Source organism: Excalfactoria chinensis, chromosome 5 (genome assembly GCF_039878825.1).
Source record: "Excalfactoria chinensis isolate bCotChi1 chromosome 5, bCotChi1.hap2, whole genome shotgun sequence".
Lineage (NCBI taxonomy): Eukaryota > Metazoa > Chordata > Aves > Galliformes > Phasianidae > Excalfactoria > Excalfactoria chinensis.
Genome location: NC_092829.1, coordinates 961304 through 1105482, shown reverse-complemented (window position 1 = coordinate 1105482; position 144179 = coordinate 961304). Strand labels below are relative to the sequence as shown.

General features: G+C 47.2%; 1 protein-coding gene and 2 long non-coding RNA genes across 3 annotated transcripts; all 3 read right to left on the bottom strand.

The window, feature by feature from the left end:
• Window positions 1-19460: 19460 nt before the first annotated feature.
• Window positions 19461-22408, bottom strand: BMP4 (bone morphogenetic protein 4). Its single transcript, XM_072338142.1, has 3 exons — window positions 22260-22408; window positions 21411-21787; window positions 19461-20517 (listed from the first exon to the last, which is right to left on the bottom strand). The coding sequence occupies exons 2-3, from the start codon at window positions 21778-21780 to the stop codon at window positions 19673-19675; spliced, it is 1215 nt and encodes a 404-aa protein (XP_072194243.1). The 5' UTR covers window positions 21781-21787; window positions 22260-22408; the 3' UTR covers window positions 19461-19672.
• A 55257-nt stretch (window positions 22409-77665) lies between these two features.
• Window positions 77666-84317, bottom strand: LOC140253136 (uncharacterized). The gene is made up of 3 exons (XR_011903785.1): window positions 84205-84317; window positions 81264-81497; window positions 77666-80951 (listed from the first exon to the last, which is right to left on the bottom strand). It is a non-coding gene; the product is annotated as an uncharacterized lncRNA (long non-coding RNA).
• An 8831-nt stretch (window positions 84318-93148) lies between these two features.
• LOC140252427 (uncharacterized) lies at window positions 93149-131191 on the bottom strand. Its single transcript, XR_011903652.1, has 4 exons — window positions 131062-131191; window positions 120541-120775; window positions 93854-94002; window positions 93149-93278 (listed from the first exon to the last, which is right to left on the bottom strand). It is a non-coding gene; the product is annotated as an uncharacterized lncRNA (long non-coding RNA).
• Between the last annotated feature and the right edge of the window lie 12988 nt (window positions 131192-144179).

The window sequence follows — 144179 nt, the reverse complement described above, 5'->3', positions numbered from 1 at the left end:
GTGCTGCAAGGCTTTGATCAGAGCCAGCTGCACAGCCGGCCTCACCCTGAGCCCACAGCCCCTGCCCCATCCCAGAGCAGGGCCCTGAAGCAGACTGGTGTGCTGGCCAGGAGGGGAAGGAAGTTCATGGGATCTGTACCTCACATGAGCAAGTTGTCTGATGTGGAAGAGATGGTGTGGGTTGTGCCAGGAGCTGCCCAGGCAGAGCTATGAGAATCCGCTGGCCAGCAATTCCCAAGTGAAAAAAAACAGCATTAGGGTTGGGGATTCTTCTTCGGGGGTGAGTATGAATGGAGCTCAGCAATGGCTTTTCCCTACCAACGAGGCCCAGGGAGCTGCGGTGGGAAGTTCCCATCACCAAGTGGTTCACAGCAGAACCTTTCCTTAGAGAAATGATCTGGGTTAAGAAAATAGTGACTGGGGGAGTGAAGAGACAGGCCTGGGTCACCCCAGGGATGTGCTTCACAACCCAGGCTGCATCACCCAGCGAGGGCTGGGGGGACAGCACATCTCACCTTACATCCCCCACTCTCTGCTACACGACAGCTGCAGTCCTTACGGAGACAGAGGGGATAACTTGGCTTTTTTTGGTATGGAGCTGACCTACGCTGTGCAATTCCTGCATGCTGGTAGAGGAAATAAGCATCCCAGGCTGGAAAACACCAGCGTTTTCTGTTTGAGAGGAGCAATAACTCAATGAAGTGGTTAGGAGTTTACAAGGGCTTGGAAAAAATTACCTCTTTTTAGTAAGTGTTAATTATATGACTAATTAAATAGAGAGGAGGTTGAAACACTTTCCTAGTCATAACCTGTGTGCTTCCAGACCGGTCCTTGCGTGACAGAGAAAACAGGGAAGGAATCCTGTTTGGCCTCCATGGCAGGAAGTGGCTACTAAACCAGCTCTAACTTCTAATTTATTTATCTGGAACTGTTTTAAAATTCACCAACGTTTCTGCTACTTAGAAAGAAGGAAAGGAAGAAGGAAAGGAAGAAGGAAAGGAAGAAGGAAAGAAGGAAAGAAGGAAAGAAGGAAAGAAGGAAAGAAGGAAAGAAGGAAAGAAGGAAAGAAGGAAAGAAGGAAAGAAGGAAAGAAGGAAAGAAGGAAAGAAAGAAAGAAAGAAAGAAAGAAAGAAAGAAAGAAAGAAAGAAAGAAAGAAAGAAAGAAAGAAAGAAAGAAAGAAAGAAAGAAAGAAAGAAAGAAAGAAAGAAAGAAAGAAAGAAAGAAATGAAACCCACCAGCCATTCAGTACAACACATTTGGAACAGCCTGTTTTAGGAAGGAGATATAAAAGTCCATGCTGTTTATGTTTTTCAGCAATGGTATGTTGGCTTCTTTTTTTTTTCCTAAATGGTGGCGAAGAAGAAAACCCATTATGTTAAATCTCTTATCTTCACACAAAGTGGTTGCAGCTATCGTAAAACACACACATTGTGTCATTTCAAAACACGAGCAGGCTCGCAGGCAAACATTGTCCAGATTACCTCCTCTCTCTCCCCTCTTTATTTTATGATCGTGTTGATATTAATAAAGCTTAGTGTATTCGAGTGAGGTGCTTTGTTCCTCCAGTCAGCTCTCAATTGCGTTCTCCTGGGGAAGCACAAGGAAACCACAGGGTCACAAGCAAGCCCTCAATGCCTGTAGAACTCCCTCTGCACTGCAGGGCTGCATCCCACTCTCACTGCTCCTGTAAGCATTAAATGGGAAAAAATAGTGCCTAAAGGTGACAAGCATTGGGCTGTAATGAGGAAAACTATTAAAAAAATAAAGAAGTCAAATCTCCCCCCCATGCATCTCCATTCCATAGGACTGCACTGCAAACTCCTCAGCTTTGTACAGTCCCAGGATGCTCTGAGCCTGCTGGGATGTAATTGCTGGCATATGGACATGTTCCATCATCTGCTGCCCCATCATCCTCCCACCAGCTTCCACCCACACTGGCAGGACTGGGCTGGGCAACCAACCCCAAGCCAACTGGAGAGCACTGGGGAAACCCAGCCAAAAAGAAATTCTAAATATAGGAAAAAAAAAAAAAAGGAGTGGAAAGCAAACAGCAGCTGTGCAGGTGCGTGGTGCTTTGGTGGGTTCCTTCCTAGAGAGGGCTGCAGACTGATTTGAACCAAGCTTGGTCCTTCAGTGCCACCAATGCCATAGAGCGCATCTGCTGGCCACCAAAGGAGGGACACCTCATTTCCCTGGAGCATCCATTGGCTCCATCATATGTCCCTCACAGAGATTACATGTCCCAGCATTCTATTCCACCCCAAACCACCTCTTGACTTTATCTGTTCTACACAGAATCAACAGTTTCCAAGAGCCACTCTGGCCCAGGACTATGACAGTGTCATAGAGGCTCATTTGTGAAAATGAGAAGGTGGTGGAACAGGGATTATCAGAGTGTGTCCTGGCTGGTAGTGCCTGGCTGTCATGCACAGCTAACTGGCTAACCAGCTCTTACACATTCAGACAGCCAACCCAGCCAACCACCACATGCACATTCAGCCAACCAACCACCACATGTGTGTGCACAACTAACCCAACCAGACAGCACAGACATGCGCAAACAACCCAACCAATTCACACACGTGCCTGCCCAAACAATGAGCACTTGTACACACATAGACCACAATCACCTGCACATACACAACCAGCCAGCACATGCACACGCACAGCCAACCAAGCAGCACATCTCCATTCAGCACTGCCTCACTGCAGTGAGGCATCATGGCAGAAGACAGCTTGGGTTCTTATGAGGACCAAAATGCTTTGGGAAGCAGGACTTGCCTTTACAAGCTGTTGGAAACACACTCTGTTGACACAGCAGCATCCTCGGTGCTGTGCATTGCTCTGGTATCTGTGATCATCCTGGAGGTGTGTCACCAAGCCATGGAGATGCTGTGTAGATTCAAACAGAGACTGTGAAACCACAAGTTGCTTGCAGAGAGATTTCCTCTTCTGGCAGCTTTGGAAACTCAGAATTGAGCCCCACCAGGTCTCTGCCCACCAGCAGTGGTTTGGGATGCTGCCAGCCCCCATAAGCAGGAACCAGGAAGGACATCCCAGGGCCTGGAGGGTGGGTGTCCTCACCAGGATGTTCACATATCCCTGCTCTCATAGTGGTGAGAGTGCAGGAGACAGTGATACCAGAAAGACACACAGTGAGCCACCATCGCTGTGCAGAAACCATGTCCCCTTCCTCCACTCTGCTGCCATGCAGACACTCAGCCTGCCAGCTCAGACACAAACCCCTTGTCTCCCCATGAGTTCTCACTCTGGGCCAGCTACCCCAGAGTTAGCCAGGGGCAAAGGAGGTAAATGGACAATAGACATCAGGCCAGTCCAAATAAAGAAGTTTAGAGGCAGCAGAGACTCTAAAAACAAAGCTCTAAACTTCAAAACAGAACGAATGCACAATTTCAGGGAAACTTCTGAAAGCACCGATTTCCTCCAGCGCCGTAAACACGGCGGGTTTAATGAGCTTGTCCCACTGATGTGCTGAAAACAGACGGAGCTGCCGTGAGTCACCCCTGGTGCTAGCAGCAAACAAACCCAGAGAGCACAACACCCGCACCGATAACACTTGTGCAAGGCACAAACCGGAGGACCTTTCAGCAGCTATAACTAATCTATTTCCACCGCTACGCCGCATTGCTTCAGAGACAAAGTGGGGATTTTTTTTTTACTGGTAATTAACATTTGTTCAAGCACAAAATGCAGAGGCCGGTGCCAACCGGACATACCTAGATATAGCCTAATATTAGATTTCACAAAAGCATTCATCCTGTCTAAACAAACATCCTCCATACGATATTAACCTTAAAATCGTTGCCCAAACAGATGTTTGCACTCGTAGGCACTGCTTGGCATCGTTTCCCAGGGCGAGGCGAACCCTCCGCATCCATGACCATCCCTGCACCCCAATTAACCCAGGCATTGACAGGAAAACAGGCTGTTGTTTTAGTAAGCTTTGCATAAAACTCGGTTTCGGATTTAAAACCGTATCAGTCACTATTTGTCTCTAGCAGAGACTCGGTGTAAGGTTTCTTCCTCTGGCTTTATTGCCGGGCAGTGTTACTCACTTCTTTTTGTTACAGCCAGAGACAAAGTCCTGCTTTAACAGCTGAGAAAATTTGCTGGCGGATGATATACGACGTTGATTAACCAATACCGTGGCTGGTCGAACATGCGAGCGGCTGAAATGGGAGAGCAAGTTTTTTAGCAATTTGTTATACACGGTAGCAAGAAAAACAGGAAGGAGGTGTTTATTAGCAGTTTCCAAATATACCAGCCAAAATAAAACTCCCCGTGCAGTCTGAGGTATTCAAAATACAGCAACGACCAGAATTCCTAAGATTATAAAAGGGTAATTAATCACAAACAGTGTTCACAGACCAGTGGTTTGGAAACTTCCTTTTTATTGAAGATCTGGATCAAGAGCAAGCTTCAAAGCACGACTAATTGATCTGAGATTCATTGCGTCTGGTCGATAAAGCAAAAAAATAAAATATCATTCCGACGAAGCCAGATCCACGGTTTACATTCATTATGCCCTGACAGCCCATAAAGCACATTAAAAAGCCATTTTTCACCGAGCTGTATAGCTCTGACCTATTTCAACATGAAAGCGGTTCATACAAGAGAGACTGTTGCTTCCTCACAATCAGTGTATTGCACCCAAAAGCCAGCCGTGTTATTCCAGGCTTGTTTCTCAGGAATGCGAGCATATCTTGGAGGCTGATTCATAAAAGGAAGAGAGCAGCCCGCTGCTGGGCCAGGCTCTCGTGCTTTATTCAGAAATGAAATTTCCGAATTTTGTTTGGCTTCAGCCAACCTGTTAACTCTGGTGGAGCCGAGGGGGAAGTGGCTGTAAACAGCTAAGGAGCCAGACGAGCTCTTTTTAATCCTTCCTCTTCTGAAATTACCTGAAAGCAGCACCTTTTCTCTCAGGGATTGTGCGCAAGCACATCTCAGCCAGGGGACAACCCATCTGCTGCCAGCAATCGTTGCCAGATTTGCATTTTCACCTTTGCAGTTTGCTGTGGGAGGAGCTGCATCCACTGGAGGATGCGGTGTGCCCCAGCCATACACACAAAACACGAGCCACGGCCCCTTTCTCAGCCACAGACTCATAGAATCATTAAGGCTGGAAAAGACCTCCAAGATCCCAGAGCCCATCCCCAACCCACCCCACTGTGCCCACTGCCCACGTCCCTCAGTGCCACATCCCCACAGCTCTGGAGCACCTCTGGTAGGTGAATCCAGCACTCTGGGCAGCTGTGCCACGGCAGCACTGCTCTTTCAGCGAAGGAGTTTCCTAATATCCAGCCTGAACCTCCTCCGGTGCAACTTAAGGTCCTTAGGGGATATGGAATTGGGAAGAAAAATAGAACCTTTCTGGCTGTCACAAACTATTCCTGCCTGAAGGCAAAGAAGTCGCTTTCACTGGGCAGAGCTTTTCTAGGCAACCTGTGAGTCTTTGTTGTTTTTCTGAAGAGCCAGAGGAGTCCCTGGCAAAAAGTCACAGGAGCTGCATCCCCTTCAGCCCTCCCTCCATCCTGCTGGAGGGTTCTGCTTCTCAGCAATCCCAGCTGGGCTGTGGGATGCAGAGCTTGGAGCGTACACCCGGTCCTCCCAGCGCCAAGCCTCCCCACCTCAAGCGCTGTCAAAACACAGGCGGTGCGGACACATCCAATTTATTCTCAATAGGTTTTGCAGGCTTTAATTTTGCTGCTCTGCTTTCCTGGAATCGAAAGCAGAAGCCTCCAAGCTGCCAGGTCGCTGAAGGCTCTGATAAAGATTTGATCTTAAATGTGGGCTGTGATTTTTTGCTTTTTGTCCGCTGTTGTCTTCACCTGTGCCATCCTCTCCCGGTGAGGGAGCCTGTTGCTGAGAACAGGAAAGAGCGCGGCGAACAAAACCTTTTACAAGGGATTAAATTTCATCTAAAAGCATGTAATTCTGCATAGCCAGGAGCAGTTTCTAATCTTCATATGTAGGAACTTACAAGGCAAGGAATTCAAAGCCACCGGATTAAATGAAAAATGTGAATGAAAAGCTACATGCTGATACTCAGCTGACCTAGGCAAGTTACTGTACATTTTTCAAAGTTTTAAATTATCACTAATGGAAAACGTGGGGAGCGAGCTTCAAGTGCCTCTCCACATCATGGCTTTAAAAAAAGAGCCCGAAACAGTGAATGAATGTTTGTGGAGAAGCCCACGATGCTTTCCAACACAGTTGGCCTCGCTTTGCTCTTGCTGTATAGATCAGTAGGTATCATCGGATCAGATTAAGAACAGCTGTTCGTTTCTAGGAAAGGAATTTCCCAAAGAGGTAAAATATAACACAAGCTTAGAAACCTGGACACTTTGGAAGAATAAAACCTCTGCTCGTGACTGTAGAAAGCAGAGAAAAAGGCACTGTAAAGCATTTAAGAACTTTGGTTTCAATTATTTTGTATTAAAGGATAAATAAGCTTAAATTGCTCAGACTCTTTTAAAAAAAAATTTAAAAAATGGAAGGGATTGTAAATAAAATTGGAAGCAGCCACACAGCAGCCGGGTTCCCACAGGTGCGCTCCCTGCTGTGGAATATACCCGTGTGAATTTGCTGTTTCCCATCGTGTCAGGGGAAACAATGAATTCTGAGGTTACCCCGCGTGCCTTCAGACGCAGAACAGAAGAAGTGACCTCTTGTCTGGGCAGGCTGAGGGCTGCAGGTTCCCCGCACCAACGCGAGGGGTTGTGCCGCCGGGGCTCACCGCCAGATCAAAGCCGTGGGCCACTCACAAGGAAACAAGAGGGGAAAGCCCAAAGAATCAGAGAAACAAAGGGAAGGTTGAGGAGATAAGGATCAGTCTCAGATATGATATTTCACCCAGATCAGAGCCGGCGCAGAAGTTCAATTCAAAGTTCATAAGACAAAAACACAAAGGGAGCTGCTGGAAGGTTTTGTTGCTCTACGTTTATGCTCTCAATGAGATTCCCATCCTGCAGGTGACAAAGGTTGCTGCTGTATTTTGAAACATCATAGAACTGAGCTCACCTTTTCCTCCAGACCTCGCCCCCACCCAAATATGCGCTGAGTATTTCCAACACCTTCATGCAGCCCAAAACCAAACCCCTCCAGGTGCACCCAGCAGGTGAGGAGTGAAGCTGTGGGGTACCCAGCACAGCCAGACCCCCTGACCTTGGGGAAAGGGACTTCTGCATGCACTGAAGTTACACCAGGGGAGGTTCAGGTTGGATTGTAAGAAAAATTTCTTCTTCAGAAGAGTGATAATGCATTGGCACGAGCTGACAAGGAAGGTGGTGGGGTCTCCGTTCCTGGAGGTGTGCAAGGAAAGTGGGGATGTGGCACTGAGGGATGTGGGCAGTGGGCACGGTGGGGTGGGCTGGGGTTGGGCTTGGGGATCTCGGAGGGCTTTTCCAACCTGAATGGTTCTGTGATCCTACAAACAAAGCAAAGAGAAAACACACTGAGATGCCCATGATTAAACCTTGAAAGGACTAAAAAGCCTTCACCTCCAGATTTGTCAGAAGTGCCAAGCTTGTTTAGAAATTTGGTGCATGATGTGTTGGTTTATACAGAACTATGATTTGGTACATGGAGTATTTACAGACACGATAGTTTTGGCTTTCAGGTGGATTCCTGGGAATTATTTGGCTGATGGAAGCTGTTTATCAGAAAGTAACAGAGAGCTCTTGAAGATGCAGGTCCTTTAGAAGGAGCTGGGTTGCAAACAGCTCCCTGGCACATCAAAGCCTGCAGAGATGCAGCCTGCACCACGGCCACTAACCCACCGCTGCCTGTCTGAGGCAGCCCAGTAATGTCAGCTCCAGGGGTTTTATTTGGACTGTGGGAGACAACGGGTGGATGTCAACACCATACACAAACCGATCTACTGCAGGCTGTATTATTTTCCTTATTGCCTCCAGAGAACACACACCTTCTGAAGTTTCCTAACATCTTGCCTCATAAGGTGCTTTCACAACATCCACGTCGCGGATACATTAGCCAGCCACAGCAGAGCACAATTCCAGTCTCATAAATCTTCCAGCAATTACGAGGCCTCATTCAACCTCCCCGTGAGATAAAACAACTGCTGCATCGTGGCGTCACAATGGGATTTTTATTTTTTTTAAGCTTTTGCTTCCCAACAAATCAACCCTGCAAAATGACAAGTGCAACGTGCTGCCTTCCACATGGAGCCTTGGGATACGAAACCAGCCCATCCATTCCTTATTTTCATGACCAAAAAGAAGAATCATTAAGGCTGGAAAAGATCTCCAAGATCAAGTCCAACTCCAACCCACCCCACCGTGCCCACTGCCCAAATCCCTCAGTGCCACATCTCCATGGTTCTGGAACACCTCCAGGGAAGATGGCCCCCCCCGACCTGGGCAGCTGTGCCGCTGCATTACCACTCTGTCTTAGAATACATTTTTCCTCATATCTAACCTGAATCTCCATCCTAGACATTGTTGTTTGTCACCTACCAAGGAGAAGCGGGGGGTCCATTTAGAACAGGAAGAAATCCAATATTCTGTGTTACCAGCATTGGGCAGCGGCATCCAGGTAAGCACAGCCGAAGGGCAGGACCTTTGTGAGCCATCTGGCTGCAAACGTGCTCTGACTCACAGCAGATTCTTACTGCTGCTTGCCCACAGTGTGTGACAGAGCCAAACTACCAGATTTCACTGCCTGTCGTGCTCTCTTCCCTTGCCATAAGGATGAAGTAATGGGTACCCTGGGCTCCGTGCACGAGGTGCTCAGACTTTCCTCTCTCCCCATCAGGAATGGAAAGTTGTTGGAGTTCAATGGGCAAAGAGCTCCCTTCTGAAAGCCCTTCCTTCTCCAAACACATTACTACGCTACTGGAAGCTGTTCAATTCAGCCCACTCAATAAGTGACATCTCCTGAGCACATTCCGCAGGAGCAGGAGGCTGTGTGGTGGGCAGGGTTGGGAGGAGGACTGGATATAAACCTGCAAACACTGGGGACACGTTACTGTTTTGGGGCTGCTATTTTCCACCAGAATATTATTAATTGCAACAACAGCCAGCAAAGCTGAGGCATCTCCCCTGGCAGATGTTCACAGTATGTGTTTGTGCTCCCTTCACTGATGTATGAGAACATTCCCAAGACAAGATGCTCAGCATGGCCAATATGCCACAGCCTAAACAGCAGCCTGTATTTCTCCTTCACCTGTTCCCAAAACAAGGTACTTTCAGTAACTTCTCATGCATGCCATGGAGTGATGACCACTATATAAATATACAAGGCAGCCTTTATTCTGATGGTTGCTCAAGAAAGCAAAAATCTCAGAGCATGGTCTCCAAAGACTGCTTGGAAAACATTAGCAGCTCATTACTGATCAACTGTTTAAAAATCCCCATTAATGTATACACATACATCCCCAGACAGTACGTTTTCCCCCAGTTAATGGCACTGAGTGGGGCTGGAAAGATATGCGCATAACAACCCAGCATGCTCTCAGCCCACCCTCATTTACAGTTTTCTCACACAGGCTTCTTCTGACCTCTTCAAATCCCATCCCAATTACAGCCTCCCACTTACCCTTCAATGTAAATAAATCCTGCATGGTGGGGATTGCTGCTACCGGTGCAGATGAAAGCCACGATGATGACAGAGGCAAAGCACAACCTGCAGATAGTTCCCAAGAAGGGCAGGAAAACAAAAAGCACACGGGTCTGGCAAGTGGAGTTGGCAGAGACAAGTGAGGGATAGGAGGTGAGACTCATCAGGACACTTGGAGCTTGGGCACAGGGATCCAGAGGTCATGGAATCATCGAACCATAGAATCACTGAGGATAGAAAGACCTCCAAGAGCCCCAAGCCCAACTCCAACCCACACCACCGTGCCCATTGCCCCTCAGTGCCACATCCCCACGGCTCTGGAGCACCTCCATGATGTTGACCCCAATGCTGCCTGGGCAGCTGTGCCAATGAAGAGGATGCCTAAAGAAGGAAGAGAGACTCCAAGGCATTGTACGGCTTCCCTTACTGCCCAATTTCTGTGCTGAGATGAGCCCATGCACTTCGTGCTGGAGGATGCAAAGTTTTCTTTACATATTAACAAGGTCTTGATTCAAAGGGAGCAGTTTGAACCAGTTCAGATGTAAATGACTGTGGTGCCATTGGCTTTGGCACTGTTGCATTGGTTTTACACCGCTGGCACACTGGATCTTTTCCCCTTGAGATAAAAAATAGACTTCCCCAGTTGTGTTCAGCAGGCTCAGAGGGAGCAAAAGCTGAATCTCTGCTGTCTCTCGGAGCTTCCTTAGACTGCTGCTGAGGATGTTAACAACTTTTTCTCAGGATCTGCGGACATGTTAGAGCACTTTTGGACACAGCAGAAGGGTAGATGCCATAGAGATATTCTTCCCACCATAGTGTAAATTGCTTCTCTGAAAACTCATGTCTAAACACATCTTCTCAGCTCTCATCCAGACCCGGCTACCCCAGGTCAGGATGCTGGGATCTCATGCTGTGATTTCTGCACCGACTCTGCGATTTCATGCTACTGGGTGCATAGCAGGTGGGGCAGGTCGTGGGATTCCAGTCGCTGGAGTTTGGGGGTGGAGGAGACTTTGGATTTTTGGATATTATTTTTTTTTCTCAATCGTGAGGTTAATGCGGGGCTCTTCCACCGATCATTAAATAATTACCCTGTGGTTTGAAATTGTTTTTAGTGAGAAAGGGCTAAATGATCTTATAATGTCCTGGAACTGTCAACATGATGTATGGGGCTTATTCAGCATAAATTATAGGCAGTTTCCATGCCACAAAAGCCGCACAAGTTCACGGATCCAGCCAAAATATTCAGCAGAAGTTTCTGCCAGGCCGCAGGGCCCGTTTTGCCAAGAGGTGCAGGTGTAGGCTGCCGAGAACGGCCCCATCGCCGACCCCAGCGGCCCCACCTCCCCTCCCATCATGTATTACCTGAATTGCTGTGCTGTGTGATCCCAGGAAGCACAGGAGGGATTTTCAAAACAAGCCCAGCTCCAAGATGACGTGGCCTTTCTTCTGCAGGTGCAGGACAAAAGGATGGAGACCCTTGTAGATGCTCTTGGAGAGGTGTCCATCTCTAGCACACAGATGAGGTGCCTTGTAGGGACAGAGAATCCACCACCTCCTTGGGCAGCTCGTTCCAATGCATTACGGCCCTTGCGGAGAATTTTTTCCTAATGTTCTTGAGCTCCTCCAGGGATGGGGCAGTCACAGCTCACTGCGCAACATCTCTGGATGGTCTCCCAGAAAGGACAAGGCCACCACTCAGCCATGGGAGTCCCAGATTTACTGCGCCCATCGCATCCATCGCATTCCCTTCATGGGACAGCCCTCCAAGCTCTCATTGCATTTCACAAAACACTGCAACAGGCTGAGGAAATCATGTCTGTGCCCCTGACACTGACTTCCCCAGGAGCTCGGGAACAGCACAGAGCCTGCTCTGCTCCTCCTGGGGACAGGCAGCCCAGAGGATACCCAAGGCACCAATGGGGGACCATCAGCAAATGGAACACACCAGCTCAGCACAAATGTCTGCTTTAAACCAGCCTGGAGAAATAGTGACAGAGACCTGAGTGGCTTGGTGGGATGTTCACCATCAACACTCTAAAAATGGCACAGGAGTCCCATTAGCCCCAGTAGTGGGGGACAGCAGACCAGCCACCACCAAGCTTAAGGGACCATGGAAAATTTGCAGTCCCAAAAACCTTCCATGGCCAGCTGGTCCATACTAATGGGATCTGGGAATGTTGTGTAAGAAACTCCTGTGCTGCTATGCCTGGCCAGGACCTTTCCAGGGGGCAGTGGGAAGACTCTGGTGTCAACATGCGTGAACAAGGCCAGGAAATTCTTTCTCTGTCCCTGCTCCTGGTTTTGCTGAGTCTGCAATGAGTTGTTCAGAACAAGATAAGAAACCAACAGCAACGGATGAGTGCAGGAGGCCACATGCTCAAACTAATACATCCTGTTGGCCTTCACTGTGTAAAGCAATAGGGACTAACACAGAGAATCAGCATGAGCACTGTCTCTTCTGCAGCCACTGCATCAGGGATGACTTCTAGGAGGTGATGTCATGTAGGTACCTTTAACCACAGGGTAGGCTGTTATTGGGGTTTAGTGTCATTGGGAATAATTAAAACATAGAATCATAGAATCATCTGAGTCAGAAGGGACCCTTAAAGGCCATCTGGTCCAACTCCCCTGCAATGGACATGGGCACCCACAGCTCAGTTAGGTGCTCAGAGCCCCATCCAACCTGGGTGCCTCCAAGGATGGGGCATCCACTGTCTCTCTGGGCAGTGTTTAGGAGAGATTCCTATGGGGCTGTGAGAGCAGGAATCTCCAAAGAACTGACTCACAGTAGGCTCTTCTAGACATCACATTCTGCCCCCAAAAATGACATTTTCCTGTAGAAAATGTTTCCTGGTCCTTCTCTTCAGCACTGCTAATCATCGCCCTCCCAGCCTCTGGATCAGGCCCAAACCAATCACATCTGCACCCAAAAAAAGAAAAATGTCCACTTGTGTTTCATTTACTTTTATGGGAGCGTTAACACATTTCAGTCACATAAAACCTTCACCTTCAAACGGCAAAGGGAAAAGACAGAGAGGAAAGCCACGTGAAGCGAGCAGCTTAGCCCCAGCTACGCTCCGAGTGGCACCAACCCCAGAGTAGCAGATTTAACACAGGGCGACTTCCCTGCACGGGGCTCTGGGTCAAGCACAGGGCTGAGGACACCAAGCGGGGACAACACCAGGACCTCTGCACCTCGGTGTCACCACACTGCTGGGATGTGCCTCCGCGGCCCCAGCCAGCCTGCAGCTGCAGACGGCTGCCATGGCCCCATCTGTGGGGTCTCTTGTTGGTGGTTTGGGGTTTCTCCGCTGAAGATGCTCATAACCAAAACCAGATTTGATTCCCAAATAGCCCCAAACTCTTCTAAAGCTTACAAATCTTCCGCACCTGTGTTTGCTCATTCCTGCTGCTCAGCCCTACCCTGGGAAGGACGATGTTTATTCCACTCCTCCGCAGTTATTTACAATGGGGTTTTTGGATGGAGATGGAGCACATATTTGTCTAATGGCGACAGGGCAGTGAATTTGATTCTCCTCATTAGCAGTCATCAGCTTAACGGGAAGCAATAAAAGATTTTTTAAATAGCGGGTGCTTGAGAGATGTTATTTATTGCAGTTGCTGTCAGCAGGATGAGAGCATTCCTGGGCTGCAAGGGGGGAAACTGAGGCATGAGGCCACTTTCTGACCCACCCTGGACCACACAGATGGAAGTGGGAAGAAACCTCCGCCCTCCTGCCAGCAGCCGTGCTGCCCTGGGGATGCACAGTGATGTTATTATTATAAGCCATTATTCGGCCCACAGCAAAAGCGCTTTGTGAAGAGCGCCATGTAATGTCAGCTACATCCAGCAGCCAGGGGGTCTGCTGCAGGGTCTCCTCCCTGCTCCTCCTTCCATCGACCATCTCCAAACACCCTTGTCTGGCCGAGAACAGCAGCATCCTCAGGATCACACCGTACTTCATCACTGGTAAAGATGCATCAAACAAGAACAGACTCAGCCCTTGGCAGTCTTGTTGCAATGGTCCATCTGGGCTCTCACTTCTCCAATAGCCAGAATTTTTCTCCCAGTTTCTCAGATGTCTCTACTCAAAGACAAAGAGCTCTGTCCTCCCCATGGGATTTACCATCTGAACCATCACTTTTTTTCTCCTAAATGGCATCCTGTGCATATTGATCCTCCCTGACTCCTATTATTGGTAAATCAAACTGAAAATATCATTGCAAACAATCTCTGGGCACTGCCTCTTGCATTGAAGCTGCCCAACTCAATCAACCATCTTTTGACGAATGCTGCAGGGATCATTTTGAATATTTTTAAACATCAAAACAAATGGCATCTGCTCAAGCTGTACGTGTTAAATGACTCAAAATGACATTTCGGAATACCTACCTTGCATGTCCCACATCCAGAAGCAGTAAAGGTCAGAGAGCTGCATGAGATGTCTAGCTTGATGCCTCTTCCAGAGCTGAAAGCCCTTGCGTAAGGCTGTCCATGAAGAACAGGAGCACAATGCCATGCAGGATCCAGGCTCTTTGCTTAGACGTGCAAGCAGAGAATATCACCATGTAGTTCAAGAGGGCTGCTGGGTCCATGAGAAGAAAAGCAGGTACAAAAGCATGCCCTAGAGACCCAGTTCTTCTTTTCAGTGTAGCTCAGCAGCAAGGAACTCTCCCCCATGAACCACTCAGCAGCATGGGAACCTTCCCACAGCAGGTTCAGAGCCCAACCACAGAGCAGCCAAAATGGCATCAACAGGGCTGTGATGTCTTCACCAGCCCACACAGCTTTCAGCCCATCACTCTCTGCTCCCCAAGAATGGAGAAGTTGAGGGTGGCAGGGATTGGAAACAGATGGGCTTTGAAGGTTCATTCCAAGCCAAACCTTTCTTTGATTGTCTGTATGCAGTTCCCTACTAACAACAATGTCCCCAGCACGTCCCATGTCCCTGTGAGCTCCGTCCCACGTGTCCATCCTGCACAGTGCTCTCCCAAAAAGGTCTATAATCCATTTAGCATATCTCAGTTAATCTTAGCGTGGAGGCTTTCGCTTGTTTTCTTATTAAATAGCAGGTGTGTGTTACAGTGAAAACAAAACTAACAAAACCAATAAATGTAACACAAAATTCCAACTGTCTTCCATATAAGCTGATATGTAAAGCAGTGCCGCTTTCAGCCTATTGCTTCATAACGTCATCTCATTTTACTGGAGGGAGAGGTGAGGAGCAGGTGGGTTACTGGGAGAAGCACTTGCTCCTTGCCTGTGGGACTCCAAATCTGCCCACTCTGCTTGGTGCCAGGGGCACCAGAGAACAGAGCTCCAAGCAGCATTTCCTGAAGAAGAAAGTGGGTGGGAAGCCCTGAGCGATGGATTTATGGATACAAAATTGAAGCTGTCCTATTGAACGCAATGGCCTTAATTTTGGCTCTGGAAGCTCTGACCTGTAATTATCTACAGGTAGTGGGTGCTCTGGAAAAACATCATTACAGGCTTGCTATGTCCCTTCATCCTCCTGCTGCATCTTTGGGGATGGGCTACAGCACTACATGGTCCTTTGGAAAGAGTTAGCCCAGGTTTCTTCTGAATGCAGAGCAGCATCAGCATTTTTCTATTCGTAGCTTGCTAAGACTGGGAGCCAATGTCTCCTCTAGGAGCTGTGTGGTCTCCCTGGGTCTGCATATCATCATGGAATCCTACAATGGCCTGGGTTGCAAAGGCCCACAGTGCTCATCCAGTCCCAACCCCCTGCTGTGTGCAGGGTCACCAACCAGCAGCCCAGGCTGCCCAGAGCCACATCCAGCCTGGCCTTGAATGCCTGCAGGGATGGGGCATCCACAGCCTCCTTGGGCAGCCTGTTCCAGTGCAGGTATCTGCAGGCTGTGGGAAAAGGAGGAGTTAGAAAAAGAGTGGAAAGGAAGAACTGTATTTATTAACACGTGCCAGTATCTGAGCAAAGGGAAATGCAAAAGCAGTGCTGAAGGTAGCAGAACAACCAGACAGCTGACAGCACAAAGGCAGGTGTGAGCACACTGAAATGTGCCTGTGTTATCCGAGGCACGTGAACAGACCCATAGTGCAGGGCTGGGTTAGGATTAAAGCTCTCCTCAGCTCTGATATTATGGCAAAGGCAGCAGAACTGAGGTCTCAGCACGTGTCCATCTGTGGGACAACCCATGGCTGACACAACAGAAGCAGAGCTCACTGCAGCCTCATTTCTCTTGGGGTCTATAAGCTGATCTTTCTTTATGTGGCTTGAGATTATGTGAGGGATGCTCAGGACAGACCCAAGGGCAGAGGAGAGTTTTGCAGCTAAATCACAGTGCAGGTCAGGCAACTGCTGGCTGTGTGTGACTCAGCCCAAGTGCACACAACTCACACATCTCTTTGGGCCAAAGATCCTCACCTGCAGAAGGGTAGAAGGATCTCCTCACACCTGCTCGGTCCCTTGATTCCACATAGGGACCATGTCTCGTCACATGCTCAGCACAGAGGAGAGCCTTTGGGCCTGCTACCACGTGATGAAACCCGAAAATGAAGAGAACAGAGCATCTCTCAGTGCCAAGGTTCAAGAGTTTTTCAGGCCACCGGAGCTCAGCTGTTATTGTAATAGGTGAGGAGCTTGCCAGAGGTGCCCAAGCATGAAAGCCAAAAGGAGAATGGCCTCCATCTTCCTTTGCTGGCTGCTTAGCAAAGCCTCTGAGCTCATCCCAGAATAGCAATGTACAAACCTTGGTGCTTCTCTTCCAAACCAATTGGCATTTTTAGAAACTAATTTGCAAAGCCTCAGGCCCAGTGGCTACGAGCAAATCCTGGCTGTCCGAGCAGCACTCCTCAGTGATGGCATCTCCAAGACAGCAGCTTTCCTCGGATTGGCCTCCCACCAGGTCAGCCTGCCCAGCCACTTCAGTAAGCCATCAGTTTTTGGTACTCAGAGTCACAGCCTTCCTAAGGTGGGCCCTAAGATGAAGATGCACTGTAATGAGATGCAATGCTCATCTATCTGGGGTGCAAGATTTCGGGTCACAACTGCCTGGGGCTGGTAGAAAAGCTGCAAACCCACCTTCAAGTCATTGTGCTTTCACTCACAGCTTGAGCTGAGTAAGAGGAGGGATTCAATTGATACACCTTATCTCAAGCCTTCATACATTGAAGGGCCAGGAATTTCTGTGCCACAGACAACAAAGCACTCTAAAATAAGTCACATTTGCAAATACCACATGCCATGGTCTAAAGGAGTTATTGCACTTTTCAAGCAGGTATGTTTGTCATGTTTGTCACACTTTTCAACAAAGTTAAACAGAGGTTCTGCAACACTTCGGATCTTCTCTGCTGTGTGATCAAGGTAATTTCTGACCCAGATAAGCCAGCAAGAAGCCAAATGGGCTGTAGATGTCTCTGATCATTGCAGGGGAGTTGGACTTGATGGCCTTTAAAGGTCCCTTCCAACACAAATGATTCTAGGGTTGTATGAAGTGGGCACGTCCACATCACAAAGCTGGCTGACAGCATTGCCACAGTGCCAACCCCAGAGCTGGGCATCAAACCCCAAAGCACAACACAATGGCCAGAGGCACTCGGTGGAATTCCTGGCTCTCCCCCACACCAGCACTCAATTCACAGCTTCCCAAAGCAGCTCCTCTGCCCTCTCCCCTTCCCGAGGTGCTGAGAAATCTGATCAGCAGCAGCAAAAAAACACCACTGGTTATCAGCTGGAAACTGGAAGGGGGCCTTGAAGCTGTTTTTCCTGGCCATTTTGCTGTGTTTTCCTGGGGGACAGAGGGATGCAGGCACACGGCAAGGGGAATCCTCGGCCCCTGCACATACTTTGTGTTGCATGCAGGACCTCAAATGTGCTTCACTGAGTCAGCTGCTCAACACATCCCCAAGTACTTCGTTACTGACAAACAGTCGGGTTCTTTAAAAGGTTATTGAATTGAAATGCTGTGATTTAACATGAAAAAGTAAAAAGAGAAACAAGCAAAGAAAGAAAGATGTAAAAAAACCCAGCAGTTTCCTACAGTCTGGGGGCAGGACAGACCGTGTAGGATCAAAGCAAACAAAAAGCTCTCTAAGGCTGCACAGCTCCGGGACAATATCTACCCTCACAGCACCTACAGGACATGCAGGTGCCTCTGCAGGGCTGAGGCTCTGCTTTCATCATCAAAACGCAGTGCAAAACCCAACACCAAAGCAAACAGACCCATAAAGCAGCAGGAATGCAGCAAAGCAGTTGGACACTTCTGCTTCTCGAGCGGCCACAACAGGAACAACCTCAATCCCAGAGCCATTCGTACTGCATGGCTCCATCCCACTGCCAGGGCTGGGATAACCCAGGATGGATGAGAGCGGGGAGACAAACCTGGGAGAAGCCTCGGGAACCCTTGGGTTTTTTTCTGCCCTTTGATGAAAAGCAGAGGGATTTTCTCCAGCCGCGGTGCTGCGGAGCATTGGGGCTGAGCCCCTTCCCCTGTCCTGCAGTGGGGTTATCACGGGAGGTGGGGAGCTGTGTAATTGCCCTGTCAGGCAGCTGAAAGGCGCTCGCCTTTAGCTGATGCCACTTCAAAATGAAATTCCTTCTTTGGCACAGCTATGTCTGATATGCAGGCATCAAAGGGGAGGCAGCAGGTCGCCGGTGCCCCGGGCCACGCATTTCCCTTCTTAAAGGCAGGAATGAGAGTGTCAGCTCCAGGCCGAGGGGAGCCCAGCAGCGATCACGGCGGCCCCACACACACTACACACCCCACGAAGCCCCATGCAGAACCACGCGGGGACCCTGCAGTGCGGGCAGGCACAAGGCGCCTACAGCCCCTCCACCAGCGGTGCAGTGTGTGTGTGTGGGGGGGGGACAGAGGGGAGCACAGGGGGGTTGGAAGGGCGGTCGTTGGGGTGTTTTTGTTGTTTCCAAGAGAACTGCAGGGCCGCGCTGCCTCCCCCCTGGCTGCCATCTCCTCTCTCCACCTGCACTCCTCAGGGAGCCAAGGCTTTTGGCAAGCATTCCTGGCTGCTTTTTTATTGGTTTCGGCTAAGCCGCCCCTTGTGGAGGGTTGGAGGGCTTCAATCAGTGAAAGAAAGAAAACAAACAATAACAAAAACAAACAACCAAACAACTGCATCACGACCCCCTTCCCTCCCCCCCAACACACACACCTCTGCTGCTGCCCTCCCTTCCAATGGCTGCAGGGATCCGACCCCCCCTCCTCTTACTGCTGCTCCCCCCGACAGGCTCTGAGCACAGCATCGAGCCCCCGCTGTACCTGTTTGGCTCCAATCCCCTTCCTGCTCGGAAGCAATTTGGAGAGGATGCAGCACAGGTAGCTATTAGCTAACACATATTTAACTGCTCCAGATATCTTTTTCTTTTCTTTTTGGCATTGTAATGGGGCGATTTGATCTTCAAAGGCCCCGTGCAAACCTTTGAAGCTTCCCAATCTCCAGTGGGGAGGAGAAGAGAGACTGGGGAAGGGGGTTGGGAGGGAACGTTAACAGTTTTAAAACCTGGGGAATCCTGAAGATGGGTTTAAAACCCATCGGGTTTAGCATACAGCCCTCGGGTAAACCCTCACCTTCTTTTCAAATGCAATTTTGGTGGGTGGCTTTGCAAACACTTGGGCCAGGTGAGCAAGTTGGGCTCTATTCCCAGCAGCTGACTCTCCAACGAGGTGCTCCCCAGCACCAGGGGGGGCTCCGCGGTACCTCGGTGAGAAACAGAGACACTGAGATTGGCAAAGACTATGGGGGTGGGAAAGGGGAGGGAAAGAGAGGAGGGAGGAAAAGAGGGAGAGGAGGGAGGAGAAGATCCATTCCCTGCTGTGCTCCGGGCCAGCAGCACCCTGAGAGGTGAGACACAAAATGCGTTTACCTTTAAAATAATGACTCATTTTATTTTTTTCTCTTTTAATACGTAGTTATAAATATATTTTGTCAAAATATATGATCATTATTGTCAAAAAACATTTGCACATAAAGTCATAAATAAGGTCAAGGTGAACGTTTAGTTTAGAGGAAGAGTCCAGCTAGAGCAAGCAGTTCTGGGGTGGGACGGGAGGGAGAGGGGAGGGGAGGGAAGGGGGTCAGCGGCACCCGCACCCCTCCACCACCATCTCCTGGTAGTTTTTCAGCACCACCTTGTCATACTCATCCAGGTAGAGCATGGAGATGGCGCTCAGCTCCGTGGGCACGCAGCAGGCCTTGGGGATGCTGGAGTTGACGGAGTTGACCAACGTCTGCACGATGGCGTGGTTGGTGGAGTTGAGGTGGTCGGCCAGAGGGAAGGGGCAGTCCCCGTGGCAGTAAAACGCCTGGTAGCCCGGGGGGGCCACGATCCAATCGTTCCAACCCACGTCGCTGAAATCCACATAGAGAGCGTGGCGGCGGCAGTTTTTTTTGTTCTTGCGGGAACGTTGGTGCTTGGGGCTGCGGCGGGCCCTGCGGGTCAGCGCGTGGCCTCGACCGTCGTGCCCAAAAGTGACCAGGAGCGGCCTGAGCTGCGCCCAGTCCCCGCCGTGCCCCTGAGGTAAAGATCGGCTAATCCTGACGTGTTTGCCCTGATGAGTCTGTGCCTGGTGGAGGTGGGTCACCTCGATCACCAGCCCGTGGTTCGGCTGCTTGTCCTTGGTCCACCGGATCACGGCTGGGCTCACATCAAAGGTCTCCCAGCGCGTCACGTTGTGGTGCACCAACCGCGTGTCCAACAGGCGCGTAATGGCCTGCGAGCGCTCCGACAGCGGCTTCATCACTTCGTAAATGTTTATCCGGTGGAAGCCCCTCTCCCACGCCGCGCTCGGCTCCTCCACCTGCTCCCGGTACAGCCGCAGCTCCGCCGACGAGATCACCTCGTTGTCCGGCACGCTGCTGAGGTTGAAGACGAAGCGGATCCGCGGCGCTTGGCTGGGACCCGGGACGCTCTCCAGGTGCTCTGAATGAGTGCAGGGGAGGGGGAAAGCGGCACAAAAGAACCAAACGGGAGCTCGTCAGCCTCGGGGCACACAGCCACAACCCGGCGCCGTTCCAGCCGGCATTCACCTGCCTGGCTCAATTACCCCGTGCGTCCCGACCGGTGCCGGAGCGGTCCCGGCACCGCGCACTCCGCACTCCCCCTCCGCACTCCGACCCCTTCCCCTCCGCCTCTCTCCCACTTTGGAAGAGGTTTTTCCCCTTCTGCTCCCCCCCCCCCGACCCCCCTCTCCCGGGTCTCCGAAGCGGCGGGGAGCACAGAGCTGCCTTGTTACGGGGCGCAGGGGGAGAAAGCAAAGCGAATTCCAAAGCCGTAATGATGCGGCCGGATTAATAATTCAGATTTACTTTGGAAAAGAAACATCCGCTAGGAAACATTTGGATCAGATTACAAGGGCCTATTGAACAAACCTTATAAACACACAGCTGTAAGCATTAAATTCGAGGAGGGGTTGTTCGGGGGGGGGGGGGGGGGGGGGAATTTTTTCTCTTTTTTTCCTTAAGAGCAAAAGCGGGCAGCGACCGCTTCGGGAGTTCAGAAGGTACACTCCGGGGGTGGGCGACCTCCCGCCCTCATTCACTCCCGCATCGGACGCGTTACATCCACGCGAGCCCAGGAGCGGCCCCGTGGCACAGCGGCCGAGGGACAGCGTGGTCAAAGCGCTCCGACACCTTGAAACGGCCACGGGACGCTGTGCAGCAGCCCGGCAGCACGCTGTCAGCCGCACACCGCACACGTCGGGAGCGTTTTTCCTCCCGTAGGAAGCCAAGAGGCGGGCACAACCCGCTCCTAAACGCATCGCTGAGCTCCCGAGCGCTCCCGGGGCTGGGAATTACCCTCCTCCCATCACTGACCTTCATGGTGGAAGCTCCTCACGGTGTTGGCCCGGCTGGTCGATCGCTCGGGGTACTGCAGGCTGATCTCCTGGAGGCTCTCCTCCTCTTCTCCGGACTGGAGCCGGTAGAGATCCAGCATGTAACTGGGGATGACGGCTGATTTGCTGGGCTGGGGCCGCCTTCGCAGCCCAAACATCTGCAGCAGAGTCGTTTCGAAACCCCGCAAGAGTTCATGGCTTTGGGCAGAGCGGCGTCCGGATCCGGCTTGTCCCTGAAGCTCTGCGACTTTCTTCCTGCCGGTCTCGGGGATCAGGCTAGCATGGTTGGTACCTCCCAGCAGGACTTGGCATAGTAGGATGACCATCAGCATTCGGTTACCAGGAATCATGGTGTCTCTGGGGTGTAAAAAACGCAACAACAAACGACGAGGAAAGTCAGGATGAGAAGCGAGCCCCCCCTCGCCGCCCCCCCACCCCTCCTCTCCTCCTCCTCTTCCGAAGAAAGTCGAAAAACACAAAAAAATACATGGCAAAGCGAGATGAGAAGGAGCCGGCGGGGACAGGCGGCTCCCGGGGCATCGCGGCCGCTGCGGGGCTGCGGGAGGCGCGGCGGGGAGCGGGACGAGGGTTCGAATCCCGCTGCGGGACGCGGAGACAAAAATAAAGTTCAAAAAGAAAAAAAAGAAAAAAAAGAAAAGAAAAAAAGAAAGAAAGAAAAGAAAAAAGAAAAAAAAAGGAAATTAAAAAAAAAAAAAAGAAAAAGTAAAATAATTTTAAAATAAAAATAATAATAAAAAAGAATCGGCATAAAAAATGTAAGGGGAAAAAAAAAAAAAGCCAAGGCGAGGAAGAAGAGGGCTGTACTCACTGACAGCAGGCAAGGCATATCAGCACAGTCCATGATTCTGGAGAGCCAGCGCGGACCCAGCGCGCCGAAAGCCTCCGGGGCAGCGGCTGCCGAGCGCCTCCCGCGATCGCCGCCCGGGCGCAGTGCGGCCGCCGCCGCCGCCGGCCCCGGTTTTCTCCCGGCCCCGCAGTCACGTGGAGCCGCTCAACCCCCCCAACCCCCCCGGCCCGGCTCGGCCCGGCCCGCCGCCCCCGGCCCGCCCCCGCCCGGCCCGGCCCGGCCCCGCGAGGGACGGACCGACCCGCCCCGCCGCCCGCGCCTGGTTCTCCCTCCAGGGAGGGGGGAGGCGGCGGATGGCTGCGGTCGGGTGGGGAGGGGTCCCCGGGGCTGAGCTCGGGTGGGCGGCACCGCGGGGCTCCCCCTCCTCCCCCCCACCCCCACCCCCCGGTTTGGCCCCGCTCAGGTGCATCCCCCGGGATGCGTCCCCAAGGGGCTGCATTCGATTCCCACCTGCAATCGGAGTTTTCTCTCCCTTCCCTCTGGAATAGAGCTCGTTCCCTTCGGGACGGGTTCCCTGACCCCACGAGGGCGTGTGTCCACGATATGGTACCAGTAGAGGCACCCAGAGGAATCCTTCCTCTCCTGAACCTGTTGAGCCTCACGGTTCAGCCCCAGCATGGCCAAAGGTTGCAACGATGGCCAGATTTGGGGCTGAGTTGAGAGCCTGGAGCTCAAAGCCGTTCCTTAGCAGGGTGTGGGGATGCAGTGGTTGGCCACTGGCACACATCTGCTGGGAGCAATGGGGTGGCCTGGAGGGGGCAGCTTCTGGGGTGGGAGCCCTGATGAAGAGTGATGGGGTGGCACAAGCAGACTATGTGCAGACTGAACAATCCCATGGTAAAGAAAGAGAGCTCCTCCGTGTTCAGGTATCGTCCCTTTGCCCTGCTGGGGTATCCATTTGGGTTGGACAAACCACCACCCATAGATAGAAAAGTTAGTGAGGTTAAAGGACTGAAAGACACGGTCAGAGGGTTGGCCATGGGAACTCCTCATAGAGTCACAGAATCACTCAGGTTGGAAAAGCCCTCTTGAGATCCCCGAGCCCACCTCCAGCCCACCCCACCGTGCCCACTGCCCACGTCCCTCAGTGCCACATCCAGCAGGGATGGTGAGCCCAGCACTGCTGGGCAGCTGTTCCAACACATCACCGCTCTTCCAAAGAAGAAATGTTTCCTAATATCCAACCTGAACCTCCCCTGGTGCAGCGTAAGGCTCAGCTCACAGGTGACCCGAGAGCAGGATCAGAACTGTGAGCACAACCCTGCAGGTTCCCCCTCAGCACCAACCTGCCATGCCCAGCACACGGCAGGACCGGGGCAGAGCACATCGCCTCCCTCACCCTGCCCCACAGCTCACACGGGCAGACACCACTTCCTTCCCTAGTTCACTTCTCCTAGCTCAGGCCTGACCCACGCATTACAAAAGCCCGGGGATGTCACCGAAAGGGCGCAGGCAGATAAAAGGCAGTGCTGACACTGTAATACCTCTGAGTTATTCCTGTACCACTCCGAGTTTAAAAGAAACATCTGTTAGCAAGGCATTTGGGCCATGAATCCATCACGGTCTGTGAAATATTGCTATCGCCATTTCCAATGTATCGCACTGCGTTATGCTTAACAAGGGAAAGCAATTTGGGGGAGTCGCTGCTGTGCAATTTTTTCAAGTTAAATAACATTTGCATTGAAAATATCCCCACCTGAAAACAAGGTTTGTGCCAGGGCCTGTATATAGCACTGCTCGTCAAACAGACCTCTGGGCTGGGCAGAGAAACGCAGCCCTCTGCGTGGGAGCAGCACTGAGGTGTCGGCCTCTACCCCTGAGGATTTGGTAGGTTCAGAGGAGCTGGGAATGTTCATTGATGAGAATCCAGTCCCACAGCTTCCAATAGCTTCATGATGAAGCCGTCCCGTGTCCTTTGCCCAAGGAGGCTGTGGATGCCCCATCCCTGCAGGCATTCAAGGCCAGGCTGGATGTGGCTCTGGGCAGCCTGGGCTGCTGGCTGGTGACCCTGCACACAGCAGGGGGTTGGAATGGATGAGCACTGTGGGCCTTTGCAGCCCAGGCCATGCTGTGATTCTGTGATAAGAGGGATCCAAAAAGTGACTTATGTAATGCTGGTTAACCATGGCTCTGCACGAGGAGGTGGCCAGCTGGGGACAGCAAGCCCGTGGAGAGCGCTGTGGTTTAGGCTCTTGTAGGAGGCAGTGGTGTATTTGAGTAGCTTCTTGGTTACTAAGAAGTGTTAGTCATGGGGAAAGCTGTAGTATTTATTCCGTAAAATGTAAATACATAACCCAAACCACAGCGGAATAACCATGGATGGAAATAGTGTAGCATTTACTGAGGGAGCTGAAATGCGTTTCTACAGAAGCTGTATTTCCTTAGGCCCATAGAGAGTAATTCACCTTGAACGTAGCTTCTGCTCGAGCCCGTGGAGTTACACACAGGCTGAACTCGGTCCAGGCACGCTAAATAACTGAGTGTGTTATATATTCCAACCAAAAAAAGTGAATGCCAAAATGGAGCTAAAAATACAAATGTGGAAGGTCTGAAAAGCAAACACTGCTTAATTCAGTGGTAGATACAAGATTGTACGTTTTAAAGATCCAGCAGATCAAAAATAGAGAACGTTATGTCTGTGCCCTCACCCCGCAGCACATCTCATGGCGGTGGGAGAGTGGCTCAGGTTCCTCCCTGTGGTCCAATCCCAGCCGTACTGGGGCAGTTCTACCTCTGTGGAAACCTTCCAGGAGGGTCCGCACCTGAGCAGCAAGGCTGCTCGTCTCCTCTGAGCTGAGAACCGCTCCGCTGGGTATTTCAGGGTGGGTCTTAGGAAGCATTTCTTCCACAAGAGCGGTGCTGCAGTGGGGTCACCATCCCTGGAGGTGCTCCAGGGCCATGGAGATGTGGCACTGAGGGACGTGGGCAGTGGGCATAGCGGGGTGGGGATCTTAGAGGTCTCCTCCAACCTCTGTGATTCCTTGGGAATGTCGCCCTGCAAAGAACAGCCAGAGGAAGAAGGTGAGTTGTGCGCGTACAGACCTCGATGTGACTCAGGTCATGTTTGTTGGTGGTGGTGAGAAGCCCAGGAGCTGGCAGGTGTTGGATCCCTGGTGCCCAGCCCTGCTCGCAGTTATTGCTCTCCTTTCAACCCAGTGATCACAGAGTGGCCCAGGAGTATTCCTGATACAATCCCAGCTGCTAACATCTGCTCTGCTTCCACGTGTTGTGTGCTCGGGACTCACCAGCAGACACTGTGTGTGACGGAGTCACAGAATCATTCAAGTTGGAAAAGCCCTCTGAGATCCTCAGCCCTACCCAGCCCACCCCCTGTGCCCACTGCCCACGTGCTCAGTGCCACATCTCCACAGCTCTGGAGCACCTCCAGGGACGGTGAGCCCAGCACTGCTGTGCAGCTGTGCCACTGCAGCACCGCTGTTGCAGAGAATAAATGTTTCCTAATATCCAGTATTCAGCGCCTCTAGAAATTAGGCCAGCTCGTGGCAGCACTGTGGGAGATGCCTCTGGACTTGGGCAGAGAGAGACCTCCCCAAACCAGTTCTTGTATCCTGTGGTATTTTTAGAGCGGCTGCACCTTTTGGGCTCCAGAGTTTGCAAACAACCTGCCTTGGGAAAAGAAAGAAAAAATCAAAAGCAAAACAAAACCCCTTGTCTCACCAGATCTGTGCTTGAGCAGAAACAAGCCTAAAGCCGTAAATAAGTAAATAAAGTCATATGTCAGGGAAGTTGTAATGACATGAATTACAGCAGGGGATGCTAAGATCGATTCCCTCCTACCCCTTCCTTTCAACTGCCTAAGCTGGTCCATTAAAGGAAAGGCTCTGAACAAACAGCTCCGAGGGATTACATTTTCCAAAGCAGCTCCTCACTAAAGAGCCCAAGCGCTGCCGATGGAAACAAGCACAGCTGCTCCAGTGGTGAAGGGAGCAGCTTTTATTGCCACACTGAGATGTCTGAGATTTCTCTGAATGCTTCAGAGCTGGCCTGTCCCACCAGTGCTTTCTGCCTCTTGGAAAGAAAAAGCCAGACCTCTCCTGGAGCACAGGCCCAGGCCCAGCTTGGAGCTCACTCCAACTTCACTTTCCTCTATTCTTAAGTTTTAAGGCTGATTTTTATCGCTTGGCAAAGCCCACAGAAAGGACGACCATCCCGTGCAGGGAGAACATGCAGTTGCTCTCACTTTATTTGTTCCCCTCGTTACTTTTGAAAGATCCCAAAGACTGAGCAAACCTGGGAGTTTCAGCCCCTGCTTTTTGTACACACATCGTCCATCTGCTCCAGTTACATTGCAAGGCCCCTTCCATTCAGTGCTGTCCCTTCTGAGATTCTTGGGCAGTGCATGGAAACGTGGAGGCCTGGGTCCTGGGGGAGTGCTTCGGCAAATAAAGCTAAAGCCATCTTAGTGGTATGGTATGGAAAGTCTCCTGACTGGTGCTACAAACACCTCCAGCACAGGTTACTTGGAGAGACAGTGAGTGCCCCATCCCTGCAGACACCCAAGGGCAGGCTGGACGGGGCTTTGAGCACTGATGGAGCTGTGGGTGTCCTCATGCATTGCAGAGGAGTTGAACATGATGACCTTTAAGGGCCCCTTCCAACTCCAACAATGCTAGGATTCTATGCTTGAAGCCATGTGTTGTAAAACCCTTTATACACTGATTGATTTCCTTGATCGCTGTTACAAGAGGAATATCCATATTTTCATGCACGTTCCAAAACAATCATTGCTTTTAGCCTACGTTTGTTTCCCATTCAGTCAAAACCTCATCCTGGAGATGTGAGAGGGACCTCCAGAAGGTGAGGGATGTATTCATAGAATCATACAATCATTAAGGCTGGAACAAACCTCTAAGGTGATCTTAGAGGTCACCAAAAAATAGTCACCAAATAGGCCTACGTAGTGAATGTGTGTGAACAGAGCATCGGCTTCCCACGGACACGCGATGAGAAAAGTCACTTCAGGAGGAAAGGCTGCTTCTCCACGGGCACCTAAATGAGGCTGCAGGCTCTACTGGCTTCATCAGTTCTGTCCTACTTCAACTCAGTATCCGACGTACTTCTATAGCTCTGTATGTGCACATAAACACACACGTACACACAAACACGAATCCATCACGCTTGGCTAAAACATGCTAAGTGCAGCAAGGCCTTCACCAGGGACCTCAGTGGCTCACTCTGGTGCAAAGCAATCCATGTTATTGCAACACGTTTGTGAGGACAACGCAGTTCACTCCAAGTACCCTGCAGGTTTAGTCCTTCTAAAACAGGTATATGGGAAGGAAAGAGCTAGAAGTACTTCCAGTCCTTCCCGACGATAGCTTTTTAGCAGGACCTACTTCACTGCAGTGCAGCAAGACTGTTTTATTATTGATGAAGTGAGCTGAGGAGTGAGGCGTCCTCTGGGTTTATTTTCAAGGTAGAGGTGTTCTTACTTACTGTTGCCTGCTCTGTTCTCTTCTGCTCTGAGAAAACACCTGTAAGCGGAATCAAAGCCCACCACATTCTCTCCTAAAAATCTATGACCCAAAAGCACATGAGCAGAGCGTGTGTCAATGGCAGCAAGGCATGGTTCCATTTTTGCCTTTTTCCTCCCTAAGCAATTACCTGTTTCCCCCTTCACTGCTTCCATCATACACAGACACTGACTCAGCAGCCTGCAGCTGGGAAGTTCAAAGGCAAGAGGTTCTGGGCCATGCCACAAGTGCTGGCGTGCCCAGAGGAAGGCTGCTCTGATGATGAAGGAGTTGATTTGGACTTCAGAAGGTCTAGGTTCAGCTTTGTGACTCTGCGACACCACAAACCTACTTTATCCAAGTGGCTAATTATATGCTTAACTGTGAAGGGTGATTAAAAAAAAATGAGGAAAGGAGAAGATCAGAATTAAAGGCATGTCAGAGCCTCCATCTGGGAACGAGAGCACTTTGAACCATCCTCAGAAATGAAGCAAAACCACACGTCAGTTCTGAACAAGACATAGAATCACTGAATGGCTCAGGTTGGAAGGGACCTTAAAGAGAATCCAGTTCCATCCCTCCTGCTGTGGGTTGCTTGCCGCCCAATAGATCAGTCCACCCAGTGCCACAACCAGCCCAGCACATAGAAGGCTCTCACGGCATTTTAGCCAAGCTCCAGCCCCTGTGAGAATACTGGGAGAGCTACGCAGCACAGGATTGTTGTATGAGCTCTTGTTTATGGCACACGAAACAAGTTTTGCTGCTATCAGGGTATGCACTGCCCCACACACCCAGTGCACCATCACGGAGGGACATCCTCACCACTCAGCTCCTGAAGAATGACCGGGGTTGGCTCTCCTTGTGTTGCACTGGCTTGAGAAGAAGAGCAGAAGGGTAACATTGCTGGGAGATGGAAGCAAAATCTTCCCTGTGAGAAAGAAGCAGAAGTGAACGTGCCTGGAAAGGAGGAATTAAACGCACTGAGGTGGGTTTCCAGCATTTTCCAGAAATAGTGGTCAGGGCTTTAGCTTATGGGCTGGCAGCCACACGACCCCTGGACTGAAGGGAGGCCAGCTCCTTGACCTGCAGGCTTCAGTGCAAAGGCAGTCTGTGCTTTCTGATACCTTATCCAAACGATGTGGGCAAACCAGAGCTGTACGTGTGTACCGTGCATGTTTGATCCCACAGGCAAACCAGGATCCCAACTCAGAGCCATCTGCAGGGTCCACTTGTTTTGTTTTTAAAACAGCAGTGACCAAACAGCTCACAGAGAAATAAAACCGAGGGGCTGATCCAGGAAAAGGGAGAAGAGAGACATGCAGGAGAAGTAGCTAAAATTCAGTTGGAAGAAGGAAGAAAAAGTGCCAAGATCCCACGTCTCTGTCTTACAAATGAAGGGAGCCTGGCAGGGAGGGGCTGCTCACCCACCTGGGCAGAAGGGTTTGCAGCCAGATCCCTGAGGAGAAGCAAGAGAGAAAAGCGATATGGGAAATAAGTGAAAACCAAGAAGGCGAATTCAGGCTGGGCAGAGGGCCAGAGCAAGGCCAAGTGCAACTCTAGAAAATGGGAGCGAAGCCAAAGGCACCAAGGTGTCACAACAGGCTTGTGCAGCTCTGCAAAGACAACTCCGAGCGATGCAGCTGGCAGGTGCAACACAGGCCTGGAAGGATGCAGGCTTCGAGCTCGGGTGTTGAACTGAAGGCTTAAGGTAACAGTTTAAAGCAGCGTTTTCCATTTGTGTTGTGCCCACACTCAGTGTGACACTCGTATTCACAGCGCCGGCCCCCTGGGCACACTGCTGTTGCACTTTGAGTCACAAAAAGCAGAGCAACGCAGCTGCAGCAATTTCCCTGAGGATCTCTTTGGTCTCAGCCCACATTCCTGCTCGCCCCACCTCTGCCCTGCTGAATGCTGCCTCTTCACACCCTCTGTGCACGTCCCTGAGAAGGCACAGAGGCAAAGTGGGGCAGGGGGCTCTGCTGCATCACTTGGGACCGGGCCCATGGCAAGGACAAACAGGGCAGAGTGGGTTTGCGACTTGAGGGGCTCCAAGGAGGGAATTAAGTGGATTAAGATACTTGGTTGGAGAGTGGAGGATAACGAGAGGAAGCAAAGAGAGTTTAGAACCACTGAGTGTTGGCCTGAGCCAGGGATCGTGGATCCAAATACTGATCCAAAGCACAAAACAGCAATGACTCCTTTTTTCAGAGGTTTCCCTATTGGTAAGCCACCAAGAACCCAATTGAGCCAACCACAGAGGAGGAACCATGAAACAGAAGGCACGACTGCATCACCTTCATCATAGCTTCTGGTAGGGAGGCATGCCTGAAGCAGATGTCTGAAGGTATTTACAGTGTTGAGAATGGCTGCAGCCTGCAGGCAACTGAGCAGCCACCAGAAAACTGGAGACCCAGCTGGTCTGTGCTTGCAGGAGCACAGCTCTGCTGTCTCAGAGGTAGCTCCCCATCCATTCAGCATTCTTCAGGATGCAGAGGATGTATCTCACTGAGCAGCACCCACACAGGAACATCCTGCCCTGCTGGGCAAAAACTCCTTTCTCCACAAACAGCAGAACTCCAAGTCCAGCCTGCCAACAAAACAACACAAAACAACCGACCACAGGCAGCAGACGAAGCTACAAAAGCATTCTTAAACTAAAATAAATACCTAAAAGCTGAGCTCTGGGCTCAGTGCTGTTGCTGCGATCCCATAGACCTGGCTCTACTCAGCTACAGAGATCCCAGAGCACTTGGTCTCCCATGGCAGAGGGCACACATGGTGATGTGGCTCGCGTTACTGAGCAGGATCAGATGATAGGTGCAGATCCACGATGCGGAGCAGCAGGCACAGCTGGTCAGCAGCCCACAGGTCAGTCCTTTCCCTCTGTCTGAAAGTGCACCCCCACCTTTCTGCACTGAAGGAAGAAGAGGCTCTTCCCTCTCCGAAGGCTCCTGTTGCTGCGTTGTACATCTCTGTGTGGACATGGTTATAGCACAGGGCGCCATGGCAGCACATTTCAGCTCACATACACTTGTTACAACCAGAACGTTTGTAAAATGGTAGTTTTGGCTGCACCATAAGAAACCAGCAGTACATCCAGTGAAAAGCCCTGCCCCACAGCCTTGGGAAATGTGCTGCCACCCTTTGCTCCCTTTGCACACCGGGAGATTTTCTCCACGTAATTTTATGCTGCTCAGACACCTGATGACCCAAGCGGTCCCAGGAAAGGAGAACTGGCTTCCTCTTTAAAAAGCCTGCTGTTTATTTGCAATTTAGCTTACCTGACTTGTTTAAAGTGTTATCAGAGTGCGCCCATCTGCTTTCTTTTATTCGTTTTCACCTGATATCCAAGATTTGCTTGAATTGAGAATGCCTAAAGCCTCAGGCGTGTTCCTGGGTGTTCTCAAGTCTTAAATGCCACTGCTTAAAGAGTTAAAGATCTAGATGGCTGCACTAAGAGGATGATAAACTAATCACTCAGTCACTGCTGGTGAGCCTGGTGTCATTTACTGAAACAAGGAATGCATTTAAAAATGTAAAAGAAACTCCATGCGGCGCAAAAGCCAAAGATGGTTGTTAGATTGTCAAGGTTTACTTTGGAGAAAGTCCTCAGTTTAATTACTTACATTTAAACAACAGAAGTATTTTTCCACTCATCGAAGAACTTAACATTTTCCTTTGAAGTCAATGTGACTTTTTAAATGTGATTAAGGGCAGCACATTACATTTGGGGGACTACAGAAATATAAGAAAAGGGCAGAAAAAAGGTAAATCTTCTAGTGGGCAAATAGGAGATGTGTCCTGTCATCATCATCAGAGGAAAAGCAGCTGAAGAAATTACAGTACTACCACTGTACGTTCCCCCATTGGCTGGTATCTTCTAGTGCTGAGAAACGATGTGATGGAGGAGCAGAGCCCTCAGCGCCCAACAGAAATAGTTTTCTCTTTATGTAAAAGCCAGGCTCTGTTTTGGTGTTAGAAGGAGGAAATGCTTCAAATCATTTTCCTTGCAGTCTCTGTAATGTGAAGGAAATGAAAGGGTCCAACGCTTTGTTTTTGCATTTGAGGACTTGGAAGACTGGAGTTTTGTTTTTTTATATCTGGCCCTATTCCTATCAAGTATGACTTAAAACATCAAAGGAATTTTGTAGGGCTCACCCAGTCAGCAGCCAAGCTGCCAATAATATCACTTTTGCATCTTTGGTTCTTATAGCAGAACGTTACCACTCCAGCTGCTTTGCAGCTTGTGCTTTCCCACCACTCCAAATCACAGAGCTACAGTCAGTGGATACCATCAGAAGTTCATCACTGATGAGGAATTAAGGCCTGGAGTGATAGAGGATATTCCTCCAGAGTAAAACAAAGGTTTTCCCCTTAGCCCCTCTCTGCAGATCAGTGTCAGTTTGACCAGCAAACATAGGCAGTCATAGGAATATGGGTTTTGCACATATGGGGGGGATATGGGGGCGTGAGCAAAGCTCATCCCATGGCTCTGGTACTGCAACACAAATGTCTTCCTCCTAGGAGGCAGATCACACACGTGTCCATCACAACACACCTGACGAGCTGTCTGGGATCCCCTCCCTGCTGGGGCCAATGGCTCAGGTGGTTCTGCTGGCATAGGGAACAGTCTCTGCAGAAGTAAGGAGAGCTTCAGCCACAGCCATGGGATCAAAATTCAGGTGCAAATCCAGCCGATCAAATGGAGAAATCTACAGCATCCTCATGTCCTGAAATGAACACCAAAAATACATCAGATTGCTCTTGACAGGCAGCTACTTCCCCGCATGCCTAAGAAGGGAAGCTAAATGAGTAACTCAGGTGTTGCTGTCTACACTGCAAAGATCTAAAGGCAAAAAAAAGATGAATGCTGTTCAAAGGAACCTGCTGCTCCTGTTGTACAAAATTCTCTCTCTACAAAGAGACTGCATTCACAGAATCGCAGGGGTTGGAAGGGACCTCTAGAGATCATGGAGTCCAACCCCCCTGCCAAAGCAGGTTCCCCTTAGGAACTGTCTCACTTGCCTCACTGCACTCCACGAAAGGAAGAGAGCAAGCACTGTACGATCAGTGGGATCAAGTCGTGGTTCTACTGGTAAGAGCTGGGAAACTCAAAATACGCTCTCAGATCAACACAGCATAAACTCCACTGCCAACTGCTTCTCCCCCATCTCTGCATGCGTTTTAAGAGCTAAAAAACTGCTGCTCTAGTACTTCTCAGCAGCTAATAAAAACCCTTGTTAGTAACATCTGGATACAAGATAAGGAAACCTTGCAAAGAAACACGAGGCATTCGACAAGTTTGTGCAGTGGGTTCATCACCAGTCCTCTGAGGACTTTGCTCTGATGTCCACTGAGGTGTTGGGGTGTTTTTCCATTGACTTCATTGGGCTCTGAACCAAGACCTAAGCCTCCCTGCTGTGTTTTGGACATTTATTTGTGTTTGATCTGTAATAAGATCTTTCATTTCTCTTATTTCTGTAAAAACAAATAGAGCCACAGAACAGGAAAGCAACTAAACACATGCTTATCTTTGAGCATATCCCTAAACCCGTTCACTTCAAGCCCTTAAATCCTATGGACCCCTGAGAGGGAAAAGTACATGCTTAAAATTAAACATGTGCTCAGGGTGTTTGCTAATTAATGATGGCCCTGCTTCTTACAGGGCCCTGAGCACATATTAAAGCATTTGAGGTTTTAGGGTCAGTATGGGAGAAATTCCATGGAAACCACCTCAGAAGTACAGCTTTTGGTGTTGTATCTAACACTGTAAGCCTGTCTTTAGGAGAGGTGAACCTGGTAGAGGAGTGATTCTGTTACAGCACCACTTGCAACTAGCTACAGGAAGTGGAGTTTCTTAGTTGTAAAAACAAGAATATCTAAAACCAGAACCTCTTCTTGGCTATTACTACAAACCAGCTCCATCGTGATGACCAAACTCACCACAGCAAAACTCCTTTTTGCAGTGCATGTGTTTACTGGCATCCCACGAGCAAATGTTTCTTGCTTCAGACAAAATATTGTCTCTGGCCTCCTCCACTTTGCTCAGAGGAAGCACTCACGCATCCTCTCGAGTCTGGCTGCTGGAAGATAAGAGAGCCTTCACCAATGGATCAGACAGAAAAAGGAAGATCATTCCCAGTAATCTGCAAGGGGCAAAAAGCATTTTTTCTTCACCACACCTTGTTTATTTTGGACCTCTGCTAAAGAATTTTGGAGCTCTCAGCTGGCTGGGCCCACAGACAGGGCCTCAAATTTAACAGCTCTGACAGGTCAAATCCATGTTGCTTCTGATGAGAGTACGTTTGGGAAGTCTCCTTGCAGAACAGGCCTTTCCATACAGTTCTGCCTGTCTGAGAACTACTTCCACTTTCTACTGTGCACCCCACGTTCACATGGGTACCACAGGCCAGCTAACATCCCACCTGTTGCCTCTATAGCATCTCCCATGCAAGGACCAAGACTTGTCCTTCTCCATTTCTTTTTCCTGTAACATATGCTCCTGAACTTCTTTTTCGAAGTCCATCATTGCACTCCACTTGAGGATGCTCTTGGCCTCCAGCTCTCTATAAAATCTTATGCTGTCCCACGTTTTCAGGCTCACTGTTCTGCAGGCTGAACAATGAAGCCATGTTTCCACGTCCATAACCAAGGAATCTCGATGAGATGTTAGCACACAACACTCAAGTTGGCCAAAGCACGCAGTCTGATGCTCCTGCTGGCTCGACTCTTTATACAGGCCAAGGAAAGAAAGACAGGTGAGAGCTGAACACAGCATAAAGCCTTCAGGATAAATTAAAGGGGGAAAAAAAAGTGAGTGTTTGAGTGCTTCACATCAGGTAGCTGCAGTATCTTTGATCTTAATCTAGATTTGCCACAGCTTCACACTTACCTTTGAGTAAAAGGCTGAGTCAATGCATTGCCCATTGAATGCACCAAGAACAAAAGGATGCTGCAGCCTTTGCTTGCCTGGAAGCATTAGTCCTCCACAATCCAGGATCTAGAAGAATACACAAGACAGCTTCAGCCCAGCCTGTGCTACTTTGGAGGACAAAGAGGAGCACAAGCACAGGAAACAATTTATGGATCCTTCCACAGCCCCCAGTTTTCACATTGACAGCAACAGTCTCCATAGCTCCTTAACTCTTCAGTGCCAAAGACTCAGCCCACAGGGACTCCACAATGAGAGGAGATTTTCTGAAGAAGGAAGAGTGAAGATCCAGTTTTAAATTGCCCTTGGGGACAGCCAGCACAACTGGGTGGAGAATAAACGTTGATATCTCTGCAGGCAAGTGGGCTTCAGAAGCCTGTGTGATGGACATACAGTGCAGCTCAGCATTCCCTCACTCTGGTATCCTTCCCAGTGCTTTTCCACAGGCTGCCTTCCACACAGACTGTGGAAATGATCTGGTGTCTTCCTTCTGGTGGCAGATATGTAGATTTTCCCAAGGAAACATTGGGAAAGAAAATGCGTTCAATATATTTCCAAATCCCAAAGAAGAATGGATGGCTGCACTCTGAGCAGGGCTCCAAAAATTCACTTCTTTCACCACCAGATTCCTGTTCCCAATGTTCCCTAACCTCTCTGTTTCCCTTTCTTTCTACACAAGATTGATTCACAGAACTTGATTTAAAGGATGTTTATTTCCATAACAAAAATGATCAGGGGTCTAGAAAACATGACCTATGAGGAAAGATTGAAAGAATTGGGTTTGTTTAGTCTAGAGAAGAAAAGACTGAGGGGGAGACATGATAACAGCCTTCAACTATGTAAAAGGTTGTTGCAGATAGGAAGGTAATAAATTGTTCTCTGTGTCCACTGGGTATAGCACAAGAAATAATGGGTTTAAATTGCAGCAAGAAGGAATTAGGTCAAGCATTAGACAAGTTTCCTAAGAGGAAGGACAGGTGAGCACCGGAGTAAATTAGTCAGAGAGCTGCAGACCCTGTCACTGTTGAGACAAAGGTTTACCAGGAATGGTTCAGGCCTTGGGGCAGGGGGGACAGATGATCTCCCAAGGTCTCCTACCAGCGTGTATTTGCACCAGTCAGTGTCACCACAAGTGCCCACAATATGGAGAGAAAAAATCCTTGTTGGGCACTCCCAAAGATTTTTACTGTTGGTTTTATCTGTAGCAGCGGCGTATTTGAAGGCATCCATGGTTATTTCTATCCAGACAAATAATCAAAGAATGATTTTTACACGCCTGTCCCCCTGCCTGTTCTCCTCTCGTGGTTCATGCTGTAAGATGACATCTCTCCATCTACAAGGTGGCTTTTCTCCAGATAAGAGATGCAGGATAAGAGAAGCAGTTCCTGTCCTGTTGGGAAGTGATGCCTGTCAGCATCATCTGTGCCTGACCAGGGCCCTGTCAGATCCTTGGGCTCATACATCACACCTGTGCACTGCTCACAACAAGAGTTCTGCAGGAAACCCATAGAAGTACAGCTCTCACTGAGCATGCACCGACAGCCTTGTCAGACAGGGTCCCTCTCCTCCCAGCATGGGGGACTCAACCCCACAGCACGTTCCAGTCTGACCAGTTCACTCCCAATGCAAAGGACAATGGAATTGCTTTTAAAAACACATCACAGTCTCCTGCCATTGCAGGAAGTCCTTTGCTATTGCAGCCATTTGGCCTCTCAACAATGCAAGCCATATTCAATATACACGAACAGGGCACTTCTCCACATGCTCAATGGCTCAAGGCAATCAGTCTCTTAGACACACGGCTAGAGGAACACAAACCCCAGCCTGTCTGACCAGGGAAGAAATGACAAATATAATGTAACCATTTGATGGTGAAACTAATCGGCTTCATATACCCTCAAGTAAGCCGTGATTTCAGTTTCTTGCCAAGACGGCATTTTCCTTTCAAGTGACATTAAAACTACCTTGCCCATGGTTGGTTTCTTACTTGAGGAAAACCACAAGTATCCCATTCACCAGGAAACACCATTTTGGTGCATTCAAGCTTAAATGTTTACTTTTATTAAGTCTGGTGACAGATTTCCCTCAACAAGAAGGAAAAAAACCAGTAGAACTCAAGGATATTTGGGTAAATCTTGCTTAAATTCTCCGATTTCTCATCTGAAATGAAAGTGAACATAACTGTGCTGTTTTAGCTGAGAAGAAATGTACGCACACACACAAGCACATGCAAATGCAACCCACCAAAAATAAGATAAACATTTTTTCTGGCCAAGGAAGCACGTAGTATGGCACCAGGGTATATATACATATATATTTAAGATAACTTCTTCTGTCCTTATTTCATGCTGTTAAGCAGATGCAGACTTCAATGGCACACAACATCTCACCTCAAGTGTTTCTCCTTCAGGTTTCCAGTTCAGGTTCCTACAAAGAAGCAGTGATTCCTACAGGTCGTGGTCTGATAACAGGGTTTGTCTCCCTCTACTGGTGCTGGTTTAGCTTTCAGTGTCTTGAATGGCTGGAAAACGCTACTACTATTTTCTAGAATACCTGAGGAATCCAGGAGACACTCCTCACTCAGCTCCCTAATTCTCATCAGTGAGATCAAGTGCTGGCTGAGGGGTCAGGTGTGATTAAATAAAATCAGGTTGATACGTTGATGCTGATCAGGAATTGCTATTTCTCTCCTTGCACTTGCTTAAGATTCTTTGTTTGCAACTGCTCAGCCTCCCTTCCGAATCTGAGCTACCTGGGAGGCTAACAGGGCTGTACCCTGGGGCATCACTTCTCCATGTCCCATAACAATCAAACAGCCACACCACAGCGTGCCCGGGCATGGATCTGTTTAAACCAGAGCCCCACTGAATAAGGGCCTTAATTCGGGTTCATCTTCACCCTTTCCCACTCTGTAAGAGGGACAGCAGAATTCTTATCGATGTGCGAATGGATAATGCTCTGCCCATGGAACCTGCAATCCCAGCCAGCAGCATAAGTAACTAAATAAAGACCAGGGAGGAAACCCTTATCAGTTTAGGACAGAATACTCATGGAATCACAGAATCAGTATGGCTGGAAAAGACCGCTGAGATCATGTAGCCCAACCATCACATTCCTGGTCCTGAAGCTGGGCAGCTACTGTAGGTGATCCTACTGGATGCAGAGGAACCAGCTCTCAAAGCTGTGAAGAAAATGAACCCAAGCCTAAGATTTGCTCCTTTGACTTTGAATTGGTAGTATTGTCAGGAAGAGTAGCATTAAATAGGACCATTCCCTGCAGTGACGACATGTGACAATTGCAGGGATGGATACCTACCTGCTGTTCTGCCATCTGAAGCTATGAAAGGCAAATCTCATCCTATATTCTGGGGACATTAACTGCACCCCATAGGCCTACGTGCACAGATTACCACAGCACTCTTTTCTTCTTGGTGGATTTGGCTGGGGAAGACCCTAACCCAGAGCATCTCACACCACAGCACAAGCATTTACAGCAATCTGGCAGCACATCTAGAAGACAGAGGAAGCTGATACACAATACTGTGTATACAACACCAGGTAGGATTCATCTTACCTAACTCTATCCATCTGAAAGACAAGCATCAGGTCTACGCTCGTCATATTAGCTTCCCAAAGAGTCAGCAGTGACATCCGCTTCCAGAGGGCAACTTATTCCATGGCTTTGTTGAGATAAACCCAACCCCATGAAAGCATTATCACCTCCATTTTTCACTTCAAAATAAGAGATCGTTGTCAGTTCTGTTCTCATCGTTCACCTGATGGACAAGTGAGGCTCTGTGGAAGGCAACAGAAAAAGCCCGAATGTCTGCAGCTGAAAAATGAGTCATGTGCCGAGGTCAGAACAACGACCTGGGCTGATCCCACATAATCTTTGCATTCATTTGAATATCTTTGGCTAAGACATTTTAGGGGAAAAAATGAGTCCGGTGGATCAAATCTATCACTTTCAGTGTGAGAACTGAATCCTCCTTGGAGCAGCTCCAGCCAAATCTCCTGCCCGAGAGATGAAACCCCGGAGTTGCAGGGTAAGGAAAGTGATCACCGGAATGTTCATTTCCTGGGCATAGGAAATGGGTTTGTAGGTGCAGTACTGATGCTTAAAGAAGTCCCCGTTATGCATTTCACTCCTGGTTCTAAAAAAGATGACCACTTGGGCAGTGTCAGAACCCAACACAGGCTGCATTTACTTTTACATTCAAATGCACACACGCACATAAAAACACCATTACATCAAGAACATACCATTACATCAAGATTTATTTACCCGAATCCCCCATAATTAGGTCATAACGTACGATTCAGCAGTTGTTAAGTCTGTCGTAAGGAAATCTACAAAGGGAATGAAATATTTAAAACAGCAATAACATATGTATCCTGCTTGGCTATTTAGGCACGGTTACACGCATAAAAACAAAGGGGCAGCTCTGAATCACGAGGACAGTTTATTTCGCTGACCTTCCTATTGGGACACACGCCAAAGCTGCTGGGGTTGGTTTGCTGGGCCATCGGGTGGGTTGTGCAGCAGAAAGTGCTCTGGCCCATTCTTGGAGGCTCTGGAGAAAGCAGAGCGCCGTGCAGCGCTAATTTACAGCCTGCACAGCCGGCCAAGGGCGGCAGCGCGGTACGCAAACCATGGTTAAAAATAGGGCTGGCTTGATGAAATCTCATTGTGGTGCCTTCTAAAGGTGAGGGGCTAGGAACACAGACACCTCATTCCACGCTGCCTCTAAGTCCATTTTCATCTTTGTGCTTTTCCCCTTGGATCCCGAGCTCCGCTTCGGTTTTGAACTTACATCGGAAGGCAGGAGGTTAAACCAAACTGCTAACTGTGTCTCTTCAAAACTGACATTTAATACAGGGTATAAATCACTGTGGGAGCCTGTTATTCCTTCAGGAATGCAATTACATAGGGTCAAATAAAACATGAAAGAACCCAACAAGTTTTAAAATGTAGTATGTTCTCAGAAGCAGGCAAGAAGGAATGCAAAGCAGTCCAAATATGCTAACATCCACATGTTGTTCTGTATGAGGGGGATTAGAAGGAAAGGTTTCTGTTCTTTAATGATCATGTTGTTAAGCATAGGTATGTCTGCAGGTTCAGGGCCCTCACTGAACACCAGTGCATTCAGGGAGCTTTGGGCAGATTACTGTATTTATTTAAAGCAGGTGTCTTTCGCCTATCACTATTTTAGTTGCCACTGCTTAAGACGCCATTGAGTGTACAGATGGGATATGCAGAATGGATGCTCACCTTTACCTGCAAGGCTCTGGGCCCAGAATGGAGATATTCCCCATTCATGTGGGCTGTAGCAACAATGCTGTTGGGAGAGAATCATAGAATGCATTGGGTTGGAAGGGACCTCAAGGATCACGAAGCTCCAACTGCCCACCACAGGCAGGGCCACCAACCTCCACACTGAATACCAGCCCAGGCTGCCCAGGGCCCCATCCAACCTGGCCTTGAACACCTGCAGGGATGGACGGGGCATCCACAGCCTCTCTGGGCAGCTGTTCCAGCACCTCCCCACTCTCACAGTAAAGAACTTGAGCGACCACAGTATTGCCAGAGGACCTCTTTGGTCTGATTTAGGCCACCCCAACTCCTCTCGCTCCCATTGGTTTGCCATGAAACAGCGCTAGAGAATAACAGGCCACCACATAAATAAAACATCACGCAGCCCGTTAAAATCTGAACAAAAGACAGATTAAGCAGGTTCAGCACCTCCTATAAAATCACTCCCTGTCACCATTCACGTTTCACTCACATTTCTCCGAGGTCAGAAAAAAAAAAGGAAACCCTTCAGCTTTTGTGTTTCGGCTGCGTGTTTAAATAGCCCAGAAGGAAATGTCGTGTGGCCAGAGATTCTAGCAAATTTTAAGGTCAACTTTTGCCACCCTCAATTGTGCTAAGCAATATTTTACACTCTGAATGGTAAAAGTAAGCAAACTGTGAAGTTTCTTCATTGAAAATCTGGGATTTATTGAAGGCAATGATTTTACCTGAGAGGCATTTTGGGGTGGGGTGGTTTTTTGTTGGTTTTATTTGTTTGTTTGTTTTTTTCCTGCCAAATGGGATTTTTTAATTCCAGGGCAAAGACTGTGTGGGTATATAAAACTGTGGCTATCTCCCCATGGGAACTGTTGGCAGTGTTTCTCATTGCAGAGAGGTGACTCCTCCCCAGGAAGGAGTGAGTTTTAGGATACAGAAGCATGCAGCCCATAAGGCTGGAAGGGACCTTTAAAGCCCATTGAGTCCAATTACCCTTTCACGTATGTATGAAAAAGCGCATTTCCCTTCTGAAAAGACTTCCACTTCTTATCAGGTAACTTTTAGGTTTGGAGTTTCCACTTCTGAAAGTAACATTTCCACTTGTTAACTCTAAGAAAGTAACAAAAATAATACTCTGACTTTCTTCTTAAAAAACCAGCACAGAGAAATCAATGCATTTAGGAACTCACTCCTCCCTCTCGTTTCCTTTGCAATCAAGGGGGGAAAAAACAGAGCTAAAAAGTTGTTAAAAAAAAAAAAAAATAGAAAAAAATAGGGAAAAAAAAAACAACAAAAACCAACCCAGATGTTTTAAAGATTATTTTTCTACAGCAAATGTCCTAATGGAAAATGACAGGTGGGAAGTTTGTCCTACACAGGACCCACAGCTCCAGCTACCAGAGTCACCACTGTTACCTTCCCTGAGACCACCAGAACCAAACCTTACATTGCTCTCATTTGTTTTATAGCAACCCACTGCATTACAGTTACATGGGTCACTGGTCCTGCCAACACTTACATATATTCTCAGAACAAAGCCAGTGAATAACATTTAGCAGAACGAAAGCTTTGCTCGAAGTACAGATAGCACAGCTATCTGTTACAAAGATGATTAAATACTTCCTATTGTAAGAATATGGCTTCAGTTGCTTAGCATGCTGCCCTGCTCCAGCCATGTGAGTGAAATACCTCCTGCTAACCGTGTGCCTCGGGGCTGGTTTGTGTGTGGGAAGGAGGTTTTTTATTGTTTTCTTTTTAATATCAGCCAGAATGACTCACCTGTTTCAGAGAAGGAGGTCTGGAGACCAAGCGCTGCTCAAGGGTTTGCTCCAACAATCTCTGAGCCCTTTTCTTGTAAAAGCACTCGTGTCTTACTTCTTTGCAACAGAGGCATAAAAAATGCCAGCCAAGAAGCCTGCAGCTAAAGAACAAACCTTCCCCTCATCTTGCAAAAGCATCCCCAAGTAAAATAGAGTGTAGCCTGCATGTACATATATGTATATATAGGCTCATCTTCATGTCAGAAGGACTGCCCTGGATTCAGCTGTTCTCTTACCAGTGTGGACACAGCAAAGAGTTCCACCTGGCTGCAGAAAACCCCATCGTGTCTGTAGTTGGGACAGAAGTGAAGAACTGTGTGCATATAAGAATCCATCTTCACAGCTGCTTCTGGAACATCGCAGACTGTGTAGCAGTTCATCAAGAAGAAATACAGAAACTGGCCAGAACAAAATGAAATGTTGAATGTGCTTGAGCTGGGGGTAACGTCAATCCAGCTCTGAGCAGGGCAAGTAGGGACAGACGGAATGACAAATCTAGTAAGATCTACTATTCTGAAACTGATGCCTTAGAGAAAAGAGGATGCAGTGCCTTTATTTAAGGAGAAAATTGTAGAATCACAGAATATCCCAAGTTGGAAGGGAGTCATTGAGTTCAGCCCGACTGGACTCGATCCCACACAGGTGTCAATATTATACAGAACTTCAGATGAAATACTGGATGAAGGATAAAGAAAGCTGTGGGATAATGTGACAAAAAGGACAAACTTCAGATCTGGGACTGGCAATGGCAAGCATTCGTGCCAGGCTACTCTACCCAAATATCAGTTACACCACTGATATGTTGGCACGCAAAATTACTAGTTAAACTGGAGAAGATAAAGCAAGTGTTGTAAGGAGGATAATAAATTGGCTAAAATGGAGATGATAGCAAGTTGTACTGACAGAAGAACTGAGCTGAAGGGAGTTTCCTGGAGGAATTCTCAGCATCAGCCGTGGGATGACTGCATTTAACACTGCCTCTGCCAGCACTGCTGCAAAATGTAGGAGCATTGCTAACTATATTTACTGAGGTGCAGAGTTAAAAGACATCACCAACACCAGGAAAAGGGGAACATCCCACTGCTCTGGACACAGATAGAAATCAGTTCATCAGATGTCATTATCACTGTGCACAGCACTAGCGATTGCTTCCCCCTCAAGTATTCCCTGCCCATTCACATTTGAGACCATTTGAGAACTGGGATATGAGTGGAAAGCTGGTGAAAAGGTGCTCAGGGAACAGAAGAAACAACTGGGCAAAAATCAGCTCAGCAGGCCGGCTTGGAGAGCCAGGAGGATCAACAACTTGGAGTGGTCACCTCGGGGGTCAACATGGTGACAGCAGAAGGGGGGAGGGAATGCTCAGCAATGGCACTATGGCTGAGAGCAAGGAGGGAATAAGGATTTATGTGGATCATGGTAGAGGGGTTCACAAACAGCACCCAAAGAGAAGTGCCAGAACTCTGAGGCTACACCCTGATTAGGTTAGGAACAGTTAGAGAATGAGGTTGCCTGTTCTCATTTACAGGGTCCCCAGAGAGCAAAAGGGAGAGAGTCCTAATCTCAAAAACCTGAATAAAACAGCACTAGATGTGGGCTATTCAGCAGGAAGAGAGTGCTCAAAGAAGGTGCACGGTTCAGCAAACACTAGGATATCTGCACTCTCTACTGATAAAGTTGTGGCTCAAACTCTACTGCCAATTTCTTCAACACCTTGAGCAAGCACACATTTCAGAATCAGATTCGAAAGGCACTATTATGTTAGAGAGCATTTTCATACCCTAGAAAGAAATCAGCACTGAGCTAGAACTGCTCCCAAGACCATCAAATACCTACATTATGAGGCAAGACTTAAGACAAGGCTCTGACTTGGAGAATCCAGGACACACTCAGGGTTTCAGGGTAAATCCCACACTGCGTGCATTGGCAGATACTGTGTATGCCATATACAGTGCACAAGATGAAGGGGCAGATCCTGAGGACTGTACTCAGTGCTTTATCTGTCTTATATCACTGGTAAAACTGGATTTTGATTAAGTATTATGCTGGAGATCCTCGTTCCATTCCACACACATGCATGCATTCAGGCAGGCAGTCTCATAAACTTTAAGTACATTCAGAAATTCCCATATTACCTCTTGGATTCTCTCCAGGGTGTGAAGGGAGCACTGGTAGATGAACAGTACCCACCAGTTCCAAAGCTATCTTTTTTCTTCCTGTGTCATGATCTGACCTATTGTCTTTGCAACAGAACTCCACCAGAATAAATAAAGTAATGAGCTGTAGCCCTTCTACCAACATACATCTGCTGTATAAAACGGGCCAAGAAAACAACCAACAATGTCAACTCTTCATTCTGTTCCTCAGATCATCAACTCTGAAAATAACAAAATCTGAAAGGCATATGGGCCTTCTCATAAAAACAACAAACACACAAACAAACCCTTAGATGAGTTTCCCGAGTCAGCAGGATTTGTCTGCTAATTATTACTGTGCAGAGCGTCCAACTGTCCCACAGCCAGGGATCACCATAGAAGAGGACTGAGTTCTTCACCCCATGCAGGATGGTTTGGGTAGGATGAACTCCTTCTCTCTGGGGGAGTGAAAGGGACTGAGCTCCCCAAACAAGCACAGCCAAGACCTAGAAGGACAGCTTGGGCCCTTACCTTCCAGCCACCACCTTCCAGAGGCAGACAACATGGGCTCTGCAAAGATGGGGAACATGACTCTGGTTCAGGTGCCCTCAAGGAGGAGTTTTGACTTGCATGGGGACAAATACAGAGAGGTGAATGATATCAGGCCTAGAAAAAAAAAAGGGGGGGGGGGGAGGGAAAGGAAAATGAGAAAAAAGGGGGAGGGAGCCTGTAGGCACAGACCATTGCTCCTTCACTGAGACCCTTCACTGAGACCCTCTGCCAACCTAGAAAGATGTCCATGTGGCTTGAGAGAAAGGAGACAGGAACAACACAAGCCTCCAGTGCCAGACGTAGACAAGCCTGTGGGACCTGGTCTCTTCTTTTTGCAAAGGACAGAGAAGAACAACGTGAACCAATGCAGCAATTACCTTCAGCCAATGGGCCCCTGTGCAGCCCCCACATCTCAGCTCAGCGCTGCTGCCAGCCCTCTCTTCCAGGGAGAGGCTCGAGCTCACCTCCTCATCCAGAAAAAAAGTAGCATCTGTGGGAGAAAGACATATGTCTGGCCTCTGCCGTGAACCCTGCGCCTGGCAGGAGAAAGCAATGCCGATTCCAGCCCCAGCTTTTCATTCCTGTTGTAACAGTCATAAACGCCTGCTGAAACCTAAGAAGAACAAGACTGTAATCCTAATAAAACAACATTCTGGAACCCTGAAAACTAGATGGAGGTTTCTCAGGCCAACTTTAAAATTATGTTCCCCTCTCCAAAAGCCGCACTTTCTGTGTGCCGATGGGATGGATGCCGTCGGGCTGACCCCGGGAAGCACCGTGATGTGAGATTTCAGCAGGGGAGATGCAGGAGGCGGTCCTTGTAGCACAGTAGCCACCCTGTCCCTAAAATAGAGGGAGCCCCAGGCTCCCAATGTCCCCTCCTAAAAGCAAAGCGGAACCTTTGTCTCCAAAGCCAGCTTTCCTTTCCAGGTGCACTGAGAGCCTGACTCAGTAGAGCAGACACAAGCTGTGCTGGTTCGGATGCAAAAGCTGATGGAAAGGCACAAGTTTTCCGTGCTGAAATCTTTCCCTCTTTCCTTGGATGGTTGCACTGAACAGAAGCCCTGGGGCTTTCCACTGTGCACCAGCACCCCCAAAGTGATGAAGAGCAGGAAGGAAGGCGTTCCTCCCCGAGGAACAGGGCGGCTCCTGGGGATGCTCACAAGCTGGCACGTATCTCTAGTGAGGCACCAAAGCAGCTTAGTGCTGTGCTGAGCTCCTTGAAACCCGAGGGTGGCAGATCCACAGCAGCTCTCAATTTGCATCCATCCCCTGGCACCACTGAAGCTGGAGTTGCACCAGCAAAGGAGCTGCTCTTTGGAACATCTGCGTGTCGGGCCGTGCCAGCCCGTTCCAAAGGAAAAGCTCTCTCTTGCCAACTCCTGTGATTTTCCTGCGAATCCTCCCCGGTGTGATGCAGAACCCAAGCTCCTGATGTGATGCAGAACCCAAGCTCCTGATGTGATGCAGAACCCAAGCTCCTGATGTGCTGCAGAACCCAAGCTCCTGATGTGATGCAGAACCCAAGCTCCTGATGCGATGCAGAACCCAAGCTCCTGGTGTGATGCAGAACCCAAGCTCCTGATGTGATGCAGATCCCAAGCTCCTGATGTGCTGCTCTATCCAGCAATATCACTTTAAGAAAATAATCTGCAGTCCTTATGGCCCTAAAGAGAAAAAAAGCCTCAGGAGGTGGCCTGAACACATGGTAAGTGGCTAAAAGTAGCATTTGCAGAATAAAACCATCCCATGATTTTTAAAAGACTCCTGGCGTTCTGGAGGCCTGACTTGTGATCTGGGAACTGGCTGCAGAGAACCCAACAACTAATTGGGAAAGTGCTTCCTCTGGTGTCAAGTCTGTTTTTTTTAGTGGTGGAAAGCACTTGACAGCCCTCTAATCAGCTCAGTGACACATAGCAATGACACGAGTCACTCCCTGCAGGGAACAGTATATTTGAATTGCAAACGACCACGGGGTGCTAGTAATATTTATCTGGTAAGCAGTTCTTTCCATCATCATGTTGACTTAAAAGCATCGATTAATTAACTCTACTGAGTCCCCAGTGAAGTAGGAAACTATTTTCAGGCAGTGACTGGGGAAGCTTTGAAGGTGCAGTGGTGCTCCATGCCCCAAGCCCAGGAGAAGCTGTTGGGGCCATGACTGTTTTCTTCAGAACCCAGCACAGTGGTGCTCCATATCCCGTGGAGATGCTGCAAGAAGATGTTGTCCACACCGAGCTCTGACAGTCTCATCACACCTGGCCAGGTGGAAAACGAGGGGCTGAAAACTAGATGGTCTTTTGGAATAGATGACTTTTGAGGGACCCTTCCAACTCAGACAACTCCATGAACACAAGAGAGACATGGAACTCCTGGAGCAGGTCCAGAGGAGGCCACTAAGATGCTCAGAGCTGGAGCAGCTCTCCTACGAGGAAAGGTTGAGGGAACTGGGCTTGTTTAGCTTGGAGAAGAGAAGGCTGCGGGGAGACCTCAGTGTGGGCATCCAGTACTTGGAGGGCGACTTTAAACAGGAGGGGTAAAGACTGTTTGTGAGGGTGGGCAGTGATAGGACAAGGGGGAATGGTTTGAAACTGAGACAGGGGAGGTTCAGGTTGGATCTTAGGAGGAAGTTTTTCCCCCAGAGGTGGTGACGCACTGGAACAGGTTGCCCAAGGAGGCTGTGGATGCCCCATCCCTGCAGGCATTCAAGGCCAGGCTGGATGTGGCTCTGGGCAGCCTGGGCTGCTGGTTGGTGACCCTGCACACAGCAGGGGGTTGGAATGGATGAGCACTGTGGGCCTTTGCAACCCAGGCCATTCTAGGATTTTATGATTGTATGAGAACCTGCTCCCAGGCCAAAGTGCCTCTGATTTTGGTTACTGAAGGCCTCCTTGGCCTCAGGTGAACCGTCACAAACACCCTGTGAACACAGAAGCACCGATGCTCCCCGTGCCACATGAAGGTCACTCTTGATTTCCTGACTTGGCTCTCATCAGGAGGTGCTGAATTCTTAGAAATCTGGCCCTGAGCTATTCTGGTTGGGCCTCACCTGGCACAGCAGGACAGATGGACTCCAGGACACACAGACCTCAGCACTGACCGGTTCTCAGAGAAAGGGGAAAAAAGAAAGAGGGAAAAGATGTGCCAGCATTAGCGAGTGCTGTTCCTGGTTTATTTTGAGTCTTTGCTGAGTGAAGCCTTTAATCTCTGCCGAGTGGAGCCTTTATGAAGGGGTCTTATGGATTTGGATAGAAATCAACAGGCATAGGCAATGCTGCAGATCAAAATGATAGCATGTATTTTTGCTGGCCATAAAAGAGTGAGCATTTGAGAGTGTGATGCACAAAGGGAGGAGATTCAGCCATCAGTGCCTCGCATGCACTGCGTTTTCCCCCCGTAGCTAATACAGGCATCTCCCCCGTGCTTCTTAGGATCACCTCTGTGAAGGAAAATAAGCTGTGTAAGTCACATTCCACTCATTGATTCAAATCAGCTAAGTAGAATTTTGCCTGATATTCAGTCCACAGAGAGGGAAGGGAGAGAGAGCACTTAGCACTCAAATAACTAAAAGCTTCTACTGTGACACAAAGGCGAGCTCCACCAACCTCTCATTTCCCCCACTTTGTAGCTGCACACAGATCCAATGAAATCAAATGAGATAATCCCAGCCTGGTGCAGCCTAGAAGCAGAGGTGAAAACCTCCTAGAGCTCACGCAATCAGCGTGCGGCTCAGACACTGCCGACTTCCCCCTCAACTATTTCCAAATAAAACACTTTTGTTGCTCGGCTACTCCTGCCAAATGAGCCAACAATAAAAGAAGAGACTTGCAAAGCCTCTATCCACAGGAAAAAAAAGAAAATAAAAAGGAAAAAGCTGTTAAGGATCTTTAGGAAAAGAATATGAGAAAATAAAGAAAGAAGAAACTAGAGGGCAGATCCTCTGGATGGAGTAAACCAGCGTAAGGCCCAACTCTGTTGCTTGACCCCAGGGAAATTGTGGGCCTGGTGCTACTCTGTGTTTCTCAGGGGTAGGGGGTGGTCTCCACTGGAAGATTGCGACACTGCAGGATACTTTTCCATATTAAAAAGGCGCTTTGGAGTGTTTTGTCTATTGCCAGGTTTGGGGTTTATTGAGGACTCATTTGGCAGAGCCATCCTGGAGGAACAATGCAGATGTTTTATGGAGAAATAAACTGGGACTTGGGCTGGATTCTTTCAGTGCAGAATTCCACCTAATTTGGAGGGTGGAATGACTCTTTTAATGAAGGGTGCAATCAAAACCTGTATGAAAAGCCAACATGCCCTGGGCAAAGAGAGCAGTGCATACACTGCCCCCCTCTGCTGCTGCAGCCCTGGTCTCTTTAGCACAGCAAAAGCCTCCCTTGTCCCACCCCTCTTGAGGAAATGGAGACTCACTGTTCCTCTTCATGCCCTCTGTTGTGTCTTTTAGAAGGGAGCGGTGGTCTGTCAGCAACAAAGGTGATTTTCAGATCAGATATGCTACATCTTAAATCTCTGTAAGGAGCTGCTTCATCGACTGGTGGAGTTAGCTCTTCTTTGTCAATAATCCCTCATCAGGGACACACAGTGTTCTTTTAATTAGTGTCTTCTTAACTTTTCCAAGGGAGCTTCTGGTAGGTCTTTCACTCGGGAGAAACTGTAAGGGAAGGGTTGAAAAACATTCACATCCTGCTCACAGATAGCTTTGGCTGGGCAGGTTGGGCTCCCTTACTTGCAAGGAAGGCAATGCCAGACGACTGAACCATCCAGGCTCAATGCTTATTGTCAGAGTTTCATTTCAGGAGCTGTGCCTAATAAACTCATCCAGTCTGATCCACTACCTAATCCATTCTCTTTCGCCTCCTCTCCAGATACACTGAGAGGAACAAAACATGAGCATCCATTAAATCATTGCAGTTGTCATTTACCAAATAAATGTGTTTGCCCACAATGCTACGTACTCATACTTCAGATCAAGTGGGAGCAAAATCGTTGGCTAAAAACCTTCTCTGTCTTTTCACAGAGCAATTGAATCATTCAGGTTAGAAAAGTCCTCCGAGATCCCCAAGCCCAAGCCCAGCTCACCCCACCCCACCATGCCCACTGCCCACGTCCCTCAGTGCCATATCCCCACAGCTCTCGGATACCTGCAGGGAAGGTGACTCCATCATTTCCATGGGGAGATTTTTCTTTGGTTCTTTCCTTCCTTCACATTATGTGAAATTTGCTCTTTGCATCAACCATCCCTTCAGATCTGTCTGTGGAGCTCAGCACTTTGGCTAGCAAAGCAAAGAAGAGAGACTTGAGTGTTAAACTGACAAGCATTCTCTAGGGCTATGAGAAGTGGCCAGATGTGCTGGGCTACGCTATAGAAACGCTCACAATGGAGGACGTGAGAAGTGAAATATGGGAACAAAATTCGCACAAGTTCCTTTTCACTGTGTGGCAACAAACTGCAAGGTACCAGAAAACAGCCTGAACAGCCCTGAGAGGCTGATAGTTCACAAGTCAAGGGATGGGCTGATGGGAAGACAGGGCTTTCAGGAATCACTCTGTGCAAGGTAGAATAGGCTGGGATCCAGGGGGCCCTTAAGCACATACTTAATTTTAACCCTGAAAGAGCCACTGAGATCGAGGCCGGTTTGGCCCTTGTGAGTGGTACAGCAGTGAAACCATCCACCTTCCAGCTGCAGGAATCTGACCCAGCACCTGCATGGGATGCGTCAGCGGAATGGTCTGCAGGCAGCAACAGGAATCTCCTTCTCTGAAACTCTTCCTAGCTTCTTCTCATTTGTTACTCTCTCTTTTGTAGTCAAAACTAACTTTTCAATAATACCTGTGAAATCTGCTTTGGTAGGAGTGGAGGGGACATTCCTGCTAGCTCTTCCAGAGCCTGCATTTCTCTGTTTCTCATTCACTTTGTTATTTTTTGGACAGTATGTATGTTTTTGACCCATTGGGGAATGCAGTTGAGAGGATCGTTATTCAGCTTCTACCAACTGCAGCTGATAAATCGCTGGGCTCCCCAGTTCCAGGCAGACAGGGACCTGCTGCAGAGAGCGCAGAGATGGTGGGGGCCTGGAGCACCTCCCGATGGGGACAGAGGTGGTGGAGATATAGAGACCCACCTGCATGGTTTCTGTGCAGGGAGTCTGCTTTAGCAGGGGGTTGCCCTGGGGCATCTCCACTCGTCCCTTCTAACCCCAACTATTCTACGAATCTGTGATACACAGGATACAGCAAAGATAAGGAGTTGTTTTTGCCTAGCGCTGAGAATGGCAATACTGATGTTTATCTGTTACTACTCCTCAAGTTTTTAGCCACCAGTGACAAGATTAACAAGTGCACTCCCAACCATTACTGGGTTAATGCATTACCTGACAAATGCAGTGAGAACCAGTTATATACTGTGCAATATGCGATTTTTGGCCAGCCCTTCCTTTGTGGTCTCTGTTTGCATTTGCATTAACCTAGGAGTATTAATCAGGTCATGTAGACGCCCAGGAACATAAACCAATGCAGACACCCAGAAGATACACACTACACTCAGAATCAACACACAGAAACCACAGGGCAGAGTGCAGCCCTCATTAATAGAACCTGATTAATCGCAGACATACTAAAGGGTGTCCAAACATAAAAAAAATCCGATTCCCACCAACCTGTAACTATGCAAACCTGAATAAATACTAAAGCACCCTGAGACCTATCCAGCTTACTGCCCCTATCAGATATCATGGGCTTTAGCCCCTTGAAAACAAGGTCCTGTCCATTTAGAGTAACTACTAGCCCTAAAAAGATTTCTGATACAACTCCTGGTCTAAATCCCACTGAAAGCCAAGATATTCAAGGCTCAGCACTTCCCAGGACACAACCTCCAAAGCCGTGGTGTTACAGTCCTTTCCCACAAACACGCCAAGTTTGTCCTTATAACAAGGAGTTATTTGTCCCTAGCTCCTGCTAGGAGGCTGTTTTAGAGCCTCGTTGCTCTGCGTAGTCACAAACCACCTTCTGATTTCAGCAAAGTGTATTTATAGCCGATTTGTACCCGGTTAGCCTTGTGTCCTTTAACTTAAATAGCTTGTTTGGGTGTTGTTGTTTTCCTCTGATGTGTAGATGTACAGCCATCAACCTTTTCCTCAGCTTTCATTTCCATAAGAACTTAGCTCTTCCATTCTTCTCTCAAAGGACGAGCTCTCCATTCTCCCAGCACCTTCACCATCCTTTTCCACATGAGCCAAACTCACACTTCAGGAACAAGAGGAACCAAATTGCCCACAGGCAGCCAAACGAGGCTCTGCCTGTTTCTGGAATACACTACACCTACCTTCCGCAGGAAGAAATATCTCCCAGGCTGTATTTGAAGTTTTACATACCTTTTCCAGAGCCTCATCCTGTGACTGAGTGATCCACACCTGTTTCTTCTCCTTTGTCACTTACAGCTGATGAGCCTCCAGTTTATAGTGGAAATTCTTATTACTCCCTAAACTCATGACTTCGCATTTTGCACTACTGGATTTCATCTCGTTTCTATTACTTCGGTCTTCAAGGTCATCCAGTTCTTTCCGTATGGCACGCCTCCCAATTTTGTGTCATCATCAGGCTTCAGCAACACGCTGTGTTTTGTGCCAAGGTCATTCATGAAGATATTAAATAAGATCCGTCCCCAAGATGAATCCTACAAGAACTGTGCTCGTATATCCAGCCAGATTCTTTTCCATTTTATGCTACTCCTTGTCGCTCAGACAGTTCTTCAAAGTGTCTTGCAGTGCTTGTTGAAACCTCTAATTTAGGTGATAAGTGAGCAAAATACACAACATCAAATGATTTACTGGTGCCCAGATAGGTAAATCCCATTGCCTCTCACCTTGAAAGCCCAGCTATCCAGTCCTGGTTTGGTGTAACTTCTCCCTGGGCCCACACAGCTTATTCAGGTTGCCACCTTATTCTTTTTGACCGTGACTTCTGATGTCTGCTTTCCTCAGGAATGGTAGATCCACCGGCCTCAAAGAAACTCCCCCATGTAGGCAACCTCCTGCCAGCCGGCCTGGGGACCTCATTTCCAGAACGACCACTAAGCTTGGTGCTACCGTCATGAAAGGAAAATAAAACCCAAACCAAGCCTAGCCCTTACAGACAAAGACCATTTGACTATCCCAGGCCAACACTCCTAAGTAAACCACCTCCTAGTGAGCCAGCTTTCATACCACACGAAGAGAAGACAGAGATGGTTTTGGTAAAGTCTGGTAGGCAAGAACCTATACCTGCTCAATCAACTGCTTAATGCCAGGTTTCTAGGAACCAGTATGCCACTCTGCATTAAAATTAACACTGGTAATTTCATGCTTTCAAAGCATGAAGCAAGTACCAGCAATGAAAGAGGTGCTGGCTGAGTTTCTTTAATTTCACCTAATGTAATAACACTGCTACAAAGGAGATACACAGCTTGACGCTTACACACATAGCTGACTTTATGTACTAGCATTTTGTTAATGATAAAACCCACTGGCTGAAGTACAAAGTGTCACATATTTTTGTCTTGTCTTCAACAGGGAGAAAAAGAAAATGATATATTGATCCAAAGGGAAGGAAGGCTACATTACTTTACTTTGATAACACTGGGAAATAAGCAGCTTGCCAGTTGGGATTCATTGGTATCGCTGCAATAAACACACTTCCTGATGTACATATGTGATTATAACGAGCTCTGTACTAAAATGACACTGTAATTTAGGAATAAGACAAACACAAGGGATACAGTTCAAAGCTCTGCTGCTCTCGCTGGATTTTTGTTTGGTTTTCTGTTTTGTTTTTAGCCAACTTTCCATGCCCACAAAAGCAAGGATAGCCTCCAGGTTTACCCCAGCTGAAAAGCATCTGAAGTGATCCCCGCTGACCTTTCTTTCTGATAGCACCCCGCCTGCCTTTTAATGGAGGCCTGAACCGAGTCAGAGGTGAAACAGATAAATGACTGAAGATCCAAATGTTTTCTCAACGGGCGAGTTCCCACATGCTCGATTTTCTTTTCCTCCATGAAGAACAAGAGGGGAAAAAAATTGCAAGTGATCAGCTAATGAACATCTGTTTTGCTTTATTTGTGCTTCCTTGCAGCCAGGAGTTGCATTTACTAATTTTTATTTCCTATTAAAATCAAACAACAACAACAAAAAAAAGGAGCATTTTTTTTCCAAAGCCTGCAGAGGAGGAGGAGGGCTCGCTGGTGTGGCCGTTCCTTCCTCTGCTGTGATTACCTGGCTCACATGCCGCGTCCTGTGTGGTTACCTTCTGTCCTGAACTTTTCATGTGGTTTGACATCTCTTTAATTTAGACGATCGGATCACATCTGACCTGAAACAAAAACGCTCTTTGGAGATCATGAGCCGTTTCTGAGTTCTGCAGATGTCAGTCCAGCAGGATGCCATGTCAAATTGTTAATTATATGCATGCAGGGCCAATGGTAATTACATAGTGAACACAGATAAAGATTGATCGTGCTCTTGCACTACTTACTATTGAAAATAACTCATCTATGGCCAAGCTCTCCATTGGATTCTGATTTGGCAATGACAGTGATTCACACTGACCGCTGTGTGCTCACCTCAGCTCCTAAATTTCTCCTTTATTTTCAAGTGTTTTCATAGAACTGAACATTGCACAGGAATAATCAGAGATGGTGTTTCTGAACACGCATCTCACATGAAAATGACAATGCGGAGATCTCTTTGCCTTCCATCTTACAGAAATCATGTTTTCCAAGAGGTCATGACCATTCACTTTAACTTCCCCAGTCCTTTCTGAGTGTTGCAAGCAGGTTCTCAAAATCTTTCACTGCTTTGGAGAATTGAAGCCTTTCTTTATGTGATCACTTCAGTTTCAGAGGCAACTTTGGCTCCTTCCTTGTTTACTGCTGCCCAGCACTGAACCAGGGGTTAAGGAAATAGACTGCTAGCCATAAACCCTTTCAAAACGTGTTTTAGTTCTTTCCTCACCCTCCTACAGATCTACCTTCCATTTGCTTTGCCAATGAGATGCACGTGGCAGTCTGTCTTCACTGCAGTTATGAAGGCATAAAATGACAGCGCAATTTTATCCAACAGACTAAACTCCAAAAACACTGAAATGGCCACTGACGGCAAATCATGGAGCAGGATCCGTAGTAAAGCTACAGCAGCGTAAATCTGGAGGGACACTCCTTTAACACTTGTAACTGATATCATACTCTGCCACATTTTATCACCCCCATCTTTCTTTCCCGTCAGACCATCCAACCAACTTGTTCTCTTGAGAAGGATCATAAACCCACAGGTAATTGCAGGATGGCCACACAGACAGTAAAAAGAAAAAGCCCGCAGATGGGAAGTTCAAAGAGAAACTTCTCAAAAAAAAACCCAACACTAAACCACTGAAAGGAGCCAAGCTACTTCTCGTTTGCAGAAGTACTGAGAATGTCGACGTTTATTTAAAATCAGCAATAGCTGCAATACACAACGCCGATCAAAATCAGACACTGACCACAACTGTTGCTTTTGAAAGATGTGATTTACATCAGAACTGAAGAAGGAGCAACAGGGCTTTTAGGCAGACAATTGTATGGTCCAGATGCTTTTCCAGTAGTGTATTTATTGTCCAAGGCCTCCAGTCAGCAGCACACTTAATTTTAAGCACATGCTTAAGTGCTTTCCTGCACAAGGATGAGATGGGGGCCTACCAGGCAGTTCAAGAAAAGTAGTTTCACATTAATTACCCTTCTTGAGCACTGACAGCAAATGAGCTTTCTGATAGCAACCGGGATCCCTACCTTCCTGTGCACAACCCGAGCTTACACAAAGCTTTGTCTTTTGGAGCTGTCATCTAGCAGAGAAGGCAGAAGCCTAGGAGAGTGAGCAGAGTTAGAGGCTTACCAAAGTCTGAATGCTGCTGAGCATCCAGCCCACCCCATCTATTTGGGTTGGGAGTTGAGGAAAAGATCCAGGGTGACCACGTGCATTACAGATGTGTAAGATCCTCCCTGCTGTCCGTAGGCTAGTGGAAACACAAACATCTTCCTGAGTATATGAACTGGGTTAATATTTTGCTCCAAGGGCTTTGTTCTGAATGGGCACTATTGGTAACTCTGCAATCTTTGAAAGAAAAGGGAAAGGTAACGACATCAGCTGAAACCTGTGATAGTGAGAGGACTGCGGGGCTCATTTTCTTGTAAGAGACAATTTCAGAGAAGCAGAATGTTGCCAGCGGATAATGATTTCCTGCAAGATTGAGCAATAGTGAGTAGTCACAGCTCTACAAATAGGACATGAGGCAGGTAGGAGTATTCATTTCCTGAGGACAAGAGCTTGCACAGCGGTGGGTGCCTACTGGCACGAGCAGTCCCACAGACTAGTCATTAGTCTGACCTTGCTGAGGACACTCACACAAGAGGACTGCCTGCCCCGCAGTGTCTGCAGATCTCCAGGCTGACCCTCAGTCCACAGATTGCCTCTCTTCCGCACAGCGCACGCATAAGAGAAGGAGCAGCTGTGTGAGCTCTGGGCCTCAGGAAGTCTGGGTCCCTTTACACTGCTGCTTTGTGGATGACAGGCTGCTCACTGTATCCCGCCTGCAATGTGAGCTTGCCCTGTGTAAGACAACAGAGAATCAACACGGGAGAGTATTCCCATTGAAAGACAGTCATCCTCCACTGTGCGCTGTACTAAACGGTGGAGAATCCACACAAAGTTACTTCCGTAATTAAAGGGAGGTGATCTCACCTTTTCATCTTTCTCTTTTCCACCTCCTGAAGTCTAATAAGGGTTGAGTCTAGATTTCCCTGTGCTAGGAGGAGTAGTTAGATCTCTTTCCAATGCCTGGCAATATATTTGCATCAGTCCTGTTAAAGTTGATTACTTTTGAGATTATCATCGAATCATTCATGTTGGAAAAGCCCTCTGAGATCACCATGCCCAACCCCAGCTCGTTCCCACCGTGCCCACTGGCTGTGTTCCCCAGTATCACATCTCCACTGTTCTCAGACACCTCCAGGGACAGTGACTCCATCCCCTCCCTGGGCAGCCTGTCCCACTACCTGCCCTCTCATTCTGAGAAGAAATTTTTCCTCATATCCAACTGGGTTCTCTCAGATTAGAGTGAAATTGGCTTATAGGTAGAGAGCGATGGGGCAAGAAGCAGCGACAGGGACACACACACCGGAACAGTCTGAGCATGACTGTATAAATCTTTCTTTTCCCCCAGGAAATCAGGCTAAAAACAATGATGAAAAAGTGCAGATGAATCTGTTGTTACACTGCAGACTCTCTCTCATTAAGCACAAAACTCTGTGACAAATCAGACATGTGGTAGCTCCTGAAGGACTTGGCTGAGGCTGATTTCATGCCAGTCTCCATGCATACACACTGAGAAAACTGTTCTGATTCTCACACATTTTTTTTGCCTAAATAGGCTGGCAGAAAGCACATGATTACCGCCCCTATTTTCAGACATACAAGATCCACAAATGTCCACTTTATTCCTATTTATTTAAATAGAAGTCCAGCTGCCTGGTATTTTTTTTTTGCTGATTTGGGCTTAATTAATTTGTCCAGCAATGTTTTGGAAAACCAAGAAAATCTGGCACTTGTGCACGCTCGTGCAGAGCCTTAGTTGCGATAGCAGGTCTGTTTCCTTCAGCAAGTCGTGTCCAGCACACCAGAACTGCACAACCCCTGCAAACACTCACTTGCAGGCCTGGACTCCCGCAGAGTGAATCTGAGCCTACTGACAATTTTCTTCATTGACTTTTAGAGACCCCACAGGGGTTGTCTGCAAGTCCTGGAAGAGCCACCAGCTATAAAACACCGTTCTTTTTGCTCCAGAGCACAGCTACAGCTGCTTCTCCTCTGCCCTGGTTTTAAAAGCCACACAGGACACGCACGGGGCCCTAACGCTTCTGTCTAAACTGGCTTTCAAGCTTTCCTCCCACAGGTGAGTGGCAGCCATAGGAAATACATGCACAGAATCATTAAGGTCGGAAAAAGACTCTAAGATCAAGTCCAACCATCAGCCCATCTCCACCATGCCCACTAAGCCACCTCCCTAAGCACCAGGCCCAGCCATATGTGCAGCCATGGGATGGTGAAGTCAGGGCCTTTCCCATTTAATTGGACCCCCAAAGTCAGAGGCTTGCCTGCTGTTTGCTCCTCTCTTTCCCTGCAGTGCTGGGCCCTGGGTTTTGTATCTGCAGCCCCACGGACACATGCAGGTGCCACAGGAGGCGAGGAAAAAGCTGGAAATTTTATCATCCTTTTAAATGCCATCCACCAGTACCAGCACCCAGAACTCACATGCATGCAGAAAGAACATGTATGTGCAGGTTTAACGAGGTGAAGACTAGATAAAAGTGGGAAGAACTGACATAGCAGGAGCCCTGGATTTTCTCCCCCCTCAACATGTACAGACCAGGCCTTCATCTACACTTCATTGGTGTAAAACACGGGACTGAAAAACAGCTATTTCCTTCCAAACCTTGCAGTATTAGCAACTTTTCCTTCACAAAGAAAAGTAGAAGCCACTGAAAGCCTCTGTTTACTATGGTTAGAATGGTCTGAGGCTCACTGAGCCCTACCAGCACCAAAGGGATGGATGCTGGCTTTCAGGTATCAACAAAACCCCAAGGGCTGCAGATGAGGTTCTGGGACTGATCCGAGGTGAAATTGGATGGCTGGTTCAGGTGGTCTGTGGATCCCAGACTCACAGGCCTACCCCGCGCCTCGGCTCACAACAGGCCCAAGGAGCGGTCCCACAGCGCCCAGCCCCCAGTAATGGCTGCAGAACTTAAAGATTTGCAGAGTTTACTTGCAAAGCCTTTTAGAAGCAGGGACGAGTAAACAAGAGTGAAAAGTTAAACAAAGGAAATACATTTATGCTTGTACTGTTTTCAAGTTTATGCAAACAATCCATTTCTAAAGCTGTCACTGACACTCCTGGCACGTTCTCATTCCCCAGCTTGGAGTCATGTTGGAAACTGAAATCACAAGCATTTCTGAGATGCTTTGAGCAAAATACCTCCCTCTGCTCCACCAGCCGAAAATCAGCAAGCCCACGACAGTCATGGAGCCTCGTAACACCAATGTGCCCCAATGGATTCTGGAGGAAGAGGGAGAAGAGCCTGAACGTCTCTACCCACAGTGGCCGCATAAGAAGTGGGTTTAGAGTTAGTCAAATGAATTATGAAGACCAGCTGAACAGCAGGAATTCATCAGGCAGAGCAGGAATTAGAAAATCCTCCTTTCTAGCTGCTCAGGCAGTAAGTAGATGTGCCATAAGCATAACCTTTTGCTCAGGACTTGACATGGGGAGGGAGACAAGGACAGCCTGCTTTCCAGCAGCAGAGCTCGCCGAGCTGCACTCAAGAAGGGAACTCACCATGGACCCATGTGAGAGCCAGGGAAGGGCATTCACAGACATTATTCTGCTTGCATTAATTCACCTCTGCACTTGAGATTCTGCAAACTGCATGGCAACCAGGACAGGGGATATGAAGGATTGTCTGTTTGGAAAGATAGGGGCCTCTACGGCAGCTGACTGCTAACTTGCACGGTTTCTACACTGGCTTCCAAGGTTAAAGCCCACAGATGTCAGCAAAGCCACAATTTCCCAAACTACAACTCAAAAAGTGGTATAACTTTTTAACTGAAGGGGAAAGCATGCACTTCCATGACAGGCAAACAGCACAAGTTTCAGCTACAAGTGAGCATGGCTGCCATTCTGGCATCTCTTCCCTCTTTTTCCTCCCCTCCATTCAGCTGCACAAGACAGCACGTTTAACAGCTGATCCATCTGGAGGAGAGCCTACAAAGTTAATTTCTAGCTTTGAGATGGTCACTGGTAATTGTAGGTAATTTCAAATATAATTGCAATCGAGTTGAAAAAGCTCTGTTTGCAGTGTTTATGCTCATCACTCTAATTTAAGACCTAGAATGCTGGATACACTGCTTTTCAATACACACCCATTTTTCATCTTCCTGATTTTACCACCAGTGATTATAAAAACAGCCCCAGCAAACCACAGTCTGCAATGCAAGACAAATGTTTGAAAAGCTGCATATAAAGTTTCAAGCAGAGCTTCTTGAAGGTTAACGACGGAACATGTTAATGATTATCAAATAGACGAGGAAAGCCGCAGAGGGTTTCGAACACAGAGATGCAAGAGCCCCTCGAAATAAATGGTGGCTAACTTTGTTTAGAATAATACTGCTCTTCAAAGAAAGGGAACTGCTGCATGTCGCAAATATGTCCACATGTCGTTTTAATACAGGAATAATTACCCGTGGCATGTTTGTTAGTGGAAAAACAGCAAAGGTCTCCTATTACTTACACATAATAAAACCTGCATTGTTTACCAGGAATGAGTTATATGAGACTGGTAATAAATAAGTGTTGTAACAAACCTTGGTGCCCAGGCCCAGAAACCGATCTTAATATCTCAAGTTTGGTAGCACCCAAAGGCCCCCAGCTTGGGGCTCTGATGTGACCGTTTTAAAAGCTAAAGTGCACCTCTGAAGGTTTGGCCAGCTGCGTGCTGGCTTTTGTACACTTAAAATATCTGATTTTTTTAAAAATACCTTTGGCTTTCTATAGCTGACAGAACTGCTTTGTAGTCTGAAGCTCTGTAGTGGCTAAAGTTGTGTCTGCCAAATCTATGCATGCATCAGAGCTTCTCAGTCCGCACCTCTATCCATGGCTGATCTCTGCGAGTGTGTGCCTGCTTAAAAAATAACAGCAAAAGAACCCAACAATCCTCGCTGGCCATATTCTTGACTCGACAAACCAAGACAGTTAAAGGAACTATTTAAAGCTGGAGCTATTCAGGAAACTATTTATTTTCCCCTGAAAAAATTTAGAGGAAAATGAAAATCCTTTTCCTCAACGTTTTCCTACTTTTTGTTTTAAAATGAGAAAGTATCTTTTCTTATGCTGTTTTTGTTGGGTATCGGCAGCCACTGAGCCATCTGAAAACAGATGCGACAGAAAATTATCCCACCAGCTCTCCTGAGAGCATCAGCTCTGTCGGGTCCAAGTGCTCATGTATTTTAATGCAACCCACAAAGCGAAGCCTCTTTGGAGAACCAGGATTGAAAAGCTGTCCTTAAAAAAAAAGCAAAACAATACGTAATGCATCTGAAGCAAACTTTAGAAACCTGCTTTAGCAATGAAATAGACTTACTTGAACTTCCCAGTAAGTTGATTTAAATAGAGAAGGATGCAGCTGTGGCATAACTGGTGATGGTTATATGTAACTTGTAGCTCTGCATCGCTTTTCTCCTTCATTCATCCCCAAAAGTGCAGGCCCACTTTCCTACTTTTTTCTTCTTCACTTGAAGAATAAGAAGTTCACATGAGGAATACAGAAGACTATCTCAGACTTTCACCTTAGTCTCTATGGAAGCCTCAGTATGGTTGGAAAGGTTCCCTAAAACTCAGGGGCTTTAAGGAAAAGCAAATGAATACGTGAAAAAATTCAAGTAAATGATTTTCATGGCAGCTTTGCAAGTCAACAAAGCTGTTCCTGGCTGATGCAGGAGAAATCCCAAATGCTAGCTCCAAAATGAGGCTCCGTGCTCCCAAGCACCAGCAAACCCACTCAGTTTATATCGTTCTCCAGCTACCTGGCTTGCAGTTTTACACCCACAACCCTATGCAACAATGTGCTAAACGTGGAGAAAGGAAAAATCTGAATGGTTTGCTCTCAAAAGCCACGTTGGTGGTCACCAGATCCATCAGCAGAAACTCCATCACCACTTCCCTGTCACCGAATTTCAGCTTTTCCTTGACAGCAGTCTTGGGCACGTAAGCAGCCACAGAGCAGGGCTGCAGCCTCCAGCTCCTGATAACTGGTCCTGCTCTGTTCCTTCAGACTTACAAAGTTCGTGTGGTGCTATCTGGGACTATAACATCATATAAGGCTTTCCTGAGAAGGCAAAATAATAGAGAGGCCTCCAAAACACAATAATCAAAGGCAGCTGCATGCGAGGCATTACACTCTAAGAATAACTATTAATTGTTTGTTTGTGTGGGTCAAAAAGAAAGCAGCTTCAGGAAAAATGGTTATCAATTCATACTTAATGAGGGGCTGGTTAAACATAAAAGAGAAATAACAGTAAGGGAGACAATTTCAGGACCCTGACTGTGGAGTAACCAAAACTGATGGTGAAACTGTCTGAGACAGTGAAGTCTGATCTCCAGGAGCTCAACTGGTCCCGTTTATTAGTTCAGTTATGGGTCACCTCCAAGTTATGTCTGGAAAAACCTGCGGTGTTACTCAAATTGACAGGGCACAAGGACTGCGGGGGTAAATCAGAATCTTTCCCTGGGATTGCAAAGGACTTTGGGATGGGAACACAGAGAGTGGTGCTTTGAAAGGATGGCCTTCAGCTCACCTATTTGTTTTCCCCCTTTATAGCACCTGCTGTATTTTTGTCTGGGCTGAAAGCACTCCTTCATGCTCTGTGAACCAAAGAATAACCCCTATCCATCTGCGTGGGTCTAAGTAAGTCTAAGAGAAAACAGCTAGAGCTAACCTACAACCCTGGTTCACATCTTTGGCCTGGTTGGCGCTGTGCTCAGCCTATAGCAATAAACTTACAAATTCATCAGGATAAATTTGAAAGTAATTTGCATTAGCTCCTAGCCTTCCAAGTACTCCTAAGTACAAAAGAAATTCAGAAGGGATCAAGATCAGAAGCACTGAAAGAACCTCCTGTAAGGGGTACGGCTCTCCTCATTCTCTGGATAGCAGTTAGACCTGAGAGATGGTCACACGTTCTGCCTTTTGTCATCACAACATAGTCCAGATGGCAGCAGCTGAGGGGACCCACGTGCCTTGCTAAGCAGTGTCTTGCTTTGGTCTGAGGGAACTGACGGCACCACAAGACCACAAGATGGGAACGATCTCCTCTTCATGTGTGTACCAGTCAGCATCTGGTAGCCACATGACTGGGAGGAAGATGGCAGAGGACAATCTGATGTCACGCACCACCCGAGTGAGATGTTGTGTTCCTTGGTGGGGACGTATGAAACCAGCCCGGGAGCGTGTTCTGCTCGTGAAACCTACCGACTTCAGTTCTGCCATCTGCTCCGTGAAAGAGGCGATGGGCTGCGGATGGGTAATCCCCAAGGAGCACTAGCCAAGTTCCCAGACTTATTTTTCAGATGCTTTGCATTTCACTGCGCAAGCTGGAATATCAGAAGAACGACCTTTCTTGGTAGCTGTTCTTCTATTCCTGGAACTTGGCAAAGAGACATTCAGTGATGTTAGAGATGCTCTGGTGTTCCAGAGGCTAACAGGCAATGCAAAATACTTGGAAAAATGCAGCAAATGCAGCTCCAAGGAAAAATATTTCTGGCGATAAAAATCAACCCTAACCTTTGCAAAATGCACATCAACAACAGCATTGTTTATTATTACCAACCATAGTCCTGCTGATACTTCTGAGCTAAGAACACGTTTCCTCTATGCTGCTCTGCATCGCCAAGCTCCATCCTTTTGCCTACTGTTCCAGTTAGGAAACTTAACTCTCGTAGTTGACAATTAATTCATTGTATCCTGGATCCTCTTTTCATCGCTTGGAAAAAAATAAAACCTTAGCATCAAAAACTTGTACCCAGACTTTGCAGTTTACGATTTACCAGAATTATCCAGCGTATTACATAAGTAACCTTGAATTATAGCTTTGATTTTAGCTGATCTCTGTAACTATTAATCCAGGAATGTGCTCTCTTCTCTGAGTCACTTGACATAAGTTACTGCTTCTGATTCAGTGACTAAAGCTGTATAAATAGAAGGCTTTTCCCCAAATCCACACCATTTGATTCTTGCTCTGAAGCCCTGTTTGTACCTGTGTTGGTGAACACGTTATTTCTGGGCACAGCCTTCATTCCTTTCAAAGACTGGAAAGCGAAGGGGAAGCGATTCATGGCTAATCAAACTGGAGAGCTCTATCTGAACAAAAGCTTTCTGCCCCGAGGAACCTCACCTAAAATGGCATTTAAAAAATAATAATAAAATCCACATTTAGATTTCAAAATCCAGCACGGCAAATTAAGAGAAGCAGCCATCTCACTACAGCTCCCTTGTGCTGTGTTTCATGAGGTGGTCCTTAATTACAGCATCATTTCAGGCCGCTTTTATGTAACCGTATTCACACACAGTGAATAGTGCTGAATGAATGAGCAGCTATTCAGTATTTTGCTCCCCCTCTCTATGCACTGTGCCTTTCTGTCTCTTCTTTTGAAGCCCAAACTCTGCTCTGAAGGCCAGATTAATAATTTCTCCCTAGGTTTTCCTAAAGAGCATTTCAGTATAATATATGAGTGCTTGCCCACTATTAATTAATTACTTTTCACCCCGCAAAATGGGAAAGTGCTACACTTCCCATTTTATAGGCAAGGAGCTGAGACACAGACAGGAGGTCAAAAGTGCCCGTTAATTTCCAGAGCCCAATTCGATATGCCTTGGGCATGATTATTCACGGCACTTAGCATTATGTACTACTTCATGCCTTCAGCATCCCGCTTGCCTTGAATAAAGCGGCTGCTGGTGGTCCTTTGTAGTGCTGCATATCAGGTTCTGTACAATGGTAAGTCAGGGACCCAGAAGGTGATCAGCATACAAACATGGCCCCCAGGAAACATCCAGATGAGGGTCAGCCCCACCTGGGAACTGCCTCATTTTCCCAGCCAGCATTACAAGGCCTTAATGCTGGGACCATCCAGTCCCTTGTTCATCACACAATTCCCAGCTGCAGCACCAGCAGAGAAAGGAATCTCGCAGAAAATAATCTCAATATTAGGAGGAAGTTTTTCCCCCAGAGGGTGGTGACGCACTGAACAGGTTGCCCAAGGAGGCTGTGGATGCCCCATCCCTGCAGGCATTCAAGGCCAGGCTGGATGTGGCTCTGGGCAGCCTGGGCTGCTGGTGGGTGACCCTGCACACAGCAGGGGGTTGGGACTGGATGAGCATCATGAGCCTTTTCAACCCAGGCCATTCTGTGATGCTGTGATAGAATTTACAACACAAGGCAGTGGTCCAAGGACAAAACAGCATGTGGAGATACAAATAAAGGTCTCCATCCCAATGCACATGTACAATGGGGTTGTATCAAGCTCACTTTTATGCTGATATTCCTCTCACAGACTGATGAATTGATACATGGTAAGGTTTAGTCTGGCCCTAAAGGCTTTTGCTGTAAGACAACCCCATTCTCCCTGAGAGGATGTGTTTGTGTGTAGGTTGTGACAGTTACGAGATGCACAGTAGTGAGACCCCTGAGCAGCCCTGCATCCAGGCTTCTGCCAGTGCCTGCCAAGGAGAGCTCCTAAGTGAGGTGACATCTTTCTAGGTGACTTTTAAAAACCTCCAGGAATCATAGAATCATTGAGGTTGGAAAAGACTTGTGAGCTCCCCACCCCACCCCCACAGTGATCAGGTCCCTCAGTGCCACATCTCCACTTCAGTGCATCGCTGTTCTCTGGGATGTCTCAAACTCGAGCACACGGGCAGAGAGTTGCAGAGGTACAGAGTGGGGTCCCAAGACCGTGAACGAGCAGAGAAGGAATCCTCTTGACCACCAAACAACTAAAAAGGACCAAATAACCCGCTTTCTCCACTTACCGTCACATTCTGGGAAACTAAACAAGAGGCACTAAGGCAGGGAGGGAGTTTAGATCAGGTCCAACATGGGAACAGGCTGAGCTGTGGCAGTTCACCTCTGACAGACAGTCTGTAATATACCTGACACAGAAAACAAACCAGGTGGTGCCACTGCTGGGGAAACAGAGGCGCAGCAGGGGGACCGGGGCTGGAGGAGGGGGAAAACGTGAGCAGGGGAGAGCAGAGAGGGCAGGAATCGTTAACCCCTGATAGTAAGTCGAAAGTATTTTACTCCCCATCTCATTCATTAGGCTGCGTCAACTCCAGAAGGACTACATCCATTCCCGCACATAAATCTAGCAAGCTTCTCTTTTAAAAAGGCCAGACACTGCCTTTGCCATGGCAATCCAGCTGTCTGGCCGGCTGCCTGCCCTGCAAACAGGCCGCCAAGGCTCAGCTTGCTGAGCTGAGGGCAGCATTCTCCCAGGGGCTCTCAGAGCCCTCTGCTCCATGCCGCAGCCTAGGGAAGCCACATATCCCAGGGGGGAGGGGGAACATGTCCCCAAGCTCCAGTACATAAGCAAAGCACTCAGGTGTAGGAGCATTCCTGAGCACCTTTTGGTGAGTAACCTCATGGATCATCCGGCCTCAGGGCTCCAACGAGGCCCTCTTGGCTGTCTGGGCACTGGGGACATGACACAGGATAAAACAGAGCTCTCATCAACAGCATCCTATACAACCCTGAGAAACAAATCCCATTTATGGCCCATGCTTAGAGCAGGGCACAACACAGAGGAAGAAATGACGCTGAATAGCTCGCATCTGCTGCTGGTCTGGAGCTAATGAAGTTACCTGTGGGCTTTCAGCTTCAGGGGCTCATAACCACGGGCACTGAGGGCCCCATCCTGCCCACTTCGAAAAGTTGCTCAAATGAAAGCTTTGGAAAATGCAGGAAACAGTTCTGTCCTCGAACTCTAATCTGAGCGTAGATTGAAAAGCTAGTGACTCCAATAAAAGAACAAGGGCACAATATCTAGCTATTTTTAATACATCTGTCTATGGTTAAGCAGCATTGTTTTTCTTTGTGAGAGCTTAGAAACATCGGGGAAGTTGGACAGCCTTCCTCCAGCTGAGGTATTACAGGGCATCTTGTATACTTTGGCATTGCATGGCTTTCCAGGACATCATTTTAACACTTCACAAATCAGGCTTTACGGGCATTCTTCTGTCATAAATCCATTGCAAAGCAAGCACAGAAATTCCAAGTTGCACGTAGCCAGGTAAACTGTGCAAAGATGACCGCTGAGCAGAGGATTTTTAAGCACACGAACCATAAAGCATTTGTGGTGTTTTACGACGGCAGCTTCTCTTTTAGAGCCTGATCCAGCCTTCTTTGAAGTCAAACGGAGTCTTTCCATTGACATCAGAGGGTGTGGGATTTGTCTCACGGCAACTTATACCAATGAGAACAATATTTTGCTCTGAAGTCATTACTTTCTGCCATGCGTGTTTTGAAAACAGCCCGTCACCTGACAATACAGCCCCAAGGTACTGACAGTCCCCATGTTTTCCTTATTTAAAAATGAGACTTGGTAACGGGCTCAGCCGTTTAGGGAAGGTAATATTTTTCCTAAGCACTCTTACTATAAAGTAAATTAGCAAAATCTTCTTCAAGCTGTAACTAAAACATAAGGGCACAGCTGCCCCGGAGGAGTACGAGGGCTCCCAATGTAAACTCCACTGATATCATCACCATCAGAAGGTCATAAAACTGATTGATTATAAATACAGTCCTCATTTGTTTACAGCTCGCATTTTTGGGTCCCGGGTAATTAGCACATTAGCAATCTCTCAAAGTGAGCGCTTACAGGTGCCGCTCCAAGATGGCCAAAGCCGAAGAGCCGCACCGGGGGAACCCAATTCCCCTTCACCAACTGCAGGAGGGCAGAAATGTCACTGGTGTGAGCATTTAGCTACTCGATCACGCCTACCGGGAGCCAAGGGCATAAGAGGGCATTGGAATGACCTGTTAATTTCCTTCAGCAGTAAGGTAGCACCCAAAAAATGAGAGCCATGTCAGCAATGTGAGGGAGATATCCTCTCTGTGAAGCCTGCGGCTGCGCAGCTCTTTTGAGATTCTCCTTTCACACAAGCCAACAAAGGAAGATAAAGATCACCCTATTTGTGGTAACTGGTACTTAGTTCCTTTGAGTTACACTTAAAATAAACTCTCTTTCAGCTCTCCCGAGGTTGCACTCCGGAGCTGTACGCCAGCCACCTTCCCTCGGCCCGCCTTGGCTCCAAGTTCAAGCCTACTCTGCACACAGGACACGAAACTTTAAAGTCACGTTTTATTTGTACAGCTGGATGCATCAGGTTTATGTTTATTGTCTAATTAGCCAACGAAACCACTTTTGAAAGGATTTTAATGCTTTACCCCCAGCGAGATCTCTGTAGCAACCGTGTGTTGAAATGCTAATGGAGGCAAAGAATTTCTTTTCCTACGAATTTACAGTGTTTTGGATACATCTCATGGGCCAAACGTTCAGCTGGGATGGCTTTGATGGAGTGAGCTGGGCTGTAGTGTAAGGGATTCTGCAGTGCAGCAGGATAATGGAGAAGCTGCTGACTGTAATATTCATTTTTAAGGTGCTTCAAAATCCTGCAGCCAACACCCAGATTTTGGTCACCTCCCACAAAAGTTAGTTAATAAAGCCTCTTGTGGTTGGAACGAGATTGACCAGCCCTGTAACTATTAAAGTATTAATGAACATAGAGGGCCTGGCGGTGATGGGTCAGCAGTTGGACTAGATGACCTTGGGGTTCTTTTCCAACCCTAATGATTCCATGACTCCATGTGTGCCCTGCCACTCACATCACTTTACAGACCAACTCTCTCGAAGCACATCTGCAGGCTTTACTCACTGCAAAAGTAATTTAGAAATCTCATACCAACATTTTGTTCAACCATGAAACATGAGAGGCAGGTGAGCAGTGAGTGCAGTCACCGGCACATCCTGAGGAGCTGCTAGTATCTGCTCACTAGAAAAGAGATGGTGCTTCACGTTTTGGGGGGTATCTCTGTTGTGTTAACTACGTTCGCAAACTAAAGCGTTTTGGAAACGAACTGTCTTCACTTACATATTTTTATAAGCTATATGAAAAAAGGAAGGGCCTCTAAACGTTACAACATTGCCAATAAATAACGCTATTGACCCTTAATTATCCGCCTTATTTAATTCCTCTTCCCAAGTGCCACCAATGCTAAATGACAGCAAATTCTCTCCAAAATCATTAATAGAAAGTTTCTCAGTGGATTTTACTATTCTGACAGGAGGGGAATTTCTTCACCAAGATTCCTTTCCAGCCCAGCTGAGCCCTCAGGTCACCTGCTTAATTTTCAGACCTTCACACCTCAACATGCCAAGAGACCCATTATCACAGAGTCGCAGAATGGCCCGGGTTGGAGGCTGACCTCAAGGATCACGAAGCTCCAACCCCCACCACAGGCAGGGCCACCAACCTCCACACTGAATACCAGCCCAGGCTGCCCAGGGCCCCATCCAACCTGGCCTTAAACACCTCCAGGGATGGACGGGGCATCCACAGCCTCTCTGGGCAGCTGTTCCAGCACCTCACCACTCTCACAGTAAAGAACTTCCCCCTGACATCCAACCTCAATCTGCCCTCCTTCAACTTCAGACCATTTCCCCTTGTCCTGCTGTTATCCACTCTTTCCTACATCCTCAGTGCAAGGCAATGACATCCTAGTTGCTTTACTCCTCAGGTTGTTTCATTCAGATGAGTGAATTTTCCTTATACAGTTGCTTGACTCAGCACTGTCTATATGCCCATCTGCTTAAAAAGAACCAACTCCTGAGCCTGGCTCATTTCAAACCTGCTTTGAGTTCTAGGTGACACCGTTTCCACTTCATGTCTATCCACAGACAAATACAACACACTTAAAAGCAACAACATTTTGCACCGCCATACCAGTGCAGAATAATACAGCAGTGCCCACTCAGTCTGAAGAGCTGCCTGCATCACAGTGTTCTCTTTGGGCCTGATGCCTCCTTATGCAACTGTCTCATGACCAAACCAGCGAAGACAAGATCAAGCAAATGATTTAGCTCCAAACATGTGAAATTGCTGGGATTTTTTACACTCAAGCCAGTTGCACTGCTAAGCCAATAAACACAACTTCAGTGGAAAATCTGATGTATTTGATCAGATGTTGCTCCTGCAGCGGTGTTGGTACATTACAGGCAACATCAGCACAGCAATTTTTCTAGCTGGTGGTGACACTCCAACAGAGCCAGCTGATAAAAAGCAAAGCTAAAATTGTCAAGACGAAGAGATTTGTTTCTAAAGTTGTCCATACCCCCTTGCTGCATCACTTGTGCCAACCTTTCTCCTCCTTACAAGTTTGGCTTCACATTTGATCTTTGTGAGCACTAAGAGAAATAGGAGATAAGAGATGAAAAAAAAAACCAAAAAAAACCAAAAAAACAAAACCCCCAAAAAATTATCTTTGCAGAAAACAGACTGTATCTGCAGTTCATCCCAGAAATCTCAATGGCTATCCTGAAATGTTTTGCTACCATTCCCCCCTCCCATTTGTATTTTTCACACTGCTGTCTTGCTGCACTCTTGAGTCTCGATGATCATCACTTAATGTAGATTGCCACCTCCCCACTGAAGTCAATGAGTTGAGTTGGTTTAGCAGTTAAGAATCTAGTTCCTGACAGCTAGACTCTGGCAAAGAAAGGGCTGAACTGTGTTTTGCAAACAAGCAATCCAAAGAACTTCATTCTTTTTCTCAGTTCATGAACCAACATTGGTTTGGTAAGAGACATTTGTTATTCAAGTACTTGTTGGACAGCCTGGATCAACAACAGCTCATTCCAGAAACGGTTCATTTCAATTTCTTGCTGCTCATGGGGTGAGAACTGTCACCTAAATCAGATAAAGCTGATTCTAATCTTTGAAGGGATGAGTAACCCTTTTAAAAATAGAAGAACAAAGGCTGATGAAGAATAAATGCTCTTGTTCACATGTAAATACAAGTACACATATGAAGAACAACCATTTCCCAAATGAGCCTGCAAACAAAAACCAGTCCAGGAGAGCACAGACAGAGCTTCCAAGGACCTCAGAAGGTTCGGGGTGGGAAGTCCAGCTGCAATAAAAATCATCGGGGTTGAAGGGATTGTTACAGCCGCTCCGATTCAACTTCTGTCCCAGGGGCAGTGGGATTCCAACCTCCAGTTCCTGCATTTACCCACCTACACGGTGGCTGAATTAGAGAACTCTCCCTGCAAGGCTGTTAAGGAAGCGTTCAGGCATCCCTTTGTAAAGTGCAAATAATTGTTCAGTGTTTGCATTTGTTTAAATTTCCCTGCTCAGAACTGTTAATCCCGAGGTTCTGAACTACCAGTTCATGTTATTTCTTCTGCTGTTGGATTAAGAATCCCTGCTGATACCATATTTTTTTTGATAGGCAGACTGGAATTGAGCTCATTCTCTATCCTTCTTTTGGTGCTTAAAGTGATCACCTTGCAATTCCTGACCAGCACCTATTTTTAAACTTTGAGTAATTGATAAAATTAGCAAATAAATCAGAATAAAGAATATCAAGGAAAGGTCGAACTTCCTGTGAACTTCATGGGGACCATCAGGATGAAAACTACATACCTAAGCTGCACCACGCGCTGTGCAGGACGTTGCTGCCTTCCTTCAAGTATGTGAGCATAGGCAGAAAAACGAGGGATTTTACAACGCTCTGCCACATTTACTGCCTTATTAAGATAGCACTTCAGATCCTGCAGCCTCAGTTACTACAGCGCATTGCTTTTCTGCTTGCACCACTCTCAGGACAGTCTCTTTGGCTACAGCATCTGAATGGCGAGCCAAAGCAAACCGCTTTCAGGACATTTTACAGAAATGTTAATATAGCTTTGTTACATTACCAGGCAGATGTGAAGTCCTTCCCGTCCGTGTTTCGACATCGCGGTGTTGGCGTGTCAGTGCACATGGCCACGTAGAGCCGTATGGTCCGCCTCACCGGACCGCGCTGCAGAGCGATGTTATTGCAAACCAGAGTCTCTACATGCCATCGCTGCAGCTCTCACCTCATCAAGAGCCAAATGAAGGAACAAGGAAAAGTTCTGAAAGGAGAAGCCAGAAGCGTGCTGGAATTAATTTCACTGAAATAAATATTTTTGTAAAATCAGCTGTACAAGCTAAGCAGTTACTACATCACTCAAGAATGAAGATAGACTTCTCCAAGCTGCAGGTCACTGCTGTGGATTTTTCTGAACTATGACACCACATCTTCACCACACTCTCTTTTTGAAAGCAAAGCATAACATAAAAGAACTCTTTTTATAGCCTGGGTCAGATAGCAAACACAGAGGGTGGTGACGCACTGAACAGGTTGCCCAAGAAGGCTGTGGATGCCCCATCCCTGCAGGCATTCAAGGCCAGGCTGGATGTGGCTCTGGGCAGCCTGGGCTGCTGGCTGGCAACCCTGCACGCAGCAGGGTGTTGGAGCTGGATGAACATTGGAGTCCTTTGCAATCCAGGCCATTCTAGGACTCTATAGTTAAAGCTGCTGAACTGTAGGTTAATGAACACCAAAGTGGAAATCCAGGTTTCAGAACTGGCTTATCAGATGCAAAAACTACATTTATCTCCAGAGAGCCACAGAATGCTCAAAGTGCCCTTTGAATTCTATGGTGGGTATCTCCCTTAAGCTACCAGAAATCCATATGCATGAGATACCATCTCACTTGTACATCTGCTCCTGAAGACAACGCTTCAGCTGCTATGAATCAGCTTATCTATGCTGACAGCAAAGGGCCACAGCTATTTCTAGCACTGGAAAATCTGTCCCGCACAGATTGAGGATGGCAGCGGTGTGTAACACACAGATCTCAGGAAGCCATCTGAGAATTCCCCGCCGTGCCCCTCAGCCACCAGGGCTGCTCTCTCTTGGATTCATTTAGCCAGTTGTGGTCTCCAGAGAGGACGTCCTTCTAAATACATTAGTGACTCACCCCCAGTCGTAACTTACTGTTGTAGAGAACATTTCTTGTTTATGTCTAGGGAAGCTAAAAAAACGTTGCTGAGTGCCTCCTTTAGTAACACCTTATACATTTTAATGTCGCAGCTGCTGCCGAGCCGTGGTCCCTAATATCTCCATAATGATGTATGGCAAGCTGAGCACATGCCCTTGAACTGCCCAAAGGAGCTGCTGCCGCACCGTCCCTTATGTAGCCAAACCAGTCCTTTGCCACATGGTACCATGGTTGGTCAGTCCGCCATCCGCATCGAGATTCAATGAACACATGCCAGACAAGGCAGGACCAAGCTCTTCAGTGGAGAAAGTTCAGATAAACGTAGAGGTTAGGGGAATGGCAGTTCTCAAGCATGCTTTTGTCCCAGAATCATGGTATGACCTTAGTTGGAAGAGGCCTTAAGGATGACTGAGGCCCAGGCCCCACGCTGTGGGCAGGGAGGCCAACCACTCAAATTGCCCAGGAGAACAAGGCCAGGCTGGATGTGGCTCTGGGCAGCCTGGGCTGCTGGTTGGTGACCCTGCACACAGCAGGGGGTTGGAATGGATGAGCACTGTGGGCCTTTGCAACCCAGGCCATGCTGTGATTCTACGAACACTTAACACCAGCATCAAGGCTTTCCTCTGCTGGTGCCCTGAGTGGCTTTCACAGCCCTTGGAACAATCTTGTTCTGATGACCTACCAAGGCAACCAAAATTACAGGAAAATAAGCATGGACACGGTTCCACAGACTTGCACACGCACCCTTCCCGAATCACTTTGAGAGCAGGCTTGTGTTTCTCAGAAGTAATCAGAGAATCCTAGAATGGGCTGGTTTGCAAAGGCCCCAAAACTTCCTGCTAAGATCCAACTTGAACCTCCCCTGTCTCAGTTTCAAACCATTTCTTATTTTTCATTGCTCAGTTTGGGGTCTGACTTTCAAGGAACTTCCTGAAATAGCGGTTCCTGACATTCCTGCCTGGCCATTAATTAGAGATGCAGGTGCCTCCACGAAGCATCTCATTTGAACGTTTTTGCTTCCACGCTCTGAGCTATTGACTTCCTCCTTGCTAATCAGCTGCACAGCACAGAGCTAACACTTTAATTACCCGTCAATTAAAAGTAGTTTCCAAAATGAAAATAAAACCAAGGAAATGATTTTTCTGGCAAGCGCAATGGATGTATGGCTGCCATCGGTGCAGACAAGGATTACTTTATCTCTTTGGTAGGCAAGACGAGCTCTGAAAGTTCTGATTTTAACTCCTGGTAAAATCACGTTGGCATTTCAGAGACATTTTGGCCAAACACTACGGAAACATTTGGTCACATCCTTCCAACCCTTAATTTCTTCCTTAAATGTGCTTTTTAATATGTCACAGTTGTTAAATTTGTAACAATAATTCCCTTGAGACCAAGCAACGGCGCTTGGTATGCGAAAAATGAACAATGCATTTGCATCAGTAAATCAAGAGGAAATTTTAAATAAACGTTTAATTGAGTACAAATAGTCTGAATGTTACTTTAATGAAATCTGACCATTCTGTAGGCTGATTTTAGCAGCAGGATGTCCTAAATAAGCTCAGCTAAAACATATGCTGCCCTACGCCTTTTGAGTTGTAACACAACTGCCTGGATTCGCTTCTTCTGATGGCTTTATGGCTTTTAGTCAAGCAAGGAAACGCACTTAAATTGATTTCCAAACTTTCGCTTCTTAAAAATGACCATCAAAATCCTGGAAACAACCCTTGCAGCGTATTGGCACTCTCAGCCTCTTTGGATGGGAGGGAAGAAGGCTTGAGATTTGTATACAAAAAGACTCGTATAAATTCCTGCTAAATCTCATACAGAATTTGAGTACACCAGTATTGGGTTAATTGATGCCCTTGGAGCAGGGGCTGCTCTGGGCAAGGAGGGCACAAAGATGGCGTGTTTCCCTGCTAGAACTGCCCTCATCTACTCTGGAATGAAAGCTTCTGTTCTTGCTGCCCCAAGGCTGCATTATATAAATCTTTGGGACTAGTAATTAACAACTTATTTAACCTGTCTCGCAAAGCACGGAGGACATTTCTAGGCCCTGTGAAAATGCTAAAAGTACCGTTAACCTGCGTGTTTCTCAGCCAATACAAACAGCTTTCAGTACGTCTGCATCTCCCTCCAGGGCTCAGGGCTGCAGCCCTTCTGATTTTAATGGGATCTCTCCTTTCGGAACACAGCGCCCACTGTGTGCTATGGTGGCAGCAGGACCATTCAGAATAGGAACGGATTCATTTGCTTTTTCCTTTAAAAAAGCAAAATCAGCCCATTTCAGACTCTGGTTGCTGAGGCAGACATCCCATAGTGCTTTTAGCCTTGAGCATTTACTCAGACCTCCTTTTGGCTTCAGTACGAGCGCAAACAGTACAATTTAACAGATACATCAGTGCCCTGGGATTCAGAAGCCCAGCCATCAGCTCTGCTGCTAACCATTGCCACCTGCTTTACCTCTCAGCACTCTTGCTCCTCTCCCACTCCGTGTCTGCCCTGTCTATTTGAACTGAGCTTCTTAATGCAAATACCATCTTCCTGTAAAAGCTCTCAGTGCCCAGCGCCGGAGCCTTGATGTCTTTGGGGACTATCAAACACACAGAAAATAAGAACACAGGCAGTCCTTCCCTGTTGGCTTTATTAATAAACGCGGGTATTTCAGCCATGATGTATTAGCCTTGTGCTCTCCACTTCTGTTATCTCTAATTAGCTATCTGCTAAAGCTGTTCCCTTCTGAACAGCGTAATCCTTCCCCATCTTCTTAACCCATTGCCCCATGCTATTTATCAAGACTACATTCAGAGAAACATTAGTACAGTTGCAAATTCAATCACTCCACGCTTGGAGAATGCACAGCCCAAGATGGCCCACGCCTGAAGTCCTCGGAGTGCAGGCAATGATGTACATGCCTTTTTTCTATGATCAACCCATTTATTTCCTCAGCTGGCCTTAGACATTCTCTGTCACGGACAGCAGAAGTGGCAGAGGTGGTGAGGAACTCAGCATGGCGGGATGTCATGTCTCTGGCTGCAGCTTGGAAAGAAATGAACATTTTGTGGACTAGATGACCTTTCAAGGTCCCTTCCAACTCAAATGATCCTATGCTCTTTCCACTGCTGTCCTACAGTCTGGCTCCTACAGCACAGCCCTTTCAAACTGACCTGCTTTGAAAACCACGATTTGTGTGGCTATCTTGAGTTCCTGGTTCTACACCTGATCCTGGTACTCCTCCCTATAACACTTCATGTCCCATCTATGTATCTCTTCCATACACACTGGTTCTCTGCCATAGAATCACTGAGGTAGGAAAAGACCTCTAAGATCTTCCAGTCCAACCATCCACCTACCACCAATATTTTCCACTAAGCCACATCCCTCAGTACATCTCAACATTCCTTGAACACCTCCAGGGACAGTGACTCCACCACCTCCACGTGCAGCTCATTCCACTGCCTGACCACTCTCTTGGAGAAGAGTTATTTCCTAAGATCAGCCTGAATCTCCCCGATGCAACTTGTCCCTGCTTCCTTCTATGCACTTGGTCTACTGCACTTCCCTCCTCTACCACTGACAACTGTTTCCATCCCATACATTCCCACCACTATTGCTCCCACCTGCCTTCAGTCAACTGCATCCTTTCCCAACCAGCAGGCTCTATCCCGGTCTCCTTTGGCTTATTAGCCCCCATCTGCTTGCAAGTCCTGTTGGGCTTCCCCACCACATTGCTTCAGACATAACCTCAGAAGACTCCTGATTCCCTTCTTTTCTTTCTCCATCCTCTGTGTTCATTCTGGCCCACTCTGAATTTAAATCACAGATTCCTTTTCTGTGTTTTCTGGCCACCTCTCCTGCTGCTCTCAGCCTCTCTCCAGCACTACATGGACTACTGAAGACCTGAGACAGGCAAACCCTACAAGGATTTTAGCTAAATCTTCACTGAACTCATCCAAACTGAGATTTTTTTTGTCCTCTGATTTGCCAAGGTGCAGGTGTATTTTAAAGAGCAAAACTATAACATCCCTGAAAACAAGAGAAATATAATCTGTGAAGAGATGAGGTAAGAAAAGCTTTTAGTGAGTCATTCTTCTGAATGAAATTCTTATACTCAGTCACCAGAAGGGTACCTGCTGCTTCTGGGCAGATATTTTTAAGCTCTTGATTCATTAATTGCATTTCACCTGATAAGGTTCTGGGACAGTACCAAAAATAACTGTATTCTCCACTCAGACGTGTCTCAAATGGTGCCATGTGATGATGGGAGAACATGCAATCACGTAACCTTCAGAGCTCAGTTCCCAACAACCCAAACTAAACACCAAAGTCTTTCTAGCTGAACCCCTCAACGTTACCAGGACAGTTTCATCCAGGAACAAATCCACTTAATGTTTGCTCACATCACCACTGCTAGCCATGCATATCATGAACATGGTTTCAAACTATTTCTGTGAGTACAATAAAAGGCAGCATGTCCTTAACCAAAGCAACAACTGGCACGACTGGATGGATCTCCAATATTGCAGAAACAAAGGGCAGCTAATAGCCTAATCACATTCCACTCCACTTCCTCAGGCAGAAACCACCAGCACCCTCCCTCACTTCACCTCTTCGCAAGACTGGATCACATCTCTAAAAAAAATAAAGCTTCCAAAGAAATGCAGCCGCAGCAGCACAGCCAGCAGCTGTGCAGGTAGCAAATTCCCCCAGGAGCCGGTCAGACAATGCTAGTGCTCGTTAGGTCTGGGTGGGACGGCAGAAAAGGGAACGCACATTTCCCTTCATTCATCAAATTGAAACGAGACTTCAGAAAAGAAAAACCCCCAAACACCCAGCAGTTGGCAGAGCCCAGGACTGGGGACAAACCAGGAGAAAGAGACACTTTGATCATTAAAACTGCAAGTGAAGGTTAAAATAAGTTGTTACATAAAGGGGATTCTTTAGTTCCAGGAATGTTTGATCCGATTCACGGCAAAGGATGTGCACCCATTTCTAACGGAAAATCCTTTAGCTTTGGTATGAATTTATCTAACCGGCCAGACAAATTGCTCATATCAAACTGTCATTTGGATGTTCAGCCATTGAAAACACAGTTAAAGCATGTCCCTTAATTAGAAATCCCGTGGAAATGAAAACAATCCTCTCTGGCATCTGGTTACCCTGGATGGTAAGTTGGACTTATCATCTGGCACGGTCCCCTTCCTGTTTGCGTGGGTGGACCGAGGCAGACGTGGAATTCTGCTCCCCTTCCAAGAGCCCTCGGAGACGTGCAGCCTCCCAGGGCAGCGCTTTGTCCCGCTGCAAACAGGTCTGGTAGACACAGCGAGCTGCCCAGATTAGGGGTGGATGGGATAGGAGGCGTCTGCTCAGCAGGGACCAAGAGGAGCTTAACAATATTTAAAGAGATCAATATATTTTCAGTCTGTTTCGTTTCACCAGAGCGGAGTCTCTTTGATCAGGATGCATTTGTTTTCCAGAAAACTCTTTATTCATCTGCTGGGAAAAAAACAGCACAACTCCACCATGGCCTTCACCTCCTGGAAGGAGCAGGTAATTCAGCAGTCCTTCCAGCCATGTCCTTCCTATTGCTGGCCTTGTATTACTCAATGCTTTCTTCCTAGCCCCGTGTCCCAGCAGCTCGCTATTACGTAAGAATTCCAGTCTCATTAAAACAGGCCTCAAAACCTCACAGTTGTGGGGAAAACCCTAAAAGATTGATTCCAAAGGCTAAAATGCAATAGCCGCGTTTTTAGCAGGGTGAACAGTTAACCACTGGGATGATTGCATTGGGGTACGGTAAGTTCTGTATCACAGAATTATCTCAGTCAAATAGCAAATCCTTTCCCCGTGCAGACCGGCCAAAGCACAAGCTTTGAGCTCTACCAGGAACAATCCCACCACACAGTGAAATTCGCTGCCTTGTGTTTTGCCAGTCAGCTCAGAGAAGCACAGCCATTCCTTGGGACCTTGCGTGCCAGACAATGGGAAGAGAGCCCAAAGTGCTCTGGTTTTGTTCTTGGGGTGACAAACTCATGATGCACGTTGGCATTGGTGATACACCGCTTTTCATTTATCTGTAAACGTTTGTTTACAGCCCCTGCTTATGTAAGGTTTGGGATGTTGCTCACATCTAAGGAAACGTTAGACTCCCAGATGCCAGACAACTCAGCCAGGTGGACTCAGGCTGAACTACGTAGCTTTTCACCAGAAACAAATGTAGCTATTTCTCCCCTCCATCAGGAAGAGTTCTTGAAATGGTTACCAGACCCAAGCATGCACGCAAGAAAGCCTCATGCCTCAGATTTCCCAGGTTTTACATAGATTACAGACCAGATTCATGGAAGCTGAATGCCCCCTTATCCCACAGAAGAGCCTGGGGAGACTGAAGAAACCTCATGTGGGCTCCACACAGGTGGGTTCTGAGGTATGAAGACAGGAATGGAACGAGGGGAATCTGCTCTGTGCCAATCATTCTCTGGGAAGCCTACTCGTGCTATGAGACCAGTATAACAACTTCAATGTGATTCTTCTCCCTTTCTACCACTTTCCACTCAAGACATTCCCCTGTGCCTGGCTAAGCTTCCCAGGACACAGGATGAAGAGAGGAGCTTGACTGCATGAAGTAACAAGAAATAAAAGTAGGGTATTAAACAGGACGTTGCTGTAGAGTAACAGGAAGGGTGGAAAGGAATGGGCTCATGCATATTACAGTCCTATAAAAGAGAAAGAATTCTTAAATGAGTATTAAAGAGGGCTAACTCGGTCACAGCATGAGAAAACTAGTTTAATCACCTATTGTGCAGCTGTAGTTAATTTTGTGTCGACTTTACACACAGCCCAGCTATCATGCAATGCCCTGTACAGTCACCATGGGTGATGCTTCACTTTTATCATGGGTGCTATTAATGACACCATTACTCGGGTAAATCTTCCATCAAGCTAAGCTGGATGTTTCCTTGAGAAGGACCCGAGGTCATAAAACACCTGATGAATATACGTGGTGGGAGGATGAATCTGCTTCCTGGCTGCATGGAAGAGAAACACAGGGCGTGTGAGGATGCATAAACTCACACACATAGTTTCCACCCAGACAACCTCAGTGGGATCAGCTCCAACCATCTCTGCAACAAACCCTTAACGTCTCTCTGGTGAGAGGTGTCTCCTTGGGAAAGTCATAAAGCAGTCACAGATTTGTGAGAGTTCCAGACCTTGCTGTGGAACACAAGCTATTTTCTGAAGTGTGGCTTTGTCAGTAGCATATTCTCATCTTAGTCTATAGCCAAGCCACAACTGAATGATCAGAGAGCTAACTACTTCTAATGGCCATCTCAAAATCTAACAGGTGAACTGGTGGAGCAACACCTAAAAGACCAGCAAAAGGCTAAGTGGGAATCTTTGCTTAACCAGTTAACAGCTCGTTAAATCACTGTGTGTTAAATCAAACAGCTCCAACAAGTTGTCTGCTAAACCCTAAACAAGCCTAAAGGCATTGTGAAAACAGCTTCAATTTCCAGGAACCATGCAAAGTGTGTCACTTTGTATATCCTGAGAGGGACATCTCAGCAAGCTTAAAAGCAGTAGAAATCATATTTAGCTTGACTGGTCCAAAAGGCTACTCCCACTTGCCCAACAGCTCACCCCCTTAGGAAAAGAGCCCCAGATAATCCATATCCCCACCAGCACTGAGCACGCAGGAATAGAGTTTGCAGTCAGTGCTTTCTGCTGCCACTGGCCGACAAGATGTTAATTATCACAAAGGGCAATCACATGCTGGCATTGGCTGAGCACTGTGGTAACACCTGCAGTGTTTGCTGCCTTTAATGCCTGGCAAGAGCAGCAGCACTGCAGTGTATTACAGCACCTGCTGTCCCCAGAGCTCAGTGTGTGCGACCAGAGGAAGACCAGCCCTGTCCCTGGGGTACCAATGGGAAGTTGCAAGAGGAATCACTGATGTCACCACTTCTGATGTGGGAATCCACTGCAAACGTGCTGCTTTGCAAACGTGAAGTTCTCCAGAAGAAAGGAAATTCTGCAACTTGGGAAAAAATGCCAAGTGACTCTGCATACAATGCTTCTGTTTCCTTGTGGCCATAGAAAAGACAGTTCCTGGCTTGACTGGAATTGCCCACGTGAGTTGATGCAGGTTTTAATCCCAAACCACCAGATGGCTGAACCTCTTCTGGTGACCAGGAGAAACAGTGGAAACCATTTTTGACTCTGTGATTTTCATCGATGTTCCTCTATGGCTTGCTCTGATGGAGTCACATGGAGAGCCAGGATTCTGCTAACCTGCAGACAGTGCTGTAGCTGCAGCTTCCCAATGGAATCCTTACACCCTGATTTAGAAGCAGGAATCATTGCAATATTTCCATATACTGAGCCCTGGCCCAGAGCTCCTGGTTATCACCGCCTTTGGCTTGTATAACTTCTGATGCAAAAAGCAAACATTTATCACATGCACAAACAAGATGATATGAAAAAAAAAAAAGTTTTGTATATAATTAAATGCATGGTTTCGCAGCTAATTTGATGCAGTTCTGAAAGACAAGGACCTTCCATTACTCCAAGCCTTGTCAGTGTGCCCCTGTATCTTTGGGGAAATGTAAAGACATACACCTCAATTTTATCACTGCCATCACACTGAAGCATTAGTAGAGGTGCAAAGCAAGAAAGCAAAGTCAGTCATAAAAATCAGGGGGTAGGTCTCCAGTAATTAGTGGAAGAGGCTCCTTAAAGAAAGCATCTGAACATCCTATGAGACAAAACAGGAGATTAGCTTGTATATACCCAATGAGCATGCTATAAAAAAATCCAACAGATCTTTTTAACCCACTGTGACTTGAATAAAATATATTCACACTCCATACGTATGGAAACACCAACAGCATCATAACACAACCTTCCCGCTCCCATTTTAAGCCTTAAAATCCTCACCTACATACTGGTGCTATAATAATGACTGCTTAATTGCATGTAGAATTCCCCATTAAATATCCCACTGTAAGTCAAACTGTTCTAATTACACACACAAACAAAAACAAACAACAAGCAGAAGAAAACCTACCCATATCTAGCATGGCGATATCTATCTACAGATCCCTAGCAAAGGTCCTCCATTGTCGAGGACATATTTGCTCAATTTAACACAGGTGGGATCATGAGTACGTCTCTTCTTTCCTCTCTCCTCCAGAAGGAGCAGCTACAGCTTGCAGGATGATGGTGGAGATGGGTTGATGGCTGGACACGATGGCTTCAGTGGTCTTTCCCAACCTCAGTGATTCTGTGAGTGGTCAGAGGGCTGTAACAGACATACATTACATGCCTCGCTGAATCTGCAGCACCCTTAGACAAACTGACACCTCTACAACAATCCAACAGTGGGAAAGGTAAAAAGCCATAAAGCTGGATTAATATTAGAAGATGCCATTTCAGCCTTCCCATTGCAATACAGACTCCAACAGCAAAAATGGAACTGAGAAGGGAAGCACTGATACAGCCAGATGAGGCACCTGCAGATGCTCAGCCATCAGTCTAGAGACAGAAGACACCCTGTCCCATGCTACCACTGCCCTACGCAGCTGATCTGTGTTCATAAAGCTCCTCATTCAGGCATGACCCTGCCCACCTGCACCACCCAACAAGATCAGGCTGTGGCAGGCAGGGGAGCTCGCTCCATGTGTGTGGTCAGGCTTGCAAACACAACACTGCAGTAAGACTATAAAAGCCATCTTGAACTCAGTTTTTTCAGGGCTGATGTAACTGGGTGGGGACACTAAGAGGCTCATGATAAGCCGAATATAATGATGGTTGAAATAAAACATTTGCATATAAAATTTAACTCCTAGAATTTACTAGCAGCAGGGAGATAACAGTACAACAGGCTGATGGAGAGCCATTATGAGATCATATTCACACTGATCTGAAGCCTGTAGGCCTTGCCTTGTGGAGGAAGCACTCATTGTGTGTAGTACAGTAAGGGCGGTGTTTTGAAACAAAGAGATGAAACAGTTACTTTAACACAGCAACAGCACTGTCACTGTAAATGTGCCGTGCCGTGGATTTTATTGCATTTTCATAGCAGAAGAGGGAATTTATGATGTGATGCTACAAGTCCAGCCAGCCTTCTTCTGTCAGTGGGGTACCTCTCTTCACTCACATCTAAAATATTTGCTGATACCGAAACGTGACCAGGAGATACAAAAACAACCTTTTACAACACAAGAGAACATTCCATCCATCCAGCTCAGAGCAAAAAGAAGAAAAACAAATAGATTGAGCATCTGTTTCTGCAAAGTGTGGACGCTGCTCTGCAAATGTTTCTATTCTAAGGAAAGCGTACAGAGAGAATTACCACTGAGCTTTTGCAGACAAAGCAGCAAAGAAAAGATGCTATTACTATTGTTATCAAACGAAAGATACCTCATGTTTATCAATGCTTTTTGAGATAAGAGCTACCCAACATAGAAACACACTTGGGCTTGCCCTCCTGCAGCCAAGTATCAATACTGATGGTGTCAGGACGATGTATTCATTCTACACAGATTACACTAAGCAGCAACTAGTCCCACACAATCAAAGACCGGTCATTTATTTTCATTAGGGGGACCATTTGTAGTAGATTTCATAGACTTACAGAATCATTCAGGTTGGAAAAGATCTCCAAGGTCCTCAAGTCCAACCCCAACCCACCCCACTGTGCCCACTGAGCACAAACACAGTTCTTGAACACCCCCAGGGACTCCCACCTCTTCACTGGGCAGCTGTGCCAGTGACCAGCACTCTGAGTATAAAAGCTTCCCAATATCCAACCTGAACCTCTTCCAGTGCATTTCAAATGTGCTTGACTAAACAGAACTGGCACTTAGGCATGACAGGACCAGATCCATTCTGAACAGAAGCTAAGACTTCCCATAATTAAGAATTCAACATTAAGAATAATACAATATTTGGGAAAATTTCCTCTCTGAAAGAGCGGTCAGGCACTGGAACGAGCTGAGCAGGGAGGTGATTGAGTCATCATCCCTTGAGGTGTTCACTAAATATTCAGATGCTGTACTAAGGGATGCAGTTTAGTAGTGAAACATCGAGGGTAGGCAGATAGACTGGATGATCTTGGAGGTCTTTCAACCTTGGTGACTCTATGAATTAGAAAAACATTGTGTGATGCTGAAAATTCAGTTTGATCCAATTATTTGATGGGTTTCTGTTCACCTTAGCAGATAAAAAAAATCCTCCAGGTTCAATGAGGAAAAGAACACCTTGGCGCACGGCTTATAAGACAGCAGCAACAGATTGTGGGTTGGTTTAAATCAAGAGAGAAACAGTAAGAAAAATTACTTCAGAAGCATTTGCAGAGAGGAACATTCCACCAAGACAACGTCATCTGTCCTTACTTCCCCAAAAGCAGCATCACCAAAGCTGATCGCGGGATTTCAAGCCCTGAATGTTTCTCTGTATTGCCCAGGTGGAGAGTGAAAATACTTTATGATACCAAAAAGACAGAAGGAAGATCCTCAGGTATTAGAAAGCAGGGACCAGGATTTAATGCTTTTAGAAGGACCAGTGCCTGTGATCCACCCGCACGATGACGTGAGACGTGGGCCACAGGAGATACGACTGGCTGTGTAGTTTTAAGTAATGCACCAATAGAATGCTAAACAACAACATATGCACTGCATTTGTAATGAGATTGGACTTTTAACCTTCTAAAGCAGTGGGAAACAATAGGGCTTTTAAAAATACCAGCTCAGAGGTAAGGAGAGGGTCAGCCTCGTACAATTTATATTTATAAAGTTGCATGGCTGAGTTTCACTTTGAATTAGAAATTATTTGAAAAAGTCAGAGGAAATCAGGGGAGGAGGGAGAAAAATAATGTTGGCATAGGGGAAAGAACTCGGAGACAGCAGAAGAGATGGCAGGGGAGGCCTCTCAAAAAGCACCCAGGGAATTACGCTCCCCCAGGCCCCAGCTCACACATTGCCATTAGCAATGGCTCATCCACTTGCCTGAGATGCAACACCAAGATCTGATGGGTGCCTTCTCCTCTCTGCATACGTGGACCTCAATCAGATGTTAATTCCTTCAGAAGTACCAGGCAACAGCCATTCTCATAGGTGACCCACATGAAACTGAAGTCAGAACTTCAGCTGCTATAAATGAGATCAGAGTGAATCCAGCTGATTCACGTTAATTTAATGAACCAGATGAACTTGCCACGGAAAATGTCAGAAAGCAATGAACTGCTCTAATGACAGATGTAAGCCCGAAGCTCATTTCATACACCACACAAACCTTAGGAAAAAGGAGAGCAGGAATCGAGCCCCATACCAGAACATCTGCACTGGGTCTGGGCAGAGGGCCATGCTTCAACCCCATACAAAACCAGGAGTTCCCCATGAGGCAAGCAGTCACGTCCTCCATCCTAATTCCTCTCTTGCCTTGTGCTGAGGAGAAGGGAGCCCTTCTCTCCAGTTCAATCCAGCACAACCCTGAGCTCAGCAGGTCTAAGTGAGAGCTGCAGGCTTTGCCCACAACTTCACATACCAGGCTAAAGGCAATTTGATGACATTTCCCTCCCCAGACAGGTTCCAACAGCAGCAAAGCAAATAAAAGAAGGAAAAGAAGGAAAAAAGAAAAGGAGGATTTGAGATTGCCAAATTCTGACACCATTTTTGTTAGAAAAATGGGACTAGACAGGATGGCAGGGAACTCAGATCTCTGCAACCTCAGCAAACACACAGAGCTGTTTCAGGAGGACCCAAAGGACGTTTCCTTCACCTTATCAGATATTACAGGCCAGTGGACATCATTACTCAATACCCTACTGAACCAACCGCGGTCATCTGGGAAAAGACCAAGTGCTACAACCCTGACCTGCCTCAGGTAAAGTGCAGGAGATCAGCAGAGCATCACCAACACAGCCACGGGAATGTGTTACACGAAAGAACTTAGCAAACATAATGTTGTCCCAGTTCACAGGGACAACAGAAAGAAACCTCAAGCTTCCTGTCAGGGACATGGAAGGAGTTAAGAGAAGGCCGTTATGTCAGCAGTGGTACAACCTGCACAGCCCTGCTGTCCTACAGCCCCATGTTGCCCTGTCAGCCACAGACATGCAGACTTTAGATGCTGGGGATAGGGTTCGGGTAAAGGCCCTTTCTTGGGCCTGACCCTTCAGCACACTTTTCTGTTTTCCAGCTCTGTGGAAGCAGTCTGCCTGCCACGATCCACCCAGGCACTGCCCGTGTCACTCAGAAGCTGGCACCTCCTGTTCACAAGGCTGAGCAGCGCTGCAAGCAGCCAAGCACTCCGGTCCTTCACCAAGCAAAACAGCTCAAGGAGGATTTGGCAGGAGAAGGAGCAGCAGAAACTGACCCAAGTCAAATGCAACTCTCCAAGAAATTCCTTTTCACTTGCAAGTGACATACAGACTTGGCCTGCCTTCCTCCGTCTTACCAGCACCCTCCTGCAAGGCAGCATTAGAAAGGAGCCTGTCTCACCCAGGGATGTTTTTCAACAATACTTCGTGTCCTCTTTTACCGTCTTCTTTTTAAGCCACTTCCAAGCTCCATTCCTTCTGCTCCCTACTCAGATCAGACTAATAAGAACATCACCTCAGGGAAAAGACTTGTACACAGACAGACTTCCTCTTCAGAGGATCAAATGGACCAGACTGTTCCTTTTCAAGTTTTATTAATCCTGGTTCATAATTTCCACCACATCATTAGTCATTTCCTATTATTGAATAGCTGGTAGCGGCAGCATCGCGCAGTAAATAGCAAGATAACCGTGCCACCTGCAATTTCTTGGCTGATACCTTCCCACAACCACATCTGGGGGAAAGACTAAGAGGTAAAATGAAAAGCCCGGCCATGTCGACTTTTTTGATCTGTGGCTCATTTCTTTTATCCACATCATCTGCTCAGCTGGCTACATAAGCTGCTGCAGACCTTGCTTAAAAACAGCTCCAGAAGATTAACACTAAAACCAGCAGTTTGGAAATGTGGTGATTTTCACTGGAATGCCCGTTCTGAGGCACGCAGGGTCTGAGGGGATCTTGCTGGTGATCAGGCCGTCTTATTTATTTGGTTTCCTAAGCTTTTCCTGGTTTGTCAACATCCTTTAGGTAATTTTGCCACCAAAAATGGGCAGAGAATTCAAACACCTTGCAGCCATCTGTTTCCTATTGAGTTTTTCTTGCCCTCTCCAGTGAAACTTATTTTTCTACTAATGTCCTTTTTGCCTTCTACCATCCAGCTCAAGAGATGGACTGGGAAAGACCACCACAGTCAGCTTCAGTGTAATATCCCAGGAGTTGGACTCGATGATCCATATGGGTCCCTTCCGACATGGGATATTCTATGATTATATGATCCATACACAGAGTGTTCTTTTGGGCCCTCATCTTTCTTTCCGTACCACAGCGGTCTCCCCACACAAGTTCTGGGTCAGAGTTTCTATGTGGTTCACTGTTTGGTGGAGCAGGACAGACCCGCAGTCAACAGCTTGAGTCAGAGTGTGGCTGCAATGACCGCGGGACAGCTGTTAGAACGGGGAGAGCCGATTTCCACCCCAGCAGTGGAACTTCTCTTTCCTTCTTTGCCGTTATCTCAGTACATTTCCCAGCCTCCCTTCTCCTGGCCTGCTGTTTCCCCACAGGCTCTGCAGGACAGCCTCACCCTGGCCACACACCAGGTTCACTGAAGACAATGAGTCCTCCCACCATCTCCAGGGCAGGCAGTGGAGTCCCCAGGACTCCAAAAGGATTTCCTCCTTTTCACTAGTCCTTGTGAATGCAGCCTTGTACACGAAGCACAATCGCTTGGGCTGGAGCGCGTTCCTAGCAGGAAGGAATGGCTTTGGGTTTGTGGCACAGCAGGTTTCTGCTGCAGCCTTCCTGCGTGACCTCAGGGAAGAAGTCACCTGCCATCAGACTTTCTCAGTGCTCGTTTCAATTCGTGCCCATTCTTCTGAACACAGATATTGTTTATTAGAGGTCATCTGAGTCCTAGGTGAAAAGAGGTAATTAAAGGCCCGATGACTAATGTGTTTAACACATTAACATGTGTTTGCTTTCATAGGGGCTTTGTGCAAACGTGATCTGCCAACCTTGCGTGCCACTGCTGGCACTCAGTGCTTCAATCTGCCAACAGGAGGTAGCAACACCTGCGTGCATCTGTCCCTGTTTACAGCAGCCCAGAGGGATGGCCAGCTTAGTGCTCCAGAACTTGTGCTGCCTTTACCCCTAGGACAAGAGAGCCATCCTTTGTAATCCCAGACATCTGCATGCTTCTTCATACTTGTTTATGTTTTTCTCTCTATTTCCCTAAATGCACATAAGCGAATGCTTTCAACATACACTTATTTATATATTAGGCAAAACACATCTCTGTCTTAAAAAGCAGCAGAAGCTAACTTCCCACAGGCAACATCCACTTCCCTTGCCTGCTTGTATGAACAGTCCCTAACTACCCATTCCCTTTCCTCCTGAAATACACAGAGCGTAAGAAGTGCTCAGGTTGTGTTCTCTGTGTGTCTATCAAACGCTCACCTCACCAAACACTCAGACTATCATCTTCTTCCTTTTCTCTGACCCAGCTCCCAAATTCTATACGAGCTTTTTGTGTCCCTGTCTCCCCTGTGCTGTGGGCAGGTAGACTTGTTCACATCTTGAGAAGGAAACGGAGAGGACAGCATCACCGCAGGCCAACAGCGTTCCATGGCAGGATTTGTCAAAGCACTTTGACTTTCACAGCATTTTTCATGGACCCAGTTTGAAGCACACCCAGATAGAGCTCAGATGAACCCCCATTAGCAAACATTGCCTTTAGGGCTTCCAGCTGAGAGGTGGGCGAACACCTCTCACCTCACACAGAACCTCTGCGGCAGCATCAGGAATTGCATCTCAGTGCCTGAATCCCAGGGCTGCTCCTTCCTTTCTCACCCTGCCGTGTCTCACCCAGTCTCCCATGCCCACCCTCAGCGATGGCAGGAGCTGCTTTCCCCAGCCACCCCTCTCAGCTCTCCATTTCCTCTGCTCTTCCACGGGAGCCTAGAGCTGTGATGATCATTGGGGCTCCTTCAACAAGCCCAAGGGGGGTGAACCAGGCCACAGGGCCAACAGGGAGTCCCCAAATTCCTTAGCTGTTACAGCAGACTTTTCATTGTTACCCAGGCAAGCAACTTAACCCCCTACCCTCCTTCTAGCAAGCGTGAGCTAATCCTGCACAATAAAATCTTCCTCCCTTGGTGCAGTGCAAAAAGCTCTAATTAGCGTTCCTAAAGTATCTTCAGGCCTCAGACCATAAAAGTGTAAATGGCTCATCTTCTAAATAATAGCAATAAAATCCTGCAATCAGTAACTTGACCGTAACTGCTACACGGGTATAATAAATTGCTTTTGCCATCTCCAAATGAATTGTCATGAATCAGGGCCTTTGTTCTCACAGTCAGCCAGTTATTTTTTGCCCTTCTGATGGAATTCCTGCAATAACAATGGGGGAAGCATGTAATGGAGAGTGACGGGCATCTTTATAAACAGCGCTGGTCACGTGAGCCATATATCAGAGAAGTAGATTTTTAGTACAGTACCATCTAAACAGCCTAACGAAGACGGGGAAAGCCTGTTGATCTGGTTACTCCGTATAGAGACAGAGTGTTTTATTTTAAGCTCCTGTAATCCTCGGAGTTAGCCAAAAGGAAGGGATCATTTCCAGCCATATTTTTCAAATAGGAAACGGAGAGCGGTGAGCAACCCATCAGATCCGAGGAGTCTGAGAGAGGACTGGGAGCTGAGCTCAGCTCAGGGCTTTAACTTCAACCTTCCCCTTTTCTTCCAGTTCCCAAGGAACACCCTGCCTCTGCCAGGAACCCCATCCCAAAGCTGCTGTGCAGCTCCTCTGTGACAGCAAGCACTGCTGAACTGTGCACAGAACAGGAGCCCGGGGTTTGAACCCCACTGTGCTCTTCAGCCCCATGTAGGATCAAACCCCGACATCCCAGGTTCGAAAGCCTTGCATTTCACATTCCTTCACCAATGGGAACAGCACATCTTAATTCAAGAGAGGGTCAGGCTGTAGCTCTTTATAGCAAACAGGGAGGAGGGAACGGTTTGTGTGGAACCTAATTATTTAGCGGTGTGCTGAAAAGTCGCCTGGCAGAGTCTGCCCTTGCAGACAGCACTTTCTCTCCTAACAGTGATCCTGATAGCAGGACTTTTATCAGCAGGGCAGCACTGTGCTCTGCTCAGACCCCAAGTGGTCTTCACAGCTGCCACCACCTCCTTTTAAAAGGGTACAAGGGGCCTGTGAGGTTAAGAAAGGATAAAAACAAGTACTTATCGTTTGGGAAGTAATGTCACTGGTTATCTAAAGCAACGTAATTATATCACAAGCTTTATCTGCGAGTGGCTTTTTCCTTCCAGGGGGTAGGAATAGAAAAACTTTTCACTTCATAATGAGTCCTATTGAAACTCCATTTTGCCCTTGGCAAAAGGCCATTATCCAGCAGAAACATGTAATCATCCTAAAAATGCATAATGGCATGGAAAACGGACAAGTAGTTTCTTGAAATATTGTTTGTAAAAGGCCTAATTTATAATGGGGATTGTTTGTGTTAGGGCCTTTTGGCATGTATGGTTAACAAGAACTTGCTGTTCTGCTGCCAGTTTGTCTAATCAAGAGGGCCTTGTGCAGGCCTCCCTCCATACGGCCATGGAAACAATGGGAGCTTTTTCCAGGAGCTGCCCCATCATGACAGAGCACCCACTGCTTCATCTGTTGTTGTTCCTCACCACGGACATACTGCTGTCAATGTGCCACATCAAGACATAAACGGCATCAGATTCAGTGCACTGCTGTCCATCTAGAGCAATATTAGGAATGAGCTGGCAGCAGCAGTAATTGAGGTCAATCATGCAACTGCTGGCTCTTTGTGGTGATGCCATGGTGTGACCAACGCCTTCCCTCCGGAAACGCAGCAGTTTGCACACACGCTATGAATGAAAGCTCCGGCCCTGCAAAGAGTTGGATCATGTGCAGGAGAAAGCGTTCTGCAAAAGGAAATGAGAAAGACGCAGAATCACAGAATGGCCCAGGTTGGAAGGGACCTCAGGGATCATGAAGCTCCAACCCCCACCACAGGCAGGGCCACCAACCTCCACACTGAATACCAGCCCAGGCTGCCCAGGGCCCCATCCAACCTGGCCTTGAACACCTGCAGGGATGGACGGGGCACCCACAGCCTCTCTGGGCAGCCTGCAGTACCCACTCTTCACCTGCTTTGTTATTAGGTTCAGAGTACAATTTGCTTGTCTTCTGTATCCACAAAACAGGAGTGGGAAAGGCCCCATTATATCTGGCTCTTATTACCAGGTGTCTTGGTCTGTGGCAAACTGAAAGCTCTCTCTGGTTTATAACCCCTGCAGGTACCCAGTAACCTTTCTGTGATCCCTCCAAGCATCTCCTTTATGTCAGGAAAGGCTCCACTCAGTGCTCCTGGCAGACGTGTCGCTCAGCCCACATACCTGCTCACAGGAACTGCCCTCCAAAGCAGAGCTAAAGCTACACAATAAACGTTCCTTCCTGAACCTCCTATTGATCCTGGATCTGTGAAGCAGGGTGCCATGCAGAGGGGGGGATATGTGCCGGAAAAACAGCATGAGAGATTGCTTTTGAGCAGAGCACAGGATGATACCGCTCCCAGCAGTGAGCCACGGGGTGCAGCACGGAGGGAAAGGAGGAACCATGGGTTTCAAGACTTGTAGTGCCAACATCCAGGCCTGAAAAGTTGTACCTTGTGACACCAAGCAGTCATTTGCTGTAGGTTTGTGCCCCGAGGCCTCTGGCACAGACGATACCTACTGAGCCTGGCACTGTACGTGCCTTTATTTTAAGACAGTCCTTGCTACTGAGAGCTTAGAATTGACACAGAACGGTATTTTTAACAAAAGTACAATAATTGCCACAAGTAAGATGAAAACAACGCTATAATTTGGACAGCTTGACAGAATGCGAAGACCCTCTGGAGAGGAACACAGTTCAAAGCATTTTTGTCTTTGGGGCGTTTTTGCTGAATCCGTGGGTATCCCTCTAATGTACAGAAAACAAGAATCCTTCTTTATTTGCTCCAAAGCTGTGTTTGTACAGTAACTTCTGAAGAAGGCGCTTCTTCCTTCCATAACCAAATAAAATGATCCCTTAGGCTATTTATAGTCCTCACGGCCCAAAGACATCACTTGGCTCTCTACCACAAGCCCGGCAGTGTGTTACTATATTAAAAATTGCGCAAATGTAATGACGGGGTACTGCAGGCAGCGTCTGCAGACAGAACCTGCCAGAAGCCAGGAGACAGGAAACGCGGGGCCTTCGGGCCTTCCCTGCCTCGGACCTCACCGGGACTGAGAGGGGAGAGATGGGGCCTGGCTTTGCGGGGCGGCTGACTCACATCTGCCTTTCTGTAGGAACCGGTTTGCTGTAAGCTGCAAGTGCAATCCTCACCCCCCACAACTCAGATATCCTTCCCTGACAATCCGGTGTGACACCACTTCTGCCCGGTCACGCTGAAGCCACCTATTCTTCAGACAGAGAAAAGAGCCTGGATTATTTCCCCTTTGCATCACAGCACCCTTCCACAATGGAGTGCTGATGTCACCAGGTCACAACATTTGTGCCCTTGATTGCCCAGCTTTCATGTATCTTCTGCTTCTAGACTGCATGTTCTGTTCTCCCCACAGTATCACAGAATCACCCAGGTTGGAAAAGCCTTCCGAGACCCCCAAGCCCAACCCACCATGCCCACTGTGCCACTGCAGCACCACTCTTAGAGAAAATAAATGTTTCCCCATATCCGACCTGAACCTCACCTGGTACAACACGAGGCCATCATCTTTCATCCTATCACTGTTACATGGAAGCAGAGATCGACCCTCACCTTGCTACCACCTCCTATCAAAGAGCTGGAGAGAGCGATAAGGTCTCCCCCGACACCTTATTACTGTGCTTGAGCTGGCAGCTGCCACCCATGGCAGGGTGGCAGAATGAAAACCTGCTCTACTTTATCCAGCTGCCCCTATCGGGCTGCAAGCCCCAAGCATCCCCATGCAGGCACAAGGCAGAGCGGAGCTAAGCAGAGCCAAAAGCAAGCACAGCTCCGCTTCCTCCAAGACCCCAGGACAGCGGGGCAAGTAGCTACTGAAGAGTGAAGGTATGAAGAAAGAAAAAGCACTTTTCCTCAGGGCACGTGAGCTCTGACAGGAAACTTCAGAGGAACTCCGGGGGAGGGAGAAGTCACTGGGATGATGAATCACCCACTGCCCTACGGAGTCATTTCCAATCCAACTGTCTTTAGGAGGGTCGCCTCTGAGCTGAGCACAAAATCCTCTTCAAAATATACATGGAGTCTCAGGGTAAAGAAGCCAGGCACACAACGCAGAGCTAGGATCAGTATTAATAGAACGCAGACAGCAAATTGCTCACCTGCTCCTTCCTTCTGACGTCAGCCTGCTGTTTTAGCAGTCTATCACTTTGTCCCTTGCTACTGGCCACTCACTGACAAAAGCTGAGTATTATTTGCTGACAGAAGGAAATGCAAGAGGCAGGAGCGGCTGACCCAGCCCAGCACGGCCAAGTGAGCCGCAAGGAGGGCTGAGCAGCAAAGACTTGCCCATCTCCAGCTCCAAATGCCCAAGTCTTCCATAATGCCAAAGCCAAGAACCCCTCTTCAACGCTTGCCCTGTGAACCTCCTGCCAAGCTCTTTCGCTTTGGCACTTTGCAATAAAATTGCACGTTACAACATTTTGCACAGTTTGATTCCGCATCTAATACAGTGACGGTCTTTCAAGTGGAAGATTAAACATCAGGACGTTCCCTGCATCCTCGCACTACTCACATCCAAACTCCTGCTTTGCCCATTCATGCTTCTTGCTTTAAGCTCTCAATCCATCCACGTAGCCTGGTTTACCCAGCGTCCTTTTGCTGCAGCACTTCCCCGCGTTCCTCTCCGTCCGGGAGCGCTGGGACCGAGCAACGCAGTATCCGCAGTGCCACCTTCTGGTCTGCCACACAAATCCCAGCCGCTGTGCTGCAGAACCATCCAATCATTCAGCTTGGAGAAGACCTTCAAGATCCCCAGCCCCAACCCCAGCCCACCCCACCGTGCCCACTGCCCACGTCCCTCAGTGCCACATCCCCACGGCTCTGGAGCACCTCCAGGGATGGTGAGCCCAGCACTGCTGGGCAGTTGTGCCACTGCAGCACCATCCTTTCAGAGACTAAATCTTTCCTCACATCCAACCTGAGGAGGGCTTGTCAACCTGCCCATCCCCACTGCAGTTACCAGCTCTCGTGGCCACAGGCAAAACCTCTCTTGCAGGTGTTCCTCGAGGCACCCCCATCATTTCAGTTCACCAGAGTGAAGAGCTCAGAGCACTCGGGTCCTTGTGCCGTGCCCAACACAAGCACCACGACACGGACACAACCAAGTGCTTTTCTCCAGCTCAGGAATCCTCACATTGTTTTCCTCCCCAGGAAAATCTATAAGCAGAGGAGTAACTGCTGCACTTTTTCTTGGCCTGCTGTCCCAAGATCTACAAATAGGCCGCTGTGCCGCTGCAAGTTGCAGCATGTGGACCGTGATCTGATATCAGTGCACCGTACCTGATAACAGAGGTGCCTCTGCAGATGTTTGCAGTGCCCCAGGCTGTCCCCCAGAAGCTTCTCAGCTGCTTCACCCCCTCTGCAAATCAGCAGGTGCAATCCTCACGAGGACAACCACAGATCCGTGTCCTGAAGCTCAGCACCAACGGCTGCAAAGGAAGAAACACCGTCAGCAGTGTGCCTTGAAGTTGTTCATTGGACTTCTGTATTAATTCTCCACCGCATTATTTACAGCCATACTAAAAAATTAAGTGCTTCATGGAGCTTCTCTGTGGGTTTTGGCCACATGGAACAAATGTGATTTCCTGAAGCTTGCATCACGTTGGCAGCATGTCAGCAATTTCAATGCATCTCTCTAAATAAGGACTTAATTCTCTTTTATTATAGGCCCCATTATACCGCTCCCAGTGGCTAAAGGGGCCTTGAGTTTGAGCAGAAATGTCATTTACACCCACCTCATGTCCTTCTCACAGAATTCTGATCTATAAAAGAAAGAGGCAGTGTACTGTGCAGCTCCAGCTTGAGGCCTGGCAGCCAGAAGTTTTCCACTGCCCCTGGTTTTGGCCAACCAGGAAGCCATTTCAAACCAAGAGCCCAACGTCCACCAATACACTTCTATTTCATTCCCTTGCATCTACAGAGCCCTTAACAAAGCTACATTAGAAGAGCAGGGGGAAACAATCCAGAAAGGATATTTTAGCAATAGGACAAGAGGGAACGGCCTCAGGTTGCTCCAAGGGAGATCCAGGTTGGATGTTAGGAACAATTTCTACTCCAAAAGAGTGGTAAGGTGCTGGAATGGGCTGCCCAAAGAGATGGGTTAGGGTTAGCTGCACCCTAACCCCAACCAACCTGGAAGTGTTTGAGAACCATTTAGACATTGCACTGAGGGACATGGTTTGCTGGGGAAATAATGGCGGTAGGTGGATGGTTGGACTGGATGACCTCAGAGGTCTTTTCCAACCTTGGTGGGGCAATGATGCTGTGATTCACCCTGAGTCTGGAGGGTTTGGCTATGGCATTGCAGCAGTTCTAGGCCCTTTTTGGGGCAGCCCACAAGGAAACCCTGCCGGGAGAAATCTGATTGAAAAGAAGCAATCCTCTGTCTGTGGGGCTACACTGTGAAGGTGATGCACACAAAACATGTCTGCCATTCACACCTGAAGGTGTAACATTGCTCCGGGTGCTACGGCAAGGAGGTATCCAGTCCACTGCATTGCCATGGCCATTTTACCCCCATGCTCCAGTGCCTTCTCTATGAAACAGACCACAATAGGTCATTCCTCTCCATCCTCTCTCTGAGGCATTGGTTGCCTCCTGCACGTGTGGATCATGCCTGGCACACCAAACTCCAGTCTTGGTTGGCCACTACGGTAACACACCATAATATTTGGATGAGCTTACACATATGGGAAACCCCACTGGCTTCTAGAAGTCTCCTGACTTAGCCTGGGAACTGCGACTGGGAGATGTAATCATAACAACACACAGCCTTTATCTCCCAGTGGGAATTCTTCCAGCTTCCATTCTTTAGAGCCTTATCCATCCCTTTGTGAAAAACTCTGCTTGTTTTTTCTTTCTAACGAATAACTTTCCAACCGAACTCACGTTTCTAAATATGATTTTTAAAGGAACATACGATTTGGGGGATAAACTGGTGAAATTCCAGCTGAGCTCTCACCACTGCAACGGCAGCGATTTTTCCATCCAAATATACCCCTGACATGGAGGGAAATCACGCTATCACTGCATAGAGCTGTTTTGATAGATCAGTTCCCTCACCGAGCATATTTTATACTCATCAGAACTATTTATACATGCTCACATATCAGAGCTATTCTAGGAATTAGCAGTATGAATAATCATGTTAGTCATTCTCGAAGGAACAAACAGACGCAGGATCTTTATTAATGCAAAGCAGAGATACCTATGAGAAAACTGATTCCCTCTTTCTGCCTGCTGCTTTAAATGCACACACACACACACGCATGCATACGTGCATGGATCACACGTCCCATTGCAACCAAAGATTCTGCTAAGCTTAATTAAACGAACAGCAACAAAGAAAGCAGGTTCTGTCTATTTTTAAACAAGTATGCCCTAAACGTGCACCAAATCAAACCTCCTTAGCACACACTCCTAAGAGCTTTTGGAAAATCCAGCTTAAGGGAATTAGGCACGCAGATCTAATTGAATTTCGGGGCGATACGGACACCTAAGACCTTGAAGCTCCTTTGGAAACTCCTGTCTTATCCAATACACGGTTCACTTTCCAGCTGAGAAATACCTTAGTAATGGTACACTTAACACTCAACAGTCATTTGACCTATTTTACTAATGTGTTTGGGAAGGAGGTTAATTAACAGTGGATAGCTATATCCTTAAGCTTAATTTTTCCAACAACCCTGCTCATAAAAGGAAAAATTGAGTACATATTAAAGGAAGCAAGCAATTAAGTCGCACAAATAGTGAGCTCATTGAACTGCAGCTGACTTCTATCATGTCAAAGAACAACTAAACACAGAAGCAATGAAAAGATTGTTGCCACGACCACCACTGAGAACTGCCTGGCAATAAAGATGAATAACTTCCTACTTGAAGATTACTGATTAAAGCTCTTAGAAACCAAAAGGTTGGACATAGGCATATCTGAAGCAAAATATTTTAATGCACATTTGGCAGATTCTGTAATGTATTTACAGTGAATTTAAAGCGAAGATTTATACAACTCCAGTAAACTCTGCTTTAAGTGGTCTTTAAAATGACCACCGTTCCAAACTTCAAAAGCACAAAGGTAACAGGTTCGTTTCAAAGGAGCTACCTTTGCTGTTTCCTAAATACAGAGGCGGGGAAATGGAAGGTTGAGCATCCATAAGCCTAAGCACAGTGTCGATGGATGGCACACACAGAGCCCTGGCCACCTGCATCCCGTGGGGGCTGTGCCCCTCTGCACACACAGCCTGCTGGAGAGGGGTCCATACAGACAGACTTGGGCATCCATGTGTGGAACCACAGGGCAGCTTTGAATGGTTGCCTTGGTTGTCCTGCTGCAGGTCCCAGCACTACATATCTTGGGAAGTACTGCTGAGTGGCAGCGTAGCAGTGTAGCATGGAGCTCTTCAGCCAAATGCCTGCACTTGTACCACTGTACAACCACTGTACAACCACTGCACAACCACTGCAGCAGTTGTTCTCTCGTATTCAAACCCGCCTTCTAAATGAATAGGAAAGAGAATCTCCATAGCCACATGCTGTCAAATCCAGACTTAATAACTGTGCTTTTCCTGGGGACATCTCAAAACCCAAGAGGGAAAGCATGGTGACCTCCCCTCCCCACACATCAGGACTCCCTGTGTCACCATCTGGATGCCACTGGCCTGCACAGAAGCGTACAGTCAGGAGAAAGGCACTGGACAGCACTGCCATGCCCCAGTGGTGGAATCAGAGCAATGAACTGTGCAGAGACGTCGGGGAAAGAACTGGAAAGGCAGTTTGGCTGGGAGCAGACAGTGAGAGCATTCAGGCAGAAGAGTCAGGAAAATTTTATTCAGATAAGTTCTCATTATTTGCAGTCTGTGACTAAATATGAGGCACCTGCAAATGCAATAGAGCAAAAATCTACAAAGCAGAAAGCAGCTTTGTCCAGCGTCCAGGGAACAGCTGGCTCTGCCTAGCAAAAGACACTTCATTTTAGGTAGAGCAGGTTGAGAGGCTATATGCAGTCCCATGACAAATGACATTAAATATGATTATTAGTCTCTTAGCTCTCACTGCAAAATACTTCTGTGCACTAACGACATGAATTTTGAGCCGATGTTTTTGAACATCAAATCCAAACAAACAGAAACTACGCTCAAAGCACAGTTATCCCGTTGGCTTCCAAGTGCTCCACTTTTTATTCCTCTCTCCCTAATAACTCCTTGAAGTCGTCTTCCCCTGAGTCAGGGGCCTTTTGCTAATGCCCCGCAGCAGATATCTTCTTACTTCCAATTGCTGTATGATGATGGAAGCAAGACTTGCTTTTGTTATTCTGTTAAATGCAACTCGGAAATAAAGAACCGGGAAGCAGACCTCCATTTCCACCCACTTGCTCCTCTGACTTGAGTCTTTCTGCCCTTGAAAATTTCCTGAATCCACATTCCCTGCAGTGAATCACATCAGGAAGTAAAAATCTTAATTGTAACATATAAGTTAAACAGCAAGACATGACTTCATTACAGTGGAGATAAAAGGGCAAGGGATTACTGGCAATTTCACCTCATCTTAATTCATGGGGCTTCTTGGGACTGATACAATACAAGCACATGTGAGTGCAAGGAAGTTATTTTGTTAATGTTTTTATCTGCTTTGGGCACTTTTAGTGCCTTTCCACGCCTAGTCCCCACATCTGGAGCACTGAGTTGTGGCTACTCTCACACTTAGATACTTGCTCAAGACACAGAAGTACAATGGCATGTTGATTCAGAACAGAAAAGGCTTGCATATCCAACGTGCCCTTTTACCTCTGCAAAGGCCAACAGCAAGCATTTAACTACCCAGAAGCGTCCCCTTAGCCTGACTGAGATACTGAGACATGGAGGCACAAAAAGAAGGCAAGATAAGAGGATGGCAGTGGAAAATATAGGAATGCTAATTTCTTTAGAATCACAGAACCATCGAATTATTCAGGTTGGAAAAGATCTCCCAGATCCCCAAGCCCAGCCCACGTCCCTCAGTGCCACATCTCCATTTGGGACACGTGCAGGGACGGTGAGCCCACCACTCCTGGGCAGCTGTGCCACTGCAGCACTGCTCTTTTGAAGAGGAACTTTGTCCTAATATGCAATCCAACTAACACCCAACCTGCAGCAGCAGGAGAACAAAACCCAAGTGTTTTGCAGTGAGTGTGCAGCACACTGATGAACATGTGCTGTATGTTCCCATCTCCGTCCAGTGCAGACAGCTGATTGTATTCATGCCACTGTCTATCCTGACTCAAACAATAGGTTTTGCTGTGTGTAATTTCAGAAATACACAACGTTGGCCAACGTGCCACACGTTAGAAACATCACACCCCTGAGTGTCCCCTCCGGCCGTATGATCTATGGATCTTCCCTGCATTTATGGGGAGGGAAGCAGTTTTTCAATAGCTCAGACTTACTCTGATAAGGCTAATTTACAGTCTCTCCTCACCAAACTCATTAAATTGCTTTCCAAAAATTCTGCTGCACATTCAGCAGCTGCATTCACTGCCCACTGGGGTACTTTGGAGAAAGCAGAGGCTGCCTTTTCTGCAGCATTTCCTCTCAAAGCAAACAGCAGAGGTGTTTCTCATTTTCCTTTGCATTTCCTTTTTCAGAAATATTTTGCCTTAGAAACTACATAGATACGTTATTCTTCCTGAGGGTTTTTTGGGTGTTTTGTTTGTTTGTTTTTTTTTTTCAAAACATTGAGGCCCTCGTGTTCAGATGAGACGTAACAGCAGTTCTAAAGTCCATTCCTATTTGTCAATACATCAAACTGCATTTGCCTGTGCAGCACTCAGCTTTGTTCCAGCTATTCACTCCGTTCCTCTTGCGAGAGTATTGGGGCAAAGCAATTCCCTGAGATACACCTACAGTGACATGAGCTGGGAGGAAACAAAAGGCATTCATGCACACTCGTGCACAGAAGCATATGCCCAGTTCTTCTGGGAAAATTCAAAACATTGCAGACATATGGATCCTTTTCAATCTGAGCGTCGTAAGTGCATGAATGGCCACTTTTGTGTGGAACTGGCTGAATAAAAACATGTTACATTGATACAGAGGGAAGGCAGGAAAGCCAGTAAGGCTAACTGGAGCATACTTTGAAACAAGCATTCTGTACTCCTTAAACCATATGGGGCATTCAGGTGAACTTGTGTAGGCTCAGCTTTTCATATTGCGATGATGTGAAGTCTGAAAATTCAGAGAGAACAATAGGAAACACAAAAAGAGAGCCATACAAAATTGATATTTGAGTAAACCAAGGGAAAAATGCCGCGTACTGCCCTGACCAACTGTTGACCTGAAACAGCATTTCTGGAGACCCTATATGATGATGGAAGCTCTTCAAAACCAGACAAGGACAGATATTTCAGGCAGTCTGAATTTAGCAATGGGTTATTATTCGTGCTGAAGTTTCAATAATATTTCCAGCCCAGGATGAAGGTTCCAGAGGTAAGGTGTGAACCAATTCATCCATCACAGTGCTACAGCAAATGGATGAAAGAAAGATGAAATCTCTTGGGTGTTCAGCACCCAGCCGACGACAAAGGCAGACCAAAGGCCAAAGGAGAGGCAGTGCTACTTTTGTGGTAATTCCATAGGAGGGTTTAATCAACAGCATCTGTAGAAGTGATGTGTGTAAATGAAATTTATTTAGTCATTGAAAAGACTAATTCCATGCAGAGATAACATGGCACGGCTGGTTTCAAGCAGACAAGACCTCTGCAGGAATGGGAAGATATTCCACAGAGCCAGGAGATTTTCTGTTGCTGAGAGGTTTTCTTATTACCTGAAATAAAGATTTAGATCAAAGTTTTGAGTTTCTGCCGGAGACCCAAGTTCAGACTTATTGCTTTCCATGTAACAGCCCTCTTATCGTGCAAAAGAAACGGGGGAGTGAATGCACCCTAGCATATGGGAAGAAAATCACACTGTCCTCAACGCTGTATCCAAGTCTTTGGCACAGGAAAACTCAGCGGTAAAAGTTCTGCTTGCTGAGCAAGCCTATTATCCAGCCACTTCAGGTAGGAGCTGGAAGAGCAGATGCAATCTTTTAAGATGGAATTGAAACCGATTTTGTATCATAACTCAGCACATCAACATTCCTGGCAAGCAAAGGCCATCAGTGCCGCCTTCATGGAAGGAGAGGGCTCTGTGTGCGGCTGCTTCTCACCTCCAGGAAAACGGAATGGAAAGAAAGAGAGTGTCTGCTTGTCGCACTAGAAATTGCAGGGGGGAAAAAAAACAGTCAAACTCGTGGGATTACTGAAAAGTAACTCTTTTTGGTATAGGCATTAGTCCGGGGCTCATTATGAGGAACTATGAACTCAGTTTGACCACTGTGTTGGCGGGAGTTTCTGCAGGAATGGGGGGAGCTGAAGGGGGAAAAGGATATTAAACACACAGGATTATGACAGTAAACAAGAAAGCTATTTTAGTGCTATTCTAGGGTGTTTTTTCAAGCAATTTTAAAATTCATATGAAAAATACATGCACGTAAGGAATTTAGGGTTAGGTTTCTCCTTTCTCCACCCCCCGCCTGCAGCTACTCCGTTTCTCCCGGGCTGCAGCGCTGGCCGAGCAATGTTGGTAGTGAGTAGTTTATCTTCATAGCTGTTTTGCCGCTTTGTTTGTGTTTAGCTCGAGTTCTGATCCTTTCTGGTTAGCGTCTTTCACTGGTGATTATAGGCAGTGTACTGTGAAAAGGTTAGTTTGGTCAGTGGAGCAGAGGGTTGGGAGGGGGGAGAGGGTTAGGAGAGTTTATCAAGTGATCAGAGATGCCTTGTTGGCGCTCATCCTTTGTAAACAATACGAAATGTCAGCGTTGCTGGTTGCTGTCACTGCTGACAGTATAAAGAGCAGAGAGTGTAGCATTCTTTTGGGAAGCGGGTTTACTGGGAGAGGAAACGAGGCTATGGGATGAAGGCACTTGGTGGATATCTGAGTACCTTGGGAAAAGAGAGGAGTTTGGGCTTCTCACTCAGCAACCTGATGAAAACTAGACAAATAGTCTTGCGTTTAATATATAGTTTCCACCAATTCATGCTTCTTTTGTTAGGAACAATTCTAGTCTGTATCGGAAAGAGACGGTTAAATATAAAGAAATCATTTCACATTGACAAGCAAGTTTCAGATTAAGAAGCCAAAGGAAGTTTATGAAAGGAAAGAGCTGCATTCAGATAGGTAAATTTCCACCACCCAACCGTGCATTCCTGGGAGACTAAATAGGCCATCAGAGACACAAAGCGTTGGGACGCAAACAGCTGTAGGGAAAACAGAAAGCTTTATATGGCTGTGAAAAGGGAACCGCAGCAGAAATAGGACTGACGGAACCCAATTTGGAAACACGCAGCTATACCTGCAGGCAAATGGAGCAGAACCTCCTAAGAAAACTCATCCTGCAGAAACAGCGGTGCATTTCCACCATCAACTGGACCAGCAAACCCAATCCACTGTATTATGCAGCATTTCTAATGCACGCTTGGTGTTCTTAAAATAACAAAATGAAGTAAAATAAAGGCAGATTTCCTCTGAGAAAACAAATTACGCGTGTTAAATTGTAATAAACAATGTACTGTCAAAACAGCGTTACTGGGAATGACCGACGGTGCTCCGCAGCCGCTGCTGATCGGACACACAGAGTGCTGAATGGATTTTGGGAGTTATCAGTCCATCAGTCACCCTGGGAGATTTATTGCACTCGAGTCAAATAAAGCTCACAGAACTGCTTAACTCTTGATCTTCTCGACTCCGCAGAAAGAAAAGGAGAAAGGAATTAGTCTGGGAAAACAGGTAGACTCTCTGAAGCAGAACTCCATCTGTCACAGCTGTGTGTGCTCCCACTATAAACCCATCTGTCCACAGAGATGGCCACGCAGTAAATACACACACAGACCCCAAACAGACAGGCCTTTAGAGACCCAGATGGGACAATATTCTGAAGAGTTTGGTGATTCTAACATCCAGACCCGGTGCCAGAACCAGAGGCACCTTGCTCTAAAATCACAGCCCTTTCACTGGAGCCAGTGTCAGCGCTGTTGTGTTTCGTGTGTTCCACTGGAAAAACAGACATGACGATTGTCCCTGAAAGCGGCGTTTCAATGCCTGTGAGGACACAGTCCCACTGAATTCGGTGGCCTGGAATTTCCCCTGTGTTCAGAAATGTCACATTGAATCCCAGTGGCCTATGAGGGTGCAGACACGGACAAGGCCTCTACGCTTCTGCTTCAGACAACTGAAGTCAGCCAGAACGCCATGCACTTCCCTGGGCACGGGGACAAACCCTCACCTCCCGCAGCTCAAACCTGCTCTCCTTTCTGTGCAATTCCACAGACAGTGAAATCAACAGGAGTTTCACCTAAAACCTTGACAACTCGTTTTAGATATTTTATTCCACAACGATCGTCTCAAATGAAGGCACCATCAGTGACCTCGCACCGTGTAGGGGTGAGGAGAACTCCTAGAATGTCCCTGTTCCCTTTGACTTTCTTGTTCTTGTTTGAACTGCAGAGGAACAAAAGGGACTCTCGCTGTTTGGATCTCTTTCACGAAGGACAGTAAATTTACAGACCCGGTCTTAAGAAACAGTTGTTCCTGAACCGCTTTCTAAAGCTAACGAATAGTAAAAAGAAAATAAAATAAAAGAGATTTGCCTGTCATGGGAGTTGGCCAATAAAATGCAACAGTGTTTATTACAACATTTAAGGTCTGTGATTAAGAACACCAAAAGGCCCAAACTAGAAAGGGTTTTAGCCTGTAATTTCCCTACAGCCCTGGCCTGTACTTCCTTATGAGCCAGCTCAGCAGGGCTTTTCTTCCATGTCCATCATCAGCTTGTAATTATTGCCATTCTCAAAGCTATGCCAGATGGGCTCTTTAGAAGCCGGCATGCAGCTTGTTTATGAGAGAGTGAGCTGTAATATTACTCTACACAGAGACCTATCTGGTCCTGGTCAGAGAGCCACGGCGTGCCCCCCATCCCTCCTCGCCCTCCCTGCCCCTCCGTTTCAGCCCGGGGGTAGCACAGGCTGTACTGTACCCCAGGCCTGGGAGGCCGATCTCCATCCCTCACTTTGTTCATTTCTCACTCAAAAAGATGTTCCAGATTGGCACAGTCGGACTTGAGGCATTTTCCCTGCTTTCTCCCATTCCCTTCCTCCTCCCCACACGTTTACTCTTTCCTGAGCAGGCAGTGACTGCAGGGCCGGGATCTGCCATGGCTGTGCCTAGCCAAGAGGATAAACATGTGTGCAGAGGTTGAGGTTAAGCAGTTGTGCGGCAACGCAGAGCGAATAACCCGGCGTTCATCTTGTTGTAGGCCGCCAGCATTGGGTATCTCAGAAGGCCAGGACAGTGCTTCTATCAGTAGTTAATGAGGCAGGACTTGCAACAGATAGCCACTTTTAACTTACAAAAGCTTTTAGATGTCTCTGTTTACTTTGATCCATTTCAGTTCATTTGAGCCTTTTCTCTTTTCCTTTTTTTCCAACCTTCCCCCCCACACACACACAGCCACCCCAGATAAACTGCCTTCCCCTCCCCCCCACCCTTCACTCCAACAATAGTATCATTTACCAACTTTTATACTTAACAAGTTTGAAGATCTTTAGTCAAGTTCTGCTACAATGGCACAAAGAAAATACACGGCTCTTAGAGCACCGTAGTAAAGAGAGAGGGAGGGGAATCTGGCTGCAGAAACGTAATTAAAAAATCCCAGTGCCGAAAGATAAATGAAAGGAAGGGGGGCGGGGGGTGGGAATAACAGGAAAGGCTGCATTTTCGGGAGAGATTTAAAGTTATTTGTTCCTGATTGGGGGAACTGGTCATTCTTTTATCCCTTGTTATTTTATCCATGTGATGCCAAAAGAACTTTCTTTGTTAAAATGTTCTCAGAACGGATAAAACTAATTTGCTGGAATGTGAAATAATCCAGAAAGTAAGAGGACTGTGCCTAATGTTCACAGACTGAGAATGGCAAATTAACCTGCCACAGCTTCCAGTCCCTGGGGCACAGAGCTGGAATTTAAAGCTTCCGAAGAGAGCCCTGGTGCTAATGGATTTGCATGAAACTTGGCATGTTAATGGAGATTGTCTCTTGTAATGAGCTTTTAATTAGGTCTGCTTGGTGCTTGACCTTCTTGTAATATGGGGCCATTCCTCAGATGACAGCATTTCTAACCCACAGGTGTGGATGCACAGAGCTTGTAAACATGCAGGACTCAGCCAGCATTCTCCAAATCTTCCTGCTCATCAGCCAGTATTCCTTCCTTCCTTCCTGTGAACATCCCCGCTTTCTTGATTAGTGTTTTGCAAGAGATTTCACATCAATTGCTTTCATTTTCTTGGCAATTTGAATACAACATTCCCAGCCAAATGGAAAACAAAACCAAACCAGTAACGGGAACCTGACGGAAGTACACGCCGGCAGCCCCAGCCCCAGCATGGCACGAGGGTGGGAAACGGGTTCTAAGAGCTCAGACTCCCACTGCCCTTACAGAAAATAAACGTGGGTAAAAGCCTCACTTTGCCGGCTCCAGACACACATACATCAGCCCAACTGCTGATGGCTGCACCTCCCTTAGCATCCGAACAGCTCTGAACACAGCCTGTACACATCGGATCACAGAATCCTTTGAGTGGGAAGGGACCTTTAAAGGCCAGCTGGTCCAGCACATCTCCAATGAGCAGGGGCACCTGCAGCTCCATCATTTCCATGTTCCTCCATAAACAGTCTGAAATAATCATTTCTGCCTTTCATACTCACAAGGTGCCCTTCAATTGCTGGGTGAATAACTTGTCACCAAACCACGTTCTCACAGTGGATGCCACCTGCAACTGTGTTTTCCCAAATGCTCCAGCTACTCTCACAGGCCTTAGGGGAAAAAAATCTACCAGAGGAAAGAAGCTGGGTGCGAACCATCCAAAGACGCCCTTAAGGAACAATGGATACCAGTAACTAACCTGCAATCCTTTTGAAGCAGCCTCTGCCTATTCTGCCTTTCAGGAATAAAATTAGCAGCCAGCCTCAGAGGATACACCTTCATAGATTAGTAGAGTTTGAGGCCAGAAGAAACAATTAGATCATCTTCTGTGAGTTCCTATATATCGCAGGTCACTGCCTTTCACTGGGTTACCCCTGTGCTGAACTCCATGATTTCTGTTTACCCGTGTCAAACAGAACCACCTTTTACAAAAGCAACAAAACATGGATCTATTAGCTCCCTAACTACGGTCCTCGGGTTGTTTTCATGATTAAGTACTCCTTTCATTAAAAAACCTCATTTGCAGTTCAAATATGTTGGTATTTGGCTTCTAGTTAGCAGGTCTCCATATATATTTCTCTAATTGATTAAAAAATACTACTTCATTAATTACTTTATACCTTGACAGGTCTTTCCCGGTAAAGTATAAATTAAGCAAGGACTTCAGAGCTACCCTCCCAGCAAGGAAAGTGAAAAGGCTCTGAGAAACAAGATCTACCCACCTCCATAATCAACAAAGGTTACTGGAGTCACTTTAGATACTTACATTGGTGACATCTATCTTTGAGCCTGTCAGGAAAACAAATGAAATGGGCAATTTAGGAAACAAATCGTCTGAGCTGTTTTAGGCCGCCATTATGGGAAGAAACTGATACATCTTAATTCTCTTCACTCGTTATTTGGGAAGCTGGATAAGTAGCTCAGGTGTGGAAAACTTGCTGTTAATGTCTGCATGTGCCCTCACTGTAAGAAGTAACATCTGAGCAAAAAAATACATCTCTTCCTGCAGGAGCTAATTCATATTGATCTGAAATTGAACAATAACAGCTTTCTCTTTAATCCTTATGCACAAAGGATAGAAAAACCCCGAGTACTTTCCTAACTATCCTAGTTCTATCCAAAATAACTCTCAAAATCTTATTATTGTCAAGGTCTGAAGTTTCTCTTTCTAGAAGAAAGGCTTCAGATGAAAAACCTGAAAATGAACGCTTTCATTTAAGCAATATTCAGACAACAACTCTTGGCAAATGCCGTGGACGAAGGTGGAGGACAAGTATAAGACAAGTTTGTCTTTGTGCGATGAGTCATGGGACAATCAGCTGTCAAGGCCTACAACTCATTCTGTTCTTATTACAGATGTTTTTACAATTAAGAAAAGTGACTTGAGTGTCAAGTGGGAAAAAGAGTATTCTCCCAAGGATCATCCATTAACCCTGTCAGCAATACCCCAAGCCTCCACATCAGGGCAGGTTCCTTAACTGTCGACAAGACAATAAAGAATGACTATTTACCATATGGTAATTATAGTTCAAGATGTGTTGTCCACATGGATTCTGCTTTTGCATCTCCTGTATCCATGCAGACAGTTGAGGTCCCTTGGATAACAGTGCCTATGGAAACATCTTTATGGCTGGATTTGAATTTCTTGTCTCCTCACACGAGCTACCACAACCACAGATTGCTCAGTGAATGCCCCAGGGCTGTGAAAAGGCCAAAGAGAAAAACCCATCCTAGAATCCTAGAGAGACACCCTTACAAAGAACTTGAGGTACTTTCTGTAAAGTGAATGAACGAGCAGATGAAAGAAAATACCTTGCCACCAACCCTGTAATGAGGTATGAGGGAGGAGTGTTGAAAAGACATGGAAAGTTGTTGAGCTATTCAAAAGCCAGATGGGGGTGGTAAATCTTCTAAATCTTACGTTTTCTTTCTTTCCAGATCTGAACTGCCTCCTCACCACCAAGGTTAGATCTTGTTCTACTACAGTAAAAGACTGTGTGTGAATCTGAATGTCCCGTGAATGTTTGATTTATGAAGTACATACACATGAGAACAAATAAGAATCGTTCATCGTCAATCATCATCAATCATCATACTGGGTCAGAGCGAGCATCCATATCCTTTTCCTAGTAATCACACTAAGGAGGCATCCAGGAAAGAGTAAGAACAGGGCAATTCATTTGCCTCAATACTCTTCCAGCTCTGCCTGGCCTCGCGGATTTTGTGGTTCCGTTCAGAAAACAAATCTCTCTCCCACATATTTGTGCAGTTTTCCCGGAAACCTATTTTTACATCCATCTACGCATCCCTTGATGCAGAGCTCCAGAGGTGAACTACCTGCCTCTTTCGTCTGGTTTGAACAGAGCTCCCATTAGCTGAGTTAGCTCCCACTGCCCTCTGGCTCTTATGCTGATATATGAAGAGCTGATCGCTACCAACACTCTCCATCCACACTAAGTAGAACCAAGCACCATCCCAGCCCTGTTATTCTTCTCGGAAGTTGTACAACACACTGGATGAATGGGCAGAAGGTGGATTTATATGACGATATAAGGAGTCTTATACCATCTATCTGATTTCCCTGACTAAATCCTCACCACATTTTCTCACTACTTCTTCTCCCCTGTCCTCACGTGAATATGTAGAGTAGCACTGGCACCAGCTCAGTGTTCTACCACTGAACTTCCCTCACTGTGAGAGCTGGCCATTTGTTTCCAACCTCTGTATCCTGTTGTTTCAAGCTGGCTATTTACCCCTGCAAAGAACTATCCTATGGCTACTAAATTTCCTTTGGTGGGAGATTTGCTGTAAGGTCTTGTGGAAATCCCAAACATTACATCCACTGGATCACTGATATTCACGTGTTCATTCACCCCCCAGGGAACTCCAAGTCATCTGTAAGATAGGACTTTTCTCCACAGGAATCACCTTAGCTCTTCTCAAGTATGCCATACTTCATGCAGGTACCGGCTATTTCTTACTGATTTACCTATGTGAGCATTTGTATTACAGTTCTGTAGTTCTCTTTATCCTGACTAGAGCCTTTCTGAAGGGCTGGTGTTAGATTTCCTTACATTGGAAAAGACAGGTAAAGCTGGAAGCTCCAGGGCTCGCACAAGTGACGGAAGGAGCAGTTGTTAACAGACTGCCTTCTCTTTACAGCCCAGATGGTCAGAGCTCAGCCAAACTGCTCTGTTTAGGCACCGGAGGTCTTAACTGCTGCACTGTAACTAATTTACAAGCGCAGCACAGCATTCAAGACTGTAAACCCACTGCTCTACCAAGACACTGCCAGTTCACGTCCCAAAAGGCATGTATTTATATAAAATCTAGGTACTTACATATTTAGATTTTGTACAAGTAGCCAATGAAGACATTGCTCAAGAAAATAAAAGTAAACTAACCAACAGGTAAGAGAAAGATAGACCCCAGGGGCAGGCGGTTCAGCCTGGGACACTGCAACATCTGACTGTCCCATTCATTTCCCTCCTTATGAGCTCAGCTCCAACACTTTCATCTCACTTCTGCCTATCCCAAATCCTTCCCAGCAGCGACATCTCCCCACCCCGCCTGTTTTTCCACACCTCCACCCCTTCCATCCCCAAACCTCAACTACCTCATTCATTGCTTTAGTCCTTCCCAAGTGGTTCATCTCCTCAGGGCAGATCCTCTCTCTTGGGCTGATGACTGATCTTCCACGATTCTTTAATTCCTTATCTTTCATGTGCATTAATGGAAGACTGTTACCACTACTTTGCACATGACAATCATGGAGAGCCTAAGTGGCTTCCCAAGACTCACAAAGAAAGTCTGTAACAGAGCAGAAAGTTGAACCACGTATCCCTGTTGCAAAGGAAATGATCTTAAAGCAGACTAGCCCTCCTTTCTCAGGCAGTGAACTCCTGTGGATACGGCAGTGGCATGTGGCAGAGGGAAATTAGTTATTCTGAATTCACATACTTCTCCTCTGCAACACCTCGGTCTGTGTCCATTTTGGGCCCTCGTTTGGAAAAAATTATACCAGTTTGACAGCTGGAGTAGATGATCTTAGTGGCCATTTCCAACCTTAATGGTTCTGTGGCTCTATGAATAATGGAGAGGCTGCAGTACCATCTTGAGACAAACCAAGATCAGCATCCTGCAGCTGAGCAAAACAAAGGCATCCACACGAAACACTCTTGCCAGCAGAGCAGGGCAGTGATTTCGGATGAAGTGACTCCAGCAGCGGGTAGCTCAGCAGCTCTGGCAGCACCAGCCTGTTTGTGCTGCTGCTGACAGCTGCACGGAAGAACTGGGAAAGCTTTTCACTTTGCATGTTTCCTACTCTAGTTGCCCTTTTCAGGAGCACGGCCCAACTGGAATGGCCTGAGGCCTTGTCTCACCCCTCCCTGGAAACAGGAAGGCAGCTGGTATACTCCACATTATGTACCAATGGCTTGTAAAAATTAATGCTATCCAGCTGCCCGTGAATGGGATGACTTTTTAGAGCTAGAGTCACACTCTGGGAGGGCTGCGTTTGCCCAGTGCCTACACAATGACAGGAAGATGGGCTCAGTTTCAGGACTCTGCTTCTGCTCATGGGTCCCATGCCTGGGGACCACTTGTCATGCAAGCATTCCCAGACAGATCAGGGAACAGCGTCAGGCTTTCTTAGATTACTCACATGAACCAAACAAGCGGGATTTGGCCTGAATACAGGAATCATTCAGTTACCCACTGCAAAAATATAGCGAATAATTGAAGATGAAAGGCAGCTATAAACAAGCAGCAGTACGGAATATTATGCTATTCTACAACATTGGGATTGAGCAGCACATGGAAAAGGAAATTCCTATCTGTATGAAATGGCAGGAGAAAGTTCAATAAACAGGACGTCATTACCAAATTATGAGCCAGATAAAGTGTCATCTGCCACACAGGTGAGAGCAAATGGTGTCACCTGTAGAAGTCAGGGGCAGGCACCTCTGGAGACAGGGAAGAAGGGAAAGGGAAAAGAGTTGTGAATAATCTGGTTTACTTCTCCTGCTGCTAGGGAAACAGGAGAGGACAGCAAGATAGCTGCTGCTTTCTCCTGCTGCTGCTGGGAAAACTACTTGTTCCTCACAACCCAATCTCTCCACCATAGCAGCAGTGGGATTGCTAGTCCTGAGACTCTCATGCAGCAGAGCCAACGCCAGCTTGCCAGCTCCAAGGCAATGGCTTTGTCTAGAAGTGGAAGATGCTCTGATCCAATTCAGTGTTCAGACGAGATTCTTGGGTATGCCGAGGAAGATGTCCTTCTCTTGGTTTTTAATGCCAACAACAGAGACCAGAGCCAGCAGTAGGCATGGGAGAACTGACACCTCTCCATCTGTGTTGGATACCTTGGATGACTGAGCTGTAGATGTCCCTGTTCATCACTGCAAGGGAGCTGGACAAGATGGCCTATAAAGGTCCATAAAGGAGCTGAAGAGATTAAAGTATGACTCCTTCCCTGTTCATCACTTGTTGCAGTCAGCAGAAGCTTGTGGCAGTCCTGTGGACAAAACACTTTGTTTTTCCCTCCTTCCAGCTCATCTCCAGCTGCTGGGACATCGTGGTAGAAATGAAGACCTTCATCACTTTCTCCACCATTTGCTTGTGCACCACCATGTTGGATATTAGGAAAAACTTCTCCCCAGGGGTGGTGCTGCAGTGACACAGCTGCACAAGAGTGGTGAGATCACCATCCCTGGAGGTGTCCTCAAGCTGTGGGGTTGTGGCACTGGGGGATGTGGGCATTGGGCACAGTGGGATGGGCTGGGGTTGGGCTTGAGGATCCTTCAGTTTCCGAGGACAGTCCAGTAGAGTTTATAAGTGCTACAAATATTCACCTTTAGAAATACTGTCCTTTTTTTCCTCTGAAGAAATTACTATTACACCAAGGAGTGCTGCTAACAGCCCAGAGAGAGACTGGACCTGACTATCTCTCTTCCTTTTGGGAGCAAGACCAGAGGTGGCAGTCATGGCTGCAACAACAGAAATACTTGACTTTTGTGCTCAATGATTCTGTGTTGAGGTAAGACGTCTTTTCTAGATTTGTTTTTTTTTGCACTTGGAAGAATATCTACAGAACTTGGGAAAGGGAAGCTTTTGTCACAGAAAGAACAAATTTTCTGGCTTATCGTATCTGTCATCCTGGATGAATTTACTGCATCAGAACATCCAGTACTGACAATGAAGATCTTTTCTGTTCATTCACAGAATCACAGCATTACAGAATGGTTTGGATTTAAAGGGCCCTCAAAGATCATCGAGTTCCAACACACTGCTGCAGGCAGGTCTGCCAACCACTCCATCAGGCTATAGACCAGGCTGCCCGGAGCCCCATCCAACCTGGCCTTGAGCACCTCCAGGGATGGGGCACCCACAGCCTCTCTGGGCAGAAGGTTGTCAAAGACTTCTAAGACTTTCCAAGACTTTCAGTCTAGAAGCAGTGATTCCAGTCTACAAATAACACCAAGCTGACTGCAGTTCCTCAAGAGACCTAAGAGGAAAATCTTCCTGAGCCACACAAATACCACTGAAATTTAGCTAAGGGAAGAGCAGTGTTCACAGATTTGCTGCAACAACACAACCAGGCAACAAAAAGCCAGCAATGTGGCAATTCTTTTTTCTTTCCAATATCTGTCTTTTATATATATATATATACAGAGCTGGGCACAGGCTCTGTAGGTTCTTCAATGCATGCACAAGCTACCATTGGCAAGCTGCGCAAGAGCATGGTGCCAGAGCTGGTAAGACAGATTTCTCCACACCCAAGATATCTACAAGTTTTTCTCCTTCAAAACATGAAGTTTCGACCACCACACACTACACTTCCCACTCCTCCTCTATGCTTAAGTCTCATCTTTTTTTGTTTGTTTGTTTTAAACTGAATGGCCATAAACCTCACCAACAGATTCCATACAGGTTATGTTACACCACCACCCGAGTCCAAATCAATTACAGCCCAAAAGGGATAGAGTTGCAGAGAAGTCTGTGAAGCCCAGTCCTGGTGTTTCTATGAGGGACAGAGAAACTACAGTGCTAAGAACGGAGCCTGGAGATCCAGCTGAAAGAACGGAGTGATTTCACAAAGAAAGCATGGGACTGGGAGGCAGGAGACCTCGGTTTGCGTGCCAGCTCTGCTGCTGACTGCCTGTGTGAGATCGAGCTCTTTATTTCATGTCTCAGCATATGGCTCCTTGCACACCAGAGTCCCCAGGGCCTCCCTGTGCTATCATAACACTGATGGCTCATGATAAAGATGCAGAAGGCTTTCTGGGAGACTAAGGCACTGCGAGGGTCTGGGATCCTGTTTCAACACAACACCAGATATTTCCACTGCAGTTCCAAGCAACACGAGCACGCTGATCAGTAAGAACTACCGGAACGGACCATGCTCTTCCCTGACAGTCATCGTCAGGAGAAAAATCACAGCAACAGGAGGATGGAGGGGACTTAATTCATGAAGGTCTGTTTCCTACTGTTACAGGCAAACATGTCACATTATTCTTTTCATAAGTCACCCACGTTTGTTTGTCAGGTGTGCTTTACTGAGCCAAACTTAAGGTGTAACCTAAGAAAGCAAAGTAGCCAAACAAAAGAGCAACACTTTCCCCACAGGCAATGGCTGTGAAGCATACAGAGATAAGGGATTAGGCAAGCTGGGGCTGCTGCAGATCTCATGAATGAAGCCCTCCACCATCTACGTGGGACAGCAGGCTGTGCTCCAGGCCAGCTGTGAACAACCTGCTGAATGAAGGCTGCTCCTGACAGCGCAGGTCTGAGAGCTCTGGGGCTCACTTGTTTTCTGCTGATCTCAGCAGAAAGGGGAACATTTCTAATGAAATCGAGTTTGACTCCTTCTCATTGAAGCCCTCTTCAGCTGCTTTAGTTTAAGGCTGAGCTCACCAAAGCTGGAAAGGTCCATGACTTGCAGCTAACGAGCCTCAGTTTGTCTCACTGAACCAAGAAATCCAGCAGTTGCAGGCACTGCTGTAAGAAATGGATACAGAAAATGCCTTGCAAAAACGTGCTGTGTACCTGCACGTCCCGGTGGGGCACAGCCCAAAGTCTCAGCTCACTTTTAAACTCTGCACAGCTTATCCTTAAAGCAAGGATAATGAAAGAAGCAAGTGAATACTCCTGGATAGCCCGATGGAAGATGCTGTTGCTAAGCACCTGTTTGGTAAGTTAAACAAAGAAACACGACACATCGATCACTCAAAAGCCAAATTTCTGTCTGGCATAACTCTACTGAATCAATCAGGTCACACAAGGAAAGGACTCAGTACAAAACACCTCTGCCTGCGGCTGCTCTGGGTTTGCCCTTCCCAGTTTTAGCACTGCTCCTCCAAAAGTATTGCGAGGTAGAGCAGGGAGTTCACCGCAAAGTCATCCTTTGTAGATGGGAAGCTATGGGTGGGGGGAGGGGGTTTTGCTTTCCCTCTATCCTAACCTGCCCCAAACTCCCCTGCTGCAGGATGCAGTAGAGCCTTTCAGTGCATTCATGCCAATGCGAGCACAGAAAGAAAAAAAGCCTTCACTCGCCAGCTTTTGATCCAGGCTAGCAAACAAACATCTCGGAAGAGTTCCTTTTTCCTCAGCAGTGAAAATCGTGGTAAAGCACCATCTTGATAGTTCCCAAAGAGATTCGTTTACAAAGCTCGGTATAGGGCAGGCTTGTTTGGTCTCCCGAGATGTATCTCATCCTCTGACAATTCACTGTATCTAGCTATATGTGTATAATTATCTGCTCTGATACCTGAGCTTCTATGCGACAGTCCTGCCCCCAGTAACCCAAACTATCCCCAAGGCATGGCATGCACAGAACAGTCAGGTCCGAGGGGAGGAGGTGGCGGACTGCCCCCGTTTGCCACTGGAAATCGGCATTTTAGGGCCTTGTACTAATTTCCTTGCTCGTGTGAGGAAACTTTTTGTGCATTTATATAAAATAGGAGGCCAGAGGTGCACACCCCCATCTTACTTCCTAATATATTATGTCCTCCCCTGCCGAGTCCTGGGACTTAGTCTGGATTTGGTAACTGAAGTAATATAAATGTTAGCTAAGAAGCATTCCAGCAATATGGTTCCAATTTAGGCTTGTTTTGAAGTCTAAAGGACCAATATGTCTCAGAGATTCTCCACTGGACGCTCAGCCCCGATGCCATTTGCACAGTAAAGCACGCTGCTCTCCAGAACCCCTCTGCAATGCAATGGGGCTCAGTTCACTCCCAGGCAGGATGCTGTGCGGAGCTCCAGGCCCTCACCGATGGCTCCCTGCCTCTCCTGCCTGGGGTTTGGCTTGGGAAAGGGCACTGTGTTTGCTAGGAGAAACGATGGCACGCAGACACTGCGCGTTGCCACCACTGTCACACTCCGTATCCTGTGTTTCAGGGACGAAGCTGCCACCTCTGAAGGGAGCCATTCTCTGTGAGCTGTTTGCACTTTCCTCCACTGACACGCTCCTTGCAACGCTGCCTTTATTTGTGTAGACGTGCATTCTCCAGGTTTGCTGCCCCTTTTCCTCCCTCACACCCCTACGGAGCCCCTGCCTGAATCCAAGTAATGAGCTAACCCATGGAACTCATTGCCCTTTATCTTGCTGGGGAACGTGCACCTTTTGAACTGCCATCTGCAGATTGTGTTGATGCACTGACTTGTTAACTGTGCCATACTGTGAAGGAAATGGCATGATTTAGATCAAGTGCTCTGGACGGCTGTTCATAAGAAACACTTGAGCCAAGCTGTTACTGCTCAGGATGTGCCCTGGGGAGAGGGGTTTCGTTTCGGGTCATGCTCTTGCCTTGTATGAGGGCAGGCGCAAAGTACTGAAATCACAGTCCTTCCCTGAAGCTGAGGGGAGGGGGGAGGAGAAACATTATGAAACCATAGAAGCGAAGCTGCCAAATTAACTTCTCACCCTTTCAATCACACTCCAGAGGATAAAAGCCTAACATTTCTGCCTCAGAAACAGGCTCAGTTTACACCAAACAAGTTATTTCTCTAATTTATCAGACTTGCCAGCTATCATTCTAATTATTGGAAACCTCAGGCTTTTTATGAAGTCAGATGGACAGCATATTTGCATGGTCATAACGTACCGCTGGATAAATAGGTCTTGAGGAAAGAGAGGGTTTTTAGAAAGGAATCTGCAGGTTTCGTTACAGTCGGGGGGTAAAGACGCTACCACTGAAAAAAAAAATAAGCAGTTCTGGATTTAATTTTCTTTCAAAAAATGCCACTTCCGACACAACGTAACGTGAAGGCAACCAGAGAGGAGGAGGCTGTGCTGGAGGGGCTCATCAGAAGCCTCCCATTGGCTTCCACTGGCGTTGGGTCAGGCCTTCATTCTTCCTCTTCACTCACAGCGGAGCAGCACAGAACCGAGCTCAGACCCGGCGGCTGCGGGGCTGGAGGAGCATTCAGCGCCATCAGACGGGCTGCTGGCCGCCCTTCCGCAGCACTAACGCTGATTTGTCCATTATATGTAAATGGATGATTAGAGTCATTCCCTAAGACAAATTTACTTTTCTGCACACTCTAAATCTGTTTAGTCACTTTAAAGGTGTCAATTATTGGAGCACGCTAAGGCTATGAATTTCTTAGTAATAGCTTTAATAACGTTTTGAAATGAAAAGCAGATACCTTGAAGTTGGCTTACTTTGAAAAGACATATGAGTAGATCTGGCTTTAATTTATGTCCTATTCTACATCTGGAATCCCTTATAATTAAAACTAAAAGCTGGACTACTACTTCCACCTGTCAAATGATGAAAAGATGGATGCACTAATAGCTTACTAAATAGCCCAACATGATAGAGTTTACTTTCCCGTTCCATACAGTAAGAAGGGATTTTGGACAGGAGGCTAAAGGTCTTTGGTCATTACTAATAGCACGCTTTCGGTATTAACCTACGTACCCCACTATCACCACCACCAGTGCCTTTTAGCACTGAGATCTTGAAGCTGCAGCTTGCGTTTTGCTTAGATGAGTGCATTGAGCTCTGCTGCTGCAGTGCTTCCAGCCTGCCCAACTCACACAGCTTCTCTCAGCAGTCCAAACAGCTTCTCTCCCCTATCACTGTTTTCAACCACTCCACACATTGCTTCACAGAGTTACAAAATGATTTGGAGTTGGCCATCTCGTCCCACTCCCCCAATCCACAGGGACACCCACAGCTCCATCAGTGCCCACAGCCCATCCCCTCACCTTGGCTGTCTCCAGAGACAACCTGTGCAGTGCTTCACCATCCTTACTGTAACAAAGTTCTTCCCTGTATCCAATCTATCCTCTCCTTTAGTTCATTTTAATTGCAAATCAAGCTGTCTGCTGAAATCTCTGAAGCACTCATATCCCATTGATGTGAGCAGTCCATGGCATGTGACAACTCAAACCCTGTTTGTGTACCTTCTCATGCCATTCCTTACAATACCACCCTCTCCTGTTCCTGTTGATTCACCCCTCACATCTTCCTACACTGCCTGACTCAGAGCGTTTCAGTGCAAAAACAGGCCCTCAAAAGATCTGTAGGGCTTTGGGATATGGGGGCAATATAAAAATACAACAATTGTTGGCTTAATGGGTTAAAATGCAATACAATAATGACTTCCTACAGAAATACTTCATACTATTTTCATGGCTGTGTTTCTCTTCCCTGTGTCTTTATACAAACACAGCCAGAATATGAACCCTTTAATATATGGGAGATTCCAGATCTCCAGTGTGAGTCTGCAGCCTCTTTTGGCCCTTCAGAGGCATTCTTTCCAGCAAAATCTTGCCTGTTTTTCTTCCAAGCTGTTGCAAAAACAACAAAAGAAAACAAAAGAAAAAAAATACCACATGCAACAGAAGGAGGAATTCATTTGCAATGCTACACATGCATAGAGTCATAGAATCAAACATGGCCTGGGTTGTGAAGGCCCACAGTGCTCATCCAGCTCCAACCCCCTGCTGTGTGCAGGTCACCAACCAGCAGCCCAGGCTGCCCAGAGCCACATCCAGCCTGGCCTTGAATGCCTGCAGGGATGGGGCATCCACAGCCTCCTTGGGAAACCTGTTCAGTGCGTCACCACCCTCTGGGGGAAAAACTTCCACCTAAGATCCAACCTAAACCTCCCCTGTCTCAGTTTCAAACCATTCAACCCCTCGTATACCGTATTCAAGCAGAAGTTTTAGGTCAGATGGAGAGTTACAGAGAAAGCTGTCCCAAATATTACAAATGCGCAGCACTCAACTTCTTACGTCAAAGCAAAGAGTAATGTTTCAGCTGCTCCAGCAAGGAGGAAATGATGCAGGTATTAAACATTATTACGAGAACAGAGACACATTAATTACTGTTTATCCACCAGGACTGTGAATGGAGCTTTTTGTTGTGAAGGATTTTCATGGGGAAAGTTAATATACTTCGTCCAGGCCATGAGATGGTACAAATCAGTGTAGTTCCATCTAAATCAATGGATCAGTGTTGATTTACAGCAGCTGAGGATCAACCCCCTCTTTTTTGGTCTGCTGAGGATTGTATAACATATACAGCCTAGAAACACCGATGACAAATTTGAAACCGTGTAGGGATACGCTGAACCAAAAGCCTGATTCAAACCCAAACCGGCTACTCTCCTTTTAAATCACGGAGAGCTGCTGTCCTAAACGGTACTGTCAAGTGAGCATTGTGAGACATGCATCAAAACGCAGCTTTTGCAGCCTCCGCTCGGAGCCGCGCACGCCGCATTCCATACAAACTCAAACCCGCCCAGCTCCGATTCATAAATGATGTGTTGGTTTAATCTATTTTTCACAGGGGGTGTCGCAGAGAAGGAAAATTAGAAACAGGTAGAAGGGACTATTATTACTGTCTCACAGTGTGCTCTCGTACATGAGGATCGGATTAAGATAACATCTGGTCTGTATTTCTTGAACTATTTCCCTTTTATCACAAGAAAATCGGCAACCCATCTCACAACTGCTCCTAATTTAGATCTAAATATCACTGATGAAACATTGTACAACATGCTGTTATCTATTAAAATGATTTCCCTGAAGGAACAGTGGATACTTTTATACTTTCCAGCGAAGCCAACCATATTCCCCCTTAGCGCTAACTAGTTGCCCTATAATCAAATACTCAAATGGTAAAAGCAAAATCACTTTGGAAAAACAAGCGAGTCCCTGCTAAGTCTTCAGCTGGTGCAAATTCATGCGTATCCACCGATTTAAGTGCAATGATGCCCATTTTCACCGCCTTCTGTCGGATGAAGGCTTTGATTGAGCAGAGGGCTGATAGAGGTCGGGCGGTTCGGTCGGGTTGCGGTTGGACTCGATGATCTTGAAGGTCTTTTCCAACCTGAGCAATTCTAAGGTTCCTGCGTGGCACAAACCTGCCATGCGCTGCGTATCTCCTGCACTCACTGGTTTGGAGAGGAACTGCTTAGAATTAAACCTAGGCTGGGATGTGTAATTTATCAAGAGGCAGCAGAGGCAGAGCGAAGAGCCCTGTGGTTTCGTTGGGAAGCAGAGCTCGGCACACTGTCCTCCCTCCCGTTTGCTTCAAACAGAGGAATTGCCAGTGGAATGCAGTAATCTTTTTTTCAGCACTTTGCAGAGTTCAGGTCCCCAGAAAGGAGCCTATTGAGTTCAGCAAATAAAAACTTCTGTTTTCTTCGCGAGTCTATAATTCATTTTCATGGACAGTAAATCAGAAAAAGGAGGGGGAAAAAAAAACCTTTTGCGATCTCAAACTGTTTTGCATACCTTCACTGCACATCGGTTTTACCCATTTGCATTGTATCCTCACCACCTAAAAGGGGGATTAGATAAGCACACACTCTCTGTATTAACTGGTTTAATTTAAAAGTAATTTCTACCATCTGGAATTACTGTTTACTGTTGTTTGGAGGAGGAAGAAAAAAAGAGAGAGAATCTGAAACCGTAGAAGAGATCATCACAGAATAATCAGTTTGAAGGAGGGGGAAGCATACAAGGAATGTAATGGATTGTCCACCAGTCGACTTGTATATTTTGGAGGGTTCTCTGAGAATAAAACCTCTCCAGCAGTTATCACCGGTCACACTGGAGCCATTCATTTTTCACCTGCTGGTGGTTGTTGTCTGGCAACCAGTCAAGGGCGCTATTAGCAGAATTAAGCTCCAGAAGAAAAGATTACCCTGTAGGAGGTAAGATAAAGACCGGGCAGTGTGGCTTGTTATCAGTATCACAATGAGGACCAGGTCAGTGTGGGTTTCATTTCAAACAGGTAATCTCTGCTGAAATAATAGAGTAATTGTTGCTTTGAAACCTTTATGTGCTGCAGCACACTACGGCCCATTTGATACAGACTCTGGATTTAATGAAGAACTCCAACGAGCCCAAAATACACACACGGAGAAAGAAAAAAGCAATGCACCGGTGGAAAACGCCTTTATCCTGTAATTCCGGGTCAATATAGTGAAACACAAAATGCTGCTCAGGGCAGTTGAATACCTTGATTTATGCCTCCCCTCCTTCTCAGGTTGCTGTCTGCCTGCCACGCTTCGGTCTATAAACATGCAGTAACGTCATACAGAATATTTCAAGCATAGTAACATAGGCAGTGATGGCACATCTCACAAAGCCTGAACACCAGCAATGAATCAAAGAACTCCAGGGCAGCTCCTTGAAATACAGCTCTTTCTAGGTTTTATTCAAAGGCCTGAAAGATGCCAGTGGCACAGGCTGCAAGAGGAAGATGCGCGGTGCAGCTGATGCTGACGGACACCATTTCACCTTTTTCTGGCAAACTGCCTAAATGTTTGTCTTGAAAAGTAATTGTGGAGCAGCCTTTCCCTCTTCTCTTTGTAGTGCACCTTTCCTCAGTCACCTCTACTAGGAATGTACATTAACCGTTTGGAGATTAATCTACTCTTTGTGTTGTAGATGCTCCATCCCCGGAGGTGCCAAAGGCTGGGCTGCACGCGGCTCTGGGCAGCCCATCTGGTGGGGGCACCCAGCCCATGGAAGGGGTGCAAGTGGATGCTATTGAAGGACTTCTCCAGCTTCAGCTGCTTTATGATTCTGTGATTCTACAACACTGTTTGCAGGAAGTGCTAACTGGAGAAATACTTCAACTTTTAAGTTGGAAAATACAAAAGATGAGTTGGCAAACGCTATCGAAGTACAAAGAAAATGAGGGAAGGAGTTGTCTCATCTATGGGCTCTTACCTTAAGGCACTCTTGGTTTCCCAAAGCTTGGAGGCATTTAAAGAAAGCTTCACTCTGGTGTGGACACTGTCAGCTGTGCACAACCTCGTAAAGCCGTGGCACAAGGCAAGGCCTGGTAGAAGCAGGTCAAGGCCATAATATCTTCTTCTGGAGCCACTCTGAGTTCTGGATGTTGATTAGGCAGGGGTCTTCTACATGGCGATGGTCCCCTGACTTCCTTAGCCCTCAACACCATCTGCAGATGATATATACAAAAAAGGGTCAACACAGAATCAACTCCAGATAAGACTATTATAAAACCATGATGAGATGCAGTCAGTTACAAAACCAAAGTCTCATGACCCACATGGCATCGATCTTCCTGATGTAATGGAATACAAGTCTTAAAAAGCTTTACCTGTTTTAGTGATTATAGATTTGTTTGGCAAAATGCAGCAGAATTGACAAAGTAAATAAGAAAAATCTTCACAAATGTCTGTTTTAAACAGCACTCAGCCTATGGCTCAAATATGGGCAAGCAGCAGCTGCATGTGGGAAGTCAAAGGGGGAAAGAAGTACAGCACAGGGATAGATCTTACTGTGGTCTGGGCCATTCAGGGGTATTATCAGAGTTCAGAAGAGGAAAGTGCTGATGCAGATAAAGACTGCAGACGGCACAAGGCTTGGTGGAGCAATGGGTAGCAATATAAATATGTCGATCCTTCAGGTTTCTCTGATTTGTCTGGTTATGTAGGTGCAAGGTCATCCATCTATCCATCCCTTCAGAATGCACGATGCAGACAGACCATCACGTTCAGACTGCTTTTGACATCGAATCATAAACATTTTGCAGTGGTAAGTGCTACAGAGAACACACTGAATGATTGACAGGCGCAATGCAGACACTCAGTAAAGTCAATGGCAGTGGCAGACATGGAATACATTGTCAGATTTGCCCCCCCCTGCCGTTTACTCACAGTCTGTACCATCCATTGGCACTAAGTTAGGGCTCTCAGACCTGCAAAGCCAAAGGGCTCAGAACTCAGTACTTCCACATTACTCCCACTGTCAAATGCAGTCTCAGCTACAGAGAAAATGGTCCTCAAGGAAATTATTTTCTGGTCCTAAGACAGAAAGAAAACAAGAATGAGAGGCTGACTTGGCATTAAGAGCTGTCTGGTTCCTGGTTGGGAAACACTAGCTCTGATTTTGTCTCCTTAGCAAAGGCCAATCACTTCAGTTAACCCAGACCTATCCCAGTGGAAGTATTCAGGCTGTCTGCACCACCAAAAGACAGCGCTGTCTGGTTCTAAATCCAGGGAGGAGAAAGGTACCAGCCTCAAAGGAAGTCCAGCATCCCCATCCTTTTAAGTTGATAGCTGAAACAATTACTTGCTTGTGCCTTGTGTTCTGCTAAACTACCCCAATTATTCTTTTTGCTTCTGTGATGCCTTGGAGGCAATGAAATACGGAAAGCTCCTCATTCATAACAAAGCTTAGATTTTGAAACGAGCTCCACAGGAGCAGCCTCCAGGCTCATGACTCCAATGAGTCCCACTGGGGAGCATGTGGGCTTGCCTACAGAAAGATCATGGCAGATTTGAGCATATGAGCTGAGGGGGCTGATCCTGCTAACACCTCATACCGGGCATGGAGCCAGGTGCACAGAGATATTCAAACTAAATCCTAATTAAGTGTCTGAATTCCCAGTGAAATCCACGGGCAGTTGGATGCCAAAGCATCAACGTGGATATCGATCCAGCTGCTTATCAGTCTGAGCAGCATCCTGCTGATTCCTAGAGCAGGTGGTGGCATTTGCTGTCTTATTCCAATGCATCTTCCTTTTGCTTTAAATGTGAGAAAAGCAAGCTCTGAGGATGACTGCATTATCACTAAGTGTACACGTGCAAGAACGTTCTCCAAGGAAAAGAAGGGCTCGTATCTCAGTGTGAACCCAAGCTTGAGAAACACAGGTTGAAAATCAGCACATCACTACAGTCCACAAGGCTGCAACTTATAAAGCCTTGTAAAATAGCGAGCCCTTAAAGAAATGCACGCAGCCTAAAGCATAATGACCCACTCCACCCTTTTTGCCACATTACCATTGAAATGAGCTGATAAAAAATGTTTGGTGACCAAGCCAATATAAAAACATTCTGATTTCACACCAAAGGCATGCTCAGCTTCTAACAGGGACTAAGAATCCTGCACCTCTCTCAGATCATATCTTTGCTGCCCACTCAGAGTAAATGATTGATATAACAGACGTGTTGAATCAAGATGCTGGTTCATTCTTTTCCTTTTTTAAGCAGCCACTTTCAGCCAACAGATTCTTTTCCCCCAGAATATCTGTGATTCCTTAGATTCTTTGAGGCAATTCCCTTCACAATCAGGAGCTGCCTAAGCACAAAGCTGCAGCACATCACTTTCTCCCTGCTGCCAGAGCTCCCTGGGTCTGAGGCACACACTGCTGCAACCAGGTCAGCCAGCCCGAGAAAGCAGGAACACTGCGGTGGGCAGAAGAGCCCAAAGAAGGGAGACAGGAGGGAAAACACTCATGGCCCTGTTATTTCTTTAGCAGACAAAGGCCTGAGCTAGATCCCGCTGAAGTCAGAGATGCAGTTCCTATCAGGTCCAACAGAAGCAATCTCTGAGAGCATGTTTTCTTGCCAGCTATCTGAGCAATATGGCTGCGCCCTACAGAAAATAATCCTTTACTATCCCCTAACCTATACAGCTCTTCAGAAGAGCCAGCCTTCTTTGAAAGAGCACCTTTGGGATATGGCGCCTCACTCCTGCTGTTCCTGCCCTCTGGTACTTTCCTCCTCCTTGAATGCTGGAAGTTATTAGTGGGGATTCTCAGCTTCTTTCAGATATGAGACACACCTCTGAGGAGAGCAGCACCTCCTTTCCATGTTGTATTCACACAAGCTGTCACGCTTCCTACTCAGACATGGAGGGTAAAGGGAGTCTGTGGAATCATGACTTGAAGGTTACCCATGTCTGCAGCTGAGCAGGTGAAAATTGCTACACAACTTGTGCAGACCATGGGGAGATGCCCTCAGCTTTTGATTAAGCATCCCCCATATTCTGACATCCTGGTTCTGTCCCCCGCTGTGTCTAAACACAGGGAGCCACGTTGAAGCTCCTTGTGCTTGACCACACCAGCGTGTGCATCAGTTGGCTGCTTGAGCTGGTGCTGGAAGAGCCACTGCTGAGACAGAGCTCGGAGCACACGGATGCTCTGTTTCCTCAAGGGGAAGTTCAGATCTGACATCCAGGGGGCAATCTCTCACTGAGAGGGCGCTGAGGTCCTGGCAGTGCTGCCCAGAGAACTGTGGGTGCCCCATTCCTGGAGGTGCCCAGTGCCATGGATGGGGCTCCATGCAGACTGAACTGGAGCCTGGTTCAGTGCTGGGTAACCCTGCCAGCAGGACGGGCTCAGAACCAGATGATCTTTGAGGTCCTTTCCAACCCAACCATTCTGCGATTCCATGAGTCTCCACTGCCTGTTGAGAGAGGCAGCGTTCAGCTCCAACATACCACAAGGCAGCACTGCCAGGACAGCCGGTAAACTGACAACTCCTGATAAACTGTTACTGCTATTTATTGTCAGCATGCTCCCAAGATCCACCAGTGCCCTCCTATTGCACTTTGTGGCACTCAGCAAGGCTGCTTACCTGCACGCACGCTTAAATGCGTGACTTATTCTGCTTTGGTGTGGATGGAGAGATGTGTGGATGTGCTGCCAGCGAGGGCGGATGGATGAGTAGTTGTAAGAGATGCCGTGAGAGTTCGCTGCAATTAGAAATGCTGATGAAAAGCAGGTTTTTAAGGTAGAAAAACAATTTCTGATCCACAGTTTTTTGTGTGCAGACTCATGTTCTGACTAAAAATACTTTGCTCTGGGGATGCTGTTTGTTTTCTACTGCTGTCACTGCAAGCAGCCTGGATCTACAGAATCCGGACAGATATTATAACCAAACCACTCTGAGAAAACAAATCCTACAAACAATATATGCGATGCAGCTGTTTAGTAGCTCCCCAGGGCTTACTGGTGCTCGCTGCCAGCAATCAGCTCTTTTTGCTTTAAGCCGGGAGGGCCCATGTCTTTAGATTACCTTACAGAGCATGTATGTCCCTCTGCTCTCAGCGCTGTCACCCTAGAAGGCTCTAACAAGTCTCCCACTGCCACATTCTCATTCTCAGGAAGATCTGTTGACGTTTTTTGCCTCCTTTCAACCTTCAGATCCTTCTCCCAGCACTTCTCACAGCCTCCTGGAAAAGGGATTCTCCAAGTCAATAATTTGCTTATCGTCTCCCCGGTGTAAACTTCAATGGTTTTCATCTGGGAAGCAACTGCCTTGCTTGTGCCTTTCACAGCTCCTGTTGGAGTCCAGGTTTAAGAACCATACCACCACAAGACACCAACACATGCACCTGTCTATTGCTCAGCAACTCAGTTGTGTATGGGCATCATGGGATTTATGTCTGATAGCTCCTTTCCCTCTCACTGCTCAGTTTAACTATACCAAGATGCAGCAGCTGGCAGTAGACTTTACACATGAAGTGATACTTAAGGGTGTGATAGAAGAGACCTCTTATGTTTACAGAATCCCAAGGGCTGCTGAGGTCCGTGCCTTTGGCCCTTGTTGCAGGATGGAAGCCTAAACAAACCATCTAACAGTAAGAAAATACTTCTCAGCCTATTATATTCCCCCCAGCACCACCAGCCCTCCCATAGTTAAAACAGCACAGTATTCTGTACCCCAAAGGCCTGTAATTTGTATGGAATGCCAAGCACTTGGGAAGCACAGGGGGACACTGAGCGGGGAGGTCTCATCCCAGAGACACTCTGTCCCTTTCCAACCATGGGAATACAGCCCAGGATGTGTGTAAAACAGCCTTGAGAGATGAAGGCTGATCTTAGCCTGAACAATAATCAAAAAAAGATGCTTCCAAAATGGCACAGCTCCTCCTTAGCCCAGAATCTTTCCCTTAGGACAGTGACACTTCCTATAGGCTACATACAAAGAAAGAACACAGAAGACAGAATCATAGAATCCTTAGAGTTGGAAGAGACCTTTAAAGGCCATCCAGTCCAGCTCCCTGCAGTGCACAGGGACACCACGGCTCCATCAGGTTGAACAGGGCCTGGTCCAGCCTGGCCTTGAAAGTCTCCACAGAAGAGGCATCGACCACATCACTGGGCAACCTGTGCCAGTTTACTCTCCATCCACAAAGTCTGTTTACTGCCCACCCACATGGAACAGAGAACATCTCAGCCCCAGGGACATCAGACCCCAAGTGGCGCCTGCTGCTACCTATGACTCTTCCTTCAGTGCCATGAAGGAAGACTGAAGAAATAAGATGGACTGAATTGTTGGTAGAAGTACCACAAATCAATCCCTGGCTTAGACCTCAACAACAACCTGCAGGGCGACCATCATGAACGTTTGGTGCAAGGCTTCCTGATGCTTTCCTCTTGTTTCACACTATTTTATCAGTAGAACTAGCTTTAATACAAACATAACTAGTTTTATAAAGGATGAAATTCTTGTTCTGAAGAGAGGTGCTATGTCTGCTTTCTGCTCTTCTGACTGTGGAGACAGTGGGCTCAGGGAGAAACTGCCATTGTTCTACATGGATTTTCTATGCCTTTTGTGGACTGTTTTTTTTTGGAGGGGTGTTGAAACCTTCCTGCTTTCTCAGTTTCACTCCTACTATCTTCTTCTCTCTTATAGTGGGATGCTAATGGTGTTAGCTAAGCCACATCACCCAAGCTTCTCCTGTGGAGCCCTGACTGCAGCCAAGAGGTTGGGTGGGCAGTGGGGAATGGCAGCCTTTCCAGTTACTGAAGGCTAAATGCCACAAGGGCCACAGACCAGGAGCCCAAGGTAGCTATAAGCAATGACCACGATGTAAAACCTGGGCAGAGATCCTACACAGAAGGCGCAGTCATAGCAGAACTGTGTCTTTCTGCTTCCACCATTCGCCATCCTCACTGGATTATAAGAAAATCTCCAGCTGGATTGTTCGTAATTTGCACAAAGACTGAAGAAGGAAAAAAGCCTCCATCCTAAAGACTCAGAAATAAATCCAGGGTTAGAAAAGCAGAAATGCCCAAAGCATCCACAGTGCATGCTGTTTCTCATCCAATCTCCACTACCAGAAGAACCCCCAAGAAAGCTGCACATCCACAATCCTTCCATTTCCAAATCCACATCCAGCTATCACACAGCGCAGGATCTGCAGGGTGTGCAATTCTGTGCTGTGATCTTTGGCCGTCTGGGAAACAGGAGGTCAGACAAGCTTCAGAGATGAGCTCTGAGTGAGGGAAACGATCATTCACTCCCCCAGTGCCATTCACTCCACCTGTGGGAAAATATTTGTTCTAACTGAAAAAGAAATGAGGTAATTTTATCCCCCGTCTTTCCGGTGAGGTGGTTCAGCTTCTGCCATGCAGTCAGGCAGGCACGTGAGTGGCTGCAACAGAAGGAACGGACCCATTTAGGTGCGCAAGGAAGAGGAGCAGAACTGCCCCTTCCAATTCACATGAGCTGCTGGACTGGCTCACCCTTATCATGTAAGTTCCCTCCTGGTCCCTACGAAGAGAGTGGATGTATAGATGACCTGAAGGGCCGTCCAGAGGAATGGCTTTAGACTGCTCTTAAAACTTTTGCCTAATAGGGATAGAATTGAAGCACCTCTACTGGATGAGGTAAATACGGGCCGTGGTATCTGTGCCTTAATTTGCTCTTGCCAAAAGGTCAGCTTAGATGGACCCAAAGGGAGGACTGCATTATGCATCTCGTTTGAAACAGAAACCTTCCTTTTCCCTTGCACACAGGCATGCTGCTCTTCTGACTCGGCACACCTGTTTTCTCAACTAACTCAAATCCTTTCAGCCACGTGTGCCCAGGGGAAGGAGGGAGTGTAATAAATAGCAGAAGCAAATAACTTACCCAGTAAAGAGCATTCCATGCTTTCTGTATGCAAATTCTGCATAAAAATTCTACATATATGGTGCAGAACTGCTCTGAACTGAACTCTAAAAATGCTGAAGGCAAACACAGCTGTTATCAAGTGTTGTTCTTTCCAAAATGCCATTTGGTTTGATAGTTATCACTGTGCCAGCAGCATTCCCCATTCAAATCTCTCTTTTTGAGGCCTTCACTGATTCACACAGGAGAAATTCACCCTAAAAATCAGTGTTCTGGATCTATACCCAGATGTGCGTCTCTCCCCTCTTATGATACCAAGTCAGCCCAAATGAACTCCAGCAGATCCTGGCCAAAGAGGCCGAGACAACTGAGGCTTTGAAGGATTACGAGTATTTTTAATTTGAGGACATACTTTGTAACATCCCTGTACAGTGAAATATTTCAGTGCCTTTGAGCACGTCCTGAAAGCTCACGGGTGTCAGAAGACACGTGCATGATACACGGCGTTCAAACCCCAGTATCTGCTACAATTTGCTAAAGTGCCTGGAACTGTAATAACTGTAATAATAACTGTAATAACCCTACTCAAATACCAGCTTTGGAGAGCTGGGTTCCATCAGAGTTGTATTTTAGTTGGCTGGTTGTGTTCTTTTCATCCAGCTATAAGGTTTTAAGAATCAAAAGTCTTTTAAACTCATAATTCTGCAAAACTAAAGAGGGAAGCACTTCACATATGCTTCCTTCCTTCGGGGGGCTGGTCATGGGATCTCTCTGTACATCGAGTTCTTGAGAAAACATCTAAAATAACCCAGCAGCTGGCATTTGTAAATGTCATAGAGACAGCAAGGTCAGCTCCCCAGATGAGGTCCACTTAATTCAAATCAGGAACTGAGCTGTTGATTACTGACTATGGTTTAGAACCGTAGAATCACCAAGGGTGGAAAAGACCTTCAAGATCATCCAGACCAACCGTCCACCTGCCACCAATAGTTCCCCGCTAAACCACGTCCCTTAGATCAACATCTAGACACTTCTTGAACATATCCAGTGTGTTATTTAATGTATATTATTTACTATACACGCATGTCTGTGATTTGGCATCCTGAGCAGGAATGATCTCATCCATCACACTGAGTGCCTACAAGAGAGACAGGAACTCACTGCCGCTTTGCATCCCAGCATTTCCTTCACCCCCGCCAAAGCGATTCCCATGGAGGAAGCAGAGCTGGCAGCCTTGTCTGGGCTGCCTCTCTTCATCCCTTTCAGATGGGTGGATCTTTCGGGATCATCCTTCCCAATGCACCAACCAGCACTGCTGAGCTAATGAGGTGGAGCAGGTCATCTGCACACAAAACAGAATGGAACAATCCTCCTTCCGCTCTGAAGCAAAGACAAGCCAGTGCTGCAGCATCTATTAGTGCAATGTAGCACAGCTAATGCTGAGCCCCAAGAGAAGGGAATTCACTGAGTGCCTTGGGAGCACAAACCAATATCATCATCGTGAAGCCCGACCTTACAGCTGGAATTCCATTTTTAGAAAGTGAAGTAATGGATCCTCTGTGTAACGTCGACCCGCTCCGTACTGCACGTTCTCCCTCATTAGCTCACCAAGCAGCAACAGCAGAGAAAAGGGGGGGGTTACTGATGCGTTGTAATTACTGACTGACAGCCTGCCACTGGGCCGAGCAGAGGAGCCTCTAATTAATGCAGGCCTGTTACTTTCCTCCCTGAATGCTTCCTTTCCTGAAGCACAAGGTGGAGCTATGGCAGGGAAGCCCAACCCAAGGCCTGATGGCTATTTCCATCTGTGTCACCAGAAGTAATCTAAACAGGTTTGACTTCATCTGGGCACAAGTACAGCCCTGAGAAGAGCAGAAAACAAAGGCTGATGGGTCTGTCTGCTAACAATGAGGTTATTAACCCTGGGTCCTAATAGCGAGCACACAAATAATCACAGAGGAGTCCTGGCAGCAGGCTGAGCCCCACGACATTGCTGCCTTCAGTATCTCACACGGAGACTGTGTAGAACACATCTCAGGGCCTTCTAGGGTTTCTGTGATGGTCTGTAGAATTCTCACGTGGTTAGCATCAGGTTTAAGGACAAGCTGTCAGTGCTGCCTTTTGACAGCAGGGCACTTTCCCATCAGCAATGAAGATGGGCAGAGGGTTCTCGGCTATTTGCCACAACACTGGATGTGACAAATCTCTGTTCCTCCCTCAAAGAAAGCCACAATTTGCCTTTATGAGGTACAAATAGTTCAGGTGAAGGAGGAAATCGGTAGAGAAACACCTTTCCTCAATAGGCAGGTCCAAGTTACTGCATGGGGACTCACACACTCCCCCAGTGGAATCACATGAAAAAGCAGGGACAGAGAAAGAAAAAAGTGAGTGAAAATATCACACAGAAAGGGGGAAGCCTGAAATCTTGATCCTGAGTGTGTTCGGTTACACTTGATAATGCAGACATGGGAAGAGCCTTGCAAGAATTAGGTGGAGGAACGCACTGAGAATTACTACTGCCTCAAAGCAGACAGGCTGCAGAGGTCAAAGACAGACCTCAAGATGTCAGAGTTGACAGACAGTCCTGTCTGAGGATGCCACGAAGGAATCTGATTAAGACAATCTGCAAGAGACAAAAGAATGATAACAGAAAAGCTGATCATTTTCCAGGAATGGAAGCAGCATCGCTGAACAAGCGTGGAACGAGTCCAAGCTCAGGAAGGGCTTCAGTTACAGCCCATGCTGACACCCACAGCATTAGAGCAGGCACCATCCTGGGGCTCTGGACAGACTGCAGGAAAGGGTTTTTAAATGACCTGTTCAGAAAGCTTTCCAAGCAAGTTTTCCTGGCTTGGGTCAGTAAATGGAAGTTTAGCTAGGTAAGCAAACAGTGAAGGAGGGAAAACTCTGTTTTGTTGAGCATCGAAACCATTTCAGAGAAGAGGGCTTCACTCTTACACAGAGGGTTGTTAACAGCCTCTTGGAAGAGAAGCTGGGAGTCTTCAAACTAGCTGTGTCCTGGGAGGCTAAAATGAGATAATCATGATAGGAATGCCATAACGTGTGTGTAATCTCTAATTGGACAAGATCTGACTAGCAAACAGCACTACAATTCAAGGCATTATCTAGCCTAAGGATGCCTCAGTACTCCTTTGCTGGAGATTCTCAAACCACAGCTTGGCCTGTAAGAGATGCACCATTTCTAACGCAGCCAGACTCATCAGGCAATTTCAGGGCATGGTTATGTGGTGCCTCTAAGCCAATCTCACAGCAAACCGTCAGCAAAAGGCTGGCTCACCCTCCTGGCTTTTTCATCCTGTGCTGTCTTATGCTTCTGTATGTGTATGGTGAGCTTCTTCAAGGAACTAAGAGTGCCATTACACAAGACAGCTATTGATCTTCTTAAAGACAGACCTGATGTGCAGTAGGAGGTGCAGAATCACCTCTTCCAGAAGAAGGGCAAGATGCTCGATCAGCTCAATTGTACCATATCTTCAGTTCATTCCAAGCGCAGAACATCATGCTGTAAGTAGTCTGAACCACCTTCTAGAGATTTCTCCCTAATTAACAGTAAGTGTTCCTTTGCAAAGACACTTACCTGCTAGGTGGTCAGATGTCATGTGGAAATGCACCATGAGCATGTCAGAATGCTTCCAAACTTCTAAGTGAGCAGTAAGGCATCTGTCCAGGCTTCTGGTTATCATCAGCTTGAGACAACTGGTTTCAAGCCTCTGTCTGTAATGGATAGAAAGAAGAGGTGAGACTTTATTGGAGTAACCAGTAAGGTCTGCTGTGCTTTGAAGGAGGTTGGAATATCCCCCAAGTATTCAAAGAGAGAATACAGAAATACTCAGATATCAATAAGAAAAGCTCACTGTGTGAAGCTGAAGAGATTGACACAATGAGAAGAGACCCGACAACCGGGAGCTTTTCAATTTAACAGAAGTATATCACGATCCTGCAGCTGGAGGGGGCGGAGCCAGATGGATTCAACTCTAAACTAAGAGGTAATTTCCTTGTAGTAAGCATTATCAAATATTGGACCACCTCAGCTAAGGATGTGGCTGCCTTTGTTCTCCTTAACAGGTACAGTTCCAACAGAACGCTTTAACCTGGCTTCCAGAGAGCATCGCACTGCCTTTGGAAACAGGAGGATGCCAGTGGGTGATCAGTGGTCCCTGCCACCCCAGGAGCCCGTGTGCAGGTAGGGGCACCTCTTTAAAACAAAAGAACACAGACTCTCTTGCAAAGCCGGAGCATGAAGTGATCTTATTGATGCAGCCCAATGCAACAGATCTTGCTTTGTAGGCTGAACTCACAAACGTCATCAGCTTCCAGGAGCCCTATGGAGCCATGTTGGTGCTCATCCCTTCAAAACAACTGCTTAAAAATAACTTAAGTACGAGTCGTTGCTAAGAAGCAGACTGAGAGCCATTAACCTTTGTGCACAGTAGTTAAAACATGGGGTTACAGACATGGATTCACATATACAAAGCATATATGGGCCAGATGATCATCATGGTCCTTTTCAACGCAGGCCATTCAATGATTCTATGCTATGTAAAGCTCCACTCCTTCATCAGCAAGGAGCAATCCTTGCAGTAAATAAGCAGTAAGGAGCAGCTGCTCACAAGTAACGCTCCTTTAGCTTCATAGAGACTTTTGTACAGTAACCAATTATTTACATCATATTGAATTTGCGACCAACAGAGTTTAAAGGCAGCAGCAGCCAGCATCCTATTTGCCCCAAGCTCCACCTCGCCTTGCCCCCCCGGACCCCCCCTGGGCAAACTTTCAGGGTCTGCAAACTGAAAAGTTTGGAAGCTTTTAGGCTCAGTTTTCAGGAGCCAACAGCTGCTCTTGGATGCCTTCAGCTCCAATACCTTTCCTGTGATTTTGCTTTTAAAGATGATAAATCAGCAAAGATCCTCTCAGTTTCCTGAAAGCTGCACTTCTCTAAGGAACCTTACACAAAATGACAAACAACAATTAATTTTAATATCCCAGCTAATCATCTTTGGGTTTGTTTTTGTTTTTTTCCTTTATTTTGCCCTTTCCTCCCTTCCCTCCTTTCATAGAATCACAGCATGGCCTGGGCTGCAAAGGCCCACAGTGCTCATCCATTCCAACCCCCTGCTGTGTGCAGGTCACCAACCAGCAGCCCAGGCTGCCCAGAGCCACATCCAGCCTGGCCTTGAATGCCTGCAGGGATGGGGCATCCACAGCCTCCTTGGGCAACCTGTTCCAGTGCGTCACCACCCTCTGGGGGAAAAACTTCCTCCTCAGATCCAACCCAAACCTCCCCTGTCTCAGTTTCAAACCATTCCCCCTTGTCCTATCACTGCCCACCCTCACAAACAGCCGTTCCCACTCCTGCTTATATTGTTCCTTTCCCTTTTCTTCATTTTTCCCTAACAGAATAAATCAGAAGCGCTGTCATATCACACTTCACAAATTCCAGAAGAAGGCAGACAGCCCCAAGAAGCAAATCTTTAACAACCATCTCTTCTTAGGGCAGACACATCTGCACTGTCAGCTGTTCTCCAGACAGGCAGGTCTGAATATTTCTACACACACAACGCTCCATGTGGGCTCCCAGCCCACAGCTCAGCTCCTAAAAGTGGGTTTTGATGGGTCAAAGCCATTTTATTGAATTAGCCCTTTATTGTTTACATTAAATCCAAGTGAGCTCACAAATACTGACTTATCCTTCTGAAAGGATGGATTATACCGCGTGGCTCGGATGCAAAAAAAGATTAGGGTTTGTACTAATTACTTCCAGCATGAGGTGTGCATGGACCAGGAGACCATTGAAGATTTTCTGTTGGGCATTTCAGTGCGGCAGTGCTTGCCCAAGGATGGCTGCTTCTCCATAGCATAATTTGAAGGGCCCCGCTGTCATTAAAACCCATGTATGAGGTCAGCCATGGCTGGGATGGAGGGTAATAACAGCCTTTCCCACACGGAACTGTGGAGTAGTTCAGACTGGAAAAGCCCTCTGAGATCCCCAAGCCCACCCCCAGCCCACCCCACTGTGCCCATTGCCCACTGTGCCCATTGCCCACTGTGCCCATTGCCCACGTCCCTCAGTGCCACATCTCCACACTCCGGAACACCTGCAGGTGACCCCATCACTGCTGGGCAGCCGTGCCTCTGCAGCACCTCTCCTTGGAAGAGGAAATGTTTCTCCATACCCAACCTGACCCTCCCCTGGCACAACCTGAGGCCATTCCCTCTATCCAATCACTGTTAACCAGCTGCAGAGGCCTACCCACACTCATCACCGCCTCCTTTCAGGCAGTTGTGGAGGGCTATAAGGTCTCCCCTGATCCCCTCCTCCACACTGACCCATCCCAGCTGCTCCAGAGCCCTCACAGCTCCGCTGCCCTTCTGTGCACATGCTCCAGGCCCTCAAAGTCTTTCTAGCTGAACACAGCACTCAAGGTGCATCCGAATGTTTCTAGCTGGTTCATCCACTCCCCAAAGTGGCTGTTGCTGCAAAGTGCACTGTAGCATCACTTCCTATTCCCAGTCACTCTTTCGGAAGGGAAGAAAACAAAGATCTATTATCTAGTTATTCCTAAGTGTGTTCTGATTCATCTCTCCTTCATCAGCAAAGCCGTCCATCAGCAGGCACGGCTTCTCAGCCGACAAACCCTGTGGTGCTTCCAGCAGCCTGAAAGATTAGAGCTGAGTACAGATGTGAAGATGTGGGAGACACGATACGCTGGGATGGCTGTCACTGCTGCTAACCACCAGCACTGCAGGAAGACCAGACAGACAGACAGACCCACGTGGAAGGCCCACACGGTGTTTTCTTCTCTAAATGACCCCCCCTGTTTCTCACAACCAAACGGGCACCTGCCTGTGCAGAGCAGCCATTCAGACATTCAGCTCCTGGGCTGCTTTCGTGGCCAAGGATGGAATTCTTGCACAGGCAAAACAAATCTGCCCGGGGGGGGAGTTTAACATTGTGTATGGGGCAAGCAGATGTCCCAGAAACACACGCAGCTTTCACTGAATAACTTTGCTCAGAGCAACATCGGATCTTCTCCCCACACAGATTCCTACCCGGGGCCCGGGATCGGTTGGTGTTTGTTTGACAGTTCTCCGCGTAGCTCCTGGAACAGAGCGAGCAGAAGGCTTAAAGGCAGCTTGATGACCCTACCGAAGCACACCTCCCACCGCCCTTCCGTTCAGCACTGTGCAAGGCAGCGTGGGCTTCGTGGGTGTTGTTGTACAGCAAGCCAAGCGTTGCATTGCAGAAAACAAATCTATAGGTCTGGACGCGGTCACGCAGCTGCGGTGAGGAAGGTAAGGCTCACAAGAGGGTCTTGTTTTAAATCTTGCATTCAATAAACTGCTAGAAGGACAAAATGAAAACAAGCTATTGTGTTAATCTCCAGATTAGCCCTCATAGTCTGTCAATTTAATACTGATTAGTAAACAATGTCCATAATTAAGCTGTTGTTGGAGACACAAATGCCCCACGAGCCCGAACTAATGCGTAGCATTCAATCCTTTTACAAAGGACGGCAGATACAATTCCAGGAATGTTAATGCTGCCAAGTATCCATGATGCACATAACAAAAGAGGAGGCAGACTCGAGGTAATTAAGCTCACACTGGCCCTTCTCCACAGCCCCTATTTGTTTATGGACTAAACCTTATGAGGCGCAGTAAATAAAACGCCACCGAATCGTGGGAGTCGGGACCAAAACCAATATGAAGTTTATGGGGTCGTCAAACGCTGGATTCCCCCGGCATCAAAGCACGCAGAGCCTTTGCTAAGGCTGGTGACATTAATGTGCATGACAGGGGTCCACGGGGCCGCGGTCCCCTAATTGTTTAGCAGACCTTTTAGTCCGGTTGCAGACTGCATGTCTTGGTATTTGCGGAGCTAATTGCACCGAAATCCGCCCGCGCTGCGCTCGCAGTGATGGGTTCACTCATTTCTCCTCGGGATAAAACTCTGCTCTTTGTCAGCCCGCTCCGCTCCGGGGCTCACCCCGCTGCTCGGGGAGAAGGAAGCCGTTCCCTACAGCGCTGCCGATGGAAACCCACGGGCAGCACAGGTGCGGGAACGCCAACACCGCGATAGGAAGCAACGCCGCTCCTCTGAGCGCCCTCCTTCAGCGGCAACCCTCCGTGCGTATCGCATGGGAGCCGCAAAGCAAAGCCTGCAGCTCAGTCCCTCTGGAGCTTCAGCAGTTGGGATGGGGGAGATGCTGCCGCGCTCCTCTTCCCACCTTATTTTTCCACGTTGAATCCCAAGATCTGCAGTTGAGAACTACTGCGGTCTGTAGGACAAGGGGCAGCGGGTTCCAAATAAAAAAGGGGAGATTTAGAGTGCGTGTATGAAAAGTTTCTTACACTAAGGGCAACGAGGCACTGCAAAGGCTGCCCAGAGAGGCGGTGCTGCCCCATCCCTGCAGACAGCCGAGCTCAGGGGATGGGCTGTGAGCACTGATGGAGCTGTGGGGGTCCCTGTGCATTGGGGAGTGGAACCAGAGGGCCTTGAAGGGCCCCTTCCAGCTCAGACAATCCCAGGCAGATCAACACTTTGTGCTCCCCATGGCACCTCTTCCCCCACCCCCAAAAACCTGAAGGTGGACAAAATCCTAGGAATCTTTTACATGGATCTCAGTGTTTTGCACACAGGGAGAGAAGTGACATCATGCAGAAAAATATTCTCCCCAGTACAGACTCTGAGATTTACTAACTTCCAAGTTAGAGAAGTAAGCACTTTTAACATTTTGTTGATTTGTTGATCTATGGCATTTTCTCAGTTGCTTTGCCCCCATATTTGTGAGCAGACACTTAGAATGGCCTGGGCTGCAAAGGCCCACAGTGCTCATCCAGCTCCAACCCCCTGCTGTGTGCAGGTCACCAACCAGCAGCCCAGGCTGCCCAGAGCCACATCCAGCCTGGCCTTGAATGCCTGCAGGGATGGGGCATCCACAGCCTCCTTGGGCAACCTGTTCCAGACTGACACACACATCTAACAAAACCACAACAACAGCATTTCACAGAGGTAGCTCTTCCTGTCCAAGGATCCCAAAGGCAGCCTGGGCCATACCACAAATTACACCGTTTGTCAAAGGTCAGACAATGTAGATTAGTGTCATAACTGGGAAAAATAGTCCAAAGCATCTCTCCCACTGTCCATCTCAGATGCCCTGTCTAAACACTGAACAGCACAGAATGGCTTCCTATTTCATTATGTGGATGGGATTAATTCAATTCAATGTTCTATGAATTTTTGACCAGATGGGAACTGAGCTCCCTGAGCCTTTCCAAAGTGCTGCTTGTCTGTGTTTGCCCATGAATAGATGTCAAAACAAGAGCAGGTGAGACAACAAAGTACATAGACACAGTTCAAATCCCACTGAATCACACAATGGTGCATCAAAGAAGGTGGTCGACACGGAAGGAAATTGGGGTTTGGGATTGAAACACAGAAGTGAGACCAGAATATATAATTTTTTTCTCCATTTTACACTGGAGTCACACAGGAGACTTAGCAGAGTTTGCAGTGAGACCAACAGAGGAATAATATCCTTCTCTACTTACACTCCTGCTTTGACAGGGGAAGGTTTTTTTTGGTTGAAGACTCCAGTTCTACTGAAGCATATCCACCAAACCGTCCCCATTTTGAGCATATTAGCAGAAAAACAGGAGTGTGTATAACGGTTGTACCATTTCTGGGTTCAGGTTGATTGTAATACAACAGAGACTTCTCATAGTTCAGCAGAGGACAAATGTATGTTTGTCTCTGGGTTCGTAAAAGAAAGAGGAGTTAGTCTCTTATTGTCCCTTATTCTCCTCATTGACTCATCATGCAACACACCGATTGCATTACAGTTTGCAGAGGACTCGGAGATATTCAGATGAGAGATGCAGCAGATGAACTTGCATGGAGCTTGTTTTTTAAACAGAACCTTAAGTTACTGCAGGGAATTATACACTTTAAAAGCGCTGCCATTCCAGACAAGTTCTCCAGGCTCCAGTTCTTCATGCAGAAAACAAGACAGCAAACCCTCCCAGCTTACCAGAAATGCCGTGTGCATGCAAAAAGACTCTGAGGTGCAAGGGGAAGTAGCCACAGAAAGAGACACTGGAAGTTAACATATTATCTATTAAAATAACCTTTGGCATTCCATTATGACTTGTTTGTGCTCTCCACAGACATCCCCACTTGCCATTAACAGCCACACATGGCTGAACTGAGAGTGTGCATCTCATCTCTAGGACAAGAGAGAACTTAACAGCGTATCCCACCACCAGGGAAAGCACTGTGATGAGCTCAGCCTTCATCAGTAGTCCTCAAACAACATACAAAGATCCCATCAGACTTTGCTATTTGCTAGATATAAAACATCGGACTATGAGCCCCATTAGCACAGCGACTAATTGCTCCACTCTTCATTGAGCTTCTTGCTGAAAAATCACTTTCACAGCTTCAGCCTTTGTGGCTCAAGAAAACAGCCTCAGGTTGCTCAGGGGAATTTCAGATTGGACACTAAGGAGAATTTCTTCATGGAGAGGGTGGTCAGACACTGGGATGGGCTGCTTGGGGCAGAGGTGGAGTCCCCATCCCGAGAGCTAAAGGACATGGCTTGGAGATGAGACTCACTAAGTCAATAGTTGGACTTGATTTTGAAGGCGTTCTCCAGTCTAGAAAGATAAATCTTTCTCTTGCCCCATCAGTTCAGCAGTAATGCACCTGAACTACGCGCTGCCTGGTCTATCGCTCACTGTATCCACCCACACCTCACGTTCCTTGGTGGTCTCCCAGCCTGGCTGACAGAGGTCCTTACCCTGTGGTCTCCAATCTGCAGAGTCTCCACAGACGTTTGTGGTGGGCTGCAGGATCATCCGGGTCTGTGCTGCTGCTGAGGCTTCATTCCCCAGCAGCTGGATTGCTATTTAAAACACTTAAGTACACTTGGCACCTTCTAGTATTGCTTCCTTTGATGAGCCAGGAACACAGGTGCTGTAGTTACTCCCCACAAAACAGAGCTTGCCAGGTTTCTTGTTGGCCCTCTTTCTCATCCCCCAAATGCAGGCAACGTAGGAGATCCCCAGAAGCAGAAAGAAGGAAACATCCTCCCCAGCTTTAGAAAGCTCAGTGAGAATTAAGAAATAGGGTATTTTCTGGAGGCAGGAGCCCAGCCCAGCACCAGCTTTCCTAACAAGTTCAAGGGACTTCACACCACTCCACAGGTGGAAAGACTGCTGCGTGTCAGCTCCCACCCACCAGGCAACAATCCCAACCAGTGCAGCAGTTACACACTGCAAGGATGGAGGACAGGAGTTACAGAGCAGGGTGCCACCAAGGCCATCGCTACTGCTGGCAGGTCCAGCTATGAGAGTCAGGAGGCTGCAGGAAGTCTTGCTGCATCCCCTGAGGCAGAAGGAAAGGAGGCTATGATTTGCTGTGAGAAAGCCAGGCATTAGTCCATCAAGACTGGTAGAAAAGAAGAGTGATATTGCAAAGGAAGACGATGAAACCAGGTGCCACCTTGTGGCCAAAATCCACGGGATTGCTGTGGTAGGTCAGAGGCAGCTCACAAAGCACACAAAAAAGCAGGTGAAAGAGACAAAATGAAGGCTAAAAAGATGGATGAACGGTGACCGACTGCAGAGCTTTTTAGTCTCCACGCCTGTGTTTCTGTCTACATGTACAGAACCAACTCCTCCATGCTTCTGGCTGATAAACTCCATTGAAGCATCGCTGTAACCAGGGAAGTTTCCCCCACCTTTTCTATACAAAAAATTGCAATGCGGGCTCCACAAGTTTGCCCAGGTTCCACAGGAACTGGAGCAGGAGGCCAAGCAGGAATCCATGTGAGACCTCTGAATGCTGCTGCAGCCTGATTTAAAACCAGGGGCCGATTGTGGCCTTTGCTGTAGAACCATCAAATCATTCAGGTTGGAAAAGACCTCTGAGATCATCCACTCCAACCATCCACCTGCCACCAATATTTCCCACTAAGCCACATCCCTCGGTACAACATCCCAGCGTTCCCTGAACACCTTCAGGCATGGAGACTCCACCACCTGCCTGGGCAGCCCATTGCAGCACCTGACCGCTCTTTGGGAGAAGAAATGTTTCCTAATGCCCAACCTGACCCCCCCGGCACAACTTGAGGCCATTCCCTCTGTTCCATCGCTGTGACTGGGAGCAGAGGCCGACCCCCACCTCACCACAACCTCCTTTCAAGCAGCTGCAGAGTGTGACCAGGTCTCCTCTGAGCCACCACACGGTCAGTTAAGCCTTTATTGACACTTTTTGGATGATTCTCATTCTTGTCCCATGGTTTTGCTAGACCAGAAACCACATCAGTCCTTCTGAACATAGAAAGAAACGCTTTAAGCGTGTAACAGCAGTTGTGAGTAAGGGGTTAACTAGCAGCCATTGCTATACTGAGGAAATTGCCCCAACAGAAGTATAATCCACGTGGTAGAAGACAAGTGTTATTCACAAGTTATTAATAAAAGTGACCAAAAAGAAGGCAATGCTATACCGTCCTGTTAATCTCATAAGCCCAGATGTTCATGAAATGAAAAACAGCCCAAGTCCACGACCTTTCATACTGATGTAAAGGAATGTTTAAGATATGATGGGATGTTATATATCACAGGATGTTAAAAACATCATGGAAAAATTCAGTATAGAGAGCAAAAATTTAAAGAATCGAATACTTACAAAAACACACATCTGATCAAATGAAGAAAAATCAATCCATTTAGGTCATACTTCCCCACAACCATTACTTTTTGTGCTTCCTACACACCAGTGCCCATGAAATGGCACAGCACAATAATGGCAGGGCTGTTACAGTAGAGTACCCAGGACTACCACAGTTCTTTGCATGGTGGTGGGGAGATGCTGGTGGCAGGTGGATGGTTGGACTGGCTGATTTTAGAGGCCTTTTCTAACCTTGCTGATCCTATGGTTCTATAAAATGTTATACAGAAAGTACCCCACAGGCCAAAAATGAGTCAACGGATGGACTCTATTGCATTGGATGGACTCTCAGAATCAGTTCTTGGGGTAAGCAATTCATGTGGAAGCAAATTAGTTTATGGAAATGAGATTCTGAAATGAAACAACATACAGATGGCAGCCAGCACTTTCTCTTCTGGCACAGATTGAGAACCACAGGGCAGAAAAAGTCAGCGCATGCGGACAGCATCTTGGTCTTCCTCCTTTGCGTCTTTTCCTTTCAGATGCTTCAGCCTAAACCACATGCTTTACGCTCCTCTTGGTGTAAACTTCTCCAGAGTGAGTTGCAGGCAGAGGGCAGCCCCTCTGTGAGCTCGGTGCACAAAGCTGAGGCCCAGAGCTTGTGGGAACACACATCCATTGCAGCTCCCCATTAACACCTCTGCTCTGTGCAGACTGTGGGGCTGCTCGGCAGCACAGGGCCATGGGAAGTGATGGCATAAAGGAAAAGACACTCACCAGCATCCTCCCTGCACACCCACCATGCTGAGACTGGGACAGCCTGGTCTGGATGAGGGGAGCACGGGGCAGGTCTGGGATCTCAGTTTGCACACAGATGAACTTCCATGTGAGTGTATACAGTACCGGGCTCCATTTTCCATTTGCTCACCAAATACCAACACCAAGAAAGGAACAGTGCTCAATCCACCACTTTGGCCTTACGCACACCCACCATTACAGCTGAAATAACTCACTATTTGAGTCAGATGAGCACAAAGAAAGCATCTGTGACCAAACGCCCATTGTTTTTGTTAGATTTTTTTTTTCCCCTAGCAATTCTATATCAAAAGCCATGAATGCACTTCTACCTTTTTCTTCTACAGCAAAGAAAACACGCACCCAACAGAAGCCCCGACATGTGCTCTCAGCCTGAAAGCACACATGCCAATTTCAGCCTGGAGAGAATTTTTATGGCTGAGTTATAAAACCCTGAAAATGGGGATTTATAATGGAAATGCTGACAGACCATTAGCTGCAATAACAACATCGACAGAGCAATAGAATTTCCAAGTTATCTCCTTTTTGTTTGTGTCAGCATTCCTGCAGCAGAGCTGGCACAACCAGCACAGCACTTCAGCTCTCTCCCACAGCACCCATAGAGCACAGGGAGCAGGGAGGCGCAGAGCTGCATCTCTGGGTGTGCTGCATCCTTCAGCCAACTCTGAGCCTCAGATGTGGGCTGTGTGCTTTGGGAAGAGCCCTGCCACCAAGCAAAGCCAAGCGGCAGCCCACCTGGTCTCCTGTCCTGCTGCTGGGCCCACAACACACCTTCCCCTGCCCAGCATGAGGGTGGCTTCCAGTTTCCTCTGTCATTCACAAAGAGGTGATGGGAACACCTTGAGCAAGGACTGCTTAGCACTGTAACTGTATGTCACATGTCATATGGTCTTCTTTCAGAAACTCAAACTACACCTTCTCCAAAAAGATGAGTATCCTGAAAATACGCAAGCCATTGTGCTGCTCAAGAGTATTTGCTCCCTATTACAGCCAGGAACACACTGTATAAACATTAAATAAGCAAGGGCCAATGCTATAGAATCTGTGTATTCTTTGTCCTTGCAAGAAAATAACTCCAACTGGTAAAGACAGGCTTAGCCCATTGCTTATATGCTGCTGGCTTATTAGGAATCTCAAATTATTGCACTGGGAATGAAAGAGGATGACACACCTTTGTATAGATGCAGTTCTGTCAGATTCAGGGTTTAGGAAGGTACACCAACTCAATGGGCCTCTGCCCAAGGAGGCTGTGGATGCCCCATCCCTCTGCAGGCATTCAAGGCCAGGCTGGATGTGGCTCTGGGCAGCCTGGGCTGCTGGTTGGTGACCCTGCACACAGCAGGGGGTTGGAGCTGGATGAGCACTGTGGGCCTTTGCAACCCAGGCCATGCTGTGATCCTATGATTTTTGTTCCCTGTCTCATTGGCATGCTGAAGCCCCCGACATAACACAGCACCATTATTCCCATTATAGAGATGAAATGAAGGCACAGTGGTTTAATTAATTCCCAACTATTATACACTAGGTTGCTTACAAAACCCAGGAAAAGGGCCCATGTCCTCTCCTCACTTTTGTAAGTTCTGTTGCACAGCCATGGTTTGCAGCCCCTCTCATTCTAAGGCTGCAAAACCAAAATACAACCCATGAACTGACAGAACTATAACTACTTCCTGCTGCAGGCAAGGCTGCCAGAAGCAGCATCACCTTAAGCCCAAATCCATCCCTGGAACAGCGCACAGTTTGACTCACCCAAAAAATGAGCCAACCAAGTGGATTTTATCTCCCCACTGACTTCCTTCTCCACATGATGTGGTTCCTGCAGGCTGGATGGGGCTCTGAGCAGGTGATGCAGTAAGGGTGTCCCTGTTCATCACAGAGGAGTGGGACCAGATGGCCTGTAAGGGTCCCTTCCCATTCAAGTGATTCTGTGTTCTACACAACCTATGTGTGTCCATGCTCCAGAACTAGAGAGAACAGCAACATTCCTTTCTATTTCTTTCAGGTAAGCACCAGAAGTGATGCAGCTCACGATCTGGTGAGCTGAGCACACTGGGGAGCGGTGATAGGGTGGCTGTTCCCAGAAGAAAAACTTATCTCAGCAAACTTCGGCCTTACTGGCAATGAACAGAAAAGGCTGCCATCTCGGAGCTAGACAATATGGTATTAATCGTGTTGCTGTCCCATATCACCCTCATCCAAATTCAACAGCAAAAACCAGAGACATGGGAAACACTGAATGAAGGTAACACTTCCCCACCCCAGCCACCACGCAGCCCTAGTTCTGTCCCTGCAGCAATGCCAGCCATGGTGCATCAGATGACTTCAGGTTGTTTGAAGTCCCGAGCAGTTCCTAGAGGAGGAGGAGGAGGAATGTGGCTCCGAGCCACATCTGCAACACCTCCCTGCCAATTCCTGGCCTGTACTTCCCGCTCCCCAGATGCAGGTTCATGAGCCATGACGAGGTCCGGGGGCAAAGTGGAACAGATGCACAGAATCACTTCTCCTGGTTTGAGGTTTCAACAGGAATGTTCCAGACAGCTTTGGTCGGGGCTGAAGGGAACAGGCAGTGCTGGATGCAATGGGAGCGCAGCACCTGCCCTCACCCCACCATGCACTCCGTGCTTTCACTGTGCCACACTGAGAACAACCAACGTTTGCTGGCTTTTAAACTTACAGAACACAAAGTGATTTATAAGGTGTTGCTACCAAGTTGTTTGAATTTCAGAAAATTAGAGGGGCTAGTTTTTGTTTGTTTGTTTTATATATATATATACATATATACAGTGCTGAAATTGGTTTGGCTTTTTGTTTCATTACAGGAGATCAAAAATAATCCCAGCACTCACAATGAGCAGTAAAGGGTATTTGAATATGCTGGAATAACCTTAAAAGCAGGTGGCTACCTTATTAAGTGTTAAATATTCCAAGCTGAAATTCGAGTCTGTTTCCATCAGGGCATGCGGTAAATGGCTTCCACATACGAATAACAGCCCATTAGCACGATAAAAAAATAATTAGTTATCCAGTTGAAACGTGAACGGACCTACTAAATATAAGAATTTCAAGGGGTCACTTTTACTTTATGAGCCACCATTCCAGCTGGATAGCCGTGGGTGACCGAACTAAACATACACTAGATGTTGCGTGGGATTGGTTAACCCACAGCATAGTTACTTGTGAGAGGGGACACGTGGGGGGATAGAGAG

What these genes read in the sequence shown, in the direction of transcription:
- BMP4 (XM_072338142.1), bottom strand. Translation starts at nt 21,780, where the DNA reads ATGATTCCTGGTAACCGAATGCTGATGGTCATCCTACTATGCCAAGTC. An exon ending in GAGGAGCTTCCACCATGAAG is followed by an intron (nt 20,518 to 21,410) that starts GTCAGTGATGGG and finishes GCACTCATTCAG; the next exon opens with AGCACCTGGAGAGCGTCCCG.